The sequence below is a fragment of the Oncorhynchus clarkii genome, chromosome 2 (genome assembly GCF_045791955.1).
Source record: "Oncorhynchus clarkii lewisi isolate Uvic-CL-2024 chromosome 2, UVic_Ocla_1.0, whole genome shotgun sequence".
Lineage (NCBI taxonomy): Eukaryota > Metazoa > Chordata > Actinopteri > Salmoniformes > Salmonidae > Oncorhynchus > Oncorhynchus clarkii.
Window position 1 is genome coordinate 46,490,435 of NC_092148.1, and position 108,537 is coordinate 46,598,971.

Sequence of the window (108,537 nt, forward strand, 5' to 3'; positions counted from 1 at the left end):
TAGAATGAGGCTGTAACGTAACAAAATGTGGAAAAAGTCAAGCGGTCTGAATACTTTCAGAATGTGCACTGTATATGTACAGTACCAGTCAAAAGTTTGAACACACCTACGTATTCAAGGGTTTTCCTTTATTTTTACTATTTTCTACATTGTGGAATAATAGTGAAGACATCAAAACTATGAAATAACACATGTAATCATGTAGGAACCAAAAAAGTGTTAAAATATATTTTATATTTGAGATTCTTCAAAGTAGCCACATTTTCTTTGCCTTCTCCGCTTTTCCAACAGTCTTGAAGGGTTTCCAACTTGTTGGCTGCTTTTCCTTCACTATGCGGTCCGACTCATCCCAAACCATCTCAATTGGGTTGAGATCGGTTGATTGTGGAGGCCAGGTCATCTGATGCAGCACTCCATCACTCTCCTTCTTGGTTAAATAGCCCTTATACTTCCTGGAGGTGTATTTTGGGTCATTGTCCTGTTGAAAAACAAATGCTGCTTTGAAATTTAAATTCAAGTGTGCCTTGAATTTAACACTTTCTTTGGCTACTACATGATTCCATATGTGTTACTTCATAGTTTTGATGTCTTCACTATTATTCTACAATTAAGACAATAGTACAAATATAGAAAAACCCTTGAATGAGTAGGTGTGTTCAAACTTTTGACTGGTACTGTATATACATGTGTGTGTATATATAGGTGGCTCGCAGTCGGCGTTCCAATTCACCCCAAAGGTGTTCGATTGGGTTGAGGTCAGAGCTATCTGCAGCCCAGTCAAGTTCTTCCACTCCGATCTCTACAAACCATTTCTGTATGGATCTCTCTTTGTGCATTTAGGCATTGTCATGCTGAAACAAGAAAGGGCCTTTCCCAAACTGTTGCCACAAAGTTGGAAGCACAGAATCGTCTAGAATGTCATTGTATGCTGTAGCGTTAAGATTTCCCTTCACTGGAACAAGGGGACTAGCTCCGACCCATGACAAACAGCCCCAGACCATTCTTCCTCCTCCACCAAACTTTACAGTTGGCACTATGCATTTGGGCAGGTAGCGTTCTCTTGGCATCCGCCAAACCCAGATTTGTCTGTTGGATTGGTGAAGCGTGATTCATCACTCCAGAGAACGCGTTTCCACTGCTACAGAGTTCAATGGTGGCAAGCTTTACACCACTCCAGCCGATGCTTGGCATTGCACATCTTAGTCTTCTGGGCGGCTTCTTGGCCATGGAAACCCGTTTCATGAAGCTCCAGACAAACAGTTGCTGACCTTGCTTCCAGAGGCAGTATAGACCTCGGTAGTGAGTGTTGCAACTGACGACAGTCGGTTTTTACGCGCTACACGCTTCAGCACTCGGCAGTCCCGTTCTGTGAGCTTGTGTGGCGTACCACTTAGCGGCTGAGCCGTTGTTGCTCCCAGACTTTTCCACTTCACAAGAACAGCACTTAGTTGACCGGGGCAGCTCTAGCAGAGCAGAAATTTGACGAACTGACTTGTTGGAAAGGTGGCATTCTGTGACAGTGCCACGTTGAAAATCACTGAGCTCTTCAGTACGGGCCATTCTACTGCCAATGTTTGTTTATGGAGATTGCATGGCTGTGTGATTGATTTTATACACCTGTCAGCAACAGGTGTGGCTGAAATATCCAGATCTACTAATTTGAAGGGGTGTCCACATACTTTTGTATGTGGCCATGTAGTGTTTATTGGTCTGATCCTTATTTTGGACAGATTAACTAAGCATTACCACAAGTGCAACGTTTGCACCTTATTTTCAAGAGGTTGTAAAACAACAAAAATGTCAAAATATTAAATAAAGGTTCAGCGAACAATAAAAATGTACAGTGAAGTATTAATAAAGCACTTTGTTTTTTCTTTTATCCCCCTCTGAAAAAAGAAACAGGTGCGAACTGTCCAGGTGCAAACATTTAGTAGTTCGTTATTTTTCTATTATCTGTCATCTCTCAGCATCTGACGTCATTCTGATAATGTATACTCCAATTACGTACTAATTGTCTCAGTTCACAAAACCAATGGGCCATTTTCAGCAGGGCCCCCTCCCCTTCAAAACCCTGTGTAGAACTTAATTGGGTTGGGCGGTGGTAAGGAAGAGCTTTTTGGGAAGAGCTGTCCCTCTCTACTGTTGGTGACAGAGGGACAGACCGAAGCAAAACAACAATGACTTTATTCAGCTGTTTGGATGATCATTTGAGCTGCAGCTCGTCATTAAATTAACATCGCAGCGGCTTGTACCCCGGACCCGGCTTCCTCCCGACCTGGCTTCCCCGTGCATTGTGATTCACTCAGGGGGAAACTCATTCTTTCAAGGGATACCAGGTCAAAAAGCAGGGGCGTTGCATTGTCGTCCTGGCAGCCTCTGTGTTGAACAATGGGAACCGCCGCCTTGCTGTTGTGTAACGGCTCTCAGATCAGAGTGTTGAAAATCCCTGGCAGCCGTGAAAGACAGACAGATTTGCTTTTTGTTTTTGATGTGGTGCCATTTTCTTGCCATTGAAAGTGGACACGGCATTTGTCGGTGCCAAGGCTTCTGCTGGTTAGGTCCATGGCAATATGTTTCCCATTACAATGGTGACAATAACCCAAAACAAGGCCTGTGTACTAGCTTTGGTAAAAACCCCCTGTCAACACTGGTGTTGTGATGTTGCTAATGCCAACATGTCATAAGTGTGCCCAAAAGATGTGGTATGTACAATATTGTTACTAAAGTAATCACAGCATCACTACACAGGTTATTGCTCCTTGTGAGGTATTACAATCATCACTCACACATTATTACCACATCAACAGTTCAGTTAGTCCAGGACTTTTTCTTCTGATTTGTTCAGTATTTTGGCCTGAAGAGTATTGTGGTTTTAGGGCTGTAAAAATGTTTGGAGTGGGTTCCTCCCACACTTATCATCCATCTACCAAACTTTCTGGCGTTCAAGTGAACTCAGTCTTGCTGTTTGAGAGTGGGTTATCTCCCCAGAGTCTTCCCACGATCTGTCTTAATCCAGTGATAGTGTTGTTGTCCCACACACAGCCCCAAGGAATCCTCCTACAGTGCGTCTCACATCTGATGCTGCTTAGCTTTGATCCCATTTTCAATTAGCTCCTATCTTCATTTTTTTTCTCATTGCACTCCTCAGTCTGAGCTGAGTTGAACTCAGGCACGGATTAAAGGCGTAGATATTTTAAAGGGATATAACCATCCCAGAGTTGTCAGATGTTTTTAGACCTCAAATGTGGTGTCCCAGGCCATCTGTAGATCCAGCTATATCCCTCAATCTAAAATGAATGGAAAAGATAAGCACCTTGTAATTTTCAGGTTTGCTGGGATTATCTGTTCTGTTCATTTGGGGTTGAGTAGCTGGATCTACACAACCAATGGCGTTATACTTAATTAAGACAACTTTAGCGGGCCATATTAAATTAAATATATATATTTGCATAACTGGTTCTTAGGGTTGACTCTTGACTTCAATGCCACAAGTCATCACAAAAGAGCACTTTTTGTTTACTTGAATAGGTTTTCCACTGTTCAGACCAATACACTACACAGACCATAAAGATTTCTCATTGTTCTCCAGTGATATATTGTTCTCTTACCATGAACAGTGCACTCATGCAAATTCGCCACTGCCATTTGTCACGCTAGCGACAGCCTTTTTAAAACACATTTACTGCCTTTGGTTTAGTCTGTATGGTCTTATCTCGTCTCTCCATTCGGCCTTTAATCTCATTGCCTGGAGTATCAGACGCGAGAAGACGGTCGTCTTGCAGGATTGTCTGGAAGATGGTGCAGAGCGATTGACGAATGGCTGCGGTATTATCGGATGGAATATGAAGCGCGGGGGCATTGAGTTTGGATTTTAAGGCGTTTTTCTGAGATCTTCTGAGGTAGCCAAACGAAAGCAAATGAAATGGGCCTACTGTGCCTGCATAAATGTTAGTCTGATTTAATCGATGTAACCCCAGTATATATGGAGTTGTTGGACTTTCACCAGGGCAGTTTTTGTCCTACATGTCAAACGTTTTCTCTGTCACAGCCTGTCAGTAGTGTTGGTAGACTTTCTCCAACGTGGTTTTTGGGTAACACTTTACTTGACATAACCATGTCATAATAGCTGACATAACTTGTCATAGCCTATATTTAGACCTGTTGTGACATATATTAATGTTATTTTAAGGCTGGTTATGACACCTAAATAAGAGTGTAAAAACCCACAAAACCTTCCACGGTGGGTATTTTATGGCTTGTTATGACACCTACATAAGAGTGTGAAAACCCACAAAACCTACCACACAAGGCAAAACATTCCATTACACCATAACCTATGTGTCAACAGTATGTTTATGTTATATCTTTAGATTTTTTTTTTCATGACCATATTAAATTATCATTGTAATTGTGCACACATTGATGCCAGACATACACCTACCCCAATGCTCTGTTGCTGATGACTGGGATGAATACAGGAGCAGATTTCAGGACAAAACACCCTCTTTTTGACTGATGACTGATATAAGGGCATGTACAGTGCATTCAGAAAGTATTCAGACCCCTTCCTTTTTTCTACATTTTATGTTTTTTTCCCTCATCAATCTACACACAATACCCCATAATGACAAAGAGAAAACTGGTTTTTAGAAATGTTTGCAAATACCAAATTTCCTTTTTTAGATTTTTAAAAATAAATTTGCAAACATTTCTGAAGACCTGTTTTCGCTTTGTCATTATGGGCTATTGTGTGTAGATTTCTGAGGGAAAAAAATTATATTTAAAACATTTTAGAATAAGGCTGCAACGTAACAAATTGTAGAAAAAGTCCAGGGGTCTGAATGCTTTCAGAATGCACTGTATGTCTCAATGCTTCCTGACAGTTTGTCATTTTATTTGGACTAAGAAAATAGTACACAGGATGTTCATAATGCTTCAATGTTTTTGTTATACTTGTCAAAAATGCTCTAGCTGTAGGCCCACTGGAGACTTGAGTAAGCCTAACGTTACCTTTATGTTCACTATTAATCCTAGGAAAGGCTTGAGTAACTCTATTTGGATACTGTCAAATAACAGTTTGAACACTCACACAATTTTTTTAATCCCATTTTTATTCCTGTTTGCAATATTGACAAACTCAACAAAGAAGGTAGTGGTTGTAGATATGGATCAAACACTGAGAAGCGCATTTATAGCAGAACTGTAACACACATTACCACACCACAAATTACCATATTACGCAAATGTTGTTTTATGTAGACTATGCAGCAGATGCTGCTGAATTACGTAGGATATACTATATATTGATTTTTCAGCATGGCAGGGAAATGGGGGGGTTAAGGAGTGTTGTAACATATCTGACTGGTTTTATTTTCTGTATTTTCTGTCTTGTCCAGGTTGGCCTTGTTGAAGCTTCACTCTCGTAAGTAAATCCGTGTGCACACCACGTCGTCAGCCCCGAACGTCTAGGGGAAACAAACAAACACAGATTCCCATACTCTCAATTCAAGCTCACATTATACCGTTAAGAGAATAAGTCAGCAAAGGTTAAACTATAGCATAATTGAGCATTGGTTTTATTTCCACTACATTAAACACCTATTTAGATGGCAGATGAGTGCCCAATGTAATAAAACAAAGTAAATATCTTACATGTCCTCAAAATGCTAACATTGAGGGTTCCTTGCAACCAGCTTAATTCTGTCCCATTTTTTTCTTTTGAAGCGAAGTGGGAAAGCTGTGCTAATTGTGAGACATAGCCTTAAACACTGATTTTAATCATAATCAATTAAATAGAGCGTGCATATTTTATGGAAATGCGCCCCAGTTATAGCGAGAACTGCCAAAGACAATCAAACTATCATTTTGAGTTTCAGCTTCTGAGTCTGTGTGCTTCCTTAAAATGAATGGTTGAGCCTCGAATCGAGGCCAGACTGTTTGTTTTGGCTTTTTCGTGAAATTCCTGCATATATTTTAGTCTCACCGTCTGACCCATCATTCAAAAGACACCATCTGGGTGTAAGTTTGATGATGGATAACAACTCTTTTCCTCATGTCGAACTTAGATTCCAGGGTGATTTTTTTGTATTATTTTTTACAGTATATCAGTATCATCTTGGTGTGATTTTAATGCTCACAAGAATCAACTTCTGCACAGTGTGGTTTAATTTGCTGCATTCGAGGTGGCTGCTCTGTTGCTTGACTAAGAGGCTACACTTTTAAAAGCATTTAAGAATTTGAAATGTTGGACTTCCTTGAACCCATCAAAGCATTCTAAATCCTTAGAACTTGAAAGTTCAAAGCTACCTACACAAGAAAAGCCTGGTTAGAGCAGAGTGATATAGCATACTGTATGAAACGACCGACCATCCCTCCTGTAGTTACAAGAGAAGACCCCTGTTCTCTATCAAGCCATTATGGGGTTGCGTCATATCATGTGCAATAGTCTATGGGGACCAGTGGAGGCTGCTGAGGGTAGGGCAGTTCATAATAATGCCTGGAATGGAATGTCATCAAACACATGGAAGCCACGTGTTTGATGTATTTGATATCGTTCTGCTCCGGCCGTTACCACAAGTCCGTCCGCCCCAATTAAGGTGCCACCAACCTCCTGTGATGGGGACTGAAGTAAGAAGAGCAGTGCCTGTGTCACTAGCAGCTATTCGAATAGTTCCGCTACAGTCCTTCTTCAACGATATCAATGGGATCCATTAGTGCTGCAAGGCACCCCCACCAGCTGGAGGTCAGACATCCAATGTCACTGGAGCCCGGCTCTGTGCACCCAACACTGAACTCTGGTTTTATCACTAACCCACTTGAAGAAAATCCATACATACACTCTTTCCTGATTGTCAGTTTTATGAGCAATGCTCGTACACCAGTATATGGTGACTCACTGACAAGGAAGTGCAAGTATATAAGAAGATGTATTGCAGTTTTTTTAAAGGAAGATCTACTTTGTCATTAGTAGCGTTTCTGAACACCCATTTTCCACTTTGTTTGCAGTTAATTGCATTCTATTGGCTCATAATGGTGCATTGGACTAATCCTGAACACTTCCCGTTCTATTTTACTTTATGGGCTATAGACTAAACCACGACTCAAACCCGTATTCACTGGCTTCATGCAACAGGAGTATAATGGTATTGGCAATGCTCTGTTATATAACCCTCTTGTTATGTTGTAATCCTTGCACATCTCTCTGAAAGATGACGCAAAGCTCCTCACTTCAGAAGATGTCCTCTTTTAATCTCGTTTCCTTTATGTGGCATTGGGAAATGGATGCATCTCCAGGGCGGCTGCTTATGGGATTCTATGAACAAAGTATTTCATAGGGCACAGTAGGTGCTTTTATATCCCATCTTTAATGTGCAGTAAATGTACATGCTGCTTTTAGGCCTTCCCCCTCATGCTATATCACTAGTTATGAGGTCTGTGACTGAGGAGCTGGGCTGGACTGCAGAAAATTAGGTTTGGAAACATATTCATAGCATCTTATAGATGCAGTTATGGTGTATTATGAAACTGGGTAACACTTGATTTGGATAGTCCGTCTGTAGATGCTCTACAGACTGAGTAATATTCCAATGAACTATCTACTAACCCTGGCTCTAACCCTAACCTAAACCCTTATCCTAATCCTAAACTTAATGCTTACCCTAACCTTAACCTTAACCCTTATTCTAAATCACACTGTAACCTTAGCAAGTAGTTGCTTATCAACGGATAGTTTGTTGATTATAAATCCAGACTATCCAAATAAAGTGTGATCTGAAATGGTATAATACAGAAATAGAGCACAACATAGTTGAATAATGCTGTATGCATCTAGAAGGTGCTATGACTTTTCTAAGGAATTATAACAGTTCATAACCATTTCAAGGAAAGATTTACCAATAATACATTTATATTCTATGCGCATTGATCCATGTCAAAATGGGAGTTCGTTTAATCACTCAAGTAGTCTCTTGACAGACTGTGAGCACGTGATTTGGTTCTGGGTGTCGAGGTTACCGCCCAAGTTCAGGTATTTGGCTAGCGATACTACTATTACTACTACTACTATTAGTAGTATTGACTACCACCATGACTACTATTGTAGTCCTCACCAGAATCAGCTCGTCTCCTCGCAGTTCTCTTGTCCAGTATGTCTTGGGCCCATCTCCATCCACCAGCGTCTGCTTGCACACCATCTTGTTCTCCGTCTCCCAGATTGCAAGACTCTGTGAGTCCAGAGGAAGATATAGGGGGATAGTCAGTATAAAACATAATTGGCAGATGCCTCTGCAACACAACTGGTAATTTTTCCTTTTACACACAGCAATATTTTCCACATAGGGTGCCCTCGAGTAAATGCTTAAAATTGATACAAAAACAGTAGAAGAGTATAAGGTGTATAACTACAATGTATTGTCATTATTGGTGATTGTAGGAAACAGACAGTATGGAGCGGTGATACAGAGCTTCTGTGTTTTATACTTTAAAAAAAAATACTTACCCGTTTAATATTTTGCTACTTGGCTGGCAGAAACAAAGCTTGTCTCACGTCGCGGTTGGCTCTAGAAGCCATGACTGCTGTTTCTGACCCGAGTATAAGCATGTCGGACTGCTCTGATTTGGAGTCAGATCCGGAGATGGACAGTGAAGCCATAAAATGTGAGATCTGTGATATGTTCATCATAGTGAAAGAGTGCTTCCATCACGTGGACTGGGACATGTTTCGTATTGCGTCAGACAACAACATTGACGAATACGCTGATTCGGTGTGCGAGTTCATTAGAACGTGCGTTGAAGATGTCGTTCCCATAGCAACGATTAAAACATTCCCTAACCAGAAACCGTGGATTGATGGCAGCATTCGCGTGAAACTGAAAGCGCGAACCACTGCTTTTAATCAAGGCAAGGTGTCTGGTAACATGACCGAATACAAACAGTGCAGCTATTCCCTCCGCAAGGCTATCAAAAAAGCTAAGCGTCAGTACAGAGACAAAGTAGAATCTCAATTCAACGGCTCAGACACAAGAGGCATGTGGCAGGGTCTACAGTCAATCACGGACTACAGGAAGAAATCCAGCCCAGTCACGGACCAGGATGTTCTGCTCCCAGGCAGACTAAATAACTTTTTTGCCCGCTTTGAGGACAATACAGTGCCACTGACACGGCCTGCAACGAAAACATGCGGTCTCTCCTTCACTGCAGCCGAGGTGAGTAAGACATTTAAACGTGTTAACCCTCGCAAGGCTGCAGGCCCAGACGGCATCCCCAGCCGCGCCCTCAGAGCATGCGCAGACCAGCTGGCCGGTGTGTTTACGGACATATTCAATCAATCCCTATACCAGTCTGCTGTTCCCACATGCTTCAAGAGGGCCACCATTGTTCCTGTTCCCAAGAAAGCTAAGGTAACTGAGCTAAACGACTACCGCCCCGTAGCACTCACTTCCGTCATCGTGAAGTGCTTTGAGAGACTAGTCAAGGACCATATCACCTCCATCCTACCTGACACCCTAGACCCACTCCAATTTGCTTACCGCCCAAATAGGTCCACAGACGATGCAATCTCAACCACACTGCACACTGCCCTAACCCATCTGGACAAGAGGAATACCTATGTGAGAATGCTGTTCATTGACTACAGCTCGGCATTCAACACCATAGTACCCTCCAAGCTCGTCATCAAGCTCGAGACCCTGGGTCTCGACCCCGCCCTGTGCAGCTGGGTACTGGACTTCCTGACGGGCCGCCCCCAGGTGGTGAGGGTAGGCAACAACATCTCCTCCCCGCTGATCCTCAACACTGGGGCCCCACAAGGGTGCGTTCTGAGCCCTCTCCTGTACCAAAAGCACTCACAAACTTCTACAGATGCACAATCGAGAGCATCCTGGCGGGCTGTATCACCGCCTGGTACGGCAACTGCTCCGCCCTCAACCGTAAGGCTCTCCAGAGGGTAGTGAGGTCTGCACAACGCATCACCGGGGGCAAACTACCTGCCCTCCAGGACACCTACACCACCCGATGTCACAGGAAGGCCATAAAGATCATCAAGGACATCAACCACCCGAGCCACTGCCTGTTCACCCCGCTATCATCCAGAAGGCGAGGTCAGTACAGGTGCATCAAAGCTGGGACCGAGAGACTGAAAAACAGCTTCTATCTCAAGGCCATCAGACTGTTAAACAGCCACCACTAACATTGAGTGGCTGCTGCCAACACACTGACACTGACTCAACTCCAGCCACTTTAATAATGGGAATTGATGGGAAATGATGTAAATATATCACTAGCCACTTTAAACAATGCTACCTTATATAATGTTACTTACCCTACATTATTCATCTCATATGCATACGTATATACTGTACTCTATACCATCGACTGTATTCTTATGTAATACATGTATCACTAGCCACTTTAACTATGCCACTTTGTTTACATACTCATCTCATATGTATATACTGTACTCGATACCATCTACTGTATCTTGCCTATGCTGCTCTGTACCATCACTCATTCATATATCCTTATGTACATATTCTTTATCCCCTTACACTGTGCACAAGACAGTAGTTTTGGAATTGTTAGTTAGATTACTTGTTGGTTATTACTGCATTGTCGGAACTAGAAGCACAAGCATTTCGCTACACTCGCATTAACATCTGCTAACCATGTGTATGTGACAAATAAAATTTGATTTGATTTGATTTAAGGATTTACTGACTTATACACTTGTGAAAAGTGTAAACAACTCGTTGCCTCAACAGACCAGATCATTGAGCTACTAGAGGAGAACAGGGTCTCGCTCTCGCTATGGAAACTTCAAGACTGCATGCGGTTTTTGATGCAACAATTCTAAATGACTGAGGTGATAATCCTGGTTGCTATACGAGATTGGGCTCCTCTGCAGTAGCTACTGAGGATACTACCTCGGACCACTTTCCCATATTAACACATCCCACTGACGGGAACCGGAGAACTACTGTGTCTTGCTCTACACCATTGGAGGCCAAGTGGAATCCAACCTATCCTCCCTCTGTCCTCTCGTCCAGAGCTGCGGCTCTCTAACCGTTTTACAGCTTTGAGCCCCCTGACTTCACCGGAGCCTTCCGACGAAGTCCTCCGCCACTCCCCCTGTCCTTCTCACTCCATCTCAGTACCCAGTGCAAGATCCTCTGAATCTGGTCCTGGGTTACTGAGCCAGCCATCTCATGGAGCAGCCTCCGGACCACGTCCCACATGCTCGCAGCCACCCTCTCCTCATCCTCCAGTGGTGGTTGCTATGGGGGAGCTCCGTAGTTAGGGATGTGGTGGTCGCGGAAGCAAGGACCCACTGCTTCCCTGAAGCCTGTGTTTGTGACAGACTGTATATGCATGTCCCACCTTTTGAGATTTAGCTTATCTCCACAGAACAAAAATATAAACGCAACATGCAACAATTTCAAAGATGTTACTGAGTTACAGTTCATATATGCAAATCAGTCCATTTAAATTCATTCATTAGGCCCTAATCTATGGCATGACTGGGAGTATAGGAATGCATGTGTTGGTTACTGATACCTTTTTAATAAATGGTAGGGTCGTGGATCAGGAAACCAGTCAGTATCTGGTGTGACCACCAGATACAAACAGTCAGGTCAAACAAACAGATACCAGCAAACATGCCTCATGCATCTCCTTCGCATAGAGTTGATCAGGCTGTTGATTGTGGCCTGTGGAATGTTGTCCCACTCCTCTTCAATGGCTGTGTGAAGTGGCTGGATATTGGCGGGAACTGGAATACGCTCTCGTACATGTCGATCCAGAGCATCCCAAACATGCTCAATGGGTGACATGTCTGGTGAGTATGCAGGCCATGGAAGAACTGGGCCATCAGCTTAGAGGAATTGTGTACAGGTCCTTGCAACATGGGGACGTGCACTATCATGCTGAAACATGAGGTGATGGTAGCAGATGAATGCCACGAGAATGGGCCACCGTATCTCTGTGCATTCAAATTGCCATCGATAAAATGCAATTGTGTTTGTTGTCCGTAGCTTATGCCTGCCCATACCATAACCCCACCGCCACCATGGGGCACTCTGTTCGCAATGTTGACATTATCAAACCGCTCGCCCACACAACGCCATACATGCTGTCTGTCTGCCATCTGTCCGGTACATTTCAAACCAGGATTTGTCCGTGAAGAGTACACTTCTCCAGCGTGCCAGCGGAAATCGAAGGTGAGCATTTGCCCACTGGAGTCGGTTAGGACGCCGAACTGCAGTCAGGCCAATATCTTGCTGAGGTCAACGAGCACACAGATGAGCTTCCCTGAGACGGTTTCTGACAGTTTGTGCAGAAATTCTTTGGTTGTGCAAACCCACAGATTCATCAGCTGTCTCGGTGGCTGGTCTCAGGCTGGTCTCAGATCCCACAGGTGAAGAAGCCGGATGTGGAGAACCTGGGCTGGTGTGGTTACACGTGGTATGCGGTTGTGAGGCCAGTTGGACATACTGTCAAATTGGCTTATGGCTTATGGTAGAGAAATTAACATGAAATTCTCTGACAACAGCTCTGGTGGACATTCCTACACTCGGCAGGCCAATAGCACGCTCCCTTAAAACTTGAGACATCTGTGGCATTGTCTCATGAAACATGGGACCAACACTTTACATGTTGCGTTTTTATATTTTTGTTCAGTGTATATACATACACACACTAAGTGTAAAAAACATTAGGAACACCTTCCTAATATTGAGTTGCCTTTTGCCGTTTGGCATCAGAACAGCCTCAATTCGCCGGGACATGGACTCTAAATCAAATCAAATTTTATTTGTCACATACACATGGTTATCAGATGTTAATGCGAGTGTAGCGAAATGCTTGTGCTTCTAGTTCCGACAATGCAGTAATAACCAACGAGTAATCTAACCTAACAATTCCACAACTACTACCTTATACACACAAGTGTAAAGGGATAAATAATATGTGCATAAAGATATATGAATGAGTGATGGTACAGAACGGCATAGGCAAGATGCAGTAGATGGTATAGAGTGTACAGTATATACATATGAGATGAGTAATGTAGGGTATATGTGGTCAACTGTAGGGCTGGCTCAGGGAAGAGGACGCCCCTGCCTTGCATAGTCCCGTGGGAAATCTTAATTGGGCATGGGACACAAGCCAAGGCTTGATCACCCTTTAGCTGGCCACCTTTGATGAGGGTGTTTAGTGATTAAAGGCCAAAACACCCACTGATTCGAAGGCACACTACTGAGGATGTGTCCCAAAATTTACATCTTAACCCAGTCTAAGAAATAAACCTCCCATGCCACTCTGTCAACATCACGGCAAATCTCATGTGAGTGCATACTATCTATTGGCACAATGGACAGTTTTTAACATCTCGTCCCGTGTTTTAGGATTCTCCTATAAACATAAAGTGGCATAGTTTAAAGTGGCTAGTGATACATGTATTACATAAAGATGGCAAGATGCAGTAGATGATATAGAGTACAGTATATACATATACATATGAGATGAGTGGTGTAGGGTATGTAAACATTATATTAAGTGGCATTGTTTAAAGTGGCTAGTGATATATTTTTACATGAATTTCCATCAATTTCCATTATTAAAGTGGCTGGAGTTGAGTCAGTATGTTGGCAGCAGCCACTCAATGTTAGTGGTGGCTGTTTAACAGTCTGATGGCCTTGAGATAGAAGCTGTTTCTCAGTCTCTCGGTCCCTGCTTTGATGCACCTGTACTGACCTCGCCTTCTGGATGATTGCGGGGTGAACAGGCAGTGGCTCGGGTGGTTGTTGTCCATAATGATCTTTATGGCCTTCCTGTGACATTGGGTGGTGAAGGTGTTCTGGAGGGCAGGTAGTTTGTGAAGGTGGTGGACCATTCTTTATACACACTAGAAACTGTTGAGCGTGAAAAACCCAGCAGCGTTGCAGTTCTTGACACACTCAAACCGGTGCGCCTGGTCCCTACTACCATACCCCAATCTATGTCTCAGGGCTTCTTCTTTAACCAGTCTCCTCCCCTTCATCTACACTGATTGAAGTGGATTTAACAAGGGACATCTATAGGGGATCATAGCTTTCACCTGGTCAGTCTATGCCATGGAAAGAGCAGGTGTTCCTAATGTTTTGTACAGTCAGTGGATTCGGAAAGCTTTCAGAACCCTTCACTTTTTCCATTTTGTTACCTTACAGCCTTTTTCTAAAATGGATGAAATGTTTTTTTCCTCATCAATCTGATGTTCGATTGGGTTCGTAATGACAAAGCGGAAACTGTTTTTTAGAAAGTTTTGCTCATTTATTTAAAAACTTAAATATTACATTTACATAAGTATTCAGACCCTTTACTCACTACTTTGTTGAAGCACCTTTGGTAGCGATTTACAGGCTCGAGTATTCTTGGGCACACCTGTATTTGGGGATTTTCTACCATTATTCTCTGAAGATCCTCTCAAGCTCTGTCAGGTTGTGTTGCTGCACAGCTATTTTCAGGTCTCTCCAGAGATGTTCAATCGGGTTCATGTCCGGGCTCTGGCTGGGCCACTCAAGGATATTCAGAGACTTGTCCAGAAGCCACTCCTGCTTTGTCTTGGCTGTGTGCTAAGGGTCGTTGTCCTGTTGGAAGGTGAACCTTCACCCCAGTCTGAGGTCCTGAGTGCTCTAGAGCAGGTTTTCATCAAGGATTTCTCTGTATTTTGCTCCGTTCATCTTTCCCTAGATCCTGACTAATCTCCCAGTCCCTGACGCTGAAAAACATCCCCACAGCATGATACTGCCACCACCATGCTTCACAGTAGGGATGGTCCCAGGTTTCTTCCAGATGTGATGCTTGGCATTCAGGCCAAAGAGTTCAATCTTGGTTTCATCAGACCAGAGAATCTTGTTTCTCATGGACTGAGTGTCTGTAGGTGCCTTCAGGCAAACTCCAAGCGGGCTGTCATGTGCCTCTTACTGATGAGTGGCTATATCCTGCCTGGCTGGGTATAACCCCACCTACTTTGCCAAAGCAAAGCCTCCACACCACCAAAGGGAGATCAACACCACAAACTTACTGAGACAAGGCTGAGTATAGCCAATGAATATCTCCCCACAGCACAAGCCCGAAGGGGCACAAAACCGGACAGGAAGATCACGTCAGTGACTCAGCCTACTTGTATAGCAAAACAATCCTGGCATAACATGATACACCCCTCCTAGGGACGACATTGTTGAGCTCGAGCAAGTAATAGGGTCTGCCTCTGACCCATGTAATAGGGTCAGAGGCAGAGAATCCCAGTGGAGAGGGGAGCCGGCCAGGCAGCATAGTGTCTATGCTGCAATAATGTATTTACCAGGTGGCTAGGGTCAGTCTGTCCTATCTAGTTAAATTTTCCTGTCAGGTGTCCTGTGTGATCTTAGTTATTCTCTCCCTCATCTCTCTCTCCTCTCCCAGAGGACCTGAGCCCTATGACCATTCTTCAGGAATAGCTGGCCTGACGACTCCAGTCCACCTGGTCGTGCTTCTGTTCTGCCTGTAGCTATGGAATCCTGACCTGTTCACCTTGTCCCAGACCTGCTGTTTAGACTCCCTCCTCCTCCCTCTCCCTCCCTCTCTCTCTCTCTCGTACCTGCTGTCTTGACCTCTGTATGCTTGATTATGAAATTCTGATCATCTATGAACATTTTAAAATATCTTGGAAGAACTTTCTGTCCTTAATGGCCATGTACCCTTCTAATCTCCACCTGGCACAGTCAGAAGAGGACTGGCAACCCCCCCAGAGCCTGATTCCTCTCTAGGTTTCTTCCTAGGTTCCTGCCTTTTTAGGGAGTTTTTACCAGCCACTGTGTTTCTACATCTGCACTGCTTGCTCTTTGGGGTTTTAGGCTGGGTTTTGTATAAGCATTTTGTGACAACTGCTAATGTAAAAAGGCCTTTGCAAATACATTTGATTTATTGATTATGTTTGAATGTTGTGCATTTGATACATTTTTGTTTATGCAGGGCTCCCTTTCAAAAGAGGGCCTTGGTCTCATTGGGAACCATTAGTCATTATGTACATTGGACACAAGCTACTTCAATCGGTTTGATGCAACACCCCTATCCTCTTCTTGAACCACCGCTAATCTTGCCCTGGGGTGCAAAAGGAACAACCTCCATTAAATTATATTTATTTAAGCCTCTTTTAAATTAAATACAAACTTCAGGACCTGTCTCCAAATCCTTGAGACTTAAGTCTCATCTATGAAGGCCTTTTTTATAGGCAGAAAAGCACCAAAAAGGTCAAGTTTTTTTCTCAGTTAGTTTGATTTAATAACGGTTTTAAGACATATTTTCCCTTGGGTAAATTGATTCAAATATTAAAAGATTATCAATTCATAAAAGCCAGGGACCAAAGCCTAAAGTCTTGGCTGACTATTGATGCAAAATGAGCCAGATCTGTGGTTCTTGGCGAAAGAGTTTCTTGTGAAGTTTGTTTTGATAATGTTACCTTTGACCACCTCCTCTATCTTGGCAGCAATCTCAGAGCCAACTGAGAGATCTGAATAATATAGCACCACTGTCCATCTCTACCACCGCAGACTCGAGATTCAAACCTGCGTTCCCAACAGCGTAACTCACTTAAGCATAAAATGCAAACTTATGGAGCCAGATGCTAGCCTGTCACTCCGGGAACTGACCAGAAGATTAAGTCACTACGCAATGCTAATTTAGTAATCCACATTCCACAATACGGTCATAGAATATTTTCCAAATGATCAAAAAGGAGTTTAATACTACGGTAACTCCAAAATGTGTACAATATTTGGTCTCAACACATTTAGTCACAACTGAGTAAAACATTTTCCCAAATGATCAAAATACAACTACGGCAACTCTTTTTCAATCAATTATGAAGATTTACGAAGTAGTCTATTCCTTCTAATTGCTGGTGAGTATAGCTATTTTTCAATGTAATTAAAATGACATATTTTGAACAAAGCTCGATAGTGTGTACATAGCCGTTCTCGATGCTGTTTGATGTTGTCCACAGTTGATTATGCTGCAGTTTCTAGTCTGTGAGACCCAAATGTTAATCACCATATCAAAGGTTGGGGGAAGCGATCAGAGTGCCTGCCGGGCCCGTAGACAGACAAGCTACAGCTGAACAGTGGAGCTTCGCTATGCACTGCGCTTTTTTCAAGCTCTCTCCTCTCCTTTCTAATAAACCCAGAGTCGATTTGCTACGGCCCCATTTTCCACTATCATCCGTCTCTGGCACCGACTCGGATGGATTTGCTCTCTCTTTCCCCCTACCTCTCTCCCTCCCTCTCTCTTTCTTCTGGTCTCTTTCTCCCCATCCCTCCTCCGGGCATTTGGTTTACCCCCGTCATGCCTCTTCTGTATCATTTAACAAGCTAGTTGACTGGAACATCTGCTGGCTTTGGCTTTGGATAAGAGCCGTTCTGTTACCATGGCCTCTCAGCAGACAAAGAGGGAGTCTAATTTTAAGTGGGGAAAATCCTATTTCCTGCTCTGAATAATCATCTATGTTTTGGGGTGAATTGGGAATTTCTTGTGCTTTACTTAGCAGCATCTTAAATTAAAGCCCTTACTTCCCATGATCTCCACCCCACCCAAAATATTATTGTAGGCTATTACAGTTTTTCATTTGCTTGCAAGGTATCTTCATAAAACATTACATTTAGTGATTTTATGACAATGCACAGTCCTGAAAGCTATCTATTATTCATTGGTACGTCACTGGTTTTTAGTTTATCACATTGATCCAGTGAGTTGTCAACATGACACAGTGTTTGAGCAAAATTCAGCCAAAAGCATTCTTTCATGAGACGTTCCACGGCTAGCTGTGGAGCTGTGGTCTCCCTGTGCCTTGCTGCAGGCGTGTTCCAAGCACTTGGCTGACTGTGGATGACACATTGTCTGTCAAAGGACAGCAGGGAGCGTGGCTGTCACCGCAACAGCCTAATAAGCTCCAATAGCCAAGACCCAGGGAGCCATCTCACTTAACTCTAAACTGAAGGCATGTTGCCTCACTGAACTAACTCACTTCAGATCTCCTTATACAGTGCCTTCAGAAAGTATTCACACCCCTTGACTTTTTCCACATTTTATTGTTTTACAGACTGAATTTAAAATAGATTAAATTGATATATTTTGTCACTGGCCTACACACAATACCCCAAAATGTCAAAGTAGAAATATATATAGACCGTGGGCTCCAAAATTACTGGCACAATACTTAAAATATATATATAAATAATATACTCAAAACTCAAAATACCAACATGTGAGAAATACTGTACTTTATTACTGTTTCAATGGAACCAACCAAAATCATACAATTATTTAATACAAAATACATTTCACCAAAATCAAGGTTTCATAATTATTGGCACTCCTCACTTCTCATCAACCACCTCTGGCAAGGATAACAGCATGGAGTCTTTTCCTGTAATGTTTGACAAGGTTAAGAAACATATTTGGAGGGATTTTGGACCATTCCTATATGCAGATCCTTTCAAGATCCTTCACATTCTTGGGTTTGCTCTTATCAACTGCCCTCTTCAACTCAGCCCACATTTTTTTTCGATTGGCTTGAGGTCCTGCGACTGAGATGGCCATGGCAGAACATTGATTTTGTTGTCACAGAATCATTTCTGTGTGGATCTTGAGGTATGTTTTGGGTCATTGTCTCGTTGGAAAGTGCACCCACGGCCAAGTCTCAGACTTCTGGCAGAGGCAACCAGATTGTCAGCCAAAATTGCCTGATAGTTGGTGGCATTCATTATGCTGGGAATCTTAACCAGTGCCCCTGGACCTCTGGAATTAAAACAGCCCCAAAATATCACTGACCCACCACCATATTTCACCGTGGGTATGAGGTGCCTCTCCTTCTAAGCATCTCTGTTTCGACGCCAAACATGCTGATGCTGTATCTGACCAAAACGTTACATTTTGGTCTCATCTGACCAGAGCAACTTCTTCCAGTCATAAATTAAATTACTTTTGGCAAACTCCAAGCGCTTTCGTCTGTGGGTCAGAAAGGGCTTTCTTCTGGCAACCATTCCAAAGAGCCTGTGTTTGTGGAGGTGGCATCTGCTGGGGCTTTTTGAAACCTGGTGACCCCAATGCGCCACCAAGGCCTGCAATTCTTGCACAGTGATTCTTGGGGATTTTGTTGCTTCTCTCACCATCCTCCTCCCTATCCTGAAGGGCAAAATGCATTTGTGTCCTCTACCCACGTGGTTTTCAACTGTTCCATATCTTTTGAATGTTTTAATAATTTCCTTGACAGTGCTCAGTGGTATATTCAATCGTTTGTGGATCTTCTTGTAACCGTTACCAGATTTATGAAGGTCTACGACCATCTGTCTCTTTTGAACTGCCAGTTCTTTTGTTTTCTTCATGGTGTTGGATGACCAAGGGTGTTACCAAAAATGTTTTACCCTAGTGAAACAGGAAGGGATGTAATGGCTCGATATAGTTCTTTAAGACGTACATAAACTTAAATAAATGGAATTTAATTATTGGTTTAAATTTGGTAGATGTTATTTTCAATAATCTTTAAGGCTGCCATTAATTGTGAAACCAAGATTTGGAGGACATTGATTTATAATTAAATCAATAAATGATTTTGTTGGGTTCCATTTGAAACATTAATAAAGAACAGTATTTCTCACATGTTGGTATTTTGAGTTTCTCTACAGTTATATTGTTTATTTTTTAAGTATTGTTTGTCCATTGCCAGTCAGGCAGGGGTCCTAGTAATTTTGGAGCCCACTGTATATATACACTACCGGTCAAAAGTTTTGGAACACCTACTCATTCAAGAGTTTTTCTTTATTTGTACAATTTTTTACATAGTAGAATAGTTTCTCAAACTAGACACTCTAATGTACTTGTCCTCTTGCTCAGTTGTGCACATTGGCCTCTCACTCCTCTTTCTATTCTGGTTAGAGACAGTTTGTGCTGTTCTGTGAAGGGAGTAGTACACAGCGCTGTATGAGAGCTTCAGTTTCTTGGCAATTTCTTGCATGGAATAGCCTTCATTTCTCAGAACACAAATAGACTGACGAGTTTCAGAAGAAAGTGCTTTTGTTTATGGCCATTTTGAGCATGTAATTGAACCCACAAATGCTGATGCTTCAGATACTCAACTAGCCTAAAGAAGGCCAGTTTTATTGCTTCTTTAATCAGAACAACAAGTTTTCAGCTGTGCTAACATAATTGTAAAAGGGTTTTCTAATGATCAATTAGCCTTTTAAAATTATAAACTTGGATTAGCTAACACAACGTGCCATTGGAACACAGGAGTGATGGTTGCTGACAATGGGCCTGTCACGTCCTGACCTTAGTTCCTTTTTTATGTCTCTGTTTTAGGTTGGTCAGGGTGTGAGTTGGGGTGGGTATTCTATGTTTTGTGTTCTATGTTTTCCATTTCTATGTGTTTGGCCTGGTATGGTTCCCAATCAGAGGCAGCTGGCAATCGTTGTCTCTGATTGAGAACCATACTTAGGCAGCCTGTTTTTCCCACTTGAGTGGTGGGTGATTGTTTTCTGTCTCTGTTTCTGCACCAGGCAGAACTGTTTCGTTTTTGTTCGTTCTCCTTGTTATTTTGTTTTTGTGTTCAGTGTTAATAAATATCAACATGGACACGTACCACGCTGCATATTGGTTCGATCCTTCCTACTCCTCCTCAGATGAAGAGGAGAAACTTTACAGGGCCTCTGTATGCCTATGTAGATATTCCATTAAAAAATCAGCCATTTCCAGCTACAATAGTCAATTACAACATTAACAATGTCTACACTGTATTTCGGATCAATTTGATGTTATTTTAATGGACAAAAAAATTGGATTTTCTTTCAAAAACGAGGACATTTCTAAGTGATCCCAAACTTTTGAACAGTAGTGTATATATATAATTTTATTTATATTTTTTAAATGTATTTTTTACAAATGAAATCAAAATGAAAAGCTGAAATGTCTTGTGTTAATAAGTATTCAACCCTTTTTTTATGGCATGCCTAAATCAGTTCAGGAGTAAAAACTTGCATAACTTCTCACATAAAAAGTTACATGGACTCACTCGGTGTACAGTAATAGTGTTTAACATGAATTTTTAATGACAACCAAATCTCTGTACCCTACACATACAGTGAATTTCAATCATAGATTCAACAACAAAGACTAGAGAGGTTTTCCAATGCCTTGCAAAGAAGGTCACCTATTGGTAGATGGGTAAAAAATATGAAAAGCAAACATTGGGGCAATGCCAATAAACCATATTACTGAGTATCACTCGCCATATTTTCAAGAATAGTGGTTGCTGCATTATGTTATCGGTATACTTGTAATCGTTAAGAAATGGAATGGAGCTAAGCACACCCAAAATCCTAGAGGAAAACCTGATTGTCTGCTTTCCACCAGACACTGGGAGATTGATTCACCTTTCAGCAGGACAATAACTTAAAACACAAGACCAAATCTACACTGGAGTTGCTTACCAAGAAGACAGTGATTGTTCCTGAGTGGCCAAGATACAGTTTTGACTTAAATCTACTTGAAAATCTATGGTAAGACCTGAAAAGGGTTGTCTAGCAATGATCAACCAATTTGATAGAGCTTGAAAAATGTGTTTAATAATAATGGGAAAATGTTGCACAATCCAGGTGTGGTAAGCTCTTAGATACTTACCCAGAAAGGTGCTTCTACAAAGTATTGACTTAGGGGTCTGAATACACATGTAAATGAGATATTTCTGCATTTCATTTTAAACAAATTTGTTTTCACTTTGTCATTATGGAGTATTGTGTGTAGATGGGTGAACAAAAAAAATTGTAATCCATTTTGAATTCAGGCTGTAGCACAACAAAATGTAGAACTAGTCAAGGGGTATGAATACTTTCTGAAGGGACTGTATGTCAATAAGAATCACCTTTTTGTCGTCTTGATGGACCGTCTTCTCAAACGACGGGAAGGAACTACAACAGCAGTCTTTGCACGGCATCTTAATCGATCTCCCTGAACCCCCGGCACGTAGTGTACCCTGTGGCAGGTGAGTAATTCTAAAAGTCTGTCTCTATAGCAACCAGCCAGGCTAAAAGACTTGATTTGTCAAAGTCGTCTGTCGTGAAGTGCAGCGTTCTCCCTCTTGGTGTCGGTCTACAGGAGAGACCATAATGGTTGCACCAAGGTTCGGTATGAAAAATAAGTGTAGTCGCTGACAAGCAGAGTGAGTTAATCGTGGTAAGCACATATGCACAGCTGTAGCTTCTCCTTTTCAACTTTCTACAGCATCAATGGCCACTTTGACGTTGAAGAGCTTTGCGTTGGTAAAATTTGCTTATCAACGTCAGTCAGGTTTCTCTCAGTCTCATTATCACTTTTTGGGGGAGGGTCACTGTGACTCCTGTCTAAATCTTTGATCCAGCCCCCTTCCCTGTGGGGTGACTCTCAGCACTGAATGTTCCTTATCACTTTCTCCCTGCCGGCAGAAATGAGATGCCCCTGTAAGTGAGAAGGGCTCTCCTGATCCCCTCCAATCCCCCGATTAGAGAGCGCTTTTAACCTTGTGCCAGTGTGAAACAGCCCTTGCCTGTTTGCCTTGGGTAGATTAGTGTAATCCCTTTAAACCCCCCAACCTGGGCCAGGCCCAGGGCTCGGGACCCTGCCACAAGCCCAGCCAGTACTGTGTCTAATTGAGGACTGTGCCTAATATGACGCTAAGTGGAAGCCGACCAAGGAAATATACCTGAGAAATACTTGTATCGAGGATGGGAGCAGAGCCTTTTTTTAAAGTGATCCTCAAACCTCACGAACAGTCAGAAAATACTTTAAATCGAAGGAATGGAGGGGATCGGTCATATGCTACCTGACAGACATGAGCCATTCCCATAGACTCTACACATAAATACCCAGACATAACCGATGGGGATCTGGAGGTACAAGATGGTCTGTCCACCATGCCTGAGGGCACAGACTGTAAGGGGCCTTTCTGTCTCTTACGATCCAACACTGAATTGTAAAATATCCGGCACAGGCTGTGGAACCCGGCAGGTAGCCTAGTGGTTAGAGAGTTGGACTCGTAACCAAAATGTTGCAAGATCAAATCTCTGAGCTGACACGGTAACAATCTGTTGTTCTGCCCCTGAGCAAGGCAGTCAACCCACTGTTCCTAGGCCATCATTGAAAATAAGAATGTATTCTTAACTGACTTGTTAAATAATGGTAAAATAAAGTACATAAAAACCCAGTGCCATAACCTGATGCTCAAACCAAGGAGTTACAGATTCCTGTTTCAGTCAGTCTAGAAATTGAGTAAGATGCATTCGTATCATGACGATACAATGTTGGCATTTCTATTTTGTGTTTTTCACAAAAGTAAGATTTATTTTCCCCAGTAAGATTATTTTTTCCCTTACAGTTATGAGCGGCGATTTTATTGACATAAAAGCTCTCTGCGCAATGATGCATGTTTTCCTCTTTCCATTTGCAATTATCTTGCCACCAGAATACCATTTGTCTAGACATTTTTGTGGTATTTTTGGGGGGATTCGACTGTTATTCTTTTATTTTATTTTATTTTAAGAGGAATATGTTAGATGTATGCTTGGGCGACTGTTACCAGCTCTTAGTAAAATCATCCCATGGCCTGATCTGAAACTGGTCTTAGATCTAAAGCGGTCTTAAGCGGTCTTAGATGCTATAACATGTGATTGCTGGTAAGTACTTTGACCTAACTTAATCACATTTCGAATGACTAACTCAAGAATTGAAGATCCATGTTCTTCACATGCCCCTAAATGCAAGAGGTTAACTGATGTGACTTGGTTCAAACAATAGCAGATGGATTATTATTGCTCTGGGGTTTTCGGCATTTACATGTTTTAAATGTTCATATTAAAATAAACATTTATTTCATTCAGAATTGATCATGGCAGTGTTATTCAATAGGACAATTTATGTGATTGATTAAAATTAAGTAGAAAAGTCTGTTTTGTGTACTTGAGGGTGAGCTTATTAGGATGCGTTTACACATGCAGTCCAATTCAGATCTGGGTCGTTCCACGAGTAGAGTATATTTTGGGTAGTGTAACTTGGTCAAAAACAACTTCATTTCACCTCATTGTAACATTCTGTCATAAAGAGCACATGTTCAACTTCATAAAATTCATGTTTTCCCATTTCAAAGGGTAAACGAAATGTCTATAGTAAATGTCAGTAAAGTGCCATTAAAGCAACAGGGTTGAGGGAGGGAGGGGCAATTGAATGCAAGCTTCACAAATGTAATTTTCATTGTTAAACATTTTTAGCCTATCTATCTATAGGTAACAGGGTTGACGTGTTGTGCTCAGTTTCCCACCACAAAACACCAGCAAATGGCCAAAAAAGAGTAGGACCAGCTCACCTGTTTTTACACTATGATTTGAGTATTATATGTTCAATGTTTCTTTTGCAAAAATCATTTCAAAAGGAATAATTTAACCATATTAAAACAAGAGTTCAGTTCACATACCAGGGTTTACCGTAAAATGAGGGATCACATGAATCAATTACATGATATACATTAAAATCTTCAGAAATTGCGTAACTAGGTCTTTATAATGATGGTGGGTTAAGGGTTAAAATCTTCCTAGAAGTCATGATGAGGGCTGATTTTTGGCACTTTAGCAATTTAGGTGTTTATTCACATAAAAAAATGTAATTTATTGAATTGTCTATGTGGTCTATATTAAAGGGCACTTTATTTAATATAACAGGTTTTTGTTTTTTAAATACAATATTGGAGCACAATTTCTACTTAAAATATCAAGGGGACGCAAAATTATAAATTGCAGATTATTTCCATATCTGATACCAATCTGATATTTTCCCTAATGTGCAAACAGAAAAAAAACACATGGAATCTAATCTTTTTTTTATATACCACATCCATACAGTGCATTCAGAAAGTATTCAGACCCCTTTACTTTTTTCACACTTTTTTCACATTTAGTTACGTTACAGCCTTATTCTAAAATGGATTCATTTTTTTTCCCCATCATCAATCTACACACAATTTTGTTTTTGCAAATGTATTCAAAATAAAAAAACTGAAATATCTCATTTACATACAGTAAGTATTCAGACCTTTTACTCAGTACTGTGTTGAAGCACCTTTGGCAGCGATTACAGCCTCAAGTCTTCTTGGGTATGATGCTACAAGCTTGGCACACCTGTATTTGGGGAGTTTCTCCCATTCCTCTCTGCAGATCCTCTCAAGCTCTGTCAGGTTGGATGGGGAGCGTCGCTGCACAGCTATTTTCAGGTCTGTCCAGAGATGCTAGATGGGGTTCAAATCCAGGCTTTGGCTGTGCCACTCTAGGACATTCAGAGACTTGTCCCAAAGTCACTCCTATGTTGTCTTGGCTGTGTGCTTAGGATGATTGTCCTGTTGGAAGATGAACCTTTGCCCCAGTCTGAGGTCCTGAGCGCTCTGGAGCAGGTTTTCATCAAGGATCTCTCTATACTTTGCTCCGTTCATCTTTGGTCTCCCTGTCCCTGCCGCTGAAAACCATCCCCACAGCATGATGTTGCCACAACCATGCTTCACCGTAGGGAAGGTGCCAGGTTTCCTCCAGACGTGATGCTTGCCATTCAGGCCAAAGAGTTCAATCTTGGATTCTTCAGATCAGATCTTGTTTCTCATGGTCAGAGTCCTTTAAGTGCCTTTTGGCTAAATCTAAGTGGGCTGTTATGTGCCTTTTACTGAGGAGTGGCTTCCGTCTGGCCACTCTACCATAAAGGCCGATTGGTGGAGTGCTGCAGATGGTTGTCCTTCTGGAAGGTTCTCCCATCTCCCCAGAAGAACTCTGGAGCTCTATCATAGTGACCATAAGGTTCTTGGTTACCTCCATGACCAAGGCTCTTCTCCCCCAGATCTGTGCTTTGACACAATCCTCTCAGAGCTATTCCTTCTACCCCATGGCTTGGTTTTTGCTCTGACATGCACTGTCAACTATAGGACCTTATATAGACAAGTGTGTGCATTTCCAAATCATGATCAATCAATGGAATTTACCACAGGTGAACTCCAATCGTTTTAGAAACATCTCAAGGATGATCAATGGAAACAGGATGCACCTGATGTCAATTTCGAGTCTTATAGCAAAGATTCTGAATACTTATGTAAATAAGTTATTTCGTAAATAAGTTATTTATGTTTTTTTTTTGCAAACATTTATAAAAACCTGTTTTCACTTTCTCGTTGTGGGGTATTTTGTGTAGATTGATGAGGGAAAACATTTATTTAATGAATTTTAGAATAAGGCTGTAATGTAACAAATTGTGGAAAAAGGGAAGGCGTCTGAATGCTTTCCGAAAGCACAGTACGTGGATCTCAAACCTGATACAATTTTGATGTTTGCTCTGATGTGGCTTTTTTGCACGTGACCTGGCGTTACCATGACATCCAACCCAAAATGTTAAGTAACAATGCCAGGAAATGAGCATTGCATCTGTGTGCAACTACAGAGGCTACAGTGGGAATGTGCAAATCTGATATGGGTAAAACTGAGTGTGGACAGTGGATAAGAAAATTCAGAATTGGGTTCTTAGCGTGGGAGGTGGCTTTTTGTGGACCTCCCGAATGGCACAGTGGTCTAAGGCATTGCATCACAGTGCTTGAGACGATCCATGATGCGGCGCACAATTGGCCCAGCGTCATCCGGGTTAGGGGAGGGTTTGGCAGCCCGAGGTTTCCTTGTTCCAATCGCGCTCTAGTGCTCCTTGTGGCAGGCCGGGTGCCTGCAAGTTGACTTCGGTCGCCAGCTGTACAATGTTTCCTCAGACACGCTGGTGCGAGCAGTGTGTCAAGAAGCAGTGCTTGGCAGGGTCGTGTTTCGGAGGACACATGGCTCTCGCCTTCACCTCTCCCAAGTATGTACGGCAGTTGCAGCGATGGGACAAAACTGTAACCACCAATTAGACATCACGAAATTGGGGAGAAAAAGGGGTAAAAAAATATTTTATGAAACCTATCAATTTAAATGTCCAATTTGGGTGCAATCAATTAGCTTAATTTCTCAGAGATCAAATTATATAAATAAAAAAAGGCTGCAGGAATGCTAAACTTGTTTGAATCTGTTTAAAACTGCAAAAAATGATTTCAGAACAATCTGAGATGGTGAATGTCATTGCTTGCTGAAATGACATGCAACAACCCTCGTGGAAAAGCAGCCTATAACCGGAGACTGGTGTAGTACCTTGTATTCGATGAATATGGCTGAGTCACAGTTTATCTGCGCTGACGTGGCATCGTGACCTGCTCATTCCAAATAACGGCTTAAGAATTCCCCGAAGGGCCAAAGCTTGGAGAGAGGCCCCATCTATCTCATATATGTCAGCCCTCTAATCCACTTTCTCGGACGTCAGCATGATATTAATAAGTCAGCCATGTTAATGTATATTTTTCATGGAAACGCTACTCAAAAGGAAAAAAGAAAACCCTAATAGCCTTGTCACAATCACAGATACACACACACACACACACACACACACACACACACACACACACACACACACACACACACACGCACACACACACACACACTTTCAACCAGTCTTATTTATCATCCCCCCATGCCCTGGTTTTGCGGCCGGAGTCCGCACCTTTGGGAGAGGGGTACTGTCATGCCCTGACCATCAGGTCAGGGGTGTTCTACCTCAATATTTCTATGTTGGTTTTGTATGGTTCCCAATTAGAGGCAGCTGGTAATCGTTGCCTCTAATTGGGGATCATATTTAGGTAGCCATTGTTTGTGCATGTGCACCACTACTTTCACGTTTCGTTATTGGTTTATTGTTTTTGTTTAAAGTTTCACCGTAATGAAGATGTGGAACTTCAATCACGCTGCGCCTTGGTCCGCTCATTACGACGATCGTGACACTCAGGGAACCCCAGAGCACACTTTTCCCAGTCTCTGTAGCTCTGCCACCCTACCCAATGCTCAACCCCCATATTTTGCCAACCCAAATCCATCCCATCACTGAAAGCCAAATTTCCCCATGTACAGTAACTCCCTCTCCCCCCTACCTACCCACCACACTAATGTGGTAATCCCCAACACAATCAACACTCCTCTCCCAAGTCTGATTGTGCTTTGAGCTTCTGGCACCAAACTCGGAGTTGGGTGGCCTGTGTTTGTTTTTGAGATTGAGCGGTGAGCCAATGAGTGCATTCCTATTAAACCCTATGGGTTAATTATTAGTAACCTTGTGACCCATTCCATACATCTGTTGTTTGTCATGAACCTCCAGGAGGATGGACTTCGCTATAAAATGATGTGGCTCAAATCCACTCGTTGAGTTCTCAGTGATCACCTCCAGGGGTGGTTACCGACCAGCTCCATTACTGCAGTAATTAAATAATAAAATTGACTTGTTTTGAAGAAATGTAAAGGTCTCTCCTTTCGATTACAATAATTTCACGACAATACACACATGAAACTGTTGAGTGTGAAAAACATTGCAGCGTTGCAGTTCTTGACACAAACCGGTGCGCCTGGCACCTACTACCTACCATACCCTGTTCAAAGGCACTTAGATATTTTGTCTTGCCCATTCACCCACGCAAGGCTGCCGGCCCAGATGGCATCCTCAGACCATGCGCAAATCAGCTGGCTGGTGTGTTTACGGACTTATTCAATCAATTCTTATCCCAGTCTGCTGTTCCCACATGCTTTAAGAGGGCCACCATTGTTCCCAAGAAAGCGAAGGTAACTGAGCTAAATGACTATCGCCCCGTAGCACTCACTTCCGTCATCATGAAGTGCTTTGAGAGACTAGTCAAGGACCATATCACCTCCACCCTACCTGACATCCTAAACCCACTCCAATTTTCTTACCGCCCCAATAGGTCCACGACGCAATCACACTGCACACTGCCTTAACCCGTCTGGACAAGTGGAATACCTATGTAAGAATGCTGTTCATCGACTACAGCTCAGCATTTAACACCATAGTACCCTCCAAACTCGTCATTAAGCTCAAGACCCTGGGTCTCGACCCCGCCCTGTGCGACTGGGTCCTGGACTTCCTGATAGGTAACATCTCCACCCCGCTGATCCTCAACACTGGGGCCCCACAAGGGTGCATTCTCTGCCCTCTCCAGTACTCCCTGTTGTTCACCCATGAGTGAGTGGTCATGCACACCTCCAACTCAATCATCAAGTTTGCAGACAACGCTACAGTGGTAGGCTTGATTACCAACAACGACGAGACGGCCTTCAGGGAGGAGGTGAGGGCCCTCGGAGTGTGGTGTCAGGAAAATAACCTCACACTCAATGTCAACAAAACAAAGGAGATGGTGGATCGTGGACTTCAGGAAACAGCAGAGGGAGCAACCCCCTATCCACATTGACGGGACAGTAGTGGAGAAGGTGGAAAGTTTAAATTTTCTCGGCATACACATCACTGACAAATTGAAATGGTCCACCCACACAGACAGCGTGGTGAAGAAGGCGCAGCAGCGCCTCTTCAACCTCAGGAGGCTGAAGAAATTCGGCTTGTCACCAAAAACACTCCTAAACTTTTACAGATGCACAATCGAGAGCATCCTGTCGGGCTGTATCACCGCCTGGTACGGAAACTGCCCCTCCCACAACCGTAAGGCTCCCCAGAGGGTAGTGAGGTCTGCACAACGCATCACTGGGAGCAAACTACCTGCCCTCCAGGACACCTACACCACCCAATGTCACAGGAAGGCCAAAAAGATCATCAAGGACAACAACCACCCGAGCCACTGCCTGTTCACCCTGCTATCATCCAGAAGGCGAGGTCAGTACAGGTGCATCAAGCGGGGACCGAGAGACTGAAAAACAGCTTCTATCTCAAGGCCATCAGCCATCACTAACATTGAGGGGCTGCTGCCATCATACTGACTCATCTCTAGCCACTTTAATAATGAAAAATTGATGTCACAAATGTATCACCAGCCACTTTAAACAATGCCACTTTATATAATGTTTACATACCCTACATTACTCATCTCATATGTACATACTGTACTCTATACCATCTACTGCATCTTGCCTATGCCGTTCGGCCATCGCTCATTCATATATTTTTATGTACATATTCTTATTCATTCCTTTACACTTGTGTGTATAATGTAGTTGTTGTGAAATTGTTAGGTTAAATTACTTACTGCATGGTCGGAACTAGAAGCACAAGCATTTCGCTACACTCGCATTAACATCTGCTAACCATGTGTATGTGACAATAAAATGTTATTTGATTTGAATGGCACAAATACACAATCCATGTCTCAATTGTCTCAAGGCTTAAAAATCCTTCTTTAACCTGTCTCCTCCCCTTCATCTAGTCGTGGCCAAAAGTTTCGAGAATGACACAAAAATGAAGTTTCACAAAGTCTACTGCCTCAGTTTGTATGATGGCAATTTGCAAATACTCCAGAATGTTATGAAGGGTGGTCAGATGAATTGCAATAATTTGCAAAGTCCCTCTTTGCCATGCAAGTGAACTGAATCCCCAAAAACATTTCCACTGCATTTCAGCCCTGCCACAAAAGGACCAGCTGGCATCATGTCAGTGATTCTCTCGTTAACACAGGTGTGAGTGTTGACGAGGACAAGGCTGGAGATCACTCTGTCATGCTGATTGAGTTCGAATAACAGACTGGAAGCTACAAAACTAGGGCAATGCTTGGAATAATTGTTCTTCCTCTGTCAATCATGGTTACCTGCAAGGAAACACGTGCCGTCATCATTGCTTTGCCCAGGAAGGGCTTCACAGGCAAGGATATTGCTGCCAGTAAGATTGCACCTAAATCAACCATATCGGATCATCAATAACTTCAAGGAGAGCGGTTCAATTGTTGTGAAGAAGGCTTCAGGGCGCCCAATAAAGTCCAGCAAGTGTCAGGACCGTCTCCTAAAGTTGATTCAGCTGCGGGATCGGGGCACCACCAGTACAGAGCTTGCTCAGGAATGGTAGCAGGCAGGTGTGAGTGCATCTGCACGCACAGTGAGGTGAAGACTTTTGGAGGATGGCCTGGTGTCAAGACGGGCAGCAAAGAAGCCACTTCTCTCCAGGAAAAACATCAGGGACAGGCTGATATTCTGAAAAGGGTACAGGGATTGGACTGCTGAGGACTGGGGTAAAGTCATTTTCTCCGGCGAAGACAAGGTGAGCGCTACCATCAGTCCTGTGTCATGCCAACAATAAAGCATCCTGAGACCATTCATGTGTGGGGTTGCTTCTCAGCCAAGGGAGTGGGCTCACTCACAATTTCTCCTAAGAACACAGCCATGAATAAAAAATGGTACCAACACATTCTCAGAGAGCAACTTCTCCCAGCCATCCAGGAACAGTTTGGTGACAAACAATGCCTTTTCCAGCATGATGGAGCACTTTGCCATAAGGCAAAAAGTGATAACTAAGTGGCTCGGGGAACATAACATCGATATTTTGGGTCCATGGCCAGGAAACTCCACAGACCTTAATCCCATTGAGAACTTGTGGTCAATCCTCAAGAGGCGGGTGGACAAACAAAAACCCACAAATTCTGACAAACTCCAAGCATTGATTATGCAAGAATTGGCTGCCATCAGTCAGGATGTGGCCCAGAAGGTCATTGACAGCATGCCAGGGCGGATTGCAGAGGTCTTGAAAAAGAAGGGTCAACACTGCAAATATTGACTCTTTTCATCAACTTCGTGTAATTGTCAATAAAAGCCTTTGACGCTTATGAAATGCTTGTAATTATACTTCAGTATTCCATAGTAACATCTGACAAAAATATCTAAAGACACTGAAGCAGAAAACTTTGTGAAAATTAATATTTGTGTCATTCTCAAAACTTTTGGCCACGACTGTACACTGATTGAAGTGGATTTAACAAGTGACATCAATAAAGGATCATAGCTTTCACCTGGATCCACCTGGTCAGTCTATGTCATGGAAAGAGCAGGTGTTCTGTATACTTTTGTATAACTGTATTCAGAAATAAATGTTTGAATGTATAGGAAATCTGCAGGCAAGATTCCAGTGAAGAGAGTTTCAATCCCACAATTAGCACAATGTATTAGATTGCCAGAATCTGGCAATGTGATCACAGTTCTCTGCCAGTATTTTCATATTTAGTGTGTTAGATGTAGTCAAGTAAGCCATTGGACTGAACAAGGAGGTGCCCTAATAGCAGTGTTTATCTAACAAGTAGAAAAATAAATATGGGCATATTATGCCTAATTTGCCAAAATCTGTTGAATACTTCTTTATGACTGACTTCATGTCATATAATTGTTTTTAAATCAGTGTGCATTATACTTATTAAGAGGCGACATGTACTGCACAATGGAGGATACCCTTTCCACATTACCTTGCATTTCCTGCCGTCCACCGTCTCCTCGTCGAACTCCTGGCCGATGTGGAAGTTGATCTCGGTGGTGCGGACGGTGGTGGATGTCTTGATGTAGAACTGCTCCCCGTCCTGACGGATCTCCACGTGAGGCTTGGAGGCAGCAGCCCCAGCCACCTTCCTCAGCATGGCATTCACGCCTGGATGGGCACAGCAGAGACCAGGGAGGGAGAAGGGAATGGAAGGGTAGGAGGAGGGAGTTAGGCCTGATTCAGACAGACAGACACCCCCTACTGCCTAGATCCGTCTGGACCAGATTTACCCCAAAACAGTCCTCGACCTGACCCCTCTCTCACCATCCCACACTGCCCTACCTCTCTCTCACTCTTTATGGACTTTCTCTTCTCCTGGCTACTTAATCATGTATATTTCCTTATTTTTAAAAACATGATAGGCCAACTGAATGAGGAATAGCTTTTCTTCAACAGACACCAATTAAAAGTGATAAACCATAATAGTAGAGCATTGTTCTTCTGGTAAGTGCTCTGTGGTAACAAATCTGAAAACTTGAGGAGAAATCGGAGGAATTATTGGCACTCCGGTCTGCGCAAGAGATTAAGTATTTGGCCTGATTGCCCCGAGGGGAAAAAAACAACACTTGTTGTGTGACAGGGCCAGATCTGAATTAGGTTTTGGAGAATCTGGTGGCTGGCTGTGTAAAGCAGTGACCAAGAAGCATGGCAAAGTCCTGGCAGGAGGGGAGTGCTTTGGCGTGCCCTGTGCCACTTTGCAAGTCTGTCTGGCCACCCCTACGTCCTTCCAACTGTCTGAATCAGCCCTACCAGGTCTTGCTGGTCTCTCCCTACACTGTCCATATTATCTTGCAGGCAAAATGGCCACAGATACAGACTGACGGTTAGATTGTGGGATATTCAAGGAGGAGGACTCACTCCCAGACATTCACCCTTTGGCTTCCCTCAAACATGCATTGATCATGAAGAGATTTAGATACTTTCTACTGTGCAAAAACTGGTTGAATCAACATTGTTTCTACATCATTTCAACAACAAAAATGCAATGTGATGACATTAAATCAACATGGAAAACTGATTGGATTTGAAAAAAGTAATCAACATAAGGGAATTTCATATTTTTTTTATTTTATTTTTACCTAAATCCAATGACATGGTGGCCTTTTTTAAATATTTTTTTCCTCATTGAATTCACGTGAATTCAAAACTAGACATTGAATTGCCCAGTGGGTTTCAGCACTTAGCATCTGGTGTAACAGTAGTCTTAACCTTAACCAACTATGGACCAGGCTATTGCGTATGTACGCTAACATCCCGTCATAGCACTAAGCTGCACACAGCACTGCATGTTCCGTGCTGCCATGGTGAAGAAACCGGCATCATGGTCCACCGTGCACCCTCTCCCTCCGAGTTAACAGATGATTAAAGGGACGTTGATAGAAACAGGCAGAGCCGCGTCGGAATCCACATTAGGCTGATGCACGGCTCTCAGTTAACCAGGCACTAATGCAAAAGGAAATTAATGATCTGCAGGGGCAGTTGTGGTTAACCTCTACGGGATCAGTGTCCCCCCCACCGGATGGTTGAGCTAACGTGCGCTAATGTGATTAGCATGATGTTGTAAGTAACAAGAACATTTCCCAGGACATAGACATGTCTTATATGGACAGAAAGCTTAAATTCTTGTTAATCTAACTGTACTGTCCAATTTAAAGGAGCAAAGTGAAATTTACAGTGAAAAAATACCATTCTATTGTTTGAGGAGAGTGCACAACAACAAAAAACTTTTATCACGGCAACTGGTTTGATGCATTCACCTCTGAAGTTAGATAATGTACATTCAGTAATCTTGCTCTGATTTGTCATCCTGAGGGTCCCAGAGATATAATTTAGCATAATTTTGATTGATGAAATCCATTTTTATGTAGGACCTGGGTTCTACAGTTTGAACCCCTGCTGTGTCTGCCCTGAATGTGCAAGTTGAGATACTGGGGTGCAAAGGAGCAAGATAAATAAATAAAGTATGGGGATGAGGTAGATTGGATGGGCTATGGATGGGCTATTTACAGATGAGCTATGTACAGGTGCAGTGATATGCGAGCTGCTCTGACAGCTGGTGCTTAAAGCTAGTGAGGGAGGTAAGAGTCTCCAGCTTCAGAGATTTTTGCAGTTCGTTCCAGTCATTGGCAGCAGAGAACTGGAAGGAGAGGCGGCCAAAGGAAGAATTGGCTTTGGGGGTGACCAGTGAGATATACCTGCTCGAGCGCGTGCTACGGGTGGGTGCTGCTATGGTGACCAGTGAGTTGAGATAAGGCGGGGCTTTACCTAGCAGATACTTGTAGATGACCTGGAGCCAGTGTGTTTGGCGATGAGTATGAAGCGAGGGCCAGCCAACGAGAGCATACAGGTCGCAGTGCTGGGTAGTATATGGGGCTTTGGTGACAAAACGGATGGCACTGTGATAGACTGCATCCAATTTGTTGAGTAGAGTGTTGGAGGCTATTTTGTAAGTGACATCGCCGAAGTCAAGGATCGGTAGAATGGTCAGTTTTACGAGGGTATGTTTGGTAGCATGAGTGAAGGATACTTTGTTGCGAAATAGGAAGCGGATTCTGCATTTGATTTTTGATTGGAGATGTTTAAATGAGTCTGGAAGGAGAGTTTACAGTCTAACCAGACACCTAGGTATTTGTAGTTGTCCACATATTCTATGTCAGAGCCGTCCAGAGTAGTGATGCTAGATGGGCGGCCAAGTGCGTGCAGCGATCGGTTGAACAGCATGCATTTAGTTTTACTTGCATTTAAGAGCAGTTGGAGGCCACGGAAGGAGAGTTGTATGGCATTGAAGCTCATCTGGAGGTTAGTTAACACAGTGTCCAACAAAGGGCCAGAGGTATACAGAATGGTGTTGTCTGCGTAGAGGTGAATCAAAGAATCACCAGCAGCTAGAGCGACATCATTGGTGTATACAGAGAAGAGTCGGCCCGAGAATTGAACCCTGTAGCACCCCCATAGAGACTGCCAGAGGTCCGGAGCACAGGCCCTCCGATTTGACATACTGATACAACATTTTGAACAGTAATGCAATGTTTCATTGGATCAGTCTAACACTGTTCACGTACACTGCTGCCATTTAGTGGCAAAAATGTAAATTGTGCCTAGACTCCTAAGTGATATAATGGCCTCTCTCTTGCATTTCAAAGATGATGGAACAAAAAAAAGACAACGCATGTTTTTTTCTTTGTATTATCTTTTACCAGATCGAATGTGTTATACTCTCCTACATTAATTTCACATTTCCACAAACTTCAAAGTGTTTTCTTTCAAATGGTATCAAGAATATGCATATCCTTGCTTCAGGTCCTGAGCTACAGGCAGTTAGATTTGGGCATGTCATTTTAGGTGAAAATGTTAAAAAAAAGGGTCCGATCCTTAAGAGATTGTGGGCACGACTGAACGAAACGCAGAACAGACCGAATGCATGCAATCTCTCTGAACCATACAATCATAACCATGAAGAATGGTCCCCATTGTGTCATAGCTGAACTGTGCTGTGTTGGGTTGGTAGATATCTCACAAGGAAAATGTAATCAAAGTTCGGAGTGGTTCACAGGATCTGTTTGGTGGAGGCTAAGCAAGGTCAGTAAACTGCAGCTTGCATATTAAACAAACTTAGTTAAGCTGAGGGACTCATACAGGTCCAGAACAAGGGGGTAAAATTTTCTTTCAATTCAGGTAATTTATTTACAATTCATGAATAGAAAAGGGTTGGGCAGTTTTCAAGTTATAGATTGATACTTTTTCTGGTTTGAACTGAATTTGTACCTGGAAATATAGTACCGTAACATGTTTCTGTTAATAATTTAATAGGCCCCCTGAGCCAATTTGATGACACGCACCCGTCGGGTTACTAACTGTTAAACTGTTTAATGGTGCTCACAACTCAAAGCTATCCTCTGAGCAACAAACAAACCCAAACAGACCCATATGGAATATTCTCACCCAAAACCAAAATATGACCCGTGTGGTCTCATTGCTTGAGCAGCATAGTACTTACAGTCCAGACACAGAAAGACCCAGCCACACAAATGAATGACCCAGATAAACTGGTCCAATTCTAAACCATCACAATGATCAGCAAGGGAAAAAAGCAAGTGAGAGAAAACCCCCCACAAAAAAGCAGAAGAGGAGAGAATTCCATGAAGACCTCCACTGACACTGCTAACGCATGCCCTACTTAAACGCTAATACATGAGTAATGTTGTTCCCATGCACATGCAGCCGGACCACGGCGATAACAATACCCATGTCTATATAATTGACATCTCCTGTAGCTGAAGGCTTTCCCGCTACAGCTTGCTTGTATGCTCTCCCTCCCTGCTCGTTAAGATGAGATAAGACAATAGCATATTGTTGGAAGTGAAGCAATGCCCAAGGAAAAATGCACATGATGGATAAAGCTCATGCAGGGATGCACTGTGCAGGCTATTGAAAAAGAACGGGCGAAAAAAAAGAGAGGGATGAGAGAGACAAAACGTCAAGAAGGGGCTTACCGAGGGCTTTGAGAAGTTCGTCAAAATTCTCACTGCTCTTCATTTTCCAGGTACCGGCAAAGTTGGGCATTTCTGCTGGGGCTGACAGTAAAGGCTGTGCCTGCAAAGAACCTGCTCCACTCTCTGTGCTTCCTATACCCTCTCTCTCTCACTCTCCTCCTTTCCTATGCTTTGCACTCTCTTCTCCACTCACAACCTCTGCCTCTCTCAATCTTCCTCTCTCTCCTTTCTGTATCTCCCTTTCTGTAGCAGCTTCAACTTCCTCTTTGCCACGAGATAAAGCAAGTGTCTCTATTCTTCATATACACACCTTTTTCTTACTGTCTGCCTTTTACTCCCTCTATCTCAGTTGTCGTCTCACTCTCTGACTCTCTCTCTCTCTAGTGTCAGTTTTGACCTTGTCTCTGTCAGTAGTTATAGCAAGTGTCTTTAATCTGAATAACTATAGGTCCCTCCCCCTAGAAGCCCTGTCCCATTATTAACTAAGACATTTCACGCAATCTGTTCTGAGACTAGACAGAACACACCAAATTTGTCATTCCCTAACCCAGAATGGCATTCAGAACCGAGATGATAACCTTTGTAAGCATGTGTGATTTTTTTTTATTAATGTAAAATATTCATTTTGTTGGTATGGTAATCACTTACATTTTCTGATGGAATTAACATTTTAAAGTCATGTCTGATACTTCCAGTTAGTGATTGTGTATTGTGATGGGAATAGTTTTTATTCATGGCACAATCTAGTTTACTTCCATGCTTATGGCAAAATCTTCTGATATGATTAACCCACTACCGTATGGTTGGAAATGGAAATCCTTTATTCATTGCATCCTAACTTATTGTATACCTTATATCACAAATCGGTCCCCTTATATGAATGCTCATATCGCTCTCAATAGTGAAACCTTTACCTTTTGTGGCACACTAAGGGAACCCGTGTGGCTCAGTTGGTAGAGCATAGCACTTGCAATGACAGAGTTGTGGATTCAATTCCCATGGGGGACCAATACAAAAAAATGTATGCACTCACTACTGTAAGTTTCTCTGTATAAGAGCATCTACTGGAATGAAGGAAAAAAATGTCAATTCTGAGGGCTTCATACAATAAAAAATTTGAACTTCACTTGTTAACGTCTTTGACATTTTGAAATTGTCATGAGCAGAAAAGTATGGAGTGAGTGCGCGTGTGTGTGCGCGCGCAACAAAAGTACCCCATTAGCCCACCATACTCAGTGAGTCTCATACATACAAACAAAGCACATTAATGGCTATTTTCAAACTGCCAGCACCAGTTGAGTTGATTATGAACAATAAACAAGGTGATTCCCATTTCTACTTTTTAACATATTGATTGATTTAATCTGTTTACCATCACTGAACGATACAATAAGAAACAAACTGGACAGTTTTTAAAATAATGCAAAATTCTAAACAATAATTACAATTTAAATAATGTATTTCCATTTCCCGTCAAGGCTTCTGTGAAATAACTCAAGTGAAACAGCTCAGCTGGAAAGTTTTGAAAATGCACCACTTTTGGATTAAAAGTTTTTTGGGGGATTCAAAATATAATTTTCTTTCACCTTGACACAGTTCACCTCCAAACTCTAAATCCAATAATCAGGCTAAAACGTAACATTTTTTAACAGCTTAAGCAGAAGAGGTAGAAACTCCCCTATCATTTCATCATTACATAATCACCCCCTGGATGACAAGGAGAAGGAAGGGAGCGCTTGCTCTCGTTGGTGTAACATCAGCTGTTAATTGTTATGAAAATCTACCAAAAACAAGTATAGGTGAATAAAGCTTGGGGTTGTGATATGAAAATGGAAGGGGAGAGATCAGAGGGTTCTGATCCTCACAGTACGGTTCCCTTAAGCCAGCCATGGCAGGCAGACACCAGATGAGCATTATCACGGCTCCAAAGCACTCGGCCCTGTCAAAGAATTCATGCCAGAGAAATCAGGCCTACCTGTCTGGGAGATTAGAGAAGAAGGGAATATATAAATAGATAGTTAAATGAAAGAGAAAATGAAAAGTCTCAGACTCAACAAAAGACAAGCAGGGTAGCCTAGTGGTTAGAGAGTTGGACTAGTAACTGAAAGGTTGCAAGTTCAAATACCCGAGCTGACAAGGTACAAATCTGTCATTCTGCCCCTGAACAGGCAGTTAACCCACTGTTCCTAGGCTGTCATTGAAAATAAGAATTTGTTCTTAACTGACTTGCCTAGTTAAATAAAGGTATAATTTTAAAAAATCTTTCTCCCCCTAAAAAAAAGACATGCATAGGCCTACCCCATTGTGAGTTTGGATTAGTACTATATTGCAGTAAAACAAAGATTTTAGGACATTTTGTACCATTTCAGATGTTTTGGTGAAAAGTACATATTTTGTCATGTACTTTGCGCCGAGCAAAGCTGATTGAGTATTGCAACTCATATATTTTTTAAGTGAATGTTTGCTGTAAGGACCCATGTCTAAAGTGTACTTGATGATGGATCACAGCAATGACACTGACCATTTCTGGAGCATACAAACTGAACATTAAATACATTGTTGTAACATAGCCAATATGTTGGTTGAGGGAAAAGTAAAGAAAACCATATTGTAAGAAGGTCAAAGTAAATAAAAACTTGTTAAGAAAAATCACATCTTTACCCACAATAGAGGAACAGGAAAAGCTAAGTACAGCAAACATGTAAAGGGTTTTAAAAACGTTGTCTTTCTCAAATCAATGCAAACCCATTAACATCAGCTGCATTAAAAAATAACCTCTGACGTGAGTAATTCCCTTTTAACATGTTGCAGTTAATGCAAGACATCAACTCATTATTAACAATAATTTCCCAAGTCGACTATAATGAGTCATGTGGATGTGCCTCCCAGTGAGACAAACCGCAGCACTGAGATCAGTAATGAGGTGAAACAAGCTCTGGAAGCGAAGACCTGTGGCAGAAATGGAGAGAATGAATGCACTTCATTGCTTTTGACGAGCAAAATGTTCCCTGTATAAAAACATAAATAAGTCTGAAGTGTACTTGATTGAAAGAAACGCTGGTCTGGAAGTAAACACTTATTAGGAGCACAGAGCAACAATGACGCACTTCCTTCCATTAACAAGTGCATTCGATTCAGCTCAAGAGCCTTCTGAACATGGAGTACATTCACAAGCACACACACACACACACACACACACACACACACACACACACACACACACACACACACACACAAACAAATGTATTTATGAAGTAAAATACTTTGTGGAGATGGTATGATGTGCCCATGTGCACTGTTGTGAGCATGTGTTGCAGAAACAATTAACCAACCCCCCTTAACAGGGATACATAGTTATGGTAGTAGTAGTTTGGTTATAACCAAAGTGGCATTAAGAGGGCCAGTGTTGGACTTACCATTAGGCAGGAGAGGCAATTGTCTCAGGCCTCACATCATCATGGGGCATCATGAGCTGGGCATAATAATAATTAAAAAAAAATAGTAATCAATAAATGTTAAAAAATCCGCTTGAGGCCCCCCTATGCTCTGTCGTGCATTTCTTTAGTAAAAAGACAGGAACTGCTAATATTACTCATCGAAGTAGAGGCACAGGACATGTACATATTATATACAAAAGTATGTGGACACCCCTTCAGTTTATTGGGTACGGCTATTTCAGCCACACCCGTTGCTGACAGGTGTATAAAATCAAGCACACAGCCATGCAATCTCCATAGTCAAACATTGGTAGTACATAGACTTACTGAAGAACACAGTGACTTTCCCCATGGCACTGTCATAGGATGCCACCTTTACAACAAGTCAGTTCGTCCAATGTTTGCCCCGGTCAACTGTAAGTGCTGTTATTATGAAATGGAAATGTCTTGGAGCAACAACGGCTTAGCCTCGAAGTGGTAGGCCATCCAAGCTCACAGAACTGGACCGCCGAGTGCTGAAGTGCATAAAAATCGCCTGTCTTAGGTTGCAACACTCACTACCGAGTACCAAACTGCCTCTGGAAGCAACATCAGCACAATAACTGTTTGTAGGGAGCTTCATGAAATGGTTTTTCATGACTGGGCAACTGCACACAAGCCTAAGATCACCATGCGCAATGCCAAGCATTGGCTGGAGTGGTGTAAAGCTTACCGCCATTGGACTCTGGAGCAGTGGAAACGAGTTCTCTCGAATGATGAATCAAGCTTCACCATCTGGCTGTCCTACAGACAAATCTGGGCGAATCTGAGCTTGGCAGATGCCAGGAGAATGCTACCTGCCCCAATGCATAGTGCCAACTGTAACGTTTGGTGGAGGAGGAATAATGGTCTGTGCTAGTTCCAGTGAAGGGAAATCTTAACGCTACAGCATACAATGACATTCTAGACAATTCTGTACTTCCAACTTTGTGGCAAAAGTTTGGGAAGGCCTTTTCCTGTTTCAGCATGACAATGCCCCCGTGTATAAAGCGAGGTCCATACAGAATATTGGTTTGTCGAGATTTGGTGTGGAAGAACTTGACTGGGATGAATTGGAATGCAAACTACGAGCCAGGCCTAATCGCCCAGCATCAGTGTCCGACCAGTGCTCTTGTGGCTGAATGAAAGCAAGTCCCCACAGCAATGTTCCAACTTCCCAGAAGAGCGGAGGCTGTTATAGCAGCAAAAGGGGGACCAACTCCATATTAATGCCCATGATTTTGGAATGAATGCCCATGATTTTGGAATGAGATGTTCGAAGAGCAGGTGTCCACATACTTTTGGTCATGTAGTGTATGTGTAGCCCATTTATCTGATCCTGTCTGGCCAAAAACAGTATGGAATGTCAAACTCTTTTTGGCCTGACAGCATCAGGTACATGGGCTACATATAGTAAGAGAGAGGGGAGCTGTTTTGCTTGCCGAGATGCTTTCTCCTGTGTGACAGTTTCAGCTAGAGCTCTGCTACCCGACCAGAGCCCGACGGGCCCCGACATTATAGATTGTGTTAGTGTCGGGTAGGGCCTGTTTTTTCATCAATAACTAGGGTACAGGTAGGGCTCGGTATCACTAACATTTTGAAGCCTTTGCTCATGCTCTGCTGAGCAGTACAGTCATATCTGACTAAGATCATAAAATGGTGTCAGAGGTGCTTCAACCTCGCCAAATTTAAGACAGGAGAGATTATTTCACATACACTAATAATGTTCCTTGAGTTTGTCTCCTCAATGAGCAGAGTTGGCCAAGCGGAGCCATTGCTATGGAAACTCACACACTCACACACCGCCATGAGCAGAGTGCATGCAGAGCGTGCTGCCTTGTGCTGGCGAGTGATCTCGTTAGTCTCAGGATGTGTTTCACCTGTGCTGGCCCAGATGGTTTTTAATTTAAGAGCTACTTAAATTGTAAAAGAGCTGTTGGGAGAGCTACACCTCATGTAAACTGAGGCGCTATTACCAGCTCAACCACTTTAGTTTGAAAGAAGCCTGAGGTTTTGTGTTTCCACTGTTTGTTTTGCTCCATATTCTTTTTCCACCCTATACTAAATTGGTGTGGGTTTTTCTTTTATGTTGTCTTTTCGAAGGAAAACCTACAGATCTCGGATCTTAATATGACCCATTTTGTCGCAGGAGGAAAATAATCCTGCAGCAGGAGGAAAATAATCCTGCCGCAGGAGGATTTGAATAAATAGTTTAAACCCATAATCACCGCCAGGGGGCAGTTGGAAGCTGTTTGTAGGCTATGCAATATCATACCTAGGGGGCTATGGTTTGGGGAAGGCTCTGCAAACCAACCAACCTCATACTGCCAAGAATTCTCAGTTTGCACATGCATTGTGAACTGCTGTAACGCAGTGGTCTGGGCAGCACACTTTGGCTCTGGGCATCACGAGTTCCCGCAAAATGCTGGCAATTGTTTTGACACTTTGTATGAATGGAAACTAATATGTTGGTGTAGCATACTGTTATTATTTAGCCAATCCAAAGGTGGCTGCCTACCTGCCTCCAAAGGCACCTAATTGAGTAGGTAGCACTTTTCAAGTAGGTTGCTGCCATTTGAGACGGTATTCGAAGGCAGCATCACTTGATAGTGCATTCACATTCTACTGAGCGTGAGACGTTTGTAGCCACTGTAGTGCTAGTAATTCAGTGAACAACTATCCCAAAATGTAAATATGTAACACGAATAACATGTAACAGAATCGATCTTTGTAACGTCACCTCTTAATAAATGAAGTTGACACAGCAGAATAATTATCCTACGCTATAGGGTCCTCCTCTCACATATTACTTGGTCTGCTGCTCCATCATTGTGGATAAGACAGGTAAACTTGCATACATGAGATCTTAAAGGCTACGATTTGAGATAGCTAAATAAGCTATTTTACTGACTGTTTAAGAATGATTAATAGCCAGAATAGCGCTATTTCACTGTGAAGTTAATATTGAATTAGAGCTGCTTTTTTTTCCTAATGAGTAGGCTTGCATTGTGATAAATTCACACATCTAGCACACCCGTGCATATTATTAAGTTACACCATTCAAGATAACATGGTTTTATATTCGTTGATAATTAATATTGAAAATCTAACTAGATTAGAAAGCCTAGGCTACTTCACCCTAATGTAAGATAAATACTGGCAGTCAAAAGTTTGGACACACCTACTCATTCAAGTGTTTTTCTTTATTTTTACTATTTTCTACATTGAAGAATAATAGTGAAGACATTCAAACTATGAAATAACACATGGAATCATGTAGTAACCAAAAAAAGTGTTAAACAAATGTTTTAATATTTGAGATTCTTCAAAGCAGCCACCCTTTGCCTTGATGACAGCTTTGCACACTCTTGACATTCTCTCAACTAGCTTCATGAGGTCGTCACCTGGAGGTCGTCACCATGAGGTCGTCACCTGGAATGCCTTGTTCAAAGTTAAATAGTCTAATTCATTTCCTTCTTAATGCAACCCAATTACCAGCCAAAGAAATTGCAGCCCAAATAAATGCTTCACAGAGTTCAAGTAACAGACACATCTCAACATCAACTGTTAAGAGGAGACTGAGTGAATTAGGCCTTCATGGTCGAATTGCTGCAAAGAAACCACTACTAAAGGACACCAATAAGAAGAAGACACATGCTTGGGCCAAGAAACACGAGCAAGAAAAAGCCATATTTCTGTCCAGTGTCTGTGCTCTTTTGCCAATCTTAATCTTTTATTGGCCAGTCTGATATATGTATTTTTCTTTGCAACTCTTCCTAGAAGGCCAGCATCCCGGAGTCGCCTCTTCACTGTTGACGTTGAAACTCGTGTTTTGCGGGTATTATTTTATGAAGCTGCCAGTTGAGGACTTGTGAGGCGTCTGTTTCTTAAACTAGACACTAATGTACTTGTCCTCTTGCTCAGTTGTGCACCGGGGCCTCCCACCCCTCTTTTTATTCTGGTTAGAGACAGTTTGCGCTGTTCTGTGAAGGGAGTAGTACACAGCGTTGCACCAGACCTTCAGTTTCTTGGCAATTTTTCCCATTGAATAGCCTTCATTTCTCAGAACAATAATAGACTGACGAGTTTCAGAAGAAAGTTATTTGTTTCTGGCCATTTTGACCCTGTAATCAAACCCACAAATGCTGATGCTCCAGATTTTCAACTAGTCTAAAGAAGGCTTGTTTTATTGCTTCTTTAATCAGGACAACAGTTTTCAGCTGTGCTAACATAATAGCAAAAGGGCTTTCTAATGATCATTTAGCCTTTTAAAATGATAAACTTGGATTAGCTAACACAACGTGCCATTGGAACACAGGAGTGATGGTTGCTGATAATGGGCCTCTGTACCCCTATGTAGATATTCCGTTTAAAAAATCTGCCGTTCCCATCTACAATAGTCAATTAAAACATTAACAATGTCTACACTGTATTTCTGATCAATTTGATGTTATTTTAAATGGACAAAAAAAGTAGCTTTTCTTTCAAAAACAAGGACATTTCTAAGTGACCCCAAACTTTTGAACAGCAGTGTGTATATATATATATATATATATATATATATATATATATATATATATATATATATATATATATATATATATATATATATAACGATTTAAGATGTCTTTGGTACATAATTGGTTCAAATCATACTGTATGTGCTTGTATACTTGTCACTAATTTACCTCCAAAGATATTTCACTACCCCCTAAAGAAGGTGGCAGCAATAGACCTTAAGTGTGAGTCTGCCAATAAATGTAACCTTTATTCAACTAGGCAAGTCAGAAGAAGAAGAAGTAGTGGTAGTGGAATAACGCATTTTGCAACGTGGTTTAAAAAAAGGGGGCACAGGAAATTAGTTTAAAGAGTATATTGAGTAGAAAGTCATTAGATATAGTCTCAAATATTTGTTTTGTTTTTTAAGAGCATCGGGGCTGGCAGGTAAGATTTAGTTTCTCCCTGACTCTGACCCACACTCCAGTACAGTACGTGGCGGTAATGCACCATAACGTTGGATACCAACCGCCGATAAACCCGACCGAAGAAGAAGAACAGCGCTTCGAAGTTGGCTGCTTCGCGATTTCGACGCTTGCCTTGGTGCTCCAGTATCAAACGTAACATCACTAATTAATATGCATCTTTCAGCAATATCCAGGTGTTCTAGTTCATTATTTTTTTTCTGCATTTCTGGAGTAGCTATAACGTTAGCTAGCTTTACCAGGTAGAGAAATAGCTATTTAGCTAGCTAACTTTACTTAGCTAACGTTATGTGAATTATTTGACTTTCAGGACGTAAAACTACTTGCAAGATTTAACGAACAACCATGAGCACTCAAGTAAGTGAAATAATTAGCTAACGTTAGCCAAAGCCAAGGTTAGTAGCATGCTAAGTTAGCTAACGTTACTTCCTAGGTCTGTAATGTTCTGTTGTTTTAGGTAGCTAGCTAACAGTTAGCTGATTGGCTAATCTTGCGAGTAAGAAACATACAGGCGTGCTGAAATCAACGTGTGTCTGTTTCAGACATTCAGTCAGGTTCATTCATTCTCTCAGTAAGTCTCTGTTTGGGGGTTAACCAAAATCTGGATTTACAGAAGACGTTGAATATGGCGGTTCTCATTTTAAGCCATGAAGCAGCCATTCACCAGCATTTCAAGTTTAATAGTGTCAACATATGCTAGTGAGATACCCCTCCCTATGTGTTTTGTTCTCCCTAGAACAAAACACATCCATGTTTTTTCACATCCCTAATGTCGCCCATTTATGAAATGGATGGCTGTGTAAAAATATTGTACTGCAAAAGTCATTGAATATTTATGAAAAAAGTAAGCTTTACTTTTTGGTAGATAATATAATAGACAACTTTCCAAGTCAAATTTGCTCTCATTCAGTGCTGTATCATCCTATCTGACAAAGATGCATACAGTTACATGTATTTATTGTTGTGGCTAGTATATTCTAGCCACAGTGGGCTCTGACATCAGAATTTGTGTCCAAGGTAACTTGCCATAGATTCTCTTTAGGACCATCATTGATTTAGCCTTAAATCCAATATGGTGTCCAAAATCCAATATGTCTGCCATAATACCATTTAATGGAAGTTAGCTGTCCAGGTAGCTGCACAATTTTGGGATAGACTCACAATTCTGGGATAGACTCACAATTCTAGGATAGATGCAGCGACAAGGCCAGTATCCTTCCTGTATGACTGTCGGGGTATTGGGGCTGTGTGGTGATAAGTTTCAAATTCTACATCATCGGGCACTCAGGATATGCAGCTTGCATTCCAACGATACCCATTGACTAATTGGAATGTTATCTCCGTCTGAATGATGCTGAGGTTTTGGATCCGTTCTGAAATGAACCCGGGGCATTCCCACTCGGACCTGATATGCCTAAATATTTGTTTTTAAATATAGAGACCCATTCCGAGTGGACCCGAATACAACTAGTCTCGTTACATATTGACCTGGTCTGATCCGATCCAAGTAAGGGAAGCTGCAGAAAGTAATTTTAAGCTACTTTTTATTAACCAGAGCTGTTAAAGCGTGAGAAGAGGGAGAGAGGTGCAGCTCTAGCAGACGGGGATTGGCCCTACTGTGAGCGCGTGACATGGGTAGCAGGGAGGGCGAAATGGTAACCAAACAAGCCGACTTACGCTATAGTAGACTAATAGCTGACATAGCTATGTTATTCACCATAAAATATGATTACGTAGTGCCAGTCTTGGACTGGATCAAACCGGAAAAAGCTACACTGAACAAAAATATTAACACAACATGTGAAATGTTGGTTTCATGAGCAGAAATAACAGATCCCAGAAATGTTGCCTACTCAAAAAGTTTTGAAGTTCTTAATTTTCCGGATTGTCTGACCTTCATGTCTTAAAGTAGTGATGGACTGTTGTTTCTCTTTGCCTATTTGAGCTATTCTTGCCATAATATGGATTTGGTCTTTTACCAAATAGGGCTATCTTCTGTATACTACCCCTACCATGTCACAACACAACTGATTGGCTCAAACGCATTAAGAAGGAAAGAAATTCCACAAAATAACTTTTAACAGGTGTCATGACTCTCCTGTGAAGATCTGAAGATTCGGGTTACAGTGGTTCCGCTCTACAGCGCCCTCTCTCTCTCTCCCGCAAAGGGGGAGAGAGGTGAAGTTGACCGTTTCATGACTGTTGTAAATACTGAAAACACTCTCTCCAACTCTGCAGAAATTGAAGTAAAAAATCCCTTTGTTACAACAGAGTGAGAGTTGCAGTACGGTAACATCAAAATATATTTCTGTAATCCCAAACAGTTGGAAGGGTCCGTGGGTACTTAAAGAACAATTGTCAGCTCGGTTGTTGTTTTGGGATCTCATTAAGGATGGTATAACAACATAAATGTATCTCTGAATGTGTATATTTCCCAGTATCAGGTTTACATCCAACTGTTGTGGAACTTTTAAACTATTTGTGAGGTGAAATGGGATCTTAGCCTTCTAAATGAGAAAATGTTTTTTCATGTAAAGTTTATCCAGTCAGTAACCACGCCCATGCGAGCACAAACATTCTGCCAAACATAATGGAACGGCCATTTCCCCCCAAGTGTTTCAAAGGACCTGCTGAAGAACTCTATAGACCAGTTACGTGCAGCGCAAGCTGAATACGTTACAAACGGTTAAGAAAACTACAAGACTAGAGACCAAGCAGATGGACGGTGTGAAACCGGACGTCATGAATGGTCAGACTTTATGAGACCAGAAAAATGTGGAGAGTGGCTGCACGTTGAAATGGTTAGAAACTCAGAAGATGAAGACTACACAGGAACATTCAGTCTGCAGCTGTTTAAGTACTTTAGTCTGGTAAACTCGATCAAGAACCACCGGGTGGTACGTTGAAAAATCCATTCTAACGAACACTTCCTCTGGAAGATCCATTCTCGACTTTCTGTTGAATTACTCCCCGTAGATGGATCAAGCCTTTTAAACGGAGAGACAGCAAAGACATACACGCATAAATATGTACATTGCAATTATTTCGAAAGAGCGGCCGTTCATTAGCAAAGTATTCGCATTTCCATGAGCATAGTTATCAGCTGTATGTTCGTTAGTGGAATTCCTGTCTCTCCCTTTCCCTCTTTTTTTTGAATCCGGCATTTTGTGTAACAAGCCGTCATATCAGTTTTGTCCACTAGGGACGTTTCATTGCATTGTGGAGTAATCAATGTTCAAGCTATCCTGTTTGTTTATGTAATTGGTTAGTTAGTAAATAAATAATTAAGCCAATTAGTATATCGCAGATTCATCATTTATGCTAGGGTTCATGCAGATATCCAAGAGTTTTGCGACATTCCGAATGAGACTGAAGGTAATTAAGAATTAAATAACTGACGTAAGAGAGAAATATCTTGTTTAGTCAGGAGATAGTAACTTGTTAAATAACTTTTCCCATAGTGCCCTAGATTACTACTTAATTAATTGTTATATGATACATTTAATTGTGTAAATAACTGAATGTGGTATGTAATTTTTTTTCTAAAATAACAGTCAAACACAGTGGTTAGGGCATTGGGCCAGTAACCGAACGGTTGCTGGATCGAATCCCCGAGATGACAAGGTAAAATCTGTCGTTCTGCCTCTGAACAAGGCAGTTAACCCACTGTTCCCCGGTACGCCGTCATTGTAAATAAGAATTTGTTCTTAACTGACTTGCCTAGTTAAATAAAGGTTACATTTAAAAAATAATTTAAAAAGACACGGTACAAGGCACACCTGTTAATTGAAATGCATTCCAGGTGACGACCTCATGAAGCTGGTTGAGAGAATGCCAAGAGTGTGCAAAGCTGTCAAGGGTGGCTACTTTGAAGAATCTCAAATATAAAATGTATTTTGATTCAACACTTTTTCTTGATTTACTATGTGATTCCCAATGTGTTGTTTCATAGTTTTGATGTCTTCACTATTATTTTACAATGAAGAAAATAGTCCAAAAAAAAAAAAAACCTGGAATGAGTAGGTGTCTAAACTTTTGACTGGTACTGCAAATGTCTGCATGTATATATGTGTTGATGCTCATGTCTCCGCCCTAACAATGAGTTGTTGTCCCAAAAGCGTGAAGGCTATAGAAACGCATTGGGCTTATTTTGGCTTTGCCTCTTCCTCTCTGGATAAAATCAGACCTTTCCTGCTGCTGGATCAGTAATGGCAGTAATGAGTGATTTTATTGGCGGTGGATTTAGACCTTGTTTTTGAAGAACATACCGGCAGTAAGGACAATAGTTGCTTAGCGAAACTCCATTATTTTGTAAGTACTGAGTGAATTTTTAAGCTGGTGAATGGCAGCTGCCTGGGCTTAAAATAATCGCCATATTCAATGTCTCCTGTAAACCCAGATTATGTTTCAGGTAGGGGGAAGCCATGTAAGGTGATCGCATAATGAGTTGTGAAAGCTACCTGTGCGTGATTCAATAACAATTTATTTTCTTTCCAGTACAGTATTCTGTTCAAGCAAGAACATGGTGAGTTTTGTCATAATTCATCCTCAATATTGTTACAGACTCATTACATATTGATATTCATATTTTCCTTCAAATGTAATGTCATTTGACACCTTGTAATTCCATTTGTGGTGTGTCTAATATGTGTGTTTGCCCACAGCCCACGACGATGCCATTTGGACTGCTGCGTGGGGTAGAAGTGAGCGGGATGGATTGGAGACAATAGTCACTGGCTCTCTGGACGACATGGTGAAAGTCTGGAAATGGTAATACACTGCATATTTTGAATCCAATTGAATTGAGCCAGTATGGTCGGTCTACACTAAGTTGACTGCTCTGTTCTCTTTCTTGCCACTCAGGTCAGACGAAAAGCTTGAGCTGCAGTGGACCCTGGAGGGTCACCAGCTGGGTATAGTCTCAGTGGACGTCAGTCCCAACGGAGCCATAGCAGCCTCCAGCTCGCTGGATGCCCACATACGCCTCTGGGACCTTGAGTTCGGCAAGCAGATCAAGTCCATGGATGCGGGCCCAGGTAGGACATTGTCTGGTGGCTTTTCAGCCACATTATGTCCGGCGAGGGCTGGGGACAATGCGATTTTCATGATGCGAAACTCCATGAATTGAAAAAGCCCATTCAGTTATTTTTTTCATGATTTGGGATTGACCCCAACCCTGATCTTTAACATTGAAGATGAAGTACTATGCTCAAATGTGGTTCATAGGGTCAGGTTTTGTCAAGCTGCCACCCTGTACAAGGCTCAACTGAGTGACCACGACCGACAAACTTGCAGCCAAAGCTATTGACACAAGACATATTCCCCTCTGCAGTTGTATGATTTGTTTAGTTGTTGACTAATTGTAGTTCAGGCCAGAGCCATAGGAGTTATAACTCAATAAATTGGTTATAAAGCCTGCTGAGCTGACTAACATTGTGACTGTTCACCAGTGGTGGCAGCCCTCCGCTCCTCTCTCTGATTGAGAGGTTGGGTTAAATGCGGTAGACACATTTCAGTTGAACGCATTCAGTTGTACAACTGACTAGGTATCCCCTTTCCAAAACAAAACTTCTGTTTAGTGAGTCTGCCAGATCAGGCAGTAGGGATAACCAGGGATGGTCTCTTTTAAGTGTGTGAATTGGACCATTTTTCTGTCCTGCTAAGCATTTAAAATGTAACGGGTACTTTAGGGTGTCAGAGAGAATGTATGGAGTAAAAATGTTTTTGTTTTTTTTCTTTAGGAATGTAGTGAAGTAAAAGTTTTCCAAAATATAAATAATACAGTACAGATACTACTTAAGTAGTTTTTTGGGGTACCTTAAAGTATTTTTTACTTAAGTGCTGTTCACACTGTACAGTACCCTCAAAGGTCACCCAGGATTACACCTTTATTCTGTTTCTCTTGTCGTTCCAATAGAACAGCTTAAGGAGAAACAAAGTAGCGCAGAAGTGTCCTGGCTTTCACTTCTGTGGGCTTCGATGTCACCCTTATGTTTTCTCTCTCTGGTTTTCTGTATTCAGTAATGTAATGAAGGGTATTTTGTCTCATTCCAGTTGATGCATGGACAGTAGCCTTCTCCCCAGACTCCAAATACATTGCCACAGGAAGCCATCTTGGAAAGGTCAACATCTTTGGGGTTGAAAGCGGCAAGAAGGAGTACTCTTTGGACACCAGAGGGAAATTCATTCTGAGTATAGCCTACGTAAGAAACAATCAAGATTGAATGTTTATTCTGGGACATTTTACTGATTATTACAGTGGAACAAGTGTTCACTCAAAATACATTTTATAGGTCCCCACACACATTTTTCACACTTTTACAGTGTTTGCTAGTTTCAACAACATAAAACAGGAACATCTATTTTGACAGCACTGGGCCTTTTTAAAATAATAACACCATACACACGTACAATTAGCATAAGGTCTCTCCATTTGCACTCTGGGAGAGCAATTTGTGAAAATGACTTAATGCGCATCTCTGTAAATGCACTACACCCAACACAGGCTGGTCGTTATGAGTTATGTTGACTTGAGTATAGAACATCTCTGGGAATGCAGTTATATTTCTAATACTTGTTTCGGTGTGTCACTTATGGGGATACGCCTTAGGGCGGGGTCACAAGCTTGAAGTATCCAATCACACAGCATCTGTTGAACAGGTAATGTGGCGAATGAGGTGAGCCCCTCTCTTACATGAAGAGAGCCACTCTCCCGCCAACTGGTCATTCTCACGACTTCTTTGAGGAAGTGACTGTGTTCACTAAAAGCTCTCCTCAGAACGACTAGATTCCTGTCTTCCTACTGAATCGTTCTCAGGCAAACCGTGAGGGTAATGCTGATGTATGTAGGACATTTGCTCCTGTTGATTGTAGTGATGCACCAATATGAAATGTTTGGCCAATACCGATATTCAATATTTTCTTGCCAAAAAAGCTAAACCAACAAATTTCAAATTTTAGCTGCCTTTTAAGCATTCTCGTACAGTTAAATAGTACACACACACACACCATACTGACCAAAAAGTTATTTTGTTGGCATTTACTTAAGTTGCCATTACCAGTAAAACATAATGAAAAGCCATTTATTTCACTTACTTCCTGTTTTGTTGTTGTTTTGTTCCGTCGTTTGTTTCATTCTCAACCAGGATTTCATCATACATGTCAAGCAGGGAAGTTTTAGCTCTGTCCGTGGCCTTTCTTCCTCGGTGCCCACTGTCAGTGTGTCCGTTTCCATTTTGTCCAGCTGTGTATGTAACATTTTACATAAACCCTGTTTCTTGTCTGCATCGAAGTAGCGGTCCTTTTACATAGCATCAAGCATGGTGGCGACACATTAAAGAGAGAATGCCACCAAATCGCTTGTTCACAGCCTGTATTAGCAGTTTTGTTGAGCAGGCGTTTCAATGCCATGACCGAGGGTATCACGTCTGCTGCAGGCGCAGTTGATGAGTTTATTTCTCGAGTCAGTTGTTCGAATGGAGCTAGCTAGTGTGTTCATGTTTCAAACATGTTCTCAAATGCCATTGAAATGGCAGCAGCGGTATGACAACCAGCACAATCATGAGCATGCAATCCTCGACGACCCACTGTGCTGTCAAGACTCAGCATGCTCATGGGGCTGATATCGCTGGTCCAAATGTCAGCCGTGACGCTATTACTGTGTAACTCTGGTAGGGCAACATCTGAAAAATAGCGCACTTGGTATTGTGTACCGGTGCTCGACCAGTCGGCGAAGGCCAACATCACTCACGACAGAGAACGGTTGCTTGCCAAGGGCAATGAATCCCATTATCTTGGCGTTAATGGATTTCGCCTTTGAGTTGTCTCGCTGAAATGTTCTTACTCTTTCAAATCACTGCTGGACTTGGTTGACTGCTCAATCCACACAGCAGGTATTGTGGGTTAGGAATGCTGTGTTGCAAGTGTAGCGCAACATTTTACGTGGTGTCATTGCGTCATGTACCTACGTTATATAGGTCAGTTTTGACATCGGTTTTCACATCGGCGTTAAACTAGACCTTGTGTTGACGTTGGCATTTTTAGCTAATATTGGCCGATTCTGGTATGTTCACCGATATATCGTGCATCCCTAGTTGATAGTGTTGAGTGCTGACCGAAAGGTACATTTTGCTTCGAGTAGAATACATTTTCTACTCGTCAGTCTCCATTTAGCTAGTGCCTGTCAACGGAATTTCATAATTCCTATATGTGTTCATTAATTAAAATCACTCTGTTTCTAAGAATTTGTAAGATTCTTATTTGCATAAAATAGTCTTATCAAAATTAGATAATAGTATTTATTCTTGGAGCACGCTGCCATAAAACCACAAACAACAGTTTATATACAAAATATGACGTCATTAGTTATAGAATTGATCTCCTCCTCTCGACCAAGACAAAGCAGGTTCAAAAGTTCATTTCAACCCACTAGCGCACAATCCTCACACACACACACTATATCAAGATTAACTTCTGAAGTCTCACCATTATCCATCATTATTCAGCAGACAGTTCCAGATAACGGAAAACCTAGAGAGGCTCTCGTTGTCTTATCTAAACGCTCCAGAGTTAAAGTTGAGTCGGTTCAAACAGGTTAATGATCCTTTTTGCTTACTTAAAACCCTCAACCCATTTCTCCCCAACCTAGTTGAAATGGTGTTTATTATGTTTAATTACTCCTTGTTCATGCTACATAATCCCTTCCATATGAACTAACTTTATTAATCAGATATAATAAAACAGGGTAGAGTTGAATTAGTTATAGTTATATTTAAATGTAGATATTGTTTAGTCATTATTCATAAAATTCCTATCAGTGCCACATGGCTAGCTGTAGAGACTTTGTTAGCTCTTGCCGCAAGGCGCTAACCCGTCTAACTTACCGCAAGGCTAACTGCACCAAACTAGCTTTTCTACCTGCAACGGTAGAATTGCTAGCTCTCCTCTGTCGTTTACCACAACACACTCACAGGCCGTGTTGATTAAACTGGCCGCCCTAGCTTCACAGCCCGATGCTCGAGAGACACACAGTTCGTGGAGAGACAAAAAAAGCATGGACTTCCTCAAGTAAAGTGTGCTAACTAGCTAGGCTATTAGCCACAAGGCAAACACTACCTAGCACACACTTTGCTTGAGGAATCATATTCCTCGGAGCCATTGAGCCTGCTACCCTTGCACAGGGAGAACCTAGCCGGCATCCTGCCCCCCATCCAATAACTTTCACACCCGTACCAATGTCGGGCGACAATAGCGGGCAATGATACACACCCCCGTGTGCTGCCTGCTTTGGTTTTGAGCACGCTGCGGCATCACCCGCTAATCCCGGGTTCTGCGGGCACGGCCGGCTAACTCCCTTCACTGGCGAGTGCACAGAGCAAATCCCAAACAAAACGCGTCACTATGTGAGGCTAACCCACATAGCATCCTCTCGAGGGTAGGGTATGTAATATGGAGCCCTCGAATCACTATCAAAACAGAACCTCCATATCGGCAAAGTAATACTCCAAATTGATGAGGAGGAAGAGGAAACTAAAATCCACTGCTCAAGGCCCTCTTCCGACCTCGTGAACTTTGGGCTGATCGATGTCTGTAAATAGGCAGCGACCAGGTTCTGTATCGACTGGCCCGCACCCGTGGGTGGTGGCAGCGTTGAAGGAAACTCCCCTCACAAACCATCGTGGGGAAACGACTCCTCTCAGCTGTTCATGCATGTGTGGCTGAAGCCAAACATAATTTGGACAAGCCCCTCTCCAGCAAGATCCAAACCAGACTCTTTGTTGCCATGGACACCCAAGGCATGGAGGAGGTGGGCCATGGCCGTCACTGGCTAGCCACCTGAACCCCAGTGCCTCGTCTATGACCGGCACTGCTCTCTCTGGGAAGACTGAGTGCTTCACCACCTTCATATTCTAAAAGGTCTATGTGGCTGCAGCACATTCAATATGGGCATTGAACACAACGTTCTTACTGCTGGCCATCTGCGGTGCTGTTGTGGACACAAGTGAAGGTCAGCAACCCAACGCTGAAAGTATTTCAGCCAAGACCAATGCGACAAGATCTGTATCGCTGTAGTTCTCAACCTCTGAGCATGCAGAGGCGCAATCCAAGTCTGTGGGTGAACCTTGTGATGGTGGGAGGGGGAGCCCTGTGGCTCAACTTGTCCAGCCTATTGGACAAGGAAAAGGCCATTTTCCTTGATGCTCCTATCGCGCCGAAGGAACTGTTTGGGCCTTCTGTCACCAACATGAAACACAAGTGCAAACTTCGTAAGAAGGAAGGTGGGTCTTACACACCTCATTTCCCAGGGGGAGAAGTAGGGGACTCCATCCAAAGGGGAAAGTCCCTGGCAGTAGAGATGGGCAGTCAACAGTTCACTGCCTCCTCTCCAGGGACTACATTTTCTTAATGGAAAACCTTCCCTAGGTATAGTGTCAACGAGGAAGGTGGTGACGACAGATGCGTCACTCACCGGGTGAGTGATGAGGGAAGAGTAATAAACGGATTGTGGTCCCACAGCTCCGCCATGCTCGTATAAATTACATCGAACTGCTGACAGTGTTTCTCGCATTGATACACTTTCTGCCTTTCCTTCAAAATTCTCACATCCTTGTCAGGGCAGACTATGACTGTGGTGGCGCACAACCGTCAGGGTGGCACGCTCTCTCCGTCTACACAGACCAACTGTCAAGATTATTCTGTGGAGCAGGGTGCACCTGCTTTCACTACTCACATCCCAGGTGTATTGAATGTGGGAGCGGACGTGTTATCCAGAGGAAATCTCCTATACAGGGATTGGAGACAACTAGATCTGGGAGACACACGGTCTAGCCACTGTAATCTCTGCATCGCACAAAGAAACGTGGCTCAGTTGGTAGAGCATGGCACTTGCAATACCAGGGTTGTGAGTTTGATTCCCACGGGGGACCAGTATGAAAAATGTATGCACTCTCCTGTAAGTCGCTCTGGAAAAGAACGTCTTCTAAATGACTTAAAAAATCTGAATGTAGACACTCATTGCCCATTCTTTACGTTCACAGGATACGCACCACTGTGACTGGAAACGCTGGCACACCCTTGGCCAAGGGTGATGCTCTGCATGTTTCCTTCTCTGCTTGAACAGAGTGAGGGATGAAAGACGGATCCCTCATCTTGGTAGCCCCTCGATTGCCAGTCAGGCAATGGTTAGCGGAGATCATTCTCCTGCTTTATGACGAGCCCTGGTAACTACTGTTATACGGTTGCCAGCCGCATAAAGGGGGGGGGGGGGGGTCGATGCAAATAGTTCATGTAGCCATTTGATTAGCTGTTCAGCAGTCTTATGGCTTGGGGGTAGAAACTGTTAAGAAGCCTTTTGGACCTAAACTTGGTGCCTCGATACTGCTTGCTGTGCGGTAGCAGAGAGAACAGTCTGACAATTTTTAGGGCCTCTGACACTGTCTGGTATAGAAGTGCTGGATTGCAGGAAGCTTGGCCCCAGTGATGTGCTGGGCCGTACTAACATCTGTAGCACCTTGCGGTCGGATGCCGAGGAGTTGCCATACCAGGCCATGTTTTTTGATCCATGTTTTTGGATCATGATAGTTTTTTGGTCATGTGGACATCAAGGAACTTGACTCTCTCTACCTGCTGTACTACAGCCCCGTCGATGAGAATACACCAGTAGGCTAGCTACAGTTTAACACCATCTGCTCTGAATTTCGCTCACTTTACATCATTCAACTACTTAGAAACGATACTATAACTCAATCTAAATCCATATTCCAATGAGACTGAGATCAAATGGTTGGTATAGAGATGCTTCGTAGTTATTTCAAACTATCTGTCACAATTGACAGTGCGAAATGTGAAGGGAAGGACACAACAAATGTGTGTAAAGTAGAGGTAAAGAAACATGCGTAGAACATCTTACGCACATGCGCAGAAGCTTCGGGACCTTTAGTGCTCGGGAAGAAAGGTTGAGAAAAGTCGGGAGCCACAGCCTTTAAAGAATTGTCAGTGCTCAACTATCAAATGTTCCTGATAATGAATCAGTTCTTCAGCTGGCAGTGGTTCATAGTTTTTATCCCACATTTTCCACATGATTACATCAATAACATCTAGTTAAACGTTCAAATACAACTGCTCAAAACAAGCTTTATAACTATCAGAAATACTTGAATTTGAATTTTTTTCCGTATCTTTTTTTCCAGAGTCCAGATGGAAAGTACTTGGCCAGTGGAGCTATAGATGGAATCATTAACATCTTTGACATTGCCACTGGGAAACTACTCCATACGCTGGAAGGTACATTCTCTGGCCTCTGTGTCCCTCAACCACTTTCTCCCACAGCCAAGCACCAATTGTCATGTCACCAGAATAAGACCCTTGTGCTTGATGCTGCCTTTCAACACCCAGTGAAGTTCATTATAACTTATTTAATCTGTAGCCTATTAAACTTCATGCTTTCCTTGGTTGTATTGGGATACTATACCATTGCGTGATTACAAGTTTACGCCTATGGTTATTATATCAATATTTGCACATGAAGGTGTTTTTGTCATTTCTCACATTTATTTTACCGGCACAAAACGATCCCACCTTTGCATATTTTGTTTTGTCAACATTTGTTAAGTACTTTACTCTCATAAAAAGGTTGGATGGAAACCTGGTTTGTAAAACATTTCACTGGCTGCTATGTGACTCAATCTACAATGGACAATGTCAAGCGTCTTCATATTGAAGGTGTATAGCTCTCACGAATTGTCAGCACTGAAGACAAGCTGTGTGTGTTTTAATCAAGCATGCTGTCTCTCCCTCTCTGTAGGTCACGCCATGCCTATCAGATCGCTGACGTTCTCTCCAGACTCACAGCTCTTAGTCACAGCCTCAGATGATGGCTACATCAAGATTTATGACGTGTAAGTTCACTGGGGAGTTAAAGGCCATCTGTCTCGCCTGCTCTCATTTTAGGGTATTGTGGTGTAGAATAAGAATAATAGAGACTGTTCCAAACAAATAAAACATGCATGGCTGTATTGCTTTGTGTTCAAGGCAATGTATCCATGAATTGAGTATTGGGGATATATTTGAAACAACTTAAGAATTTTGGTGGTTCTCTTTGAGATCCAAATGAAATGTCAAATTACATTATGTCACACAGGTCCACGCTGACTTCCAGTGCCATCCAGTGCCGTCACCTTAAAATCACCCCAAAGTCTGTCAGATCTTTTCAGACATCAACAGTGGTCTGATGCCAAGCAGTCCCTATTCTCATATGTTGGGTGTTGCTGTTGCTATCACGTCCTTTTTTGGAAAACATTTAATTATTTGAAAAAAAGTATTAACTGACACATATGGTTGCAAAGCTACTGGTAATATGGCAATCGTTGGTAACCTTTTTGTTAATTTATACTTATACTATACTATACTTTTATATTGTCCATACGTTTCTAGTGGCTAGACCATATGGTTCAAGATAAAATAGCCTAATGAATGAAAAAAGCATCTAATCAACAATAGCATTATTTTCAATTAACTTTTCCACAACTGCCACCAGTTTGTAGCAAAAACACAGACAACAAAAACATAGTAAAATAAATGTGTAAATATGCGGAAACCCTCATTAAACACCAATGGTATACGCTAAGTTGATGATAATTTATAACTTTGTTATTTTATTAAAAAATATTTTATTATTTTACATGTGATAAGGCCACACAGAGGGCCATAGATAATGAGACACCTGTGGAAATCTGAAGGGCCCAACAGGGCCACTAGATGTCACCTGATAAATTCCCACAGCGTTGAAAGTGACAAATTCTGGTAGTTTAATGGTAAAATTCTAAAGTTTTGTAATATACCCTCCCCTTTTAACCCTAGACCCAGATAATCACCAAAATGTATCCAAAAGCTACATGTGGTGCCAGTGTATACACTATACAGTGCATCGGGAAGAATTCAGACCCCTTCACTTTTTCCACATTTTATGCTACAGCCTTATTCTAAAATAGATCAAATGCATTTTTTCCCTCATCAATCTACACAAAATACCTCATAAAGAAGCAAAAATTGGTTTTATACATGTTTGCACATTTTTTTCAAATAATGAAACAACTTATTTACATAAGTATTCAGTTTCCATTGATCATCCTTGAGATGTTTCTTCAACTTGATTCGAGTCCACCTGTGGTAAATTCAAATGATGGAAAGGTACACACCTGTCTATATATGGTCCCACAGTTGATAGTGCATGTCAGAGCAAAAACGAGACAGGATTGTGTTGAAGCACAGGTCTGGGGAAGGGTACCAAAACATTTCTGCAGCATTGACGGTCCCCAAGAACACAGTGGTGTTCTTAAATGGAAGAAGTTTGGAACCACCAAGACACTTCCTAGAGCTGGTCCCATCATGCAATACAAAAAAAATACTTGTCTGTCCATTTCTCATGTAACTTTGTTTTCTTCTTGAATCGACCATATCCTTCTCTTAGCCACTGGCGCCACGTGAGCTAGCTGCATTTCCCCGCCGCCATCTTCCTGATTTTCTAGGTTCTCCCCGGTGGTTGTTTGTTCATAGCTGTCATGTTCTCCAGCTCTTCCCCCTAATTTTTATTGTCAATAGATTTACGTTTCTTTTTTACAATAAATCGATCCATGTCAACCAGACTGCAAAATTAACTAGTAGCAAACTAATGTGTGTCGGTTGCTGTAGTTGAGCAGTTGCGTTCTATTTCAGCCTCTCTGTTCAACAGCTGCGCTATACTGCCATCTATCTGCTGTCCAATGAATACCACTGATTTAGAGTAAATCCTTCCCAGAAGAGTGGAGGCTGTTATAGCAGCAAAGGGGGGACCAACTCCATATTAATGCCCATGATTTGGAATGAGATGTTTGACGAGCAGGTGTCCACATACTTTTGCTCATATAGTGTATGTATTTTATTAAAACTTGGAAAATGTTGTTTTACAGGCAGCATGCCAAGTTGGCAGGCACTCTGAGTGGCCACGCGTCCTGGGTCCTCAACGTAGCTTTCTCCCCTGACGACACGCATTTTGTATCCAGGTAAAGTGTGTGCGCTTGTCTTAAGTCAGTAACTGTTTTGGTTTTAAATAGTAAGTTCCCAGATCATATTTGATGTGATTTAATAATGGCAGGTGCCAAAGTCTAATTCAAAAGACAATAAAACAATTGTCACTTGCATATCTTTCACCAATCCAGTTATGGAAAATCAGTTATAACGTCAATGATGGGAGAAGGAAGAGGTCCTATATCCAAAATGTTCCAACATGTTTTGTTTTTTTTCACATACATTCAGATTTTGAGGACTAGAGTCTACAGACTACAAATGACAGGTGTGATGCCAAGAAGTGTTGTGAATTTTTGGGATGACAAAATTACTTTTTTGTCTTTGCTCCTCTCAGTTCCTCAGACAAGAGTGTGAAGGTTTGGGACGCCAGCTCTAGGGCATGTGTCAACACATTTTTCGACCATCAGGACCAGGTGAGAACATTCAGTCAACTCCCAACGGCTAATGGAACATTTTATTGGTTCTGAGGACCGTACATTTTTATTTAGAAAGCACTTCTCCTTTTACAATCCATAAAGTGCATGCTCGATAGTATATTCTGGATTGGGTGAACAGGATTTATAGCCTTAATCCGCCATATTATTTTCACCTACAGTCTGATCACAAAAGAAAGAAAATGAGGGAAGGGATTAAAAATGTTATTGGGTCTAACAATACAGTACACTCATCTCTTGCCGACTTCGGTGTTATAGTGGCAGGCCACTCAAAAGAATATGGGAATTGAAGTGGCTGTTGTCCTACTATGCTCCCTCCTGTGTTTCTGTTATGTCTCAGCGTTGGCAGACTGAATAATCCGAGCTGTCATTAGATCTCCACTGCAGACGCCTGTAGGGAGGCTTAATCTTCTCTGGAAGAAAGCTCCAAATTTACAGACATTGCTCTGAGGAGAGATCAGAGGCAGTTGAGTGTCTGGTCTGCTTTCCATTTATAGCCTCTTGTCTGAATGAAAGCTGCTAGGAAGTCAAGAGAATAATATGGACAAATGCAGCTGATTTTTAAAATCTCTCTTTTGTAGCAGTATCTCTCGTTCCGACTGGTCACAATAGACAGAGGAGCTCTTCTTGCTTTTCAGAGGTCGAATGGATTATTGATGAAAGAACATCACATGGTTGTCCCACCATCATTTAATCATTTCAAAGGGTGCATTCTTTTAAAAAAAAATTACAGAATAGTCATATTTGAAATCTTTTCTGACTACATTTGATGGTACAGTCGTACACCTGCATTCTGAATTGGTTTCGAAATGCCTACAGAGTATTTTAAGTGACATGTGTTTTTCCAACTCTGCCACTGTTTTTACACTTAACTGCTACCTTGCATGTTGTTCAAGTCTTGTCGTCTGCTTCCCCCCCCTAGGTGTGGAGTGTGAAATACAACGGCACAGGTTCTAAGATCGTATCTGTTGGAGATGACAGGGCCATCCATATCTATGATTGTCCCATGTGATGCACCAGCTCTCATTCCTACCACCTCTCCCAGCTGCAGACCAGGCAGCCTGAATACTGGCGCTCTAGTAAGGGTACCACAGCTTATCTTGCCTGGCTCATCCTACTTATGGTGCAGCTCAATATTCTGACTTGCCCTCCTTCCTCTCAGCTGCACTGATTTGAAAATTCACATTCACAAGCCCTGCTCCTTCTCATTGAGATGTGAGGAGAGGAAGTCCATTTAGACTGTTGAGATGCACCTATGGCCTAGCTCAGTCAGAACAGCCCATGGTTGCCCCACTGAGCCAGAGCTAAACTGCAATCAAACAATGATTGTGGGAGGTTCAATGTCATTGATTATTTTGCACTTCACTGGACCTTGCCCTCCCTTTGTTGAACTCAAAATAAAGGATTGTTTTGTAATTTCATTTCCCCAAGTAATTTGAGTTAATGTTCCTTCCTACCCGTGCCTGATTTATTCAAATAACTTTTCAACATTTTCAGAATGGTAACCTAGTCATTTGTGGATTTATGTGAATGTCCCCGCAAATTAAAATACAGCAGATGTTTCGCAGGCAGTTATGTTTAGAAAAACAATTACTGTACATGGGATTTCTGTGAAAAGTGAGGAAGCACACATTTCAATCAGCATGAACTTCCATCTCAGGCTGGCACCAAGGCTACAGTTAGTTATCCTATTACATTACACACAACATGCTCAAGAAGGTCTTGCAAACCAGTGCTCCATCCTGTGACCAAAAATCAGTACTGCATATAGAATTAATTCCTATTCCAAAGTGTTTTAAGAGAACTGCAACGTAATGGACACATTTGCACTTTGCCATGCCCATCGTAGAGAAGGAAAATGAGTTCACATTAAGGGGACTTTTGCCCAACTGCCCATGTCAAGGTGGCACAGAAGTTTCCCCTATGATTTTTTTTCCTTTACCTGGGGCGGGTCCGTGGGCATGCAGCCCCATGAGATTATATTTTTGTAGAATTAATTTTAAAAAATGTATCTTAACTGATGCTGAAGCATGGGGTTTCCCATCCGCATTTACCTCATTGAAAACCCCCAAAGTATGAAATGCTAATATACATTGGCACTACAAGGTTTTTACTAGAAGAAAATTGGTATTAGATGGCAATTTGGCAGGCTGAAAGTTTAGGGTGCAGACAAAACGTAAGTTAATTTCCTGCAATTCTACATATTGTCATCACTTATGCAGTGTTATGTTTCTTGATTGATTTTGTTATGTTTGAGTCAATGGGGGCTCCATACCATGACGTTTGTAATTTTATTCTCCCTTACACCTCTTTATTTTGGTGATTAGTTCTCAAAGATCTTATTTTAAAATATGTCCATTATCTTTTCTACATACTGATTTTAGTCATTTAATTTTACACAAACGTTACCATCCCAAATGTTTATTTTAAGGAGTGGCGGCGACGATAAATCTAGGGGATAACGGCAATTGGTGTAACATTGAGGATCAAATCAGCTTCAGGCACACTAGGGTTGTTACATAAGTAGGCCTGTTCCTGAAAGTGTGAAGTCCAATTTATTGTACAAACTGTCAATGACCTTGCAATTCAAATTCATGAGTTATGATTTTTTGCTAAGCATTAGGAGAAACTTAAAGGTTTGTATTTGACATTTTCCATCAAGTTAAAATAACTTGGGCAAATCTATTTACTTTATTTATCCAAAACACAGTTGTGACCTGAAATTGTTGCTAATTGAAACTCATTGAAGAAATCAGAACACCCTATCCAGTTAACATGGGTATACTTCACAACTGAGCATGGTGCCAAATATCACCACTCATATGTGGAAGGTATGAGCAGATGGGCAAATTCATAATGCGTGAATGCTTACAAACAAGGTTAATTTCATGAACTAAAATCAATGAAGTGCAACAGTTCAGTCTACAACTTACAGAAAAAAAAAGGAAATATTCAAAACACAACCTCCATGAAATGTATGTAGTACATTTAGAAACCATTAATCAAATTGCTAAATTTAATTTTGGTCAAGAAACACTTCATATAGCATTTTATTGTGGCATGTTTCAGGACAATGGACTCCTAAAATGGCTGCCTCCCATGATCAAAAGTATGTGGACACCTGCTTGTTGAACATCTAATTTCAAAATCATGGACATTCATATGGAGTTTGTACCCCCCTTTCTGGCTGTAACGGCCTCCACTCTGGGAAGACTCTGCACTAGATGTTGGAACATTTCTGCGGGGATTCCACCAAACTTTACCGTTGCCACTATGCATTCGGGCAAGTAGCGTTCTCCTGGCATCCTCCAAACCCAGACTCATGCATCGGACTGCCAGATGGTGAAGCATTTCCACTGCTCCAGAGTCCAATGGCGGCAAGCTTTACATCACTCCAGCTCCTGCTTGGCATTGCGCATGGTGATCTTAGTCTGGAGCTTCATGAAATGTTCTGTTCCTAGGCTGTCATTGAAAATAAGAATCTTAACTGACTTGCCTAGTTAAATAAAGGTAATAAAAATGGGCACCCGCACAGAAGCCTAAGTTATTTTGTTGCTTTCAGAGGCAGCATGGAACTTGATAGTGTGTTGCAGCCGAGGACAGATTATTTTTTACACGCTACGCACTTCAGCGGTCCCATTCTGTAAGCTTGTATGGCTTACCACTTTGCGGCTGAGCTGTTGTTGCTCCTAGATGTTTCCACCTCACACTCACAGCACTTACAGTTAAGCAGGGTAGAAATTTAAGGGGGCATCTTATGACAGTACCACGTTGAAAGTCATTGAGCTCTTCAGGCAATACTACTGCCAATGTTTGTCTATGGAGATTGCATGGCTGTGTGCTCAATTTGATACACCTGTCAGCAACTGGTAGAGCTGAACTAGCCCAATCCACTAATTTGAAAGGGTGTCCACATACTTTTGTATATAGTGTACTATTCCCAACAGTCCACAAGCATTGAGGGCAGGAATAGGTCGTACTGTTTTTAAATTGAGATGTAAAATTACTGGTGCTTCCTCAACGCCATAGTGTTTCCCAAGCCTACTTTGAATAACTTGCTTTACACAAATCATATTCAGAGAAAAAGGGTACTAGAGAGCAGTTCTGCTCTAATTCAACATAGCCCTGGTCCTTTCTCACCAAAGGAAGAGAACTTGTTTGTTGAATGTAATAACCTGCCCTGTTGACAGGCTCTCAGCAGGGTTGTCTACATTACCTTTGCCAGTGAAACGCAACCATTGGGTGAATACATGAACAATACAAAGCTGACAAACATGTACCATTTAAAGTTAACAAACACCATTTTAAGGGCAACAGAGGGTTTGTGAGTCCATTTTGAAAACCAGTTTAACCCAGTGTCAAATTTACCAACCCTTATAATTGGTCAATTAAACAACTCTCCTTATTACACTTTAATTTGCTTACTCTGCTGCAACAACGCACACATTTTTTCTCCATACCTCTAATTGACAAGTTCCAATATTTACAGTTGTATTCCCTGAAAACAAAACAGTATGAATCATAATTCCTCTGCCCAAACAGCATGATAAAATCCACCAACCTCACATTAAAACATAAAAAAGGCAACCGTTTTTTCAAAGGCAAACCGAATCGGCAATATGGGAGACCAGGTAGCCATGTTTTGTCTGTGTTTGACAGTGTCCCTGGCTACCTGGCCCAGTCTAGCCCGGGTCTGTCCCTGGTTGTCCCTCTGGTATTTACCAGTGTCTAGAGTTGACCAGCTCAGGCCGCAGGCTCAGTCTCTTGAGGGTCTCGTAGCCCACCACGATGACCACGGCCGTGGGGGTGGAGGAGATAATGCGGGCAGACAACCCTTTAGTCATCCCCCAGGGTCCTTCCTCTGCCAGCAGCTGCTTGAAGGTTGCAATGACCGATGACCTGCCCTCCACCTTAGGAGCCACAGTGAGAAAGGTTGATATCACTCAAAAAAATACCTTTAGAGTTCATAGAGAAATAGATGGATCGAGGTAGAAAGACAAATGAGGAGTCCCTTTAGAGTCTTGACAAATGCCGACTCCGTTGTTTCTTGGTCAACATGGGAATTTTTCTGGCTATGTATTTAAGCTAGGCAAATCATTCTTATGAACGTTCAAATATCCCCTGAAAAATTCATGTTTGTAAAAGTTGGCCTGAAAACCCCTTGAACCTGCTTTGTAAAATATAAGCGCCTTGAACAGTATATACCCCTAAAATACAGTGCATTTGGAAAGTATTCACACCTCTTGACTTTTCCCACATTTTGTTACATTACAGCCTTATTGTAAAATGTATTACATTGTTTTTTTTTATCAATCTACACACAATACCCCATTATGACAAATCAGAAACTGGCTTTCAGAAATGTTTGCAAATGTATTAAAAATTAAAAATGTCACATTTACTTAAGTATTCAGACCATTTACTCAGTTGAAACAACTTTGGCAGTGATTACAGCCTCGAGTCTTCTTGGGTATGACGCTATAAGCTTGGCACATATTTTGGGAGTTTCTCCCATTCCTCTCTGCAGATCCTTTCAAGCTCTGTCAGGTTGGATGGGGAGCGTCACTGCACAGCTATTTTCAGGTCTCTCCAGAGATGTTCGATCAGGTTCAAGTCCGGGCCACTCAAGGACATACAGAGGCTTGTCCCGAAGCCACTCCTGCGTTGTCTTGGCTGTGTGCTTAGGGTCATTGTCCTGTTGGAAGGTGAACCTTCGCCCCAGTCTGAGGTTCTGAGCGCTCTGGAGCAGGTTTTCATCAAGGATCTAGACAGGTGTGTGCCTTTCCAATCAATGCACCAATTTCAACTATCATAGCAAAGGGTCTGAATACTTAAGTAAATAAGGCATCTGTTTTTTATTTTTTATAAATGTGCCAAATAGTCTATAAACCTGTTTTCGCTTTGTCATTATGGGATATTGTGTGTAGATAGTTTTTTATTTAATCAATTTTAGAATAAGGCTGTAAAGTGACAAAATGTGGAGAAAGGGTCTGAATACTTTCCAAATGCATTGTATATCCAAAACGAGGGTCTGGTATGGTAAACTTGAAATGGTTTGTAAACCATGTCACCAGTGATTACAAAAAGGATTAACTAAGACAATAACACTGAATATGAATGTGTCACTCTTCATTCAGTTAAACCATAACCAGGATTGTTTACAGACAAAGCAATATACTTGTGGTTTTACCTGCACTCTGGCCCGCACAACATCCATGGGATTGGTGATGGTGGAGGCTGTGGCTGCTGCCATTGGCCCAGCGATAGCCTGCAGAAGCAGGTGAGGACAATCACTGGGGGCTAGTTTGGAAAGGTTCTCTGTAAACATGAACATAGTGAAAATGTAAGGCGCAAAAACATATCAGATGCATTTCAAGCAGCTTTAGAATTGCCCATGTCATGTAATATCATACAAAACCTAGCTAAAATCTAGTACTGCTTGCTTAGTATCTGCCTGCCGTGGCAGGTAGAGTCACCTACCTGCATAAAAATGATAAAAAGGCCACCACACCGCGCTATTGGGGATGTAGGTGAGGAGGGATGCCACGTATCCCCGGTAAAATCCCCGGAAACCATCAGCGGCGCATATCTGCACCACAATGTCCCTGGTTTGTCCGAAAGTCACTTTGCTCTTGGATGTCGCCATCATTATTTTGGGTTTGACCTTGAAGCGGCTCAGGTGTCCCACCTGGCCTTGCATCATGAGCTGCTGAGAGACCATATCTATGGGCACAGTGATGGTCTGGGCCACCAGGGACGCCGCTCCCCCTGCCCACAGAGACTTCACTGTGTTATTGCTGGAATATTGGGACACGTACTTCCTTACCAGTTCATAGGTGGTGATGTAGGCCTGGCCTGAGATCAAGGTGAAGGTGTTAACCATAAAGCCTCGGTAGAGGCCTCGCGGGCCCTCCGCCTTCAGGATCTTGTAGAAGGCGTCAAAGGTGCCTGTGTAGAGGGACTTGCCCTTCTGCACCTGCAGCCGGGTGCGGATGAGGGTGAACGGGTAGACTGTGGCCCTGGTGGTCATGGTCATGAACACACCCAGGGAGTAGAACTTTTTCTTGTCCAGGTCCTCCCATTCAATGATCCGGATGTTGCGTTTCTTCTCCTCCATCCTGCCTGCTGGTGTCCACAGCTCCTTGTTGAATGGACCGCGCCCTCCACAACACCTGATGGACCAAGAGAAGGACATTGAGGCAGGTCTCAAAAAGCACAAAAAGAGGATTTCATCACTCACCATCTCAGATTGTTTTTTTAAAAACATTATTTAAAGACAATTTGAACTCTGAGAAATGAAGCTAATTGATTGCACCAAAAATGGCCATTTCAATTGATAGAATATTCAATAAATATAGTAACCAACATTTGATTTGAACCAGACCTCTTATTAGCAATTATTACGTGAGGAACCCAAATAAATTGTCAAAAGCCAACCACAGACCCCCCCAAACCAAGCCCACCTCAACGACAAGTATACAGCATCAGTTCTCTGTCTGACGAGTACTATGACGCTGCGACTAGGAGTATCGTTTCTTTCTTCATACCCATGTAATGCATTCTCAGTGAACTTGGTGATGGCCATCTTCCCCCGTTCAGAGAAATTAGTCTTTGAATTTGTTAAGTTCATGTACCATCATACAACAGCATATTACCAGGTTCTGATCACAAGATGGTGCTGTTGAATGTCCCCCACACCCTCAATGTTAATTTAAGACTGAACCTTCAAATTATGATTTAGAAATGTAAATTGAATGTTTAAGTTAGAACATACATCAAATAAAAAGCATATAAAACCCCAAAATTGCCTTGAGGACTACTCATTCCTCATTTCATTATAATTGCAGTGATGTTGCTACATCCAAATTGATATTGGCAACCAGTTGCAGTGGTTTGTTCCTTAACGGTGCAGATGTGCTGCATCAAAACCAAACACATGTCCTCTCCATTTGGCCAAGAAAATTATCTCGCTGGATAACTTGGATGCATGAATTTCACATTTACGTCCATGTTTTCATCATCCACAGAATTAGCTATACCAATCCAGTTACCATCATCATAGCAGCAACACTAGAATATCAGATACACGCATATTCACCCTTGTATGCTCATCAGTGGGTTTCCCATGGTCAAAGTCAAATTTTATAGCATAATCTGTGTATTTGAAAACTCTTTGTATCCATGAGGCTTTTGGAGAGTCGTACAAAGTGATGGAAGCTGTGGGTTTCTGGCAGAGTTCTTGAATTCTAGTTTGCTACTATAAGTACTGGATTGGAATTGCTGATGCTGTGGAGCAAGGTCATTTTCTTGGCCAAACAAGCACCATCTGCTCCATTAAAATGAGAATCTCACTATTCAGGACTCTAACCTGTATTTGTTTTGTAAATGGAATGTTATCCTGTTTGTGGTAGGGGGCAGCATTTTCACTTTTGGATAAATAGAGTGCCCAAACTGAACTGCCTCCTACTCTGTCCCAGATCCTAATATATGCATATTATTATTAGTATTGGGTAGAAAACACTCTGAAGTTTATAAAACTGTTTGAATCATGTTTGTGAGTATAACAGAACTTATTTAGCAGGCGAAACCGAGGACAAACCATTCAGATTTTTTTTTTTTAAGTCACTGTCTTTTCAATATGTTTTCATGAGGAATCCAGAATTCTAATTGACTTTCCTGCCTATCGCTTCTACTGGATGTCACCAGTTTATAGAAATTGGTTGAGGTTTTTCCTTTGTGTAATGAAAAAGTACCATAGCTCAGAACGAACGTCACTTCATGTGTACCTTTTGATAGTAACCAGAAAAGTAGCGTCAGTTTGTTTTGCTCCTGTCTTGAACACAGATCATCCAGTCTTCAATTTGATCGATTATTTATGTTTGGAAATACCTAAAGTTGTATTACAAAAATAGTTTGAAATGTTTTGGCAAAGTTTACACTTTTTTTCTGTAGCGACGTTGCATAAGTTGGAAGCGGTGATTTTCTGGATCAAGCACGCTAAATAAGACATTTTGGATATATGTCGACAGAATTAATCGAACAAAAGGACCATTGGTGATGTTTATGGGACATTTAGAAGTGCCAACAAAAGAAGCTCGTCAAAGGTAAGGCATGATTTATATATTTTTTCTGTGTTATGTGTCACGCCTGCAGAGTTGAAATATGCTACTCTCTCATTGTTAACTGTTGTGCTATCATCAGATAATAGCATCTTATGCTTTCGCCGAAAAGCCTTTTTGAAATCTGACATGTTGGCTGGATTCACAACGAGTGTAGCTTTCATTTGCCATCTTGGGCATGTGTAATTTAATGAAAGTTTGATTTTTATAGAAATGTATTTGAATTTGGCGCTCTGCATTTTCCCTGGCTATTGGCCATGTGGGGCGCAAGCGTCCCGCCTACCCCAGAGAGGTTAAAGAAGGTTCCAAACAGTTTTTGCAATTTCACTTGTTTTTGATAAACTTACTCAAACTTCCTGAGCCTCATTCTGGAGTTCCAGGCCATCCAAAAAACATGAACAAAGGCTCCAACACCCAAATACGTCCTTTTACAAAAGGCAAAGCTCTCAGTATCGTGAAGCAGATCTTTAGATGTTGTACACATGAAATTGTGCCATACCAAACTTTATCCGCAACGTTATAATCCATTTTGTTGAACACAAGCGATACTTTCTGAGAGAGATGGTATGCTACAAAGCTAGCTAGCTAATACAGTTGCATCACTGATGAAAGGGGGAACACTAAGTCTGTTGTTATTTTGCTTATGTTAGCTAAAAGTTTGTTTGCTACCTAGCCAGCTTCGCACGTGTGTGTTTTGGGATAGGGTTAACAACTAGCTACTTTCAGGTTGTTTTGAGCTTTGCTATTGTTATCATTCTGCAAAACATGTAGTTTGCCAACGTAAAATGGCTTAGAGCGCATTCACATATCTGATCCTGTATCTTATGTTTGGGTACCCTGATACGGTAGGTCTAGTTAGGTCTATAAAGCATGAGTGAAACGCAATATTGTACCCAGGCGAGATGCGTTTAACTTTTTGTCCATTGTAGACTACCTAGCTGGCTCACATCATGTAGAATGTGCGGCTCGCAAATCACATCATGAAACGGTTATGTAAAGTCGTGGCCAAAAGTTGAGAATGACACAAATATTAATTTCCACAAAGTTTGCTGCCTCAGAGTCTTTAGATATTTTTGTCAGATGTTACTATGGAATACTGAAGTATAATTACAAGCATTTCATAAGTATCGAAGGCTTTTATTGACAATTACATGAAGTTGATGCAAAGAGTCAATATTTGCAGTGTTGACCCTTCTTTTTCAAGACCTCTGCAATCCGCCCTGGCATGCTGTCAATTAACTTCTGGGCCACATCCTGACTGATGGCAGCCCATACTTGCATAAGCAATGCTGGGAGTTTGTCAGAATTTGTGGGTTTTGGTTTGTCCACCAGCCTCTTGAGGATTGACCACAAGTTCTCAATGGGATTAAGGTCTGGGGAGTTTCCTGGGAATGGACCCAAAATATCAATGTTTTGTTCCACAAGCTACTTAGTTATCACTTTTGCCTTATGACAAGGTGCTCCATCATGCTGGAAAAGGCATTGTTCGTCACCAAACTGTTCCTGGATGGTTGGGAGAAGTTGCTCTCGGAGGATGTGTTGGTACCATTCTTTAATTCATGGCTGTGTTCTTAGGCAAAATTGTGAGTGAGCCCACTCCCTTGGCTGAGAAGCAACCCCACACATGAATGGTCTCAGGATGCTTTTTTAACAGTATAGCTTCCGTCCCTCTCCTCGCCCCTACCTGGGCTCGAACCAGGGACCCTCTGCACACATCAACAACTGACACCCACAAAGCTTCAAGGTCTCAGAGCGAGGGACGTTACCAATTGAAATGCTATTAGCGCGCACCACCGCTAACTAGCTAGCCATTTCACATTGGTTACACTTTACTGTTGGCATGACACAGGACTGATGGTAGCGCTCACCTCGTCTTCTCTGGACAAGCTTTTTTCCGGATGCCCCAAACAAACAATCTGAAAGTGGATACATCAGAGAAAATGACTTTACCCCAGTCCTCAGCAGTACCTTCTGCAGAATATCAGCCTTTCCCTGATGTTTTTCCTGGAGAGAAGTGGCTTCTTTGCTGCCCTTCTTGACACCAGGCCATCCTCCAAAAGTCTTTGCTTCACTGTGCATGCAGATGCACTGACACCTGCCATTCCTGAGCAAGCTCTGTACTGGTGGTGCCCCGATCCCGCAGCTGAATCAACATCCTGGCGCTTGCTGGACTTTCTTGGGCGCCCTGAAGCCTTCTTCACAACAACAATTGAACCGCTCTCCTTGAAGTTGTCCGATAAATGGTTGATTTAGGTGCAATCTTACTGGCAGCAATATCCTTGCCTGTGAAGCCCTTTTTGTGCAAAGCAATGATGACGGCACATGTTTCCTTGCAGGTAACCATGATTGACAGAGGAAGAACAATGATTCCAAGCACCACCCTCCATTTGAAGCTTCCAGTCTGTTATTCGAACGCAAAACATATTTTGGTCATCAAAAAGAAAGGAGGACCAAGGCACTCTTCATATAATTGACTAAAATGCCTTTATTAGTATGGCATGTTCAATAGAAACAACGTTTTTTTTAAACCGACGCGTTTAAGTTTTTTTTTTAAATGTTTCTATTGAACATGCCATACTAAGAAAGGCATTTTAATCAATTATATGAAGAGTGCCTTGGTCCTCCTTTCTTTTTGATGACCAATTTACCCCTTTCACCAAAGAGCACCTTCTATCTACCAAAATGTACTATTGTGTACCTTAGTAGCGCTTCCCTTCCTCCTCTTTCTACTAGCAAAACATATTTTGTATAAATCTCACCAATGGCACCAATGTTCCTGGGAACCCGAGTTTCATGTGAAAACGCCCCTAAATTGAACAACATGAGCTGGCAATAGATACAATGTCATTGTATTGTATAGTGACGCCATTGTAGTATTATCAGGTAGGCTAATGTGTAGAATAGATAGTGTGGGATCCTGGCTAGGGTGGATCCAGTTGTGTTTTAACTTTTCTATTTATCTATGTTATGCAGGCTGATGCCGGTGGAGGCACAGAAATGAGTGGATTGGCCATGGCTGCAGAGATTTCCACAATCAACTCCTCACCTAACTCCAAGCAAAAGCCAACCTGGAACCCATGGAACAACTGCAACTCCGGAGTCTGTAGATATCACAGAACTGAGAATGCTGCTATCCAGTTAACAGCAGACTGGATAGCACCCTCACCCTCCAATCCAACAAGGGCTATCCAACAGACTGGGCTATCCAACAGACTGGATAGCCCTCACCCTCCGATCCTACAAGTCCCAGACGTGCTCAATGGGATTGAGATCCTGGCTCTTTGCTGGCCATGGCAGAACACTGACATTCCGGTCTTGCAGGAAATCATGCACAGAACGAGCAGCATGGCTGGTGGCATTGTCATGCTGGAGGGTCATGTCAGGATGAGCCTACAGGAAGGGTACCACATGAGGGAGGAGGATGTCAAAATTACATCACTGCTGACAGTGTCTTTCAATATGCCCATTTACATGAATGAACCATTCGGGACAGGCACTACAAAGTCAGCCCAATTCCCTTAGCTCGGGTCCTTATCCAGCATACCCGGAAGCTAGAGATAGAGAGGAATAGAACAAACAAACAACTCGCTCATCCACAACATAGATAAGTATAATAAATATTGCTTATATTAAATATGAACACTGACAAGTGTGAAATGTATGTACTAAGACAGAAGTTAAGTTAACAATGTGGGTCGACACACAAATTATCTTATAACGGAGCTGGGAGGAGTGATGAATGTGTGCGTGTGTTAAAGTACCAAATGCTGCCCGCGGCCAGTGACACATAGACCTTACAGTGAAATGCTTACTTACAAGCCATTAACCAACAGTGCAGTTAAGTAAAAAAGGTATTAGGTAAACAATAGATAAGTAAAGAAATACAAATAAAATAAAAACATTTTAAAAAATGGTGGCGGGACACAATGCATAGTCCGGGTATCCATTTGATTAGCTGTTCAGAAGTCTTATGGCTTAGAGGTATGTGCTGTTGAGAAGCCTTTTGGTCCTAGACTTGGCGCTCCGGTACCGCTTGCCGTGCTGTAGCAGAGAGAACAGTTTATGACTGGGGTGGCTGGAGTCATTTCTTTGTGCCTTCCTCTGACACCGCCTGGTATAGAGGTTCTAGATGGCAGGCAGCTTAGCCCCAGTGATGTACTGGGCCGTACGCACGACCCTCTGTAGTGCCTTGCGGTCGGAGGCTGAGCAGTTGCCGTACCAGGCAGTAATATAACCTTTTGAGGATCTGAGGACCCATGCCAAATCCTTTTAGTTTCCTGAGGGGGAATGGGCTTTGTCATGCCCCCTTCACGACTTGTGTGTTTGGACCATGTTAGTTTTTTGGTGATGTGGACACCAAGGAACATAAAGCTCTCAACCTGCTCCACCCTGTTGATGAGAATGGGGGCGTACTCGGTCCTTTTCCTGTAGTCCACAATCATCTCCTTTTCCTTGATTACGTTGAAGGATAGGTTGTTATTCTGGCACCACCCGGCCAGGTCTCTGACCTCCCTATAGGCTGTCTCGTCTGTCAGGCCTACCACTGTTGTGTCGTCTGCAAATGTAATGATAGTGTTGGAGTCGCGCCTGGCCATGCAGTCGTGGGTGAACAGGGAGTACAGGAGGGGACTGAGCACACACCCGAGGGACTCGTGTTGAGGATCAGCGTGGCAGATGTGTTGTTACCAACCCTTACCACCTGTGGGCGGCCCGTCAGGTAGTCTAGGATCCAGTTGTAGAGGGAGGTGTTTAGTCCCAGGATCCTCAACTTAGTGATGAGCTTTGAGGGCACTATGGCGTTGAACGCTGAGCTGTGGTCAATGAGTAGCATTCTCACGTAGGAGTTCCTTTTGTCCATGTGGGAAAGGGCAGTGTGGAGTGCAATAGAGATTGCATCATCTGTGGATCTGTTTGAGCAGTATGAAAATTGGAGTGGGTTTAGGGTTTCTGGGATTATGGTGTTAATGTGAGCCATGACTAGCCTTTCAAAGCACTTCATGGCTATGGACTTGAGTGCTACGAGTCTGTAGTCATTTAGGCAGGTTACCTTTGTGTTCTTGGGTACAGGGACTATGGTGGTCCGCTTGAAACATGTTGGTATAACAAACTCAATCAGGAACAATCAGACACCTGACTGATCACACAGTCGTCCAGAACAGCTAATGCTCTCATGCATGCGTCAGTGTTACTTGCCTTGAAGCGAGCATAGAAGCGATTTAGCTCGTCTGGTAGGCTCGTGTCACTGGGCAGCTCGCGGCTGTGCTTCCCTTTGTAGTGTGTAATAGTTTGCAGGCCCTGCCACATCGGAAGAGCGTTGAAGCCGGTGTAGTACAATTCAATCTTAGTCCTGTATTGGCGCTTTGCCTGTTTGATTGTTCGTCTGAAGGCGTATCAGGATTTCTTATAAGCGCCCAGGTTAGAGTCCCGCTCCTTGAAGGTGGCAGCTCAAGCCTTTAGCTCAGTGCGGATGTTGCCTGTAATCCATGGTTTCTGGTTGGGGGGTGACATCATCGATGCACTTATTGATGAAGCCAGTGACTGATGTGGTGTACTCCTCAATGGTAGAGGAATCGCGGAACATATTCCAGTCTATGCTAGCAAAACAGTCCTGTAGCTTAGCATCTGCGGGATCTGACCACTTTATTGACCGAGTCACTGGTGCTCCCCGCTTTAGTTTTGCTTGTAAGCAGGAGGATGGAATTATGGTCAGACTTGCCAAATGGGGGGCGAGGGAGAGCTTTGTATGCGTCTCTGTGTGTGGTGTAAAAGGTGGTCTAGAGTTGTTTTTTCCTCTGGTTGCACATTTAACATGCTAATAAAAATTAAGGAAGACGGATTTAAGTTTCCCTGCATTAAAGTCCCCGGCCATTAGGAGCGCTGCGTCAGGATGAGCATTTTCCTGTTTCCTTATGGCCGTATACAGCTCATTGAATGCGGTCTTAGTGCCAGCATCCGTCTGTGGTGGTAAATAAACAGCCACAAAAAAATATAGATAAACTCTCCTGGCAAATAGTGTGGTTTACAGCTTATCATTAGATACTCTACTTCAGGCGAGCAAAATCTAGAGACTTCCTTAGATTTCGTGCACCAGCTTTTGTTTACAAATATACATAGACCAACCCGTCTTACCGGAGTGTGCTGTTCTGTCTAGCTGATGCAGCGTATATCCCGCCAGCTGAATGTTATCAATGTCGTCATTCAGCCACGATATAGTAATATTACAGTTTATGTCCCGTTGGTAGGATATTTGTGATCATACCTTGACAACTTGTCAGACATAGAGAACTGATTATGTACACTGGCCGTTGGGGTGGGCTTGGTGTGGTGTCGGGGGTCAGTGGATGGCTTTTGACCATTTATTTGGATTCCTCATGTCATTGGTAGGATGATGTTTGGTCCAAATCGGATGTTAGCTACTATATTTATGGAATATTATGTGAATCCTAATTTTTAAAAAAGGGACAACTTGGGTGCAATCAATTAGCTTCAAATCTCAAATCTCAAATTATATTTCAACAACAATGTTGCAGGAATGCTTATCTCATGTTTCTAACTGCAGAAATCATTTCAGAACAATCTGAGATGATGGGTGTCATGGCTTGCTGAAATGACAAAGAAACAATCATAGTCTGTGACAAAAATGGTCTGTTGAACCTCACATTCAATTTTAGTACTATAATACAGTTGTACTTGAGGAATACCTATGCAAATCTAGTTTATAACATACTCAGGGTTCCTACACCTAATTCAAGGACTTTCCAGTCCCAATTCCCTCAAATTCAAGGACCCAACATGGCATAGTTTGAGACGTGGATCAAGGTTAGTTACAACACTGATCATTTTTAGAATGAGAACTAGCAGGCTTTATAGAAGCTCACAGACAACAATTAAAAAGAGAGGCTTGAATGTGTGAAAACTTCTCAATTGTGCTGTGTTACAGTGATGGCAGACTGAGTGGTCTCTTGCCTTCTCTAACACAGCACAGCAAAACAATATTGTGTAAGTTGAGCGATAAAGACTGACTTATTTACGAGTTGAAGAGCTAAGTAACTCCTCGTTTATTTCATTAGCACCAGCTTCACCACATAAAACACATCGCAGAGCAAAAACAACCTTTTTTTTCATGACCATGACCAAATGAATAGATAAACAAAAACACATGACCATAAATAAAATATTTTGCAACAAAAGATTAGATAAATTAATTGGATAAAAATAAATAAATAAAACATTTGCCCAACCATTGTGTTCTGGGGTTGTTGGCCTTTTTGGTTAATTTGCTTTTTTATTTTATTTTTTAGCACTTGCTCATTGAGTAGTTTCTCAAACTGTTAAAACAGTGCCCAACCCTTGCTTTTTGCTGCTATGCCCCTTCATTTGCTTTTCAGGTCATTCACTTTTTCGTTGAGTAGTGTTTCTATTTCAGCTATTTGTGCACTTTTACCTTTAACACCCTTTCTCAGGCTATTGGACTTGGCAATAAGAGTGAGGTTGCCTGTGCTCTCCGCTTTGAGTGCAAATTTGTCTGCTGGGGTGTTGGGAGCATTTATGCCATCTGTCAGTCTTTTCTTCCCTTTAAGTTAATCTATAAGGTATTTTCTTTGTTCCTCCATTCTTCTCTGTCCCACTGACATCTGCAGCGGTCTGTCAATGCAGACATTTTGTATGCCCCCCCACAGCTCTTATGTGGTCAACTATACATCGCTGTGCTACGTATGAATCTTCCTTCAAGTTCTCCACTTCAATCTGCCAATTGCTGGAGAAGCCGCACTCTACTGAGGCTTGCCCGTGTGACAGTAAGAGGAGTTGGAGGCAAAGTCTCCACAGATTTCTGAGCTCTTTGACATTACTCATGTAAAAATGTGTCCATGCTGTCTTGGACAGGATCAAAGTTTACAAACAGTGTTGGGCCTGGACAATGTCATCAATAAAATGTGAGTATTGTCGAATGTCATCATCACAATCTACTTCCTTCACCCGATGACTATTTACAAGGTAGATCAGGGCCTTCTTCAACTTTGCTGTACACAGCATCTTTCCATTTGTGCCCTGCCATTTCCCTTGGATCCAAGAAAGAAAGATGCGAGACCAGAGATCACTTCAATGGAGATTTCTCAAAGAGTTTGTTAACAGTTGTGAGCATACATTAGGGCGGCAGGGTAGCCTAGTGGTTAGAGCGTTGGACTAGTAACCGAAAGGTTGCAAGTTCAAATCCCCGAGCTGACAAGGTACAAATCTGTCATTCTGCCCCTGAACAGGCAGTTAACCCAGGTCGTCATTGAAAATAAGAATTTGTTCTTAACTGATTTGCCTAGTTAAATAAAGGTTTAAAAAAAAATAACTACACTTCTTGCAAGAGATTTTGAAGTCCAATATTTTCTGTCCAATTTTCTTCCCTGCGGACAAGTCTCTCACAATTCTTCGAGTAACAAAGCCCAAGTCGACCTGTGAGGAGTCGATGTGATTGGATGACTGGGTCACCTCGACATCAAGAGGTTTTTGAGGGGTTTTCGCTTCTTTCATGAGGTCTGGCTTAATGAATCTGCTCATCAAGCTCTTAAGCAGGTTGATCAAGTCTGTAGAGAGAAATGGCACCATGGGCTTATCGGTCTGGTAGAATGTGAGGAATGGTGTCACTTCTTTGCTCACTGACAAGATTAAATTCAGTTTTGCTGTCATGAGAGGGTCCTTAAGCCTCCTCAATCACCTCAAAAGACTTTGTGCCTGGATTTGGACATCTCTTCTCTACAGCCTTCACATATGTTGCCATATGGGGTAAATACTCTAAAGAGCTTTCAAGCACAGGCGCATTTTCAACCCACCGTGTCATGCAAAACTTAAGTGGCATTTAGGGATCTAATGATCCAATGATGTTAAAGTAGTCCTCCCTACGGGCTGGAGTACCCTTCAAAAGGTGGTACATAGCATGCAGTACACTGTCGACTTTCCACTCCGTTTCTTCCACTCCCTTCTGAAATGCTCCATGTACAATATGGAGACCTCAACTGCCTATGTTTATAAGGTGTAGGACTATTTTATTCTCACAGGGCTTCTCAACCTTTGAGTAAAATGACCAATTTACATTTGGTTCATCCATGGAGATCTGAACCATGTTTTTCTTTGGTAGATCTTCGGTGCTCTTCTCATTGACCGCTTTAAGGTCCAACGCAGTCACATGTCCCATAAATTTAGAATCGTAAAACCTCGTCACAACTTTCCTCATCCCATAAACGGACGTGAAAGTCACACTGCTTTGACTGTTTTTTTCTGTTAAGGCTCTCATCAAAGTGAAGTACATAGTCCTCCTCCCCAGCAGACAGTTTTTTAGACAAGTGCTTGAAATGAGGAGCCAAGCCATGTGTGCACACATAGCTGGACTTTGTTGGCCCGCATGCGAAGGTCTTGGCTATTGCACAGTCTGGGAACGTCGCAGAGAACGGCACACCTAAGAGTAAAAAAAAATATTGATTTTAAACACTTATTTATGTTTCTAGCCTGTGTGTTAACGTGTGTGTGTCACAGAGAGAGAATATGAAATATGAAAACAAACATAATATTCTTAAAAATAATTTAATGTTACAGGTGACAGTTTATACTTAGCTAACGTTTGCTTGCTAGCACTATAGACAGGTGTGATTCTGTGGGAGAACTGACAGACATCTAGATAACGTTAGCTAACAACATAGCAAAAGTTAATTTTATTGAATAATTATGTAGCGTTAAAGTTTATATACCTAACCACAAAGAGACAGAATAATCTAGCTAACTAATTAACGTTAGTAACTAACTAAGTAAGTTGTTGTATTCCTTTCTACATGTTACCAGGGGTAGGACCTACCTGCTTTTAACTTGCAGAGTGCCGTCCTGTGTGATTCTCCAGCAGCATGGCTCATCACATCTGCGTCGCCCATGGCGTGAACTTTTATTGACTTGCTGCAGGCTCTGTATTGGGCCACATGGATGCCCCGCGGATCTTTAATAAGCCAGTCTTTGTAAATGTCTTTGGTGAGCCACGAGTCCTGGAATTTACATTTTCCAGGCATAGCTGAAGGTTCGCTTATCGTTAGCTTTCTAGCTTGCTTGCCACTGTTTAACCTGCACCATTCGACTTCAATCACTCATGCACGCACGTGACCGTCGCATTCTCGAGGCAGGTGGCGCGTGAAACAAGGATACACAGACAGCGGGAGACACACACGCAGACAGCAGAACGTAGCCTATCACTGACATTACATTTAAAAAAATAAACTAAAAGAACTTCAATTTCTATTCTTGCACAAAATGTATAAATTCAAGCACTTTCAATGACCCATGTCTATTTTCAAAAACTTTTTAATTCACAAACTTTCAAGGACCCGTGGGAACCCTTCATACTGCATGAAGTGTGTCTAGATGAAACTTAGATTTTAGTTTAAGTTAATGTGTAGCAAACAGACTAGTGACTACTTATTAGGGCTGACCCCAATTAGTCGACTGGTAGATTGTTTGGTCGTTAGGCTGTTGGTCAACCAAGATTGTTTTAATTTAAGCAGTAACATATATATTGGCGCCCATCTCGGTGAACTAACCCATTGCGGACGCCTAGATTAAAAGGCAATTCATGCTTAATCCAAAAATGTGGTCAGAGGTTCCATATGGAGGGTGTGATGCAACTGCTAAACCTCCAGAGGCATGCAGAGACCAAATCAAGCTCCATACCGCATCGCCTCCCAAATTTTGAAACAATGCGGAGGACTCTGTATAGCTCCGCATTGATATGATTGGTTGGCGGTAGAAAACACAAACCGACTTCCTTGACAACAGCTCTGTGCTGTTCCGCGAAGCGCAAGAAGCATGAATGCCCTGACTTCTGCGGAGGTCGTATCATCGTAAATGCTGCATTGCCAATGCAGACGTCGGGTTGACCATGCGCCCAGATGAACTTCTCTCTCCAGAATGTGCTCTACCACGCCCTGTTATTTTTATCCCCGGATTCCTACCGCAAACTGAACATTTTCATCTGGATCTTCACAACTAGCTAACCGCAATCCCGGATGACTACTCCTGGCTAGCGTTTCTATCCCAGAGCAAGCACCAATTAGCTTGAATCTAGCCCGGCCAGGGCTCCTGTGCTACCACCGAAGTATAGTCCTGAGCTACAATATCCGGACCCCTTCTACAGCCGGTATGGGGCATGGAACCCCGCAGATCCCCTAAGGACTGGAATACCGACATAATCTGCCCGAGGACTCCCAACAGGCCCCTCAGGCGCGACGCCCGCTGAAGGCCCATTATGCTAACCAGCTAGGCCTGCTAGCTACCTAGAGCTACTTGGAACCCTACTAATTCCACGACTGGTCTTTCGACGTCACCGCACGAAGAGGCAAAAACAGACTTACCCCTATCGTGACGTCCCCCAAAGGCTAACTTTCTAGCCCCTGCTATCTGCTTGCTTGCTAACCCAGTCAGCTAACTGCTAGCTTGCCTGCCCGGTCTGCTAACTGCTAGCCCTTGCTAACTGCTTGCTTGCTAACCCAGTCTGCTAACTGCTAGCCCCTGCTAACTGCTTGCTAACCCGGCCTGCTAACTGCTAGCTTGCCCCGGTCTACTAGCGGCTAGCTTGTTTAGCCCTGGCCTACTAACTGTTAGCATCGGTCTGCTAACTGTCTGAATCGCTGTGTCCCCAGCCAGCCCAACCACTCACTGGACCCATATGTTCACTTGGCTACGCATGCCTCTCTCTAATATCAATATGCCTTGTCCATTACTGTCCTGGTTAGTGATTACTGTCTTATTTCACTGTAGAGCCTCTAGCCCTGCCTTAACCAACCATGTTGTTCCACCTCCTACCCTGAATTATCCATTGCTAACTTTTTATGCCAAGATAGAACTGCCAAAGGGGGCGATGTTGCAATCTACTGCAAAGATAGATAGTAATACAGAACTCTGCAGGCTAAGTCTGTACCCAAACAATTTGAGCTTCTACTTCTAAAAATTCACCTTTCCAGAAACAAGTCTCTCACTGTTGCCGTTTGCTATAGACCTCCCTCTGCCCCCAGCTGTGCCCTCGATACCATATGCGAATTGATTGCCCCCCCCATCTATCTTCTGAGCTCGTGCTACTAGGTGACCTAAACTGGAACATGCTTAACACCCCGGCCACCCTACAAACTAAGCTTGATGCCCTCAATCTCACACAAATTATCAATGAACCTACCAGGTACAACCCCAAATCAGTAAACACGGGCACCCTCATAGATGTCATCCTAACTAACTCGCCCTCCAAATACACCTCTGCTGTTTTCAATCAAGATCTCAGCTATCACTGCCTCATTGCCTGCATCCGTAATGGGTCTGCGACCAAACGACCACCCCTCATCACTGTCAAACGCTCCCTGAAACATTTCTGCGAGCAGGCCTTTCTAATCGACCTGGCCGGGGTAGCCTGGAATGACATTGACCTCATCCCGTCAGTAGATGATGCTATTCTTTAAAAGTGCCTTCCTCACCATCTTAAATAAGCATGCCCCTCTCAAAAACTGTAGAACTAGGAATAGATATAGTCCTTGGTTCCCTCCAGACCTGTCTGCCATTGACCAGCACAAAAACATCTTGTAGCGTTCTGCATTAGCATCGAATAGCCCCCGTGATATGCAACTTTTCAGGGAAGTTAGGAACAAATATACACAGGCAGTTAGAAAAGCTAAGGCAAGCTTTTTCAAACAGAAATTTGCATCCTGTAGTACTAACTCAAAAAAGTTCTGGGACACTGTAAAGTCCATGGAGAACAAGAGCACCTCCTCCCAGCTGCCCACTGCTCTGAAGCGAGCTGTCACCACCGATAAATCCACTATAATTGAGAATTTCAATAAGCATTTCTCTACGGCTGGCCATGCTTTCCACTTGGCTACCCCTACCCCGGTCAACTGCCCGGCACCCTCCACAGCAACCCGCCAAAGCCCCACCATTTCTCCTTTACCCAAATCCAGATAGCTGATGTTCTGAAAGAGCTGCAAAATCTGGATCCTACAAATCAGCCGGGCTAGACAATCTGGACCCCCTCTAAAATTATCTGCTGAAATTGTTGCAACCCCTATTACTAGCCTGTTCAACCTCTTTCGTATCGTCTGAGATTCCCAAAGATTGGAAAGCTGCCGCGGTCATCCCTCTCTTCAAAGGGGGTGACACTCTAGACCCGAACTGCTACAGACCTATATATATCCTACCCTGTCTTTCTAAGGTCTTCGAAAGTTAACAAACAGATTACTGACCATTTTGAAACCCACCATACCTTCTCCGCTATGCAATCTGGTTTCAGAGCTGGTCATGGGTGCACCTCAGCCATGCTCAAGGTTCTAAACGACATCATAACCGCCATCGATAAGAGACATTACTGTGCAGCCGTATTCATCGACCTGGCCAAGGCTTTCGACTCTGTCAATCACAGCATTCTTATTGGCAGACTCGACACCCTTGGTTTCTCAAATGATTGCCTCGCCTGGTTTACCAACTACTTCTCTGATCGATTTGAAATACTGAACTCTGAGGGACTGTTGTCCGGAACTCTGACAGTCTCTATGGGTGTGCCACAGGGTTCAATTCTCGGGCCGACTCTCTTTTCTGTATACATCAATGTTGCTCTTGCTGCTGGTGATTCTCTGATCCACCTCTACGCAGACGACACCATTCTGTATACTTCTGGCCCCTCCTTGGACACAGTGTTAACCAACCTCCAGCTGAGCTTCAATGCCATACAACTCTCCTTCCGTGGCCTCCAACTGCTCTTAAACGTAAGTAAAACTAAATGCATGCTATTCAATCGATCACTGCCCGCACCTGCTCGCCCGTCCAGCATCACTACTCTGGACGGCTCTGACTTAGAATACGTGGACAACTACAAATACCTGGGTGTCTGGTTAGACTGTAAACTCTCCTTCCAGACTCACATTAAATATCTCCAATCCAAAAATAAATCTAGAATCGGCTTCCTTTATCGCAACAAAGCATCCTTCACTCATGCTGCCAAACACACCCTCGTAAAACTGACCATCCTACCGATCCTCAACTTCGGTGATGTCATCTATAAAATAGCCTCCAACACTCTACTCAACAAACTGGATGTAGTCTATCACAGTGTCATCCGTTTTGTCACCAAAGCCCCATACACTACCCACCATTGCGACCTGTACGCTCTCGTTGGTTGGCCCTCGCTTCATACTCGTCGCCAAATCCACTGGCTACAGGTTAAGTCTCTGCTAGGTAAAGCCCCGCCTTATCTCAGCTCACTGGTCACCATAAAAGCACCCTCTCGCGCTCTAGCAGGTATATCTCACTGGTCACCCCCAAAGCCAATTCCTCCTTCGGTCATCTTTCCTTCCAGTTCTCTGCTGCCCATGACTGGAACGAATTGCAAAAATCTCTGAAGCTGGAGACTCACATCTCCCTCACTAGCTTTAAGCACCAGCTGTTAGAGCAGCTTACAGATCATTGCACCTGTACATAGCTCATCTGTAAACAGCCCATCTATCTACCTACCTCATCCCCATACTGGTATTTATTTTTTTATTTTGCACCCCATTATCTCTACCTGCACATTCATCTTCTGCCGATCTACCATTCCAGTGTTTAATTGCTATATTGTAATTACTTCGCCACCATGGCCTATTTATTTCCTTAACTTACCTCATTTGCACTCACTGTATATAGACTTTTTGTTTTCTTTTGTTCTACTGTATTATTGACTGTGTTTGGTTTATTCCATGTGTAACTCTGTTGTTGTATGTGTCGATTTGCTACGCTTTATCTTGGCCAGGTCGCAGTTGCAAATGAGAACTAGCCTACCTGGTATAAAGGTGAAAACATATTTTTTTATAAAACAAATTGTGCACGTTCATTGTGCCATAACTTCATTGTGTGAATTGTTTGCGATTGAATAGAACACATAATAATAAACACACAATGAGTAATGATAACTTGGCTATATACACGGAGTACCATAACCGAGTTGATGTAATTGAGGTAGATCTGTAGCAGCCGTGCGGTAGCATGGAGAACAGTCCGACTTGGGAGGCTAGAGGCTGACAATTTTTAGGGACTTCCTCTGACACCGGTTGGCATAGAAGTCCTGGGTGATGACAGGGATCTCGGCCCTAGTGATTAGAGGTCGACCGATTAATTAGGGCCGATTTCAAGTTTTCATAACAATCGTTAATTGGTATTTTTTATATATATATTTTTTACACCTTTATTAAACTAGGCAAGTCCGTTAAGTACACATTCTTATTTTCAATGACGGCCTAGGAACGGTGAGTTAACTGCCTTGTTCAGGGGCAGAACGACAGATTTTTACCTTGTCAGCTCAGGCATTCGTTTTTGCAACATTCCGGTCACTAGTCCAACGCTCTAACCACCTGCCTTACATTGCACTCCTGCGTGGCAGACTGACTACCTGTTACGCGAGGGCAGCAAGAACCCAAGCTAAGTTGCTAGCTAACATTAAACTTATCTTATAAAAACAATCAATCTTAACATAATCACTAGTTAACTACACATGGTTGATGATATTACTAGTTTATCTAGCGTGTCCTGCGTTGCATATAATCGATGCGGTGCCTGTTAGTTTCTCATTGAAATCACAGCCTACTTGATGATTTAACAAGCGCATATTCAAAAAAGCACTGTCGTTGCACCGATGTACCTAACCATAAACATCAATGCCTTTCTTTAAAATCAATACACAAGTATATATATTTAAACCTGCATATTTAGTTAATATTGCCTGCTAACATGAATTTCTTATAACTATGGAAATTGTGTCATTTCTCTTGCGTTCCGTGCAAGCAGCAGTTTGGGCCGCATGGCTCATTGCAAACTGTGTGAAGTCCATTTATTCCTAACAAAGGCCGTAGATAATTTGCCAGAATTGTACATATTTATGACATAACATTGAAGGTTGTACAATGTAACAGCAATATTTAGACTTAGGGATGCCATCCGTTAGATAAATAATTTCACTGAAAGAATAAACGTTTTGTTTTCGAAATTAAAGTTTCCGGATTCTACCATTTTAATGACCAAAGGCTCGTATTTCTGTGTGTTATTATGCTATAATTAAGTCTATGATTTGATAGAGCAGTCTGACTGAGCGATGGTAGACACCAGCAGGCTCGTAAGCATTCATTCAAACAGCACTTTCATGCGCTTTGCCATCAGCTCTTCACTGTGCTTCAAGCATTGAGCTGTTTATGACTTCAAGCCTATCAACTCCTGAGTTTAGACTGGTGTAACCGATGTGAAATGGCTAGCTAGTTAGCGGGGTGCACGCTAATAGCATTTTAAACGCCACTCGCTCTGAGAATTGGAGTAGTTATTCCCCTTGCTCTGCATGGCCCTCGCTGCTTCGAGGGTGGCTGTTGTCGATGTGTTCCCGATTCGAGCCCAGGTAGGGCAAGGGACGGAAGCTATACTGTTACACTGGCAATACTAAAGTGCCTATAAGAACATCCAATAGTTAAAGGTATATGAAATACAAATCGTATAGAGAGAAATAGTCCTATAATTCCTATAATAACTACAACCTTAAATGTTTTACCTGGGAATATTGAAGACTCGTGTTAAAAGGAACCACCAGCTTTCATATGTTCTCATGTTCTGAGCAGGGAACTTAAACGTTAGCTTTCTTACATGGCACATATTGCACTTTTACTTTCTTCTCCAACACTTTGTTTTTGCATTATTTAAACCAAATTGAACATGTTTCATTATTTATTTGAGGCTAAATTGATTTTATTGATGTATTATATTAAGTTAAAATAAGTGTTCATTCAGTATTGTTGTAATTGGCATTATTACAAATAAAAAAAATTGGCTGATTAATCAGTATGGGCTTTTTTTGGTCCTCCAATAATCGGTATCGGTGTTGAAAAATCATAATCAGTCGACCTCTACTAGTGATGTACCGGGCAGTACGCACTACCCTCTATAGCGCCATTGGTGGTTGATGACAAGCAGTTGCCATACCAAGTGGTTTAAGTGCAGCTTTAGAATTCTGAGGATCTGAGGGCCTATGCCAAATCTTTTCAGCCTCCTTGAGGGGGAAGTGGCATTGCCGTGCACTCGTCATAACTGTGTTGGTGTGTGTGGACCATGATAGATCCTTAGGGATGTGGACACAGAGGAATTTCAAGCTCTCAACCTGCTCCACTACAGCCCTGTTGATGTGGATGGGGTGAGCTCGGCCCTCCGTTTCCTGTAGTCCACGATCAGCTCCTTGCTGATGTTGAGGGAGAGGCTGTTGTTCTGGCAACACACCACCAGGTCTCTGACCTCCTCCCTATTGGCTATCTCATCAATGTTGGTGATCATGCCTACCAGTCGTGTCGTTGGTAAACTTTGTATTGGAGTTGTGCGCGGCAACACAGTCATGGGTGAAGAGGGAGTACAGGATTCGACTAAGCATGCGCCACTGTGGGGCTCCTGTGTTGAAAATCAGCTTGGCCGATGGGTTGTTGCCTACCCTCACCACCTGGGGGTGGACCGTCAGGAAGTCCAAGATGCAGAGGGAGGTGTCCGTCCCAGGGTCCTTAGCTTAGCGGGCACTATGGTGTTGAAGGCTGAGCTGTAGTCAATGAACAGCATTATCACATGGGTGTTTCTCTTGTCCAGGTGGGAAAAGGCATTGTGAAGTGCAATATAGATTGTGTTATCTGTGGATCAGTTGGGGCGGTATGTGAATTGTGGGCCCAGGGTGTCTGGGATGATGGTGTTGATGTTAGCCATGACAAGCCTTTCAAAGCATTTCATGGCTACAGATGTGAGTACCACGGTGCAATAGTCATATAGGCAGGTTACCTTGGCCTTCTTGGGCACAGGGACTATGGTGGTCTGCTTGAAACATGTAGGCATTACAGACTGGTTCAGGGAGACGTTGAAAATGTCAGTGAAGATACTTGCTAGCTGGTCAGCGCATGCCCTGCAGCCTTGTGAATGTTAACCTGTTTAAAGGTCTTACAACGGCTACGGAGAGCATGATCAAAGTCGTCCAGAACAGCTGGTGCTCTCATGCATTGTTCAGTGTTGCTTGCCTCGAAGCACGCATAGAAGGCTTTTAGCTAGTATGGTAGGCCTGCGTCAATGGGCAGCTCGCGGCTGGATTTCCCTTTGCAATCCGTGATGATACGCTTACACACACACAGGTGTGTTCGGAGCACACTAGATAGCTAATTAGTACATGCGGCCACTTAGGTCTTCTGTAAACATGTAATGTTACAAGGAGATATGGCCGTGTGGGAACACTAACCCTATAAAGGTGGTAGTAATTTAACTTTTTTTTTTTTTACCTCCTCGCTGATATGAAAGATAGGTTACTTATATTTCCAAAACCGTACCACATGCGATGCATTTTAACGTTCAGAACGAGTGTCAAAACATTAACAAAACTCCCTCGACCATAAGATACTATCGTCAATAGGCACATAAGCAGTTAGCGTCTAGGAATGGGTTAGTTTTAGATAACAAATAATGGCTACAATAACCATGTTTCCATCCAGTTTTTAATGAGATTAAATGTCATACAGTATTTTTTCAGTGTAATTGTATAAATGCAGACAGAATGTTAATTCGGCATTGTGGGAATTTGTCGTAAAATTCATAATTTGGTAGAGTTGAAAATGCGATGGAAACATTTTAATTTCAATTTTTTTCCGGCACATTAAAACTTGAGCGAAAAAGTAAAATGTGCGCACTACGTCATCACGTACTGATTTGTATCTGCAACAAGTCCGTTTGGTGGAATCACCACTGGTGGGAACATTCGCATATTTTCTTTTGCGGATGTATTACTTTCGCATGAAAATCGATCCCAAATTGTATGGAAACCTAGCTATTTTCTGCAGACAGCGCACACGCAATTGAAGAATACAATTTATCATGAGCGCTCTGGTTAAACCTATCGCATGAACTGTTGATAAAAAGCTTAGCTATGTGTCATCGTAGGAATAAACATGGTGAAACGACCTTACAAAACAAGGAAACGTGACTTACCGTGTTATAGAGCCATTTTCACATAGCTCAAGACGGCATGTCTATGCTACACACGGCTAAACTTAACTATATGTATAACGTTCTTATAGCCTTGTAAAAATAAGCATTCGTTGAAAGGATTCGGACTAGTTAGAATATGGTTTGATGTCAAATGCATGCCGTCCATTCGTAAATGTACGGTCACCGATGCTTGAGCGAGCGTCTCGTCAGCAACATTAAAAAGTACTTCCGGGTCACGAAGTTTTTCAAAATAAAAGTCCCCTCCCCCGCTTATGAAAAAAAAGTACTGCATTACAGTGTAATTGGAGTGCAGTACAACTGCAGTATTCTGCAAATACTGCGTCCAAAATAAAATTTTTACTCTAGTAATTTTGCAGTACAACTGCAGTTACAGTGCCATATAACTGCAGTTTTTCTGCAATTACTGCATCCAACATACCACAGTCGCCTGCAGTTACTGCACTTTTTCAGAACTGAAATCTTTTTTTGCAAGGGACGTAACAGTAGAAGTGTCATTAACCTGTAAAATATTAACAGTGATTCATATTTGAGTGGCATTTGCATTAAATGTGAGTTTTAAAACATGTTTCAAGGTCAAATAAATGCCACAAATACAGTACACTGTATATGAAATACATATTTTTCTAGGTGCCGAAGTAAAAGTGGGGTTGGGATTATTCACTTGGGTTTTTAGAATCTAAATGTGGTGTTATTTAATGGGGGGCAGAGGTCTAAATGCCGAGCAACACTTTGTACTGCATTCACTGCACTGTAGGCTTACAGGTGATCAATTACTGATCAAGCAAAACGATTGAGAGTGTGTCCATAGAATACAAAACAGCCAATCGCCTCTTTAAGCCTCTTCCGTTAAGTAAACGGATGAGGTCCAACAAGTCCAGAACAGCAAGGCTTGGTAACAGCACCTACTCTGAGGCTGTGAGATCGGTGAACTCAAGTTGAGTCTAAATCGTACCACTTAAATTTTATACTGTCACTAACTCTCTGCTGAATGACTAATTCAGGACTATATCTAATCAATAGATACAGTTGCAGTAGGAAGTTTACATACACTTACGATGAAGTCATTAGAACTTATTTTTCAACCACTCCACAAATGTCTTGTTCATAACAAACTATAGTTTTGGCAAGTCGGTTTGGACATCTACTTTGTGCATGACACAACAATTGTTTCCAGAAAGATTATTTCACTTATAATTCACTGTATCACAATTCCAATGGGTCAGAAGATTACATACACTAACTTGACTGTGCCTTTAAACAGCTTGGAAAATTCGTGAAAATTATGTCATGGTTTTAGAAGCATCTGATAGGCTAATTGACATAAATTGATTCAATTGGAGGTGTACCTGTGAATGTATTTCAAGGCCTACCTTCAAATTCAGTGCCTCTTTGCATGATTTTCATGGGAAAATCAAAATAAAAAAATTGTAGACCTCCACAAGTCTGGTTCATCCTTGGGAGCAATTTCCAAATGCCTGAAGGTACCACGTTCATCTGTACAAACAATAGTACGCAAGTATAAACACCATGGGACCACGCAGCCGTCATACCGCTCAGGAAGGAGACGCATTCTGTCTCCTAGAGATGAAAGCACTTTGGTGTGAAAAGTGCATATCAATCACAGAACAGCAAAGGACCTTGTGAAGATGCTGGAGGAAACAGGTACAAAAGTATCTATATCCACAGTAAAATTAGTTCTATATCGACATAACCTGAAAGGCCGCTCAACAAGAAACCACTACTCCAGAAGCACCATAAAAAGCCAGACTACGGTTTGCAACTGCACATGGGGACAAAGATCGTACTTTTTGGAGAAATGTCCTCTGGTCTGATGGAACAAAAATAGAACTGTTTGGCCATAATGACCATCGTTATGTTTTGAGGAAAAAGGGGGAGGCTTGCAAGCCAAAGAACACCATCCGAACCGTGAAGCACGGGGGAGGCAGCATCATGTTGTTGGGTTGCTTTGCTACGGGGGGACTGGTGCACTTCACAAAATAGATGGCATCATGAGGCAGGACAATTGTGTGGTTATATGGAAGCAACATCTCAAACATCAGTCAGGAAGTTAAAGCTTAGTCACAAATGGGGCTTCCAAAATTAACCCAACTTATTGTGGGAAGGTGGTGGAAGGCTACCCAAAACGTTTGACCCATGTTAAACAATTTAAAGGCAATGCTACCAAATACTAATTGAGTGTATGTAAACTTCTGACCTACTGGGAATGTGATGAAAGAAATAAAAGCTGAAATAAGTAATTCTCTCTACTATTATTCTGACATTTCACATTATTAAAATAAAGTGGTGATCATAACTGACCTAAGACAGGGAATTGTACTAGGATTAAATGTCAGGAATTGTGAAGAAACAGAGTTTAAAATGTATTTAGCTAAGGTGTATGTAAACTTCTGACTTCAACTGTAAGTGATCAGTACATGGGGTGTTCAAAGATTGGGTGTTAACTGACCGGCATTCCTGTAAAATGACCTACATTAACCTAATGATGATGAGCAGGCTGCAGACTTTACACATGTAAATCAGCCCAAGGCCAGCCTGAACGTGCCAAAACATGAATCAGGTCAAGCGTTTTGGCTAGACAAATAACATTTATTGGAAGGCAGTATCCTAGTAAGATCATGCTGCTATAATATCACCCCAATTATGCCTGTAGCCTATCAACGGTTATCACATAGGTTAACAGCGCTTTTCTTCAACCCATCCTGGTCGCAATTAATCAAAAGGTTTCCATCTTGGACTGAAATGATTAGCGATGTGGTTCAGGTTTTTGTGATCGTGTGACCTATTAAAGCCTCGTAAAATAGCTAGACTCTGGTGAATAGACTGGACACAATCGATTGTTTTGCCAGTGCAGTGCTATATTTGAACAGTATCGTGTCCAATAGCTCCATTTTAATCTGTTTGACCACAGTAAAACTCCAACGCTTGCTATGCCCAAGCTTTTAGTTAAAACGCACCGGATTTGACACACAATCAATCGTTTTTCCTGTAGAGTGCAATACAACAAAAATACAGTAAGACTTTGTTAAACATTTCAACATTTCAAAATTGCATCCTTGAACAATAGCACCAGTAAATTAACAAAATGCTTTCTTAAAAAAAAAAAACGAATTATATATATATTTTTACCCGTAGGCTATTATTATGTTCTTTACATTTATGTATTTATGCTCCAACTATTTCTCAACGCTATCTCATCAAATATGAAACATAAATTGTATGGGGGTGGTAGGGATGTTGGGGAGGATAAGAAAGGTAAGATGCACAAACAAAAAATGGGGGTAAAATAAAATAAATGTTTGGATTATCATGCTATTTCAAAGGCAACACATTCCCTTATGCAGCATAATGAAAAATGGGATTTCCAATTTTGGGAAGAAGTTGACAAAACTTTGCAATGGCCAACTGGAAACACATTGTCACTAAATGTATTCATATCATACACATAGCGTTTTACCGCAGACCTTTATTTGGAAGGGAAAAGCAGAAAACCGGAAGTGTTAATGTTGCTGCTGTGACACTAATGTTGCTGACATGACGCTTATGCTGCCATGAGCTAATGCTGCCTGCATGAAAATTGACAAAAGGTGAAAGGTCACACAACGCATATTTAAAATAAGTGTTATCATTTTTTATAGTGATTTTTAGATGTGGGCGTAGTCAAGTATGCATAATGTTATTCTCAATGACTGTGATGCAAATGTTTATATTTATTTATAAAAAAGTCGTTTATAAGCATTGTCTTTACATCACAAATTGTCATGTCCTCTGCTGCCCATGACTGGAACGAACTGCAGAAAGCACTGAAGCTGGAGACTCATATCTCCCTCACTAACTTTAAGCATCAGCTGTCAGAGCAGCTTACAGATCATTGCACCTGTACATAACCCATCTGTAAATAGCCCATTCAACTACCTCATCCCCATATTTATTTATTTTTTTGCTCCTTTGCACCCCAGTATCTCTACTTGCACATTCATCTTCTGCGCATCTATCACTCCAGGGTTTAATTGCTAAATTGTAATTATTTCGCCACTATGACTTATTTATTGCCTTACCTCTCTAATCTTACTACATTTGTGCACACTGTATATAGATTTTTCTATTGTGTTATTGACTGTACGTTTGTTTATCCCATGTGTAACTCTGTTGTTTTTGTCACACTGCTTTGATTTATCTTGGCCAGGTCGCAGTTGTAAATGAGAACTTGTTCTAAACTGGCCTACCTGAGAACTGGAAGGAAAGGTGGCCAAATGAGGAATTGGCTTTGGGGGTGACCAGTGAAATATACCTGCTGGAGCACGTGCTACGGGTGGGTGCTGCTATGGTGCTGCTATGAGCTGAGCTGAGATAAGGTGGGGCTTTACCTAGCAAAGACTTGTAGATGACCTGGAGCCAGTGGGTTTGGCAATGAATATGAAGTGAGGGCCAGCCAACGAGAGCATTCAGGTCACAGTGGTGGGTAGTATATGGGGCTTTGGTGACAAAACGGATGGCACTGTGATAGACTGCATCCAATTTGCTGAGTAGAGTGTTGGAGGTTATTTTGTAAATGACATCGCCGAAGTCAAGGATCGGTAGGATAATCAGTTTTACGAGGGTATGTTTGGCAGCATGAGTGAAGGATGCTTTGTTGCGAAATAGGAAGCAGATTCTAGATTTAATTTTGGATTGGAGATCCTTAATGTGAGTCTGGAAGGAGAGTTTACAGTCTAACCAGACACCTAGGTATTTGTAGTTGTCCACATATTCTAATCTGTAGGCAGGCTGATCACTCAGTGCTGTTTGTGGGGTATATCCCAAATGCCAATATGGCATGGCTGTCTAATATTTATTAATGGCTGCCATGCCATACTGGCCAATCTACTGTTGCTAGCCATAATTCTGACTTGTGCTCTGATATCTGCATCACTGATTTATGCTCTCAAATGCCTGGGTTTTCTGCACGTTAACACATTACCTAAAATGGATTAAATGAAAGTGTGGGTTCACAGCTCCAATCCAGATGTGTTGGTCATTACTGAGACGTGGTTAAGGAAGAGTGTTTTGAATACTGTTGTTAACCTTTCTGGTTATAACCTTTTCGGCAAGACAGATCTTCCAAAGGTGGGGGAGTGGCAATCTTTACCAAGGATCACCTTCAGTGCTCGGTTGTCTCCACCAAGTCTGTCCCCCAAAAAATGTGATTTTCTGGTTTTAAGCATTAAACTTTCAAATAGTTCTTTGTTGACTGTTGCTGGGTGCTATCAGCACCAGCCTGTACTCTACCTGCCCTAAGCTCTCTCCTGGCCCCTTACACTAAGTCTGAATTTGTCCTTGGACATGCTTAAACCCCCTAACCAAGTCCTAAAGCAATGGTACTCCCTAAATCTTTCTCAGATTATCACCAATCCCACAAGGTATGACTCCAAACACCCAGAAAAGGCTACTCTCCTCGATGTTATCCTCACAAATAATCCTGATAGGTATCAGTCTGGTGTTTTCTGTAATGATCTTAGTGATCACTGTTTTACAGCCTGTGTTCGTAATGGCTGCTCAGTGAAACAACCTGTCCTGATTTGTCATAGACACTTGCTAAAAAACTTTCAGCAAGTCTTCCTTCATGAACTGGCCTCTGTAAAATGGTATAGAATCAGTGTGATACCCTCTGTCGAAGACGCTTGGACCTTCTTTTATTATATTTCCAGTGGTATTGTTAACAAACACACCCCCATAAAGAAAATTAGAATTAAAAACAGATTCAGCCCCTGGTTCGACGATGATCTGGCAGAATTACTCCACCTCAAGAATTGCATTTGGCGAAAGGCTCGGCACACGCATACTCAGGCTGACTGGCACTCATTCAGGCAAATGAGAAATAAGTGCACTCAGGCTATCCGGAAGGACAAAGTTAGTTACTTTAAGGAGCAGTTCTCCCTCTGTGGGTCTAACCCCAAGAAGTTCTGGAAAACAGTTAAATACCTGGAGAATAAACCCTCCTCCTACCAGCTGCCCATGACCCTTAATGTTAATGATGTGGTTGTTACTGACAAGAAGCATATGGCCGAGCTCTTTAATCACCACTTCATTAAGTCAGGATTCCTATTTGACTCAACCATGCCTCCTTGCCTGTCCAACATTTCCTCGTCTCCCACCCCTTCTAATGCGACTATCCCGATGCTTCTCGCTCTTTCCCCCCTGCCCTGCTACAAAGTCTCTCCCTGCAGGCAGTCACTGAGTCCAAGGTGCTAAAGGAGCTCCTTAAACTTGACCCCAAAAAAACAGCGGGGTCAGATGGTTTAGACCCTTTCTTTTTTAAGGTTGCTGCCCCTATCATCGCCAAGCATATCGCTGACCTTTTTAACCTGTCTCTCCTTTCTATTTTGTGAAGTGCACCAGTCCCTCCTGCAGCAAAGCACCCCCACAACCTGATGCTACTACCCCCGTGCTTCACGGTTGGGATGGTGTTCTTCGGCTTGCAAGCCTCTCCCTTTTCCCTCCAAACATAACGATGGTCATTATGGCCAAACAGTTCTATTTTTGTTTCATCAGACCAGAGGACATTTCTCCAAAAAGTACGATCTTTGTCCCCAGGTGTTTGGAAATTGCTCCCAAGGATGAACCAGACTACTTGTGGATTTTCTTTTAAATCCACCAGACAAGAAGGAACAAATAATACAACAAATATTGTGGTTAAACTCAAATATACTAATTGATAAAAAAAATAAGTTATTGAAAAATTGCAAAAGTATAATTTTTGTAAATTATATCATAAATAGGACTGGTGGAGTCATGTCACACATGCAGCTAACACAAATATATGGAAATGTCTGCTCTACCCAAAATTACAACCAACTAATTGCAGCAATACCGCAAAATGGAAGAGGCAAGTGGAAGGGGGAAAAACTAAGGAACTTGTCTGTCGGCCCTGGAGGCATTTTTTCACAAGGGCTATTAGCAGGACAATAGACAAGATGTGGTCCCAAAAACACTGACATAGGGTTCAGCATATCTCTTGATGATGTCATTGAATGTCTCGCCAGCTTTGATCCATGCCTGGGCTTGCGGCACGCAAAGTTCTTTGTTTGTCAGACGAATCATTTGGTCGAAACTACAGAGCAGTACAAAACAAGAGGACACACATGGTTAATGTTCTGGATTTTCTTTATATACACAATACCGTTCAAAAGTTTGGGGTCACTTAGAAATGTCCTTGTTTTTGAAAGAAAAGCACATTTATTTGTCCATTAAAATAACATCAAATTAATCATAAATACATTGTAGACATTGCTAATGTTGAAAATGACTATTGTAGATGGAAACGCCTGATTTTTAATGGAATATCTACATAGGCGTACAGAGGCCCATTATCAGCAACCATCACTCCTGTGTTCCAGTGGCACGTTGTGTTAGCTAATCCAAGTTTATCCTTTCAAAAGGCTAAATAATCATTAGAAAACCTGTTTACAATTAGCTTAGCAAAGCAAAAAACTTGTTCTGATTAAAGAAGCAATAAAACTGGCCTTCTTTAGACTGGTTAAGTATCTGGACCATCAGCATTTGTGGTTTCGATTACAGGCTCAAAAGGTCCAGAAACAAAGTACTTTCTTATGAATGTCTTCAGTCTATTCTTGTTCTGAGAAATGAAGGCTATTCCATGCGAGAAATTGCCTAGAATCTGAAGGTCTCATTCAACGCTGTGTACTACTCCCTTCGCAGAACAGCACAAACTGTCTCTAAGAAAGAGGAGTGGGAGGCCCCGGTGCACAACTGAGCAAGAGGACAAGTACATTTAGAGTGTCAAGTTTGAGAAACAGATGCCTCAAGTCCTCAACTGGCAGCTTCATTAAATAGTACCTGAGGATTGTGTTTTTCTTGGAATAGAAACACCATAATATTAATCAAATGAATTCACCTAATTTCTTAAAATCAATCCCATATAATATGTTCTAGTACAGCCAATATTAAAAACAGTCAACTTCTTCTCAAAGAGGCCCTCTGGTGGTCAAAATAGCACTAACTAGCATTCATGGCAACAATGGCCGACACTCAAATACATGCCATTGAATTCTGTGGCAGCCCGCAAGCTGTCCTGCATTACGACTACTTTTAAAGAAAGAACCACTGTATGTGATGGGGGTCTATGGTCAGTCTGTTATATCTTGTGTAATTCTTCTGTCTTATTTGGTGTCCTTTGTGAATTTAAGTATGCTCCTTCTAATTCTCTCTCCCACTTTCCCCTCCCCTCCCGGAGGACCTGAGCCCTAGGATCATGCCTCAGAACTACCTGGCCTGATGACTCCTAGCTGTCCCCAGTCCACCTGATCATGCTACTGCTCCAGTTTCAACTGTTCTGCCTGTGGCTGTAACAGGATTATATTGGTGATTCCCCTTGTCACTTTATTGTTAAGCCAATGGGTTTTTGTTTTTATTTTTGTCTTGCCTTCACCTACTCAACATGGCATCTTATTGGCTGGTTTGCGTAGCTTGCTTACGAGGGAGGATGTTTCAGTTAGAATCGTCCCAGTGAACAAGCACTGTAAGTCAAAAGTGATTTTTATACACCCAAGTGATGATTTAAAATGTACAATTTATATACATTTGTTTGTAAATGTTATTAAAACACCACACCTAAGATGTAGCGTTTTTTTGGTGCATATTTGTTGTGCATTTTGTTGTAGAACATTCCAGCTAATACTAGCTAGCAACTAACTGTGTCTGATGGGGGGGTTCGTGTATTTTGTACAGTGCGTGAGTGTAGAGTTGGATGGTGAGCTGTGCATTGCATGACGTGCAATTTTGTGCTGTTTATATCAGGTACAATGTTAAAAATATTATATTGTTGTATTATTTTGGTAACTACATTGCCTAGTGAACAAGCACCAAACCAGCGTGCGTGAGTGGAGAGTTGGATGGTGATGCATGACGTGCAATTTTGTGCTGTTTCTATCAGAATAAATCTCCATGACTGGTGCTACAAGTTGGAGTTCGTGTCGATGATTGATTGTACACAACGCAAGAAGATTACTGTTACACAGCTATGGAACCCTGACCTGTTCACAGGACGTGCTGCCTTGTCCCGGACCTGCTGTTTTCAACTCTCTCTACCGCACTGTCTCGACCTCTGAATGCTCAGCTATGAAAAGCCGACTGACATTTACTCCTGAGGTACTGACCTGCACCCTATACAACCACTGTGGTTTTTACTTGACACTACTGGTCATCTATGAATGTTTGAACATCTGGAAAAACAATCTGCCACCCGGCAGAAAAAAAATGGCCACCCCTCAGAGCCTGGTTCATCTTTAGGTTTCTTCCTAGGTTCCTGCCTTACTAGGGAGTTTTTCCAAGCTCCCGTGCTTCTACATCTGCATTGCTTGCTGTTTGGGGTTTTAGGCTGGGTTTCTGCATAGCACTTTGTGACATCTGCTAATGTAAAAAGGGCTTTATAAATACATTTGATTGATTGAGTTAAGTGTCCCTATGTTGCAAGAGACCTTACCATTGAAAAGGCAGTGAAGTCGAAGGATTTCTATATCAAGGAAGGAGGGTCTTATCGCCTCTGTGATGACCATCCTTACTGGCACCAGGCCCAAGGTCAGCTCCACATCACTGGAAGGGACACCTGCTTTTTCGTTGTGTGGACCACCAAAGCCTCCATCACCATCCAGCTTGAAGACTTCTGACAGACTCATTTAGCTCCTCCTGTCAGTACCTGTTTTCAGGAAACATAAGCAGCCAACTAAAGTAATGTTTATCATTACTTTATCACCTTTATGTTTATCACCTTTATCATGGGCGCACTAGAATGTATATCTTTGATGTTCAGATTATTTCTTACCCCATGTCTTACGAAAGCCCCCTGCCTGTACTTGACATTGTTGAAAAACAAGTTAACAATGAATAAAGACCATACAAACAGTAGGCTCCTAGAATAGATTATATTATTCAAGTTTTGCTCAGCACAGCCAAATGAACTAATGTACACTAAACAGAAATATAAACGTGACATGTAAAGTGTTTGTCCCATGTTTCATGAGCTGAAATAAAAGATCCCATTTCTTTTCCATATGCACAAAAAGCTTATTTCTCTCCAATTTTGTGCACAAATGTGTTTACATCCCTGTTAGTGAGGATTTCTTCTTTGCCAAGGTAATCCATCCACCTGACAGGTGTGGCATAGCAAGAAGCTGATTAATTTTAAGCAGCAGGATCATTACTCAAGTGCACCTTGTGCCGGGGACAATAAAAAAGGCCACTCTAAAATGTGAAGTTATGCCACAGATGTCTCAAGTTTTGAGGGAGCGTGCAATTTGCATGCTGACTGCAGGAATGTCCACCAGAGCTGTTGCCAGAGAATTGAATGTTAATTTCTCTACTATAACCCGCCTCCAACGAGGAGTATTTCTGTCTGTAATGAAGCACTTTTGTGGAGAAAAACTCAGTCCAAAACTCAGTCCACCTGGCTCCCCAGTGGGTGGGCTGATGCCTTCCCAGGCCCACCCATGGCTGCACCCCTGCCCAGTCATGTGAAATCCATAGATTAGGGCCTAATGAATTTATTTCAATTGACTGATTTCCTTTTATGAACTGTAAAGCAGTAAAATCGTTAATTGTTGCATGTTGCATTTATATTATTGATCAGTATAGTTAACGTAAGTTCAAATCACAAAGGCTGGTCTAAGTGCATCTCACAGTTTCATTCAATAGTATAACACAATTCACATTGCATTTGTATCATGGCCACAGTGGGAATGTAAATCTGTGATGGACATAATTTAAACATTTTTTTATTATTGATTTTTAAAACATACAATCTACCTGCAGTGAAGCCACTCAACATGTACATTACATTCAATCATCTAGCAAACACTCCCATCCAAAGTGACCCAAAGGAGCAACCAGGGTCAAGCGGCCCGCCTAAGGGCACATCGACAGATCTCTCACCAAGTCGAATCAGGGACCCACACCAGCGACCTCGTTGATCATGCACTGCTTCTCGTGGGATGTGCCTGATGTTCCGTATGTGTTAGCAGTTGATGTTACTCTTGTTGTTTTGCTTCCCTTTTTGGCCACAGCCTTTTGTTACGCTAGTGTTTCAACATTGGATGTTCCCTGTACTGGAGTTACTTTTTAGGGTGAAAAAAATACCTGTTTAGTAAATGATACAAAATAAACCACTGCCTCTGGTCTGTTCAATATATGCCTCCCACCTGTGTTAGGGTGCTTTGGACAAACAATTGTTTTTTTGTGTTATTTCTTACATTATTAGCCCAGATGTTTTTTGGTGTTATTACATACAGCCAGAAATAACTTTTGGATATCAGAGCGGAGGTAACTCACCAGCATTATGACCAGGAATACAATTTTCCCGAATTGGATCCTTTGTTCGTGCCCCCCAGGGCAATTTAACTTATTTCAGAGGCTGCTCCAAAACACTTCCGGCGGAGAAAGACTTCTAGTCTGACTCAGTAGGCGTGCACACCATCCACCACTTCCGAGTATATTACTCATTCAGTCTCTGGATAATAAAGTAGACAAGCTCTGAGCGAGGATCTCCTTCCAGAGAGACATCAGGGTTTGTAACATACTCTGTTTCACGGAAACATGGCTCTCTAGGGATATATTGTCCCAATCCATACAGCCAGCCGAGTTCTCAGCACATCGCGCAGACAGGAATAAAGAACTCTCTGGGAAGAAGAAAGGCGGGGGTGTATGTTTCATGATGAACTACTCATGGTGTGATTGTGATTAACATTCAGAAATTCAAGTCCTTTGGTTCACCCGACCTAGAATACCTTAATCAAATGCCGAGCATATTACCTCCCAAGATAATTGTCTTTGGTTATAGTCACAGCAGTGTACACTCCCCCTCAAGCCGATATCACAAAGGCCCTCAATGAACTACGCTGGACTTTTTGCAAACAACATATCCTGAGGCCACATTTATTGTAGCTGGGGATTTTAACAAAGAAAATTTGAGGAAACCGCTACCGAAGTTCTAACAACACATTGACTTTAGTACACGCTCAGGAAAAACATTGTACCACTGCTACTCAACTTTTTGAAATGCCTAGAAAAACCTCCCCTGCCCTCCCTTCGGCATATCTGATCACGACTCCTTTTTGCTTCTCCGTTCATATAGGCAAAAACTCAAACAGGAAGTACCTGTGCTAAGATCTACTCAAAACTGGTCTGACCAATGGACATCCATGCTTCAAGATTGTTTTGATCAGGTGGAGCGGGATATGTTCCAGGTGGCCTCTGAGAATAACAGATGAATACATGGATACGGTGACTGAGTTCATCAGGAAGTGTATAGAAGATATTGTACCCACTGTGACTATTAAAACCTACCCAAACCAGAAACCGTGGATAGATTGCAGCATTCGTGCAAAACTGAAAGAGCGAACCACCGCATTTAACCATAGCAAGGTAACTGGGAATATGGCCGAATACAAATAATTCCCCCTTAAGGCAATCAAACAGGCAAAACATCAAAGTGAAGTCTCAATTTAACGGCTCAGACACAAGACTTATGTGGCAGGGTCTACAGACAATCACCAACTACAAAAGAAAAAACAGCCACGTCGCGGACACCGACTTCTTGCATCGGGACAAGCTAAACACATTCTTTGCCCGCTTTGAGGATAACACAGTGCCACCGATGAGACCAGCTACTACCAAGGACTGTGTGCTCTCCTTCGTGGCCAACATGAGTAAGACATTTTAATTAAAAAAAAAATTATTTCACCATTATTTAACCAGGTAGGCCAGTTGAGAACACGTTCTCATTTATAACTGCGACCTGGCTAATTTAGAGCAAAGCAGTGCGACACAAACAACGTACAGTCAACACAATAGAAAAGTCTATATACAGTGTGTGCAAATGTAGTTAGATTAGGGAGGTAAGGCAATAAATAGGCCATAGTGGCAAAATAAATACAATTTAGCAATTAAACACTGGAGTGATAGACGTGCAGACGATGAATGTGCAAGTAGAGAAACTTACTCGGGTGAAGGAGCAACAAAATAAAAAATAACAATATGGGGATGAGGTAGTTGGGTGGGCTATGAAAAGGTACAATGATCGGTAAGCTGCTCTGACAGCTGATGCTTAAAGTTAGTGAGGGAGATAAAAGTCTCAAGCTTCAGTGAATTTTGCAATTCGTTTCAGACATTGGCAGCAGAGAACTGGAAGGAAAGGCGGCCAAAGGAGGAGTTGGCTTTGGGGGTGACCAGTGAAATATACAGTTGAAGTCGGAAGTTTACATACATTTAGGTTGGAGTCATTAAAACTAGTTTTTCAACCAGTCCACAAATTTCTTGTTAACAAACTATAGTTTTGGCAAGTCGGTTTAGACATCTACTTTGTGCATGTCATTTTTCCAACAATTATTTAACTTATAGTTCACTGTATCACAATTCCAGTGGGTCAGAAGTTTACATACACTAAGTTGACTGTGCCTTTAAACAACTTGGAAAATTCCAGAAAATTATGTCATGGCTTTAGAAGCTTCTGATAGGCTAATTGACATCACATCACTTGAGTCAATTGGAGGTGTACCTCTGGATGTATTGCAAGGCCTACCTTCAAAATCAGCCAAGACCTCAGATCTTTTTTTTTTTTGATGCCTGAAGGTACCACGTTCATCTGTACAAACAATAGTACGCAAGTATAAACACCATGGGACCACACAGTCTTCATACCGCTCAGGAAGGCGACGCATTCTGTCTCCTAGAGATGAACGTACTTTGGTGTGAAAAGTGCAGATCAAGCCCAGAACAACAGCAAAGGACCCTGTGAAAATGCTGGAGGAAACGGGTAGAAAATGATCTATATCCACAGTAAAACAAATCCTATATCAACATAACCTGAAGGACCGCTCAGCAAGGAAGAAGCCACTGCTCCAAAACCACCATAAAAATGCCAGACGACGGTTTGCAACTGCACATCGGGATAAAGAACGTAATTTTGTGAGAAATGTCCTCTGGTCTGATGAAAATAAAAATATAACTGTTTGGCCATAATGACCATCGTTATGTTTGGAGGAAAAGGGGGAGGCTTGCAAGCCAAATAACACCATCCCAACTGTGAAATCATGTTGTGGGGGTGCTTTGCTGCAGGAGGGACTGTTGCACTTCACAAAATAGATGTCATCATGAGGCAGAAAAGGATGTGGATATATTGAAGCAACATCTCAAGATATCAGTCAGGAAGTTAAAGCTTGGTCGCAAATGGGTCTTCCAAATGGACAATGACCCCAAGCATACTTCCAAAGTTGTGGCATAATGGCTTAAGGAAAACAAAGTCAATTGGAGTGGCCATCACAAAGTCCTGGCCTCAATCCTATAGAAAATGTGTGGGCAGAAGTGAAAAAGCATGTTCGAGCAAGGAGGTCTACAAACCTGCCTCAGTTACACCAGCTCTGTCAGGAGGAATGGGCCAAAATTCACCCAACTTATTGTGGGAAGCTTATGGAAGGATACCTGAAATGTTTGACCCAAGTTAAACAATTTAAAAGGCAATGCTACCAAATACTAATTGAGTGTATGTAAACTTCTGACTCACTGGGAATGTGATGAAAGAAATAAAAGCTGAAATAAATCACTCTACTATTATTCTGACATTTCACATTCTTAAAATGAAGTGATAATCCTAACTAACTGGCCTAAGACAGGGAATTTTTACTCTGATTAAATGTCAGGAATTGTGAAAAACTGAGTATAAGTGTATTTGGCTAAGGTGTATGTAAACTTCTGACTTCAACTGTACATCTTGTTCTTGCCCTCTCAAGGGACACCATTTTCCAACTCTTTCCCAGAGCTCAATCACAGTGTGACATTAGCTAAGCGTCCTGTTTGACTTCTTCGTTAAGGTTTAACGGCTGTTGGTATCTATGTTGCATTACCGCCATAACTAGACTGGAGTAGAACTCCCTTATACTTTGCTATTACTGTATGACATCATACAGTAATAGAAGTAGTTCAAAAAATTCCCAATGGAAAAATGAATTGTGAAAAAATGATTCGAACCATTTCCAAGTTTTCCTGCTAGGTTTTCTGGGTATTATGACTAATGCTGCGTTCAAAGTCGGAAATCCCTGACTGGAGAAAATCGATTTGAACGGTCATCCAACTCAGAATTCCAGCTAAGGCCTCTTTCTAGAGCTCTGACATGCCACGTTCAAAAACACTGGGTACTCAGAAAAATGATGACATCAGTGATCATCAGGTCAGAAAGTCGGTGCTCTAAAAAGAAGCCAGAGCTCCCGAGTTAGAATTCTGAGTTGGATGACCCTTCCAATAAATTTTTCCCAGTAAGATCACTCGGCATCAATAAAGACACGCCAGGTGCCCAAAATGATGAAGTATGTTGCACACCGAGAGTGGAAAAAAACTGATTTGTTTCAGTCAGTGGTCCTGATGAGCCCTTCCCAGCTAGCTAGTTTAAAGATGTGCCAAGAAACGTGTCTGTCGAAGTTGGGGCTTAGGCACGTGTTCAGAAATAATTGCGTTTTTAATCAGAGTAATGAATATGATTTTTCACTAAATGTAGACGTTAATGCCGTAGTTGTACATTTCCAGTGTTTATCACTACATTAAATGTGCTTTAGCCGTCACCCTGGCCTGATATTGGCTACTACACTATCTAGCTATTTCCCTCTCATTACTGCCGCAAGTGGCAGCTAGGACACTGTGCCCATGCTGTTGGGTTACCGGCTTGCAGCGCAAACTCTCCATATTGAGCAGGAGAGACTGTACAGTTGGCCTATCATGGTGACATCCAGATGGTTACTAGTACCAAATACCAATACTTAATGCTATTTCTTGTGTAGGCTGTTATCCTACTATAAATAAAACCAAGTGGGAAGGAACAAATTGGCCACTTTGGCTACCGACAGAGACATGTGATACAGCTGCCAGGTGGGAAGCAGCTCACTAGTGCAAGCACTAGCCTCTTCATCCCTACCATATTGCTTTGCTCCAGGAGACCCAAAGATAGAACAATGAGACAGATATTTCACCGGATGTATAAATGTGATCGTATGGTGATGAGAGGAAGCCCAGTGACTCGCAGTGGGAGAAGATAGAGGGAGATGGATTTTGGCCTGACATTCAGCAAATTCTCATCGATTAAACATTTGATCTCCATACATTTTTCTGTTTCCAAAACTAGAATCTGTAACAAACAGTGGACTGTATTTTGTAGACTTTACCCTTTGCCAAAGTTTTAAACAAACAATTGAGTTATTGCACAGGCGCACTTCAACGAATCTAGCTCGTGCTTGGTTCTGCGCACTATGATTATTTTGCTCCCATTGGAGTCTATCTTGGTAGACCTGTTGCCGGCATCAAGAGGCTAGCAAGCACCTCGATGCAACATCGTTGCACCGAGCATGTCAGGGTGACATCCAGATAGTGACCAATAAATACTACTACTTTTATTTATTTATCGGCCATCGAAATAAACAACTCATTTAACAAGTTTTATATAGCCCCATGCTGCTGTTGTTGCCTAGCCTAGTTGTCGTCTCTGTTCAGCTATTATTCCACTCCGGAATGTTAGCTAAAATGACTGGTACCCAGTTGATGATGATGATAGTGGCGCCGAAGGAGATCGTCGCCGTTTTACGATCTTGTAACAAATTGTGCATGTTTTTTCATGTTATTTGTTACTTATCTTGTACATAATGTTTCTGCCACCATGTCTTATGACCAAAAAGAGCTTATTGATATCAGGGCAGCGATTACTCACCCCGTACTGGAGGAATTCTTCTTCAACGAGTCGAATGGGAAGGATTTACTCCAGACACCCGACAAGGCCCTTATCCCAGTCATTCGCAGGAGGAAAAGACAGAGGTATCGTGGAAGACAGTCTGGGTGCCTTGTAAGGATCAGTCGCCAAGAGGGTAATCTACCTTTAACATCGGTCCTATTAGCCAACTTACAATCAATTGATAATAAAATAGACGAACTACGAGCACGTATATCCTACTAAAGGGCCATTTAAAAATGAATACCTTATGTTTCACCAAGTTGTGGCTGAACGACGACATGATTAACATACAGCTGGCGGGTTTTAAGCTTTTCGGCAGGATAGAACAGCGGCCTCTGGTAAGACAAGGGGCGGCGGCCTATGCATATTTGTAAACAACAGCTGGTGCATGAAATCAAAGAAAGTCTCGAGGTTTCGCTTGCCTGAGGTAGAGTATCTCATGATAAGCTGTAGACCACACTATTTACCAAGAGAAATTACATCTATATTTTTCATAGCTGTCTATATATCACCGCAGACCGATGCTGGCACTAAGACCTCACTCAATGAGCTGTATACGGCCATAAGCAAACAGGAAAACGCTCATCCAGAGGCGGTGCTCCTGGTGGCCAGGGACATTAAAACTTTAAGACTTTTAAAAAGTGGTCAGATGAAAAAGATGCTAAACAACAGGACTGTTTTGCTAGCACAGACTGGAATACGTTCTGGGATTCTTCCGATGGCATTAAGGAGTACACCACATCAGTCACTGGCTTCATCAATAAGTGCATTGAAGACGTCGTCCCACAAAGTGACTGTACTTACATACCCCAACCAGAAGCCATGGATTACAGGCAACATCCTCACTGAGCTAAAGGATAGAGCTGCCGCTTTCAAGGATCGAGACTAACCCGGAAGCCTATAAGAAATCCCGCTACGCTCTCTGACGAACCATCAAACAGACAAAGTGTCAATACTGGACTAAGATTGAATCGTACTACACTGGCTCCGATGCTCGTCGGATGTGGCAGGGCTTGCAAACTATCACAGATTACAAAGGAAAGCACAGCCACAAGCTGCCCAGTGACACAAACCTACTAGACGAGCTAAATTACTTGCCTCGAAGCAAGTATAGAAGGAACACTGAAACATGCATGAGAGCACCAGCTGTTCCGGATGACTGTGTGATCACGCTCTTCACAGCCGATGTGAGTAAGACCTTTCAAACAGGTCAACATTCACAAGGCCGCAGGGCCAGACGGATTAGCAGGACGTGTACTCTGAGCATGTGCTGACCAACTGGCAAGTGTCTTCACTGACATTTTCAACCTGTCCCTGACTGAGTCTGTAATACCAACATGTTTTAAGCAGACCACCATAGTCCCTGTGCCCAAGAACACTAAGGTAACTTGCCTAAATTACTAGCAACCTGTAGCACTCACATCTTTAGCCATGACGTGCTTTGAAAGGCTGGTCATGGCTGACAACACCATTATCCCAGAAACTCTAGACCCACTCCAATTAGCATACCGCCCCAACAAATCCACAGATTATGTTTTCTCTATTGCACTCAACACTGCCCTTTCCTACATGGACAAAATGAACACTTATGTGAGAATGCTTTTCATTGACTACAGCTCAGCGTTCAACACCATAGTGCCCTCAAAGCTCATCACTCAGCTAAAGATCCTGGGACTAAACAACTGGATCCTGGACTTCCTGATGGGCCGCCCCCAGGTGGTAAGGGTAGGGAACATCACATCTGTCAAGCTGATCCTCAACACGGGGTCCCCTCAGGGCTCATTACCCTCCTGTACTCCCTGTTCACTCATGACTGCATGGCCAGGCACGACTCCAACACCATCATTGCCGATGACACAACAGTGGTAGGCCTGATCACCGACAACGATGAGACAGCCTATAGGGGGGAGGTCAGAGACCTGGTCGTGTGGTGCCAGGACAACAACCTCTCTCTCAACGTGATCAAGAAAAAGGGGATGATTGTGGACTACAGGAAAAGGAGGACCAAGCACGCCCCCATTCTCACTGACGGGGCTGTAGTGGAACAAGTTGAGAGCTTCAAGTTCCTTGGTGTCCACATCACCAACAAACTAACATGGTCCAAATACACCAAGACAGTCATGAAGAGTGCACGACAAAGCCTATTCCCCCTCAGGCGACTGAAAAGATTTGGCATGGGTCCTCAGATCCTCAAAAGGTTCTACAGTTGCAACATTGAGAGCATCCTGTCTGGTTGCATCATTGCCTGGTATGGCAACTGCTCAGCCTCCGACCGCAAGGCACTACAGAGGGTAGTGCGTACGGCCCAGTACATCACTGGGGCCACGCTTCCTGCCATCCAGGACCTCTATATCAGGTGGTGTCAGAGGAAGGCCCTAAAAATGGTCAAAGACTTCAGCCATCCCGGTATAGACTGTTCTCTCTGCTACCGCACAGTAAGCGGTACCAGAGTGCCAAGTCAAGGTCCAAAAGGCTTTTTAGCAGCTTCTAGCCCCCAAGGCCATAAGACTCCTGAACAGCTAGTCATAGGGCTATCCAGACACCTCTTGTACGCTGCTGCTACTCTCTGTTCATAATCTATGCATAGTCACTTTATCTCTACCTACATGTACATATTACCCCAACTAACTGGTGCCCCTGCACATTGACTCTGCACCGGTACCCCCTGTATATAGCCTCGCTTGTTATTTTACTGCTGCCGTTACATTTTGGTATTTTTTTCCTTAATATTTTATTT

General features: G+C 42.3%; 3 protein-coding genes across 4 annotated transcripts; 1 reads left to right on the forward strand and 2 right to left on the reverse strand.

Moving 5' to 3' along the window:
- Positions 1–5,108: 5,108 nt before the first annotated feature.
- LOC139381261 (cellular retinoic acid binding protein 1a) lies at positions 5,109–37,290 on the reverse strand. The gene is made up of 4 exons (XM_071124730.1): positions 36,930–37,290; positions 32,366–32,544; positions 8,109–8,222; positions 5,109–5,465 (listed from the first exon to the last, which is right to left on the reverse strand). The coding sequence occupies exons 1-4, from the start codon at positions 36,997–36,999 to the stop codon at positions 5,415–5,417; spliced, it is 414 nt and encodes a 137-aa protein (XP_070980831.1). The 5' UTR covers positions 37,000–37,290; the 3' UTR covers positions 5,109–5,414.
- Positions 37,291–45,398: 8,108 nt separating this feature from the next.
- LOC139368431 (SKI8 subunit of superkiller complex) lies at positions 45,399–62,284 on the forward strand. The gene is made up of 11 exons (XM_071107319.1): positions 45,399–45,501; positions 45,677–45,723; positions 49,864–49,891; positions 50,031–50,136; positions 50,230–50,402; positions 51,421–51,569; positions 57,555–57,648; positions 58,169–58,262; positions 60,312–60,404; positions 60,764–60,842; positions 61,786–62,284. The coding sequence occupies exons 2-11, from the start codon at positions 45,712–45,714 to the stop codon at positions 61,873–61,875; spliced, it is 918 nt and encodes a 305-aa protein (XP_070963420.1). The 5' UTR covers positions 45,399–45,501; positions 45,677–45,711; the 3' UTR covers positions 61,876–62,284.
- On the reverse strand, positions 62,255–89,219 carry LOC139368424 (solute carrier family 25 member 44a). 2 transcript variants are annotated; one of them, XR_011626962.1, is made up of 5 exons: positions 89,003–89,219; positions 67,344–68,035; positions 67,054–67,181; positions 64,799–65,773; positions 62,255–63,984 (listed from the first exon to the last, which is right to left on the reverse strand). XR_011626962.1 is itself a non-coding variant. In XM_071107302.1 (4 exons), the coding sequence occupies exons 2-4, from the start codon at positions 67,978–67,980 to the stop codon at positions 65,582–65,584; spliced, it is 957 nt and encodes a 318-aa protein (XP_070963403.1). In that variant the 5' UTR covers positions 67,981–68,035; positions 89,003–89,219; the 3' UTR covers positions 62,255–65,581. The 2 variants fall into 2 exon arrangements, 1 of the variants encoding a protein (XP_070963403.1); XM_071107302.1 differs by having other exon boundaries at positions 62,255–65,773.
- Between the last annotated feature and the right edge of the window lie 19,318 nt (positions 89,220–108,537).

Excerpts from the sequence above, each read along its gene's own strand:
- LOC139381261 (XM_071124730.1), bottom strand. The coding sequence starts at position 36,999 with ATGCCCAACTTTGCCGGTACCTGGAAAATGAAGAGCAGTGAGAATTTT. Across the intron at positions 8,223-32,365 it reads TGGACGGCAGGAAATGCAAG|AGTCTTGCAATCTGGGAGAC; the intron begins GTAATGTGGAAA and ends CTGGACTCACAG. Across the intron at positions 5,466-8,108 it reads GAGGAGACGAGCTGATTCTG|ACGTTCGGGGCTGACGACGT; the intron begins GTGAGGACTACA and ends TGTTTCCCCTAG.
- LOC139368431 (XM_071107319.1), top strand. Across the intron at positions 51,570-57,554 it reads TCATTCTGAGTATAGCCTAC|AGTCCAGATGGAAAGTACTT; the intron begins GTAAGAAACAAT and ends CTTTTTTTCCAG. Across the intron at positions 60,405-60,763 it reads GACACGCATTTTGTATCCAG|TTCCTCAGACAAGAGTGTGA; the intron begins GTAAAGTGTGTG and ends TGCTCCTCTCAG.
- LOC139368424 (XM_071107302.1), bottom strand. The coding sequence starts at position 67,980 with ATGGAGGAGAAGAAACGCAACATCCGGATCATTGAATGGGAGGACCTG. Across the intron at positions 67,182-67,343 it reads TTTTTATCATTTTTATGCAG|AGAACCTTTCCAAACTAGCC; the intron begins GTAGGTGACTCT and ends TCATGTTTACAG. Across the intron at positions 65,774-67,053 it reads TTGTGCGGGCCAGAGTGCAG|GTGGAGGGCAGGTCATCGGT; the intron begins GTAAAACCACAA and ends GTGGCTCCTAAG.